Source organism: Lissotriton helveticus, chromosome 4_1 (genome assembly GCF_964261635.1).
Source record: "Lissotriton helveticus chromosome 4_1, aLisHel1.1, whole genome shotgun sequence".
Lineage (NCBI taxonomy): Eukaryota > Metazoa > Chordata > Amphibia > Caudata > Salamandridae > Lissotriton > Lissotriton helveticus.
This window is the reverse complement of record NC_136063.1, coordinates 506894095-507038273: the sequence shown is the minus strand read 5'-3', so window position 1 is coordinate 507038273 and position 144179 is coordinate 506894095. Positions and strand designations below refer to the sequence as shown.

Sequence of the window (144179 nt, the reverse complement as noted above, 5' to 3'; positions counted from 1 at the left end):
CATCAATACGGATGAAGTCCTGAGTCTTATATGCCTTGTTTGTTTCCATCATGAACGACGCTATTGGTAAGCCCTACTTTATCTGGGACATGTAAGAGCTTTAGTAAGTTGCCATTACATGTCTATTGACAGCCTTCCTTGATTCCTTTGTAGATGCTGTTCAATTGATCTGGTCCTTCATTTGACCTCTATAATCGCACTTAAAAAAGAGAAATACTCACTGTGCTCTTTTTGTAAGTATAGACAATGTACAACTGCGCTACTGTGAGTCTCTGACTCCTTACCTGAGGATAGGCTCCCATGTAAACAGCCAATGTATGTGTCCTTATCTGGTGTTTATTTTCTAGCCGGGAACAGGCTCTGAGAGTGAATAGGTATTCTTGGCCCTATAGGTCTCTTCTTCGCTGGGCTATGAAGCCAGTTATATCATGTTTTCTGAACTAGCATAGTATAGGAGCCTACTTGTGTCACGTTGATGAGCCCACTTAGTTTAATTGCAATAGTGAATGTCTTATGCCTTTTTAAAACTTAATTTGTGGATGTTAGAGTGACAGATTTATTCTCCTTTTTAGGTTTTTGTCCTGTCTGATCCCCGGGTTCTGCACTAAAAGATGAACAAGGTCCTGATGAAGGTGGTTTGAACCACCGAAACGCGCGTAGACCTGCTACAAGGGCCGTTATTCCTTTTCTGTAGCCCTTGAACAATTTTAGCTGTGTGATCTGGCTAATTGTTTACCAGTTCCTTTTTTCATCAATGTATGAGGTTTGACTGTAGTATGCTTGGTAGCACGAGAGTTAGTTGGTTGTATGTCTGACACCATGGGGTATAAATATTTATTTACTGTTTATTTTTATGATTCTATTGTGTCTCTCATGGATTTGTATAATGAATTGATGTGTTTTCTATAGAATTGTCTGATTTATTACGATTTTTATATGAATTTATATTTACAAAAAAGAGAAATAATAAATAAAATTTTTTGAATGATTTTTGTTTAAAATCATCTTCCTTCTGTCACTCGTTCTTGATATGTATTGATGCATGCACACAATTGAAGTATATGGCCATTGAAGGGATTTTTTTCTATTTCTAGAGTGTCAGTTGATGGCAGGCAGGCTGAGCGGCAGGGAGGCTGCTCCTGGTGGGGTTAATTTCCATCTACCTATCTTCTTATAATAAACTTAACCTAGAACTAAGCTTTAATAAATCCAACCTAATTTATAGACCTGGCCCCAAGGACTTTCAATTACCACAAGGATGTGATGCTGAAGTAAGAGAAAAAAGTAGATAAAGGTGGTGACTGCATGGCACATTTAAAAAAAAGTAGAAATGAGATGACCTGGTTAAAAACGCATGCCATGCAAACTACGGATAATTATGTGAAACAAGACCCGGGCAACAGTGCTCTTAGAAAGTGCAGCAGAAGTAACAATAGTGCACCAGACTGTCCCGGATTTTCTGGTGGTGAATCCGACTGATGAATATATACAAGTAGAGACTCCAGATGGAAGTGTAAATGCTGCAAACACGGTTTAGAATAAAATGACAGCAATATTCTGGCACATTTATCTGAGGCTTACAAAATTATCCTTGCAGAGGACTACAAACCTCCAGTCTTTATTAGGGATGCAACGCAATCTGAGGAGATAATAAATATTGCACTTTCCTTCCTGAAGTTATCAGGGGGCTATATTACATATAAGTGGTCTTTGAAACATGCTCCTGTCTTGCTTAGAAACTAAGAGGGATGGGATAAAACAGCTACTCCAGATGCCATTCCTTTACTGAGTGAACCCCAAATACATTCTCAATATCCTCAGAAGTCAGAAGCAAAGTGCAACATAAAAACTATTTTAGATCAGTTACAATATCAGTGCATTATGGTGCGTTATAGTTCTTCAACCAATAACCCTTTCCCCTCATTTTAAAACCCAACAGATCATATTGAATATTATTATAGTATAAAAATGTATACTCACATACACATACTTATGAAGTTCATAATACTCGCATCCCAGGTCTTATAACAAACCTAGTGCAGACAAAATACAAAATAACCCTGGACATTTCCAATGGGTTTATTGGTCAGAACATAGCCCCTAAAAGTGAGCATCTAACTGCTTTTTCCTTCAATGGACTTAAATTAAACAATTGCCTATCTGCCATAAGACTAGACCTGGCTTATTTGCAACATGCATTATGGAGATCTTATAATCAGATCCCGAAATGGTATATTACATTGAATGAATGAATGAAAGATTTTTTAAGCGCAGACAATTACCCAGATGTATCTAAGCACTACGTAAGACAAAAAGCAGATGACCCATAACTTCCTAGTTCTGTACAAATAACGACGTTTTCAGGGACTTTCTGAACAAAGCAAGTGACTGAGCTGATTTCAGTTCCAAATGAAGACAATTCCAGTGTAAAGAAGTGGACCTAAAGAAACTTCTACCACCCCTAGTAATATCCTTCAAAGGGGGTACAACCAAATTCTTAGAATAGCCCGAACACAGACATTTTGAAGGATTTGCAGTTCCTTGAGTAAACCCACTCGAAGATTTGAATAGAGGCTATTACAGTAATCCATTCTTGTCAATATCAGTGAGATGACTGCTGTTTTTAGTAGATTGAGATGAATTAATTTTCTGATCTTTTTAATAAGTCTCAGAGCGTGAAAAAAGATTGAAAGACCTTATTAATCTGATCTTTATATTTCAGATCAGTGTCCATGATTATCCCAAGGTTTTTAACTTTAGGTACTGGGATTGGTAGAAATCCTAGATCTGATGGCCACCATGATTGAGACTAAAAGGATGAATTGTTCCCAAACAGAATGACCTCTGTTTTGGAGGAATTTAGTTGCAGACAGTTATGGTCCATCCATTTCCCTTGTGCACACATGGAGTTCCAAAAACATCTCCAGAATTCAGTTCATTCTTGGTCAGCGAGACAAGGATTTCCGTGTCATCAGCATGCTATGCTAATGACAGGCCAAAAGATTTTATAAGTGTAGCTAAGGGAGTCACATACAAGTTAAACCTCATCTTACAGTACTCCACAGGGAAGAGGATAAGATTTTGATGTGACCTTTCCTATTGTTAGGAGACATTGACAATATTTACATCACAGATGAAGAATGAAATACACATCTGGCTAGGGAGCCCTGGATAGTGAAAATATTGACTTCAGACGGTTACAAACTAAACTTTAAAAAACTCTAAAATCCCTTAATTGAATGTGAATTTCCTCAGATATAAACTATGTGGTGAGTGCAAGAGTCTGGCACCAGACTTCCTGCAAAGTGTGCTAACTTGCAACATTCAAATATGTTAAGAAAGTTAGAAGTCCTGTTGGGTTTCTTACCTTATGAAGGATTTACTGCCCCGTTCTGCTGAGAGAAGCAAGCCTTTGCATGTGTTTATTTCTGACATGTTTTCTGAAAAAAGGACTGAACCCCCCCCCCCCCTCCCCAGCTAACTTGCATTCACCCAATGCAGCCTTGCTAGAGCCAAAGTATTTGCAGATTAGGCATAAGAAGATAAACCTAGTTGTTAGAATAGTCCCAAGCACTTCAGGTTACACTTGGCTCATGATGGGGAGACAGTTCCTGTTGAACTTGGCCTTTTCTGCGGGGTCATCCACTAACAATTTGCCTTCACCCTCCTTGGTTCTGAACCTGTTTTTGTTGGCTTTGAGGCAGGAGCGGCTGGCATGGCTCGAGGTTGGCAGAGGGGTGGAGGGGTTGTGGGGGATCACTCTGGAGGGATCGTGGGGGGGTTGTGCGGGGGTCATGCACGGAATCTTTACATAAAACAACTAACCTTACCACCAGCCAGATCCTGTGTCTCTGCTCCTTCTCTCCTTGAGCACACCAAGGAACATGAAGCAGGCCCCTATAACCAATCACAACGCTGCAGTGCAGCATTATGATTGGTGAGCACCTAGGCTTCCCTGACCAATCACAACGCTGCAGCAGCATTGTGATTGGTTTTGAGAGGCCTGGTTTGACACTCAAACAGGGAATGAGGGCCTGGGCTTGTTCTCCATGCATGCTGCAATTCAGCCTACACGAAGAATGGGAAAGGGCACATGACTGCTTTGGGCAGCCTGAGAGGGACGACCAAACAGTCATTGCACACTTGAGTCTCTGCCCTGATCAAAGAGCAGAGCAGCCCCGCCCACTCACCTGCACGCAAAGCTGCAGCAATCAACCTAAAATATCAATAATGCAAAGTTATTATCATTTCAGGTTTCTGCTTCCCATTGCTGCTTAAAAGCAGTGGGGTGACGCTCCTCCACCATAGCGGAGGAGCAGCCACTGTTTTTAGGACTCTGCAGGCTTTACCACTGCTAATCTGTACTAAAGTGCTTGTGCTGTCTCTTTTGAACATGGAAGAATTGGTGTACCCCCAATTGACATGTTTCATTTACTTGTAAGTCCCTAGTAAAATTGTACCATGTGTATCCACGGCCTGTTAATTAAATTATACTAGTGGGCCTCCATCACTTATTGTGCCACCTCTTATGTAACCCTCCAAATATGCCTCAGGCCTGATATTATAGCCTGTCTGTATGTGATTTCAACCTGGCAAAAGAAACCATTTTTTTATATGTCACCGCTTGGGTGGACTTTAGACAGCCCAGAAGGTATGGTGCAACATATTAAAAGAGTTGGACATGTACTTTTAAGTTTTACATGTCCTGGTATTGAAAAACTCCTAAATTTGTTTTCACTAGTGCAAGGTCTACCTCTCCCGTGGGATAACATTGGAGTTAACATATTACTTTTAAATAACTGTAACTCCCAAATTGGAGCAGGTGATCAGTTGATGTTGGGTATCTTTGGAATTGTAAAGACAAATTCTCTCTTATGGTAAAGTCAGATTTTAAATGACAACTTAGAAAATGCTACGTTCAGAAAGTTGGCATTTTCCTGCCTTAGCCATTTAGTGCCTGTGTCCTGCTTCCACACAAAGGGCTGCATATCCCCTGTAAATAGTCTGGAGACAGGACATGTGAGGCAGGAAACCTGTTCACTTCAAAGGGAAACCTTTAGAAGCTTTTCCCACTTCAAAGGAGGCACCTGATATACAATTTGGACTTCAGAAAACAACTCTTCAGTGCCCTTCTGGATCTGTGGTGCCTCTGTCAGGAAGAAGGACTGCTGTGCTGCTGAATGGACTCCTCCTGCCTCAGTCAGATGGATATGGACCTGCACCTGAACCCAAGACTCCCATAGTGACTCCAAGTGCCAATATGCGTGCCTCCTGTTCTGAACCACAGAGAAATACGGGGTCTCAGCCACCTGAACTAGCACTCAGATTGAGCTGGAGCTAGCCCCTGACCCACAAGTGGTGTCCCTCAGGTCTCGAAATTTTGTGTGTCCTTAGAGAGGCTGAATTAAAGTTTTGGGGCTCTTTGTGTTGGTGAACAGTCCAGTTGGTGCCAAAACCTTGTCACTCGCACAGACCGCCAATGTGAAGTTCCATCAACCTGACTCTTCGCACTACAGCACCAACCACTTATGGGAAGCTCCACCGGAAACTTCCGGCCCACCTGCTTGAGACGACAACAGGATATTGGAGCTACAGGGATGGCCATCTGTGACGCTGTGACACCAGGCTTACTCTTCATGCTACATCAATGACCATCTACAATGCTTCTCTACTCCTCACGGCCTCCTCCAGCAGCGAATGGGACTCTTTTTTTACTGGACTGGGAAGGTAACTTTTTAGCCGGACTAACCCGGTCCCTGCATCTGACCCACCTCCATCACCGTCGGCACAAACTTGCTGTTCTTGCTTCTGGGTGCTGACATGCCTGGTTCTCATTTCCTTTCCTCTTTATTTCAGATCTGGCTTTATGTCATTGATCTGTCCCTTTGTTTCATTATTTCCTTTACTCTTCTCTTATTCCCTCTTCCTTTCTATTCTCCTGTCCTTTCCGTTCTGTTCCTTTCCTTTCCTTTCATTTCTTCCTTTTTTTCTCTTCCTTTTCTTGTTTCCATAATTGCTTGAGTCTCTACTTATTTTTCTTATTCATTTTTCTGGTAGTTCCTTCATGTCAATACATTTTGGCAAATGGTGTCTTTTTGTTTCCATTGTTGTTTTTGCTGTTCGTCATCATTGATCCTGTACCCCTGTTTATGTTCATCAAGGTATTTAATGTTTTTTCATGGAACGTCCATGGTCTGGGTCATCCTGTTAAATGTCAAAAGGCACTTTCAAATTTTTCAGAAACTTAATTGTCAGATTGTTCCTTTACAGGAAACTCATTGTAATGATGCTGAATCTCTTAAGCTTAAACATCACTGGGTGGGTCAAGTTGTTTTTTTCTCCTGCTGTTAAGTGAAAGGATGGTGTTGCCATTTTATGTCACAAAACCTTAAAAATTCAAATTCTGTCAACTGAATGTGATACGAGGGGACAATGGGTATTACCTAATGCTACTATCCAGAATAAACAGGTCAATTTTATTAATATTTATGGGGCGGCTCAGTCCGGGTTTTTGGCATAATATTAAACAAAAATTATCTTCCATTACCAATCCTAATATTGTTCCTGGTGATTTTAATGATTGTCTAGATCCTTTTACTGACATGAAATCTGAATGTAAATTCAAACCAGATAAATCGCATAAAGCATTTCAATCTGCCAATACCTCTCGTTCACTCTATGATGTATGGAAAACTAGTGATTCTGATACATGTGAGTTTACATTTTATTCAAATGTTCATCACACCATGTCTCGAATTGATTATACTTTGGTCTCAAAATATTTACTCCCTTCCATTCATTCCTCCCAGATTGGCTCCATTTTTATTTCTGATCATGCCACTGTTCCATCCTCTTTCGATTGTATCCCTTGCCACTCCCAAGCATGCTCAATGGAGATTCAACAACTCTTTACTATCTGATCAAAAACTCACTTTAGAAGCTATTTCCTAAAATAATTTTTTCAATTTAATAATCCTGGGAAGCTTTCAAAGCCTATTTTAGTTTCTTTACGATTGCTTATACTGCCAGAAGAAAGAAGTTGTTGAGTTCCCAATATCTTTCCACCCTCAAACACATTAACACTCTCAAACATGCTTATTTTACTTCTAAATCTCCCTCACACCTTAGGGAAATTATTTGAGCTAAATCCACTCTGAACAAGCTGGCTACCATTGATGCTTTTAATATCCTACTTAAAATAAAATCCAAATTTCATGGGGGTCAGAATAAAGCTGGTAAAATGTTGGCTAATTATTTAAAAGTTAAATCAGAAAAGAAAGCTATTGGACCTATTCGTAATGGCCTTTAACTCACTAAACTCTGATTCAGACATTGTGAATGCTTTTCAATCCTAATATATTTTATTAAACAGAGGGGCGTGGCTCCGGTGCCTGTGAGGGTTGCTGCCCTGCCGTGAGGCTCAGTGATGGCGTGAGGGGGCAAGTTCTCCCCTGGCGGTGTTTCCTGCTTCCTGGACCCTGCAACCACCTACTTCTTCCTACAATGCGCTGCAGCACATTTTGGGCTGTTGTTTGGCATAAATCGTGAGCCCTAACTCTCTTTTTTTCTTGCTGGGTGACGCTGCATCTCTGTATCGCTACTCGCGGCCGCCATTTTGTTTTAATTTTACAGACCGGACTTTCTCCTCATGTTGTCTTTATGACCAGACTTTCTCCTCATGTCATTTTTATGGCCAGTTATACTTCTTTGTCACTTGTGCTCTTTTAGAGCTCATTTGCCTGCAATTTCTGGCCCATATGCCTCTGCCTTTGCTAAATACCAAATATGAACTTATCTTCTCCTGTTTCTCTCATGCATGAATTATAATACTTACCGTTTCCTGAGGAATACTCTGTCACAGTGACTTATTTTGTTTTTTCACGACTCCTGACAGCTTTGGTCAATATAACTTACCTCAATTACCCTCTTTTTGATGCGGGTGCGCCTACTTGGCTTGTCTTATGGCAAAAGCACGCTCTTCTCGTGGTAGTGTAAACTCCTCTAATTCTTCTTTGTTGGAGGATTACAACTCCTTTAGTATTTTGCAAGACAACATGGAAGAGCTGGATTCTAGTCCTACTGCCATTGGGGGGTACGACGCCCACTGTGCCTCGTAATGCATCCAAACAAGCCTCTAAAATACCTGCTGGCTCATCATCCATAACATAAAAACGTGTAAGAAAAGACCCACCATCTCCTTTTAATTCCTCATCAGCACTATCTATGGAGTTACTTTTAGAGGAAGTTCATGCTCTCAAACCTTATATGGAGGACACAAATACTCGTCTACAAAGTCTTAAGAGCAAATGGTCTGACACTGATCAAAAAGTTACTCACCTGGAGCAACGAGTGGACTCTATTCAAGGTGTTACTAATCAAGTCCCTTCCTTGCATTTGGCGATTTTGCATCTTAAACAGCAAGGGGAAAATTTGGAAATCCGTAATAAGTATAATAACTTGCACATTTATGGCCTTGCGGAAGGTCTTTAAGGTGCGGACCCTCTCTCCTTTTATCAATCTTTTCTTCCAACTCTTCTGGGTCTTCCTGAGACTCCAAAATTGAATATTCAAAGAGCTCATGGCTTGGGGCAAACCCGAAGATTATCAACTTCCTCAGCCAAGCCGAGAGGCATTATTTTGTATTTTATGGAGTACACTGACTCACTTAAAGTTCTACAAGCTGTTAGACTTAAAGGGAAAATCTCATGGCAGGGTTCCAATCTGTTTTTCACTCTGGACTTTGCTAAAGCAACAGCAGATCGACGGAAGACATTTTTGAACATGAGACCTGCTGTTCGAAACGCTAGATATGGTCTGTCTCATCCTTGTCTTATGAAAGTAACTTATAATAACAAAACCGCTACCTATGAAGATCCGGCCTGCCTACAGCTTTTCTTGGATACCGGCAAAGAAGAGAACATGCAGATTCCTCGTTCATTAATGTTTTGATTGTTTTGCTTTGTTGTCTGTTACATGTCTGCATTTTACACATATCTATTCATATCGATGTTTTGTTCTTATTGTCGCTTGCTGTATCTCTTATAATCAATTCCTCAGCTTTTAATGTCAGGTGCAGTTTACCATGGTCCCCTGCTATTTGATCCTATTTGATCCCATTTGCCCATCTGGAGGATGTCTCCCTTCCTCGTCTTTGCCCTGGAGTTTTCCGACTTATCGTACCGTCCTCCTTATGTGGTTCCACCACCCCCATATTCATTTCATGTTCGTGGTATGTCATTTTGTTCTTGTTTACTTATTATTCTATTTTTGTACTACCATTTTTTCATCGTATTTCCATTGTCCTTTTTTCCTTACTTGCTTTGCTTTCTCCTCCTCTTTGTTTTCATCTCTTTTCATGCTGTTTCTATGCTTTTCTTCCCATCCATTTCTTCCTCTATATGTCTCTCACTGCTCTTTTTCTTTTCTTTCCATTATTATTAATTTTTTGTTCTACTATGATATTGTTTCCTACTTTATATCTCTCCTTTACACAATGCTTTTATTCTTCGTTCTTCTCACTGGAAGTTTTCTTTATGATACATTCTTATATTTTAATATTTGCTGTTCATGTTAAGTTTTCCTAAACACTTTGCTTGTATAGCTGTCGTTAAAGGTTATAACCTGGAATGTCAAAGATGTGGGTCCCCCATAAAATGTCAACAGGTTTTATCACACATCACTTGATTAAAAGGTGATATAGCTTTATTACAAGAAAGTCACGTAACAAGTCAAACTCAAGCCCCAATGGGTGGGTCATGTCTATGCATCTCTGGGTTCAGGCAAAAGTAATGGTGAAGCTATCCTTTGTCATAAACGTTTAGATATTCAACATATTCATCAGGATGCAGATTCTCAAGGTAGATGAGTTTCAGTTTTGTTACTAGTTAATAAAATCCCCCTAACTATATTTAATTCATATGCACCTACTACTTCAGATGAGCTCTTTTGGCCTCAGATTTTGTCTAAATTGATGTTATATACTGATGATTATTTAATATTGGGTGGCGATTGTAATATGGTTATGGACCCCTTCATAGATAGATGTTCTAAGTCTAAATGTATCCCCTATTCCATACACACTCAATATACAGCTACTATACCTCAAGGATCCCTTGTCGATACTTGGAGACTATGTCACCCCACTCTCCAAGAATACATGTTCTTTTCAACAGTTCACTCCTCATAATCCTGTTTAGATTACTTATTTATTTTGAAACCACTTACTTAACATATTTTCCATTCTGACATAGGATCTATACTAATCTCTGATCACGCCCCTGTAGACTTAGATTTAGATTTACTTTCCCCCAATTGAAGTAACTAGGCAATGGAGATTTAATAATGCCCTTCTATTAGATCCTAAATTTACACCTGCTTTTTAGAAATTTGCAGACACTTTCCTTTTAGAAAATGAATCCCCCCATGCATCTCCTCCTCTTATTTGGGACACTTTCAAAGCTACTTCTAGGGACTTCATTATTTCATTTGTAGCTCAAAAGCGGAGAGCATCCTTGCAAATCATATGCTCACTTGATTCACATATTAAACAGTTGGAACATTCCTATTACTCCACAAACACCCCTTCTCATTTGAATGAACTTATTCAAGCCAAATTTACTTTTAATAAACTCTGCACTGAACCTGCTAATTTATACTTACTTAAATCTAGTGCTAAATATTAAATTGCACAAAATAAAGCTGGTAATCTCCTTGCCAACTATCTCAAGATCAAAAAAGAACGCAACAAAATTGAATCTATTTTAACATCAACTAATGCTGCAGTCCATAAAAATGAAGATTTTTTTTTAATTTTCAAAGTTCTATCCACAACTTTATACTCCTGAATCTCCTTCTCAGCAGTCTGATATTACTCAATATCTAACCGCTATTCCTCCACCTTCGTCTCTTAATGTAGATTTTTCTTCTTTGGAAGAAGGCATCCAAAGTACTGACATTCTTACTGCTATTCAGGCTATCAAAAAAGGGAAAGCCCCTGGCCCTGATGGTTTTACCATAGAATTCTATTCACACTTTTCCCCTCTCTTTCCACCCAAATTACATCACTTATTTGCTTTTTTTATTTCTACTCGAAAATCGGAAGGATCTATTCAGGAAGCGTTGATTTGTCTACTCACAAAAGAAAACAAAGATCACACAATCTTTAAAAATTACAGACCCATTTCTTTGATTAATTTAGATTATAAAATATTTGCAAAAATCCTTGCCCTTCGTTTGGATTTTTGCCTCAATTGATTGGAAAGGTACAATGTGGTTTCATTACGGGATGCCACTTATCAGATGAAACTAGATTATTTTTTATTGTCCTAAGTAAATCTAAATCATATAAAAAATCGTTAGCAGCAATCTCATTAGACACTGAAAAGCTTTTGAAAGAGTTAATTGGTCTTTTATTTTCTCAACCCTTGCTTGGTTTGGGCCTAAATTCATTAATTATGTCTCTTCAATATATTCCTCTCCTAGGTCCTTTATTCTAGCTAATGGTCTTGTATCCCCTTCTTTTCCTCTTCATCGAGGGGGTTCAACAAGGATGCCCATTATCTCCACTTTTATTTATCCTTGCCTTAGAGCCTTTTTTAATAAAAATTCGGTCAAACACGAACATCACTGGCTTCTCATATGGAATTAATCAGTTAAAGCTCTCAGTATAGGCGGATGACATTTTATTATTTATCTCAAACCCACATTCCTCCCTACCAGCATTTATATCAGAAGTGACTGACTTTGCTCTTCTTTCAGGTTATAAACTCAATGCAGACAAATGTGAGATCCTTCCGCTGAACAAACTCTGTTTTCATGCTGATTTCATATCTTTACTTTGGAACCCAGTCAAAATTAAATACCTTTGAATTTGATTTACTTCCTCTATTAAAGATTCTGTTGCTTCGAACCTAAAAGAGCTGCAATCATTTTTAACCATTTTTACCTCAAGTTGGCATCCCATATTCCTATCCTGGTGGGGCAGACTGGATTCTATAAAACGTATGCTTGTTCCAGTGATATTGTTCTATCTATCCAATATTCCTATTTAAATTCCTAAGTCTTTCTATAAAACTATATATAATATTCTTTCAAATTTTTTATGGCAGAATAAACCACCCAGGATGTCTCTTTGTAAACTTAAAAGGCCTAAACACTTGGGTGGCTTTCATTTTCCGGATTTTTATTCTTACCATACCTCATTTTTTCTTAAACACACCTCCTTTTTAATGACTGAAAGTGGAATTGATTGTAACATTTACCCATTGTGGGTTGAACATTCAAAAATCCTTTTTTCATCCTTTTTCTTTCAAAGAGTATATTTCTCTTTCCCATGTTCCCTTATCATTATCTCTTCCTATCCTTAAAAATGCTCAAAAAAAATGTCAGCCACTTTTCTCATCTGTTCTAACTGAGCGTACAAAATTTTTAAATTCATCACTTAGGTATAATAAACCTATTAAACTTAACAATAAATATATTTTCTGAAAAGAGTGGTTATCTTATGGTCTCAAATGGACTCACCAACTTTTTCAAGATGGTATTTGTATACCCTTCTCAACATTGCAATCCCATTTTTCCGTTCCTTCTTCATATAATTCTAAGTATATATCTTTTACAGCGGCTCAAGCTTCTTACAATTCTTTACTTTCCTCTCATGCTCCTACTTCCTCAACTTCTATTACTGCATCCTTTTTAAATAGCTCTCCTTCTGCTTCTCTAATATACAAAAAATAATGGATACTCCTATTTCTTGTGACAAATCTGACGAGGCAGCAAATTAATACTATTTGTCATGCCTATATCCCTCTCACTTTTTTACATATTTTTGTAGGTAGTGTCTCCAAAGTGTGTTCCTCTGATTCTACCAATTTTCATATTATTGTTCTACTCATAGCTGTTGCATTTCAACAGATCACTAAGTCATGGAAAGACACTTCTAAGGTATCCTTTCAAGCTTGTTGGTATGGCGTTTGCTATAATCATAGATTAGCTAGAGTTTATGTACACCCAGTCACACTTGCTATTAAACGAGAGTTACTTTGGATGCCTGTTACTGAGTTTTTAAATGTTTCAGCTAAAAAGCTAACTGCACATAAACCCTGTATTGAAGAAGTACCTAACCCCTTCATTTTACAATTACTACTGTTATAATTACTCTTTACCTTATAGTTAAACAATATCTCATTATAAGTAGTATCCTTTTTGCATAATTGTTGACTATTCTCATATAATGCTTGATATGGATATTCTAACCCCTCCCCCTCCTTTCTTTCTTTCTATCCCCCTATATTTTCTTTCTTTTCCTCCCTCCTCCCTTTTTCAGCTAGTTAATCAGTATTATTCTTTGATTACTGTATTATGTCTTATTTGTTTGCAAATAAACTTCTTTTAAACTAAATTCTTTATACACAGAGGATACACATCCCTCTGAGCACCGTATCCAATCATTCTTCAAAGATCTCCCTTCTCCTCCTTCCATGCTAGAGGCTATGGCTCTCCTTGATAAAGATATAACCCTTCGGGAGATTTTTGATGCCATCAAATCTTTGAAGAGAGCTAAGGCCCCTGGTCTTGATGGTTTCTCCATTGAACTCATTTCTTCTTTTTCATCTATTTTTGCACCACATTTACTTGAGCTTTTAACCTCTTTCCTATTGAAATCCAAACCTGAGGGCTCCTTTTATGATGCGCTCATTGTAATTATTCCCAAACCTGGTAAAGATCACACTTTGTGTCAAAAGTATCGCCCAATCTCTTTAATCAACTATGATTGCAAAATGTATGCGGGAGGCGCAGCGCGTGCACAGTGAAGTGCACGGACACTCCTGGAGGCAGCAGGAGGACTCGGGAGGCGGCGGCCACACCCCCTTGCTACCGGGGACTTCAAAAACAGACCTCGCGTCTCCCGCTTCGCGGGAGGCGCAGCGCGTGCACAGTGAAGTGCACGGACACTCCTGGAGGCAGCGGGAGGACTCGGGAGGCGGCGGCCACACCCCCTTGCTACCGGGGACTTCAAAAACAGACCTCGCGTCTCCCGCTTCGCGGGAGGCGCAGCGCGTGCACAGTGAAGTGCACGGACACTCCTGGAGGCAGCGGGAGGACTCGGGAGGCGGCGGCCACACCCCCTTGCTACCGGGGACTTCAAAAACAGACCTCGCGTCTCCCGCTTCACGGGAGGCGCAGCGCGTGCACAGTGAAGTGCACGGACACTCCTGGAGGCAGCGGGAGGACTCGGGAGGCGGCGGCCACACCCCCTTGCTACCGGGGACTTCAAAAACAGACCTCGCGTCTCCCGCTTCGCGGGAGGCGCAGCACGTGCACAGTGAAGTGCACGGACACTCCTGGAGGCAGCGGGAGGACTCGGGAGGCGGCGGCCACACCCCCTTGCTACCGGGGACTTCAAAAACAGACCTCGCGTCTCCCGCTTCGCGGGAGGCGCAGCGCGTGCACAGTGAAGTGCACGGACACTCCTGGAGGCAGCGGGAGGACTCGGGAGGCGGCGGCCACACCCCCTTCCTACCGGGGACTTCAAAAAAAGACCTCGCGTCTCCCGTTCGCGGGAGGCGCAGCGCGTGCACAGTGAAGTGCACGGACACTCCTGGAGGCAGCGGGAGGACTCGGGAGGCGGCGGCCACACCCACTTGCTACCGGAGCCATTTCAGTCAGCCCTCACTTCCGGCCCCGCGGGACGCGTGCGCGGGCGGGCGCCGGGCTAAGCCCGGGCAAAGGGCGGGCCCTCTACGGCCCTCAACGGACATAGGAGGACAGGGACGGGCCACTACTTTTGGCTGTTTGCTGAGGTAATCTATCGACTTGTATTTCACAAACACATGCCCACGCCCAAAGCTGGGGAAATGCCTAATACTATCCCAGATGATATATTCGCACATTCTCCATCTAACTTCCTATGGCTGGATGACCTAAATAGTCTGTGCAAGGCTAAATATGTTCCAGCAGCTCTCTCCCCCACGCGAAAACGCAGCAGCTTACTATCTCGTACAAGGGAGCTGAAATCTCCTCCGGATACAAAATCTATACCTTTCAGGGCTACGCCGGCCAAAAGGAAGATCGAGGGGGGCAAAGATAATGGGAGTCTTACTAAATCTCAAACATCTGATAAACTTTCTGTAAGTCCAATTCCACCTTTAATTAATTCTCCTCCTACTGTGCCACCTGTTGTTCATCTGGACGATTTGTCACCATCTCCCCATCAGGCCCTTCTGACCATGATCGAGCAATTGCTGAAATCTTTAATACACCCCTTGATGGATAAAATCAGTACGCTGGAGAATAAGCTCACGGGGCTGGAGAACTCCATTGAATCTTTCCTGAAACCAACAGCCCACGTCGTAACCACTGATTGCTCGCCGACAACCGCCCCTACAAATCTACCTAACCCGATTACTCCTTATGATGCGGCGCCTATTCAATTCTCAACCACCTCTTCCTTGCTGCCCACCAATCCCACAGGCCCCCAGAAAGTGACAACATCACGCCACATCCCACCTAATCATGTGCGAACTACCCATATACATTTACCGCCAGAAGCAGCACCTTTTGTAATAGTTCTATCGGGAGTCCCTGAACTAACAAAAGGCAAAACTGAGAGACACAATGATCTTATGAATAAGGTCAAGTTCTGGTTATTAAAAAACAGACCTCTTCCTTACCATCTTGATGGCCGTATAATAAGTGTCCGGAGGGTGGGATGGCTTGGACCCCGTAAAAAAGACATCTTGGGGGATTTGATCCTGATACGGTTTAGGAGCAGACACATTGTGCCATACTTGCAAACATGGCTACCTCAAAATGCTGATGGTGTCATCTCTACTTGGGATCTATATGATTTTTACCCTTATACGCCCTATAAGTTTTCACCTAATACCCGGGCCTTTGTTAACATCCCAGTGGGCAGAGGAACCCATTTAAGTAATGGCAGTAGTTTTTCATGGGCTCCTAACTGTCCCAAACCGGCATCTTACAGTTCTTTGTGTCGTAATTACTAAATCCTTTAGAATACTGTGACCTATAACGTTGCCTAATGGTTGTGTAAAGTATGCTTAATGCGTTAACTGTGCAAATCTAAAGCTACTATGAGATTTATTTTAAAATGTTTTTAGAATGTATTGTGGTATTTGTCTGTATGCTTTTATGATTTTAATTTTTAAAATCGAATAAAGCTTTGTGATATGATATGATATATATGCAAAAATCCTTGCCTCTAGATTGGACAATATTATACCTCTTCTCATTAAACCTGACCAATCTGGTTTCATTAAGGGGAGAATTACCTTGGATAATGCCAAGATGTTTTTAAATATTCTTACATTAGGGAGAGGGTATCCTGATCCTCTCGCTGCAGTATCGCTTGATGCTGAAAAAGCATTTGACCATATAAATTGGCAATTTATGTTCAAAACTCTTCATTGGCTCAGTTTTGGCCCTAAATTCATTTCATTTATCAAGCTATTATATTTAGAACCACTTGCCTGTGTCTCTGTCAATGGATTTTTATCCCCTTATTTTAACTTACACAGAGGATCAAGACAAGGTTGTCCCCTTTCGCCTCTTTTATTTCTTCTCTGTCCCAAACCTTTTCTTTAACCCATTCGTCATAATCCCTTGGTAGCAGATTTTCAACATAATTCCAATATAACAAAATTATCTGCCAATGCAGATGATATTCTGGTCTACCTTTTGAATCCTTTAACTTCCCTATCTCCCTTTTTGTAGGAGATTGATTTATATTCTGTAATATCTGGCTATAAACTGAATTTCTTGAAAACTGAGATTTTACCTTTGAACTCCTTATGTTACAAATGTATGTTCTCTGATACTAATTTTATGTGGTGTCTGTCTAAGATTAAATACCTAGGTGTGTGGTTTTCACCTACCATCCCTCAAACTCTTGCTCACAATTTTAATGCACTAAAACTTAAGATTCAAAACTCGCTTTCTTCCTGGTCTCCTCTCCACTTATCCTGGTGGGGTGGATTGAATTGATGATTGTACCTACAAAGGGTTCAAAATGCAGCAACTCTAGCTCTCCTTGGTCTGCCGAGGAGGTGTCCTACCTCTAATGCCATCCGCCACCTTGACTGGCTTCCCGTGGCCAAGCGTTCAGAGTTCAAGGTCTTCTGCATTACCTTTAAAAGCCTTAATTTTTCATCTCCCTGTATCCTGGCTAATTTTCATACCTTCCATATCCCCTCTCGCCAACTTCATTTCATGGGACAGAATCTTGTGGCCATTCCCTGGGTCAGGAGGCCTCATGCTGGTGGGCACTCATTTCGTGTGTTGGCCTCGAAGCTCTGGAATGCGCTCCCCATCTCCATTTGCAGTATAAAGACCTACCTGCCTTTTTGAAAAGCTGTGAAAACAAACCCTTTCCCTCCCTTATAAGCTGTCTTGTTCTGGTACCTGCTTTGCAGTTTTCTGCTCTCAGTGCCGGGACACCCCGTTGCTGGGGCAGCCGTGCGCTCTATAAAAATCTGTAACATAACATAACCTTTTATTGTTTTTTTGCTTTCTATGTTATCGTTTAAAATTCCTAATTACTATTTTAGCCAAATTAACTCTCTCTGTGCCAAATTTCTTTGGAATAACAAACCTGCTCCTATTGCCTCATCCAAACCAATTAAACCAAAAAATGTGGGGGCGCATGATTTCCTAATATTAAGTTATATCATGCAGCCTTTCTTATTAAACAAACTTATGCTTTAGAATAACAATATCAAGAATCGCCTATACCCAGCTGGATTAATTTTTAGGTCTCACTACTAAATTAATTTTCTTTCGCTGATATTTGTTATGTATCCAACTGTACTTTTATAACCAAACATCCTATCTTAGAAAATCCCCACATCTATTACACTCACTGTTTGCTTTTGGCTCTAACTTTTATCAAGCTTTTCTTGCCTCCTCTATCTGGTAAAATAAATTCATTAGGTTTCGCCATAAATCATTCTACTTTAAGCATTGGAAAGAAAATTACATCCTATATGTTCATCAACTAGTATGTCAACATTCTGTTATACCCTTCACTACATGGTGGCAAGAACTATATAATCTACCATCTTCTTGCTTTCCCCAATACTCCCAACTATCACTGTGCTTCAAGAGTTTTTATCAGCCAAAAACGTTTCAGTTGACTTCACTCCATTCACTCCCTTGACCCCCTTGTACAACTTCACGGCTAATCCTAAAGCTTCTTTCATATATAAACTCTTGTCTGCTCCTATCTCCATTATATTAAAATCCTCAAGCAAAACAGCATGGAAACAAGACCTCTCGATGTCCCTCCCGACTCAGCAATAGGATATATTATGGCACAACATTTCTACCACCTCCAAAGCTGCCAATCTCACTCAGTCCCTATTTTATCTTATACAATAGAGTGGTTTGTACACCTGTTTTTATTAATAAAATGAATACTTCCACTTCACCTCTTGGTTGGTAATGTCTTTTCTTTAATGGCACATTACTCCACTTAATATATCATTGCCCTAATGTTTTTAACTTTTGGAAATCTGTTTGGTCTAAATGTTCTAAGATATTTAATTTTTGTGCCCCATTAGCAATTTAAAATGTTTTTCTTGGATCTATGTCTGTTGATTTCTATGATACTTCCTCAAAGTTGAGGTTATTTGATCTATGTATTGCTCTGTCATTTAAGGGTATTCTTACTTGTTTCTAAAGATAACTCCAAAATATATACGCTAACATGGTGGAATTGTATCTGCGATGAGCATAGAATATCTACTGTTTCATCTTCAATGTTATCTTAGAAAATCAAGTCCGATTTATTCTGGTTACCTTTCACTACTTCTTTATCTTCACACTCATCTTTTCCCTAATTCCTACTCACCATTTCTTTCTCTCTCTCTTCTCCATTCCTATTCCTTTCTTTTCTCCTCTTTCTTTTCTCTTCTCCGTTTTAAAATATAAAAATGCCAATTATTAGATTGGTACTCTATTTTCTTTGCTTATCTTATAGGATAAGATTGAATTTTACAGTTTTACACCATAGAAGTATCTTATTTTGTTATTGTTTTATCTTTAGGATGTGTTATTACTATGTTGTATTTCCTTCTGATGCTGCCTATAAACTTTGTACTTTCTTTTTAATGGCAATAAAAATTATTATAATTTTTTTTATGTGCTGCAGAACCCCCTGTAGTGAATCTGGAGCCAGGGTAGAAAAGGCAGGGACCTTGTGATCTTCAAAGACCTCTTTGAAGTCTCTTCCACTTCAAAGGCATAATTTGGTATAAGTACTGGACCCCTGACACCACCAAATCAGAAATTTGCTGGAACCAAGGACATTCTGCTTGGAAGAAAAGCTGCTGTGATGTAGGAGAGACTGCCACTTTACTAACAGCTTTGTTGTGTAGACGTACTGTCTACTGATTGCTGTGCTGCAGGAGGGACAGCCATTTTGCTACCTGCTTTGCTATGTTGGCCTGCTGCCTGCTGCTTCTTGCCTGGGAGTGAAAAGGACTGGACCTCTCTCTGCATCCATGAACCCAAGTTTCTCCAAGGACTTGCTGGTTTTTGCCCTGTTCTTAAGGTCTCTGGGCTGTCAAGTAAGCATGGGCGGAAAATCCGTTCCGCTCGCGGATTTTGCGGATTTTCGGCAAATTCGCAATCCGCGAGATTCGCGAATTCCCCGCAAAATCCGCGAGCGGAACGGATTGGGTCAAAAGTTGAAGCTGACTTTTGTAACTATTTTAGAATGGCGCCGGCAAGCTGCCAGCAAGCTGCCAGAGCCATTCTAAAATAGCTACAAAGTCAGCTTCAACAGATTTTTGATTGTGTAACTTAATTTGACCTTCAACTTGAGCACCTGCTTTACTTTATCTATTAGTGCTTCCTGTTGAAGCTGACTTTGTAGCTATTTTAGAATGGCGCTGGCAGCTTGCCGGCGCCATTGTAAGTGGGGCTGAGGGCAGAAGGGCACAAAGTGGGACAGAGGGCAGAAGGGGACAAAAAACGAGTGGGGCAGAGGGCAGAAGGGCACAGAAACGAGTGGGGCAGAGGGCAGAAGACCACAAAAATGAGTTGGGCAGAGGGCAGAAGAGCACAAAAAAACGAGTGGGACAGAGGGCAGAAACGAGTGGGGCAGAGGGCAGAAGACCACAAAAACGAGTTGGGCAGAGGGCAGAAGAGCACAAAAACGAGTGGGACAGAGGGCACAAACAAGAGTGGGGCAGAGGGCAGAAGACCACAAAAACGAGTTCGGCAGAGGGCAGAAGAGCACAAAAACGAGTGGGACAGAGGGCAGAAACGAGTGGGGCAGAGGGCAGAAGACCACAAAAACGAGTTGGGCAGAGGGCAGAAGAGCACAAAAACGAGTGGGGCAGAGGGCAGAAACGAGTGGGGCAGAGGGCAGAAGACCATAAAAACGAGTTGGGCAGAGGGCAGAAGAGCACAAAAACGAGTGGGACAGAGGGCAGAAACGAGTGGGGAAGAGGGCAGAAGATCAAAAAAACAAGTTGGGCAGAGGGCAGAAGAGCATAAAAACGAGTGGGACAGAGGGCAGAAACAAGGGGGCAGAGGGCAGAAGAGCACAAAAACGAGTGGGACAGAGGGCACAAACAAGAGTGGGGCAGAGGGCAGAAGACCACAAAAACGAGTTGGGCAGAGGGCAGAAGAGCACAAAAACGAGTGGGACAGAGGGCAGAAACGAGTGGGGCAGAGGGCAGAAGACCACAAAAATGAGTTGGGCAGAGGGCAGAAGAGCACAAAAACGAGTGGGACAGAGGGCAGAAACGAGTGGGGCAGAGGGCAGAAGACCACAAAAACGAGTTGGGCAGAGGGCAGAAGAGCACAAAAACGAGTGGGGCAGAGGGCAGAAACAAGTGGGGCAGAGGGCAGAAGAGCACAAAAACGAGTGGGACAGAGGGCACAAACAAGAGTGGGGCAGAGGGCAGAAGACCACAAAAACGAGTTGGGCAGAGGGCAGAAGAGCACAAAAACAAGTGGGACAGAGGGCAGAAACGAGTGGGGCAGAGGGCAGAAGACCACAAAAACGAGTTGGGCAGAGGGCAGAAGAGCACAAAAACGAGTGGGACAGAGGGCAGAATCGAGCGGGGCAGAGGGGAGAAGACCACAAAAACGAGTTGGGCAGAGGGCAGAAGAGCACAAAAACGAGTGGGACAGAGGGCAGAAACGAGTGGGGCAGAGGGCAGAAGACCACAAAAACGAGTTGGGCAGAGGGCAGAAGAGCACAAAAACGAGTGGGGCAGAGGGCAAAAGGGCACAAACACGAGTGGGGCAGAGGGCAGAAAGGCACAAAAACGAGTGGTACAGAGGGCAGAACGGCATAAAAAACGAGAGGGTGGCAGTGACGAACCAGAGGGCGCATCACGGTCTCGCCCAAAAAAAAACCGCGAACACGCAAAGCGCCCCGCGAACATGCCAAAATGCCCCGCGAACACGCAAAGCGCCCCGCGAACATGCAACAATATAAAAATCCGCAAATTCGCACAAATTCGTGAATATTGCGGATCGCAAATTCTCAAATTCGCGAATCGCGAATTCGCAAAATTTGCCCATGCTTACTATCAAGGACTTCCTTAAGCTTTGCTTCAGCTACTGGACTCTCCCAACTGTGAGTCCTCCCTTGCCTGAGGTACTATCCAGCCCTGGGCCTCAGAAGTGGATTTTGCCACTGTTTTTACTCTGAAATCGATGCAGGGATGACTTTGCACCGATCGGAACTAACGCATTTCCATTCAACGCTGTTGCAGTGCCGAACCGAAGGCAACCTTACATGCCACGGCGATGACGTGTGATCCTACTGTGAAGTTTGATGAGAGCGCATTGCTGATCCTTCAAAACCGCTGTGAGGCTCGACGATGGTGCAGTATCTGTATCGTAAGGGGTACGACAATGACACGGGACCCGACTGCGAGGCTGGACATCGATGCATTGACCCAACTGTGTGAATTGGAACTGACACATCGAGTCTTCAATGCCAGCGCTTGCTCCATCCAAGGTACTTTTTGAGTGAGCTCTACTTGGGTCTTGTAGCCATCCTGCCCTCCATCGCAGTCACCTGAACTTTGGATTTACCTGGTCCAGAGTGACCTCAGGTAATTTTTTTGCGGTACTGACTTCTAAGTGCTGTTTTGGGATTTAATCTTTTTAAATTAAGATCTCAACTTCTCCTTATTGGATGTTTTGTCATTTTGGTCTTGTTTTACTCATATAAATAGTCTTTAGTGTTCTAAACTGATGCAGAGTCACTGTGTTACTGTAATAAATGTGTGCACAAATACTTTGCACGTTGCCTCTTAAGTTAAGTCTGACTGCTCTGTACCAAGCTATCAAAGGGTGAGTAAGATTAATTTAGTTTGTGTATCTGACTTACCCTGACTAGGATTATGGTCCCTACATGGACAGAGTGCAAACCTCTTCCAACTAGAGACCCAATTTCTAACATATATGGGCCAAAGTGTATACAGGGCCTGTAAGATAAATGTCATCAGTGGACTGCAGCACCCAAGGCCTTTAATTTCTAGCCTGGCTGTGCAGTTTTTAAATTGCAAATTCGACCTGTCAAAATAACCCCTATTGACAGGTCGACATCTTGCTTCTAAGTACTAATAAGTAACCCCTCAGTAGATCTTATTCCCCATGAGGCAGGATGCATTGTATTTAAAAGTAGGACATTTAAAAGTTAAATGTTACACACATGTGGAAAACCCCAAAAAGTATTTTCACTGTAGCAAGGCTGGCTGTTACATAGGAAAGCATTGGGATGCAATATTGAATACAGTTATGTTATATCAAACTAGAAAATACATTTTCATAATTGTACCTTTTGTCATATTGATTAAAATCCTAATTAATTGGGGAAGTCAGGTTTGTATTAATATTTTGGGAAAAGTACTTTTAGAAAGTTAACTTTTTCCTATCCAAAACCTCAGGGGCTCATTTGGATGAGCTCCAGCTGTCACCTGGCAACACAAAAGTTGACTTAATGAGATGAGAAAACAGCTAGCAGAGCATAACAAAAGCCTTAAGTGTGGGAGGTCTGCCTGGTCGTCCCACAGGATGACCATCTGCATTATGCCTAGGAACTTGATTAGCTTCAAAGAGGCCTAGTTTATCAAAGGCAGATGTTAGCTGACATCTGGCCAGGGTCGGCCTTGTTCCCCCAATCAGGCAGACACCAATCACAGAGCGACAGCAGCTGCCCCTAGTATGGGTTTAGAATCTCCACAGAGGAGAGGTTGCTCATTTCCAGAGCCATACATCTGCGATGGGCACACACGCTCTGCACAGGGGAAGATGCATTCTGCCATCTTGCTTTGAGGTGAAGCTGGGCACTTTGGGAATTTTTCCGGTAGGAGATACAGGAAAACTGCAAATATGGGTAGGGTTACTCCTGAGAACTTTTCCCCCATTCAATAGCCAGGGGTCACCTCCACCCTCAAGCTGGTGCCAGGCATAAATGTGGCAAAACACAGTACCCTCTTCAGAACACTCTTTGGACTGTTAAAGAATAGACAAGAACATTATTCCTGCTGTGTGTGACCAGAAAAGAGCCTAGAAGTCTGCTCTTCCTCTTTTACCTTGGGCAAAGAAGTGGACGGTAGGGGTCATAAGGCTGACCTCCTATTAAAGCTACAAGAGGCTTTTTTCTGCAACTGCCCTGCTAACCCATTCCAAATTAACCTTCCCTGGACCATGCTCCTGGCATCTGCTGGATTGACTCTTCAACTCCAGGTGCTGTTCTCAAGTTACTGGAACCTTGAGGGGTGTCAACATGTGCTTCTATTATCTCCTGAAACCTGGGATTTAGAAACCTTTTATCCCATAGAATCTCAGTAGGAGCAGTTTTTAATCCATTTCAGAGACTAATGCAGAAAGTGAAATTTCTGACCTGGCCGAAACTGGTTTTTGTATGCAACCCGCATCTCGTTGTGGTCAGCCTCAACTTGTGCCAGTCAAGCATAATCAGATGACGCACAATGCTCTTTGGCACTATTTTGATCCTTAAATTTTAAATATTCTTACGTCCAGTTTCCCCTATTAGATTTTAGTAGTTTTGGGGTGTTATTTATTTATTCACAGTTACTCCATTATTCTAAATTGGTTTTGGATTCCCCATGTTTTGTGTTTTGACTTTATTACTGTTTTGGTATCGCATAAATACTTTACACATTGCCAATAAGTGAAGCATGTCTGCTCTGTGCAATAACTACCAGAGGGTTGAGCTCAGGTTTATCCAGTGATGTTAGTGGTTCACCCTGACAAGGGTTGTGGTTATTACTTGAGGTAGGTACTCACCCCCTGAACTACTACCCCGATTTCATGTATATGATATACCCTGCATTCCTTTTTAGGTTGAGCCTAGGTAGCACTCATGCACTGTCTGCATGACCTGATGTAATCAAACAAAACAACTTTAGTCCTGCCTGCTGTTTGCTTTAGGTAAACGCCACCACCACTCTTCTTTGTTGCCTTCTAACTTGTTCTGCAGCTGATACCTCACTTCCGTTTAAGGCTGAGGAGCACCGGCCACGTACAGTTTCCTTTCATTTTCAGTAGATATATCTTATTTGGGCAAACTATTTTTGTAAAGGTTTCCTGCACGTACATGTTTCTGCATGTTTTCAAAATGTTGCTTTACTTCTTCCTTCCAGGATGTTGCTTCTGGAACATGGCATTAGATAAACAGTGCTTGTTTGATTTTGTAATGGCTTCCTCGTGTAGGTGTTTTTGCATGATTTTGAAATGTCACTTTGCTTCGGGACTATGGCATTAGATGAACAGTGCTTGTTTGCTTAATTGTTGCCTATCGATTTCATGTTTACTTCAGTTTCTTTTCAATACATGGCCAACTCACATAGGACCCTCTGATTGTAGGAGTCAATCAGAGTAGCCAAACATTTTGCAAAAGCGTCAGCACTGACGTTCCTCCAATTAGAAACATAGAGGCACAGATTGTGGCAAATACCTGCAAATGTTTCCTTCATGAAGATTAAACTTGCAAATATAAAGTACTTGGCAGTGAGAGTGGAGCTTTTTCCCTGCCAGTTGCCTCCTGGCTGCCATCTTTCACTTCCTGGTTGCCACCTTTCACCTTGTCGCTGCTGCCTTTTACCATCCTTGCTGCTACCTTTCACATAAGGTTCGTCGTGATGTTGTAGGTGAATTTCCGCATTGTGGCCCAGGGGGATTCCGGTGTCAACCGGTGTCTCCCTGGGATGATTCGCGCAATTGAACAATCCACGCGCAAGGGATTGTGGGTCAGGCGGGACTCGCGGGCGGGGGCAATCAGCGACGCGCGCGCAGGCTGAGGAGAGCGGCGCTGCGAGGGCTTGTGCGCAGCTTGTTTTTCGTGTGTTTTTCGCGACTCCTGTGGGCTTTGTTGAGCAGTAGGTGTGTTTTTCGATATCTATCAGTGGTGATTTTGCCGTTTTCGGCGAGATGACGGCGGAGGGCGTGCAGGCAGTGGACCGGCGGTATTTACAAGGGCCTGAGGTGCCTGTCACAGTTCTGGAAGGTGCACAGAGGCCGAAGAGGATGGCGTCTGACGGTGTCCTGGAGGCGGTGGCAGCATGCAGAACATTCAGAGGACGCCAGGCCAGCTACTCGGTCCCACCCCATACAGGCAAGTCCAGTGGGCGCAGGGGACGGGCAGCAAGGAGAAGCCCAGCTAGTAGGCTGGTGTCCAGGAGTTGTCCAGCTTTACCAGCAGCTGCTAGGAGGCATCTGGGGGGGGGGACCAGTTCCACAAGTGAGCAGGCCTTTGAGGCAGTCAAAAGGAAAGGGGGCTACACAGGACATTGTGGGGGCCCCTGATAAACTGCTAAGTGGGGGGCGCCGGGCACCTCTTTTGCACCTCAACTGGTTAGTGCGTCCAGGCTACAATGTCAGCCGTGGCTGGGTGCTGGTGCCCTGCGGCCGCAAGTCTTGCCTAAGGGTGTTCGGCCCCCTGTGGATTTGGCCCCTCCGGTTCCTGCAGCAGTTTTGCCTGCCCCCTTGTGGATTATGCTGTCGATAGCGATGAGGAGGATGAGTTGGAGTTGTTAGACTTTGAATGCAGTAATCAGTCCGCTCTTGGGGACTTTTATGAGGAGGAATGCGAGGATGGCCAGGTTTTGGAGTTTCCTGCAGCGGCTTCTTACACTCAGAGAGGTACTCAGAGAGCTGGCAGACTGGCAAGGCGCATGCAGATGCGGCAATATGTTTTGTGTGACTTACCTGACTATGACAGGGTCCAGTTTTCGCCCAGGCCCCAGCCTTCAGGGAATGTTTCTGGGGTTGCCATGGTACCGGATTCTGAGGAACAGTTGCATGGGTCAGCAGATGTAGCGCCTGTAGTTCCTATGTCTTGCACATCTTTTTCTCATCCACAGGTCTCATTTGAATCGCCTTTGGGACCGCAGAGAGGTCAGTGGGTGTGGGTGGAGCACTCTGCCCCTATGCAGCCTGGGGCGGGTATTCGTGGGCAAGTTCCGGCTGCTTCTTCTGGTAAGTCCACGGCTTCTGTCACGAGCGGACGGAGGTTGACTCAGCGTTCGCGAGCCACGGCGACACCTGGCACCTCAAAGGTTTGAGGTCAGAACAGGTGCTTGCTCCTGCAGAGCTATCTTGTCCAGGCGGATCAGGTGCGGATTTTAGCGCAACGGCCAGGTTGACCGAGCTGTTACCTGTGACCAATTGGGAGACATATGATGGGGGAGTTGGGGATGGAGTGAGACCGGGTACCAGCAAAGACATTTTGCAGTTGAATGTGGCAAAGGATTCTCAAGACGATGCTTTAGACTATGCTGCTGATGATCTGGTGGTGGGAAATGTCTTGGAATGTGATGATGTTTCTTTGTTGCAGGTTCGGGGACGCCCAGCAAAGGGCGGGGTTTCCAATAATTGTTCTAGTTTGTTGCAGGAGTCAAGCACGGGCTCCTCTATGGTTCTTGAGCGGAATCCGAGTTTTCAGCGACGGGATGACCTTCCAGATTTCTCCAAGCGGGCGGCCCAATTAACTTCAGGTGAGCCTTGTTGGTGGGCTGCTTGGTCTGAGCCAGCGGTGGGTCCTCAGGTGGGGGGTGGGGGGGAGGAATATTGAATACAGTTATGTTATATCAAACTAGAAAATACATTTTCATAATTGTACCTTTTGTCATATTGATTAAAATCCTAATTAATTGGGGAAGTCAGGTTTGTATTAATATTTTGGGAAAAGTACTTTTAGAAAGTTAACTTTTTCCTATCCAAAACCTCAGGGGCTCATTTGGATGAGCTCCAGCTGTCACCTGGCAACACAAAAGTTGACTTAATGAGATGAGAAAACAGCTAGCAGAGCATAACAAAAGCCTTAAGTGTGGGAGGTCTGCCTGGTCGTCCCACAGGATGACCATCTGCATTATGCCTAGGAACTTGATTAGCTTCAAAGAGGCCTAGTTTATCAAAGGCAGATGTTAGCTGACATCTGGCCAGGGTCGGCCTTGTTCCCCCAATCAGGCAGACACCAATCACAGAGCGACAGCAGCTGCCCCTAGTATGGGTTTAGAATCTCCACAGAGGAGAGGTTGCTCATTTCCAGAGCCATACATCTGCGATGGGCACACACGCTCTGCACAGGGGAAGATGCATTCTGCCATCTTGCTTTGAGGTGAAGCTGGGCACTTTGGGAATTTTTCCGGTAGGAGATACAGGAAAACTGCAAATATGGGTAGGGTTACTCCTGAGAACTTTTCCCCCATTCAATAGCCAGGGGTCACCTCCACCCTCAAGCTGGTGCCAGGCATAAATGTGGCAAAACACAGTACCCTCTTCAGAACACTCTTTGGACTGTTAAAGAATAGACAAGAACATTATTCCTGCTGTGTGTGACCAGAAAAGAGCCTAGAAGTCTGCTCTTCCTCTTTTACCTTGGGCAAAGAAGTGGACGGTAGGGGTCATAAGGCTGACCTCCTATTAAAGCTACAAGAGGCTTTTTTCTGCAACTGCCCTGCTAACCCATTCCAAATTAACCTTCCCTGGACCATGCTCCTGGCATCTGCTGGATTGACTCTTCAACTCCAGGTGCTGTTCTCAAGTTACTGGAACCTTGAGGGGTGTCAACATGTGCTTCTATTATCTCCTGAAACCTGGGATTTAGAAACCTTTTATCCCATAGAATCTCAGTAGGAGCAGTTTTTAATCCATTTCAGAGACTAATGCAGAAAGTGAAATTTCTGACCTGGCCGAAACTGGTTTTTGTATGCAACCCGCATCTCGTCGTGGTCAGCCTCAACTTGTGCCAGTCAAGCATAATCAGATGACGCACAATGCTCTTTGGCACTATTTTGATCCTTAAATTTTAAATATTCTTACGTCCAGTTTCCCCTATTAGATTTTAGTAGTTTTGGGGTGTTATTTATTTATTCACAGTTACTCCATTATTCTAAATTGGTTTTGGATTCCCCATGTTTTGTGTTTTGACTTTATTACTGTTTTGGTATCGCATAAATACTTTACACATTGCCAATAAGTGAAGCATGTCTGCTCTGTGCAATAACTACCAGAGGGTTGAGCTCAGGTTTATCCAGTGATGTTAGTGGTTCACCCTGACAAGGGTTGTGGTTATTACTTGAGGTAGGTACTCACCCCCTGAACTACTACCCCGATTTCATGTATATGATATACCCTGCATTCCTTTTTAGGTTGAGCCTAGGTAGCACTCATGCACTGTCTGCATGACCTGATGTAATCAAACAAAACAACTTTAGTCCTGCCTGCTGTTTGCTTTAGGTAAACGCCACCACCACTCTTCTTTGTTGCCTTCTAACTTGTTCTGCAGCTGATACCTCACTTCCGTTTAAGGCTGAGGAGCACCGGCCACGTACAGTTTCCTTTCATTTTCAGTAGATATATCTTATTTGGGCAAACTATTTTTGTAAAGGTTTCCTGCACGTACATGTTTCTGCATGTTTTCAAAATGTTGCTTTACTTCTTCCTTCCAGGATGTTGCTTCTGGAACATGGCATTAGATAAACAGTGCTTGTTTGATTTTGTAATGGCTTCCTCGTGTAGGTGTTTTTGCATGATTTTGAAATGTCACTTTGCTTCGGGACTATGGCATTAGATGAACAGTGCTTGTTTGCTTAATTGTTGCCTATCGATTTCATGTTTACTTCAGTTTCTTTTCAATACATGGCCAACTCACATAGGACCCTCTGATTGTAGGAGTCAATCAGAGTAGCCAAACATTTTGCAAAAGCGTCAGCACTGACGTTCCTCCAATTAGAAACATAGAGGCACAGATTGTGGCAAATACCTGCAAATGTTTCCTTCATGAAGATTAAACTTGCAAATATAAAGTACTTGGCAGTGAGAGTGGAGCTTTTTCCCTGCCAGTTGCCTCCTGGCTGCCATCTTTCACTTCCTGGTTGCCACCTTTCACCTTGTCGCTGCTGCCTTTTACCATCCTTGCTGCTACCTTTCACATAAGGTTCGTCGTGATGTTGTAGGTGAATTTCCGCATTGTGGCCCAGGGGGATTCCGGTGTCAACCGGTGTCTCCCTGGGATGATTCGCGCAATTGAACAATCCACGCGCAAGGGATTGTGGGTCAGGCGGGACTCGCGGGCAGGGGCAATCAGCGACGCGCGCGCAGGCTGAGGAGAGCGGCGCTGCGAGGGCTTGTGCGCAGCTTGTTTTTCGTGTGTTTTTCGCGACTCCTGTGGGCTTTGTTGAGCAGTAGGTGTGTTTTTCGATATCTATCAGTGGTGATTTTGCCGTTTTCGGCGAGATGACGGCGGAGGGCGTGCAGGCAGTGGACCGGCGGTATTTACAAGGGCCTGAGGTGCCTGTCACAGTTCTGGAAGGTGCACAGAGGCCGAAGAGGATGGCGTCTGACGGTGTCCTGGAGGCGGTGGCAGCATGCAGAACATTCAGAGGACGCCAGGCCAGCTACTCGGTCCCACCCCATACAGGCAAGTCCAGTGGGCACAGGGGACGGGCAGCAAGGAGAAGCCCAGCTAGTAGGCTGGTGTCCAGGAGTTGTCCAGCTTTACCAGCAGCTGCTAGGAGGCATCTGGGGGGGGGCACCAGTTCCACAAGTGAGCAGGCCTTTGAGGCAGTCAAAAGGAAAGGGGGCTACACGGGACATTGTGGGGGCCCCTGATAAACTGCTAAGTGGGGGGCGCCGGGCACCTCTTTTGCACCTCAACTGGTTAGTGCGTCCAGGCTACAATGCCATCTCAGGTGGGGGGTGGGGGGGAGGAGTCGGGTGGGTATTGACAAGTTAGGCAATGCCAGACAGGAGTCTGTTTTGGATTTTCCACGGGCAATTTCGGGTGGGAGAGATTCCATCATACCGCCTTCTCGGAGCGGCACAGTTGTCTCATCTAATGTGTCTGTCTCTAGTGCTGGACAGAAGAAGTTGCCTTATATGGGTTTGGCCATGCCGCTTGGTATACACCTTTCCGACATGACTAGACAGCGTATTTGGCGACACGAATTTGTGGATGTTTTTAAACTTTTGCATAGGGACATTCAAGCTAAAGAAGGTTCCAAGGAGGAGGAGTGGGAGATTGCTCGTAGGCCACGGGTTCCTCGTTCTATTGATAACTGGACTGCTGCATTTTTAATTTATGCTAGTGTGTACTGTGAAAAATATCCAGACAGGGCGGTGTCCTTATTCAAATATATGGATACCATACGCAAAGCTTATTTGCAGTTTGGAGGATATGCATGGCTGAATTACGATGAGGAGTTTAGGGCGCGGGTGGGTTTGTTTCACGATAAGCCATGGGGGGAGGTGGATCAGGAACTTTGACTCCAGTGGATGTCGGTGTCACAGCCTAATGCTACCCTTCACACTGCAAGTGGTTTGCCTATTGCTTATCGGCCCTTTCTACAGCGTCCCGCCCACGCAGGGGCGGGTTTGGTTGGTAGGGGACAGCTGCCTCCCGTGGGTGCCTGCTGGAACTTTAGCAGAGGATCTTGCATTAGACAGTTCTGTAGGTTTAAGCATGAGTGCTCCCAATGTGGTGGAAAGCACGCTGTTACTCAATACTTTGCCCAACGCCCTTATGGAGGAACAGGGAATTTCCAAAGAGGGGGAGGTGGTGCTTTTCCAGCAATTATGCCAAAGGGCTCCTACACCCATTAGGTTGCAGGCTTTGTTGCCATGGCTGGAGCTTTATCCGGATTATGAGGCAGCATCAAAACTATTTTGTTTTTTTTTGGAAGGTTTCAGAATTGGTTACCAGGGGCCGCGCTCTTTGCGATGGTCGGACAATCTGAAATCTGCCAAGGAGCTCCCTCATGTTGTTCAGAAGAAGCTGTTGAGTGAGTTACAAGCTGGTAGGATAGCAGGGCCGTTTACACACTGTCCCTTGGCCAATTTGATCGTGTCGCCTTTGGGGGTGGTGCCCAAAAAATCGGCTGGTGAGTACAGATTAATCCATCATTTATCATGGCCCGAGGGGCACTCGGTCAATGACTATATTTCTTCTTCTGATTCCAATGTTTCGTATGCATCTGTTGATGATGCACTCCGGATGGTGAGAGTGGCTGGAGTTGGGGCTGAATTGGCTAAGTGCGATGTGCAGTCTGCTTTCCGTTTGATCCCGATACACCCCACAGATTTTGAGCTTTTGGGAATGTATTTTGATGGCGCCTTCTATGTTGATAGGGTACTTCCCATGGGTTGCTCGATTTCTTGTGCTCTTTTTGAGATATTCAGTACTTTTTTGCAATGGTGTTTTGTGCAAAGCAGTGGGCATCAGTCAGTTTGTCACTATTTGGATGATTTTTTCTTCATTGGCGAGGCACAGTCAGGTCAGTGTGGCAAGGCAATGCAGTCTTTTCAAGGTTTGGTAGAGGTTTTTGGTGTACCGCTGGCTCCTGACAAAACGGAAGGGCCTTGCACTCAAATCACATTTTTGGGGATTGAGATTGATACCTCTGCCATGGTGGCCCGGTTGCCGCGTGACAAGCTTGTTGAGATCCGTTCTTTTTTGCTGGAAATTCTGGATAAGACAAAAATTGAGCTCCGGCAAATTCAGCGTCTGCTGGGCTATCTCAATTTTGCTTGTTGGGTGGTGCGTGCAGGGAGGACTTTCTGTCGGAGGCTTGGCATGGCAATGTCTGGGGCCACCCTTCCGCATCACCGCGTTCGGCTTTCTAAAGCTGTCAAAGAAGTTCTTCAGGTGTGGTTGAGATTTTTGGAGGATTTTAATGGAGTTTCAATCTTTTTTCTGGAAGACGACACGATTTGGCAGATACAGATTTTTTCAGATGCTTCTGGTGAGAATGGTTTTGGCATTTTTTGGGAAGGACGTTGGTGTGCGGAGCCTTGGCCGAGCAGTTGGTTCCAGCAAGGTCGCAGTATTGCTTTTTTGGAACTGTTTCCTTTGGTGGTGGCTTTGTTGGTTTGGGGGAAGGAAATGCGTGACAGATGTGTGTTGTTTCACATAGACAATTTGGCTGTGGTTCACCTTATAAATAATCAAAAGGCAAAAGACCTGCGGGTGCTTCAGCTGTTACGGCATTTTATGTTTCAGAGTTTGAAGTACAATATTGTTTTCAGGGCCAGGCACATCCCAGGGATCAATAACTCAATAGCGGATGCTTTGTCTCGTTTTAATTGGCAGAAGTTCCGGGAGTTGGCGCCAGGAGCGGATCTATGCAAGACTGCCATTCCACAAGACATCTGGGTCCTGGGGCACTCCGAATAACCGACTTGGTTGAGAACTCTATTGCGCCTTCCACCAGACGTAGTTATCGTCAAGCCTGGTCTGAATATTTATCTTTTGCTGAATCTCACAGAAGTTCGAGGCTGGTTCCAGGGAGCAGATCTTTTATTTTGCAGTGTGTCTTACATTTGATTAATAAAGGTCTGTCTCATACTACTATTGAAGGGAAATTTCCTGGGGTTTCCTTTTATGGTCAGTTGTTTTTGGGACAGGATTTGGTTTCTGATGTTCTCCTGCGGCGTATGTTACAAGGTTTTAAGAAGGAGCGTTTTCACCCAGCGAGTGTAAGGGAACCAATCACTTTTGACCTGTTATGTGTGTTATTGGGGCATTTGCCCGTTTGTTGCTATGATGCCTGGGAAGTTTCTCGTTTTCGACTTTGCATGATTTGGTTGTTTTTTGGTGATTTTCGGGTTTCGGAGTTGTTGGGGCTCAAAGGGCAACTGGGGTTACATTCCGGTGCCATCCAGATTCAAGAGGGTGTTTTACAGATATGGTTATGTCGTTCCAAGACGGATCAATTGGGTAAAGGGACTCGGATTTCCTTGCACGCCAGCAGTCTGGAGGGGTGTTGTCCACTTGCGGAGTGGTCCTCTTTGCTTCGCTCGCCTGATTTTCGGGATGGGCCTATCTTTATTCACCGGGCGGAGGATAACATTACCAGTTTCCAGTTTTTGTCGGTGTTACGAAAAACGTTGTCATTAGCTGGGAAGGACCCCTTACTTTTTGGGACGCATTCTTTTCGTATTGGGGCAGCGACTGAGGCTTACAACTTGGGTTTCGGTTGGGAGGGTATCCAGAGGATTGGTAGGTGGAAATCGGGGTGCTGTGCTCGTTATGTTCGGTTGTAAGTTTTTATGCTGTTTTAAGTGCCTTTTCTAACATTCCTTTTTCTGTTTAGGTCGTGTTTACCATTCCTTGTCCAGGGGAAAAAACACCACGTGGCTGGTGGGACATTCTTTTATCAAATGGGCAGCGTTTTTTGCCGAAAAGCAGATCTATGGCAGAGAGCTCGGTCTTCCTAGCAAAAGGCATGAACTTTTATGGAATGGACAAGGTGGGATGAAATGGTCTCAATTGTTCCCTTTGTTATCAAAGTTATCTTCAGTCAGAGGCATTCCGAATCTCCTTATAATTCATTTAGGGGAAAATTACCTGGTACAACTCTCTGGTTTATCCATCTTGAAACAAATGCAACTTGATTTAGCGGTTATCACAGAAAATTGGGTAGGTACTACGGTGGTGTGGACGGAGTTTGTTTATCGGCACCATTGGTTGGGAGCACGAAATCAGGCTGCACTAGAAAAGTCTCGTAGAAAACTCAACAGGGCAATGAAGTGTTACTGCAATAACTTGGGTGTTAAAGTTTTGTGCCATGCAAACATCTCAGGTACGGATATGGATCTGTTTCGTCAGGATGGGGTTCATCTTTCTGACTTGGGTCAAGCCTATTATTTGTTGGAGGTGAGGGAGTTTTTGTCTGCTTTCTGGGGTGACAATCTTTGGTGCGCTGCTAAACGTGAGATTTAATTCTAATGTTTGCTGCTGGGTTCCGGGGAGGGGGGGGTTGGGGACCAGGAAAACTCGTTGGTTTTCCTGGGTGGCGCTTTTTTGGGGGATGGGATGGTCAGGAGCGGGCTCATCCTTCCCTAGGGGGTGGGGGGTGGAAACGAGAAATTGGAAGGAGGAAATAAACTAGGGCATGGTTCTGTTCATTTGGGGAAATTGCTGATGCAAGGCTTGTGGGGAAGTTTTAAAGGTTTGATATTTAAAGGTTTTACATAAAAGAATGTTTTAATACAATGTTGCATGGCTATACTGTTTACCTGTCTTAAATAAAGTGACCTTTTATGCTAAGAAAACTTTCAGAGTGTGGGTTGTTCTTGTTGCGCGATGTCCTATTCCAAATTACACACTCCTCTCACTATCTGTTTTTCGTCCATCGCCAAACATACACCGAGTTTTGCCACACGGTTCATGACACTCGTGAAGCTACTCATAGGTAAGTTTCTGCTGTGACCCATTCCAAATTACCCACTCCTCTCACTATCCATGTCTGACCATTGCCAAACATAAACTGAGTTTTCCTCACGACACATAACGCTCGTGAACACATTCTTACTCCTCAGAAGCTCACACTCTCAGAAAAATAGACATTCTCTCACGAAGTATAAGTAACACTCTTAAAAAAACACACATGAACACACCAACACAGACACAGCTAGCACTACTACTGCATTGTTGGACCCGGCCTCATGGCGTGGTCCTACCCCTCCCGCATGGCGGGCCCAGGACGACATCACCCCTCCACCCAGCATCGGGCAGCCCTTTTGCCCGACACTGCATGCCCCAACATTGCTGGTCCGGCCACCATCCCGGACCCCCACTACCGACCTGGCTCCAGCGTGGGCCCCTCACGACCTAAGCACGAGGCCGCGCCTGACTCCATCTTGGGCCCACCACGTCACGACCACGTGGCCTCGGCCCCGGCCCAGGCCCCAGGTGGTCGAGTGGCCACTCGACAGATCCCGGAGAAAAGGGGTGTTTCGATGGCCTTCCAGCCGTCCCCGGACGCCTGGTTTCGATCGCCCTCCAGCCTCCCTGGGCGCTGGCTCCACCTCCCTGCTGGGTGTCTGGACACCCTCATCCCGGCCCCTCTGACCCCCAGGCGCGAGGGTCCGGACATCAAAGGACTCCAGTCCTATATCTGGGCCAGCCCTGGATTAGGAAGTCAGTTGTATCCTGGACTGGAAAGCCCTGCTGACGCTGTCACGGCCGACCCCAGAAGAACTCATTTCCTGGAACCTGAAGAGAGCTTGAGAGCCTGCTGGCGCTGCCGCGGCCCACCTTTGCCGAACCATCTTGAGAGCCTGCTGGCGCTGCCGCGGCCCACCTTTGCCGAACCATCTTGAGAGCCTGCTGGTGCTGCCGCGGCCCACCTTTGCCGAACCATCTTGAGAGCCTGCTGGCGCTGCCGCGGCCCACCTTTGCCGAACCATCTTGAGAGCCTGCTGGCGCTGCCGCGGCCCACCTTTGCCGAACCATCTTGAGAGCCTGCTGGCGCTGCCGCGGCCCCCCTTTGCCGAACCATCTTGAGAGCCTGCTGGCGCTGCCGGGGCCCACCTTTGCCGAACCATCTTGAGAGCCTGCTGGCGCTGCCGCGGCCCACCTTTGCCGATCCATCTTGAGAGCCTGCTGGCGCTGCCGCGGCTCAACCTCTCGGAACCCCCGGCTCGAGGATTGAGAGCTGTGCGCAGGGTATCCCTTCAGACACCCCAACCGAGACTGTCCCGCTTCCCTGATCCCCCTTTTCCGAGACTTTACAGACCCCTCGGTCTACTTGTAAATATCGCTGGGAACCAGCGGCCTTTATTGCCTGATAAAACTTAGGAACTCGACCTCTGGTGTGGTGTCCATTTGTGGTGTGTGGTTACTCTGCTGTGCGATCCTAGGAGAGGGCCCTCACCCAGGAGGCCTCTCAGTAACGCTCTGCTACTCCTTGGCGGAGAGGGGGACCTAGGGGTGGTCAGTCAGACATCTTCTGCCTCCCCCGGGGTCGCCTTTCTAACATTGGTGGCAGGCGACGGGATCCGAGCCGACGCAGATCGTACAGGAGAGTAATTCACTCACTACCGAGAAAAACACACCGCAACCATGACTACTCAGGAAACCAGACCGACAGCGGAATTCCAGAAAGAGAAGATGGAAGATTACAGCCACAACGAATTAAAACAATTCTGCAAGGACCTAGGCATCGCTACCACGGGCCTCAACACTAAAGAGGACTTTAAATCAGCCCTGCAAGCCTGGGCGGACGCCGATAACGCGCCGCCCCAGAGTGAAGATAACCCGGGCCCGCATGGACGCCCGGAGACCGACACGAACCCAGCGGGGGAAAGACCCGCAGACCTAGACACGGGCCTCCCCCACAGAGACGCCCGAGAACGAGAGAGGAACCGGCTCCACGAGTTGGAGCTCGCCAGACTCCGACAAGAAGGAGAGATACAGCTGGCAGAAAGGAAATTAGCCCTCGAGCAACTACGGCTGGAAGGAGACCTAGAGGAAAGGCGAAGACAACGAGACCTTGAAGAAAAGAAACTCGTGCTCGAGCATGAGCGCGGCCTCAAAGAACTGGAAATCAAGGCCAAAACAACAGAAACCGGCACCGCCGGGGGTAAGACCTCACCCCCGCCGGGGGACACGAAGGTGCACATACCCAAGGAGGTCGTCAAAGAATACTATAAGAACGACGACATCCAACAGTGGTTCAAAGCCTACGAGGTCGCCATGACCGCCCATCGAGTACCCCTCAAAGACTGGGGCGCCGGCTTATGGGGGAAATTCATCAACGAGGGGAGAGACGCCCTGCTAGAGCTCCCCGACGCCGAGATGACCTCGTACGAACACATGAAGACCGCCCTCCTCACTCGCTACGGACTCACCCCCGAAATGTACCGGCAGTGATTCCGAGACTGTAAAAAAAATCCCCGGTACCACTTGGGTGGAGTACGTGAACTTTTACAGCAGAGCCTTCGAAGGGTGGATCAGAGGCTGCCAGGTCACCACCTACCAGCAGTTGGTCGACCTCATCCTATGGGAGCATCTTTCCAATAATTGCTTCGTCGAACTCCGGCAGCACCTCCTCGACAGCAAATTGACAGAGCCACGAAAACTCGCTGTCGAGGCGGATAGATGGGTGAGCAACCGAGTTCCCCGGAGTCCGATGGGAGACTACGGCCGGGGATCCCCGGGGAACCACCGACCCCGAGGCGGCGGAGGAGGCCAGAGCAGGGGCCGAGACACCCCCGCGGGGTCATCCCCTACCTCCCCGTCGCCATCCCTGGGTTGGAGGGGAGGCCCCCAGCCAGACCCGGGCCCTGCCCGAATGTTACGTGCCACAGATGCCAGCGACAGGGCCATTATGCGAACGACCCTCTCTGCCCGATGAACCAGCGACCCGGCACCACCGGTCCCCCGAGCCGCCAGATCGCGGCCGCCGTCCTGAGTGCAGAGGGAGGCGAAGAAGAGGGCGACGACACCGAGCAGGCCGAGTGGGAGCCCGCAGCCATGATCTTAGCATGCCTGGGTGATTGAGACATGATCCCCCGAGACCCGATCCCAGGTAACACCCAGAAATACCGCCAATGGGTCACCATCAATGGACGCCGGGCCGAAGCCCTCCGGGATACTGGAGCCAGCGTGACGGCGGTCCGCTGCCACTTGGTGACCCCCGAACAAATTCTCCCCAACGTCTTGTGCCCAGTGCGGTCGGCTGACAACTCTGAAAGTTTGTGCCAGATGGCCCGCATCCCCTTCGAGTGGGGAGGGGTGTCGGGCATGCTGAAAGTGACTGTCCAAGACGATGCCCCCGTGGACTGCCTCCTCGGGAACGACCTGGAAAGTTCCCTCTGGGCCGGCGTAGAGCGGAGAGAGCATCTGGGGATGCTCGGCCTTCCCGAGTGGATTTGTGCGACCACCCGCTCCATGTCCGCCCGGGCCTCCCCCCCAACGGAGGAAGCCCCGATCGAGGAGCCGGAGTGGCCCGCACCTCCACCGCCCGCCGTCCCTGAGGACACCAACCCTGAACCCGGCCCCCCGGGGCCCAGCCATGAGGAAATCACCGAGCTCGGCCACCTGCCGGAACTAGCTCAGTGGCGCCAAGAAGGTGGCCCCACCCGCGAACAATTCCAACAAGAACAGAGCACCTGTCCCTCCCTCGAGGGGATTCGACGGCAAGCCGCCACTCAAGCCGCTGGATATCCGGCGGGGTCCCACTGGGTCTATTGGGACAACGACCTTCTCTACAGTGAGCAGAAGATTGCCGAACTAGGGGCCAGCCGGGTGCTGGTCGTTCCCCTCCGATTTCGAGACTTCCTCTTGAACTTAGCACATGATGTGCCCCTCGCCGGGCACCTGGGGCAGGACAAAACTTACAGCCACCTGGTGACTCATTTCTACTGGCCGAAAATGCGCAACGATGTGCACAATCACTGCAGATCCTGCCCCACCTGTCAAGCCAGCGGGAAGAGCGGGGGGAAAGTCAAAGCCCCGCTCCAGCCGTTTCCCGTGGTCACCACCCCCTTCGAGCGAGTGGGGATAGACATCGTGGGGCCCCTGGACCCCCGCACCCCTCAAGGGCACCGCTTCATCCTCGTGCTGGTGGACCATGCCACCCGATATCCAGAAGCCATCCCCCTCCGAGCCATCACGGCCCCAGTAGTAGGCCGAGCCCTAATGGGGATCTTCTCCAGAGTCGGCTTCCCCCGAGAAGTCGTGAGTGATCGGGGCACAAACTTTATTTCCAAGTATATGCGATCCCTGTGGCAACAGTGCGGGGTCACATATAAGTTCACCACCCCGTATCACCCACAAGGAAATGGACTTGTGGAGCGGTTTAACCGAACACTGAAGGGAATGATCAAGGGCCTCGAAGAGCCACTACGACGCAAATGGGATGTTCTGCTGCCTTGCCTCCTGTTTGCATACCGCGAAGTACCCCAGAAGTCCCTGGGGTTCAGCCCCTTCGAACTATTCTATGGGCACCCGGTCCGGGGCCCCCTCAGCCTGGTCAAAGAAGGCTGGGAGACGGCTGCCGGAGGTGCTCCACCAGATGTCTACCAGTACCTCCTGACCCTCCGCAACCAGACTCGGAAGTTCCGGGAACTTGCCGAAGCCAACCTTGAAGCCAGTCAGGAGGAGATGAAACGCTGGTATGACCAGAACGCCTCGTCCATCGAATTCGAACCGGGCCAGCAGGTCTGGGTCATGTCCCCGGTTGAACCTTGTGCCCTCCAAGACAAGTGGACGGGGCCCTTCAGGGTGGTGGAGCGCAAGAGCCCCGTCACCTATCTGGTGGACATGGAGTCCCCCAGGAACCCCCTCCGGGTTCTACACGCTAACCGGCTCAAGCCGCACTTTGCCCGCACTGAACTAAGTCTGCTGTTAGCGACCGATGAAGGAGCGGAAGACGACTCCGAACCGCTGCCAGATCTCATGAGCACCACTGAAAAGGACGGCTCCATCGAAGGGGTCATGCTCTCCTCCACCCTGACCCCGGAGCAGCACCATGACTGCCGGCAGCTGCTGGGGCAGTTTGCAGATCTGTTTTCCCTCACCCTTGGAGTCACCCGGTGGTGTGTCCACGATGTAGACACCGGAGACAGCCCGCCTGTAAGACACCGAGCTTTCCGAGTGCCAGATCGAGTTCGGGCCTGCATCCAATCCGAGGTGGCCAAGATGTTAGCGCTGGGGGTAGTCGAACCCTCCGACAGTCCGTGGGCCAGCCCAGTTGTCCTGGTCCCTAAAGCCACCGCCCCCGGCACGCCCCCGGAGCTCCGGTTCTGTGTTGACTACCGGGGGCTGAATGCCGTCACCAGGACCGATGCCCATCCTATCCCCCGGGCGGATGAACTGATCGATCGCCTGGGGGCTGCGAAGTATCTCAGCACCTTCGATCTCACGGCCGGGTATTGGCAGATCGGCCTCACCCCTGCAGCGCAAGAGCGATCAGCCTTCTCGACCCCTGATGGCCACTACCATTTCAAGGTGATGCCCTTCGGCATGAAAAACGCCCCGGCCACCTTCCAGAGACTCGTGAATAGAGTGCTGGCCGGGCTAGAAGAGTTCAGCGCCGCCTACCTAGACGACATTGCAGTGTACAGCCTCCGCTGGGATGCACACCTGACCCACCTCCGGGAGGTCCTGTCGGCCCTCCGACGGGCCGGATTAACAATAAAGGCCAGCAAGTGCCAGATCGGCCAAGGGTCCGTGACGTATCTGGGACACCAGGTGGGAAGCGGCCGGGTGGCTCCCCTCCAGCCAAAGATTGACGCCATCCGGGCCTGGGAGCCCCCAATCACCCAAACAGCCGTCCGAGCCTTCCTGGGGCTCACAGGATACTATCGGCGCTTCATCAAGGACTATGGAAGCATTGTGGGGCCCCTCACAGAACTGACCTCCAAAAAGCTACCCCAGAAGGTGTGCTGGACCCCAGAGTGCCAAGCAGCCTTCGAGACTCTAAAGACGGCCATGTGCACCGCCCCTGTGCTCCAGGCCCCCGACTACAGCCGAGAGTTTGTGGTCCAAACCGATGCCTCGGAGCACGGCATTGGGGCAGTACTCTCCCAAGTGAACTCTGAGGGAATCGACCTCCCCGTTGCCTTCATCAGCCGGCAGCTGCTAGCCAGAGAACAGCGCTGGAGCACCATCGAGAGGGAAGACTTCGCCGTCGTGTGGGCCCTAAAGAAGCTCCGGCCCTACCTCTTCGGCACCCACTTCCGGGTCCAGACCGACCACCGGCCCCTGCGGTGGTTGATGCAGATGCGGGGAGAAAACCCGAAACTGTTGCGATGGTCCATCTCCCTGCAAGGGATGGACTTCACTGTGGAGCATCGCCCCGGCAATGACCACGCCAATGCTGACGGCCTCTCCAAATTCTTCCGCCTCGGCGAGGAGAATCCCCAAGAAGATGGGTGACTCTCCCCTGCCTTCAGCTGGGGGGACGCGTGTTGGACCCGGCCTCATGGCGTGGTCCTACCCCTCCCGCATGGCGGGCCCAGAACGACATCGGCCCTCCACCCAGCATCGGGCAGCCCTTTTGCCCGACACTGCACGCCCCAACATTGCTGGTCCGGCCACCATCCCGGACCCCCACTACCGACCTGGCTCCAGCGTGGGCCCCTCACGACCTAAGCACGAGGCCGTGCCCGACTCCATCTTGGGCCCACCACGTCACGACCACGTGGCCTCGGCCCCGGCCCAGGCCCCAGCGCAGCCCAGACATCGAGGCACCAAGATCCACCCAGGTGGTCGAGTGGCCACTCGACAGATCCCGGAGAAAAGGGGTGTTTCGATGGCCCTTCAGCCGTCCCCGGACGCCTTGTTTCGATCGCCCTCCGGCCTCCCTGGGCGCTGGCTCCACCCCCCTGCTGGGTGTCTGGACACCCTCATCCCGGCCCCTCTGACCCCCAGGCGCGAGGGTCCGGACATCAAAAGACTCCAGTCCTATATCTGGGCCAGCCCTGGATTAGGAAGTCAGTTGTATCCTGGACTGGAAAGCCCTGCTGACGCTGTCACGGCCGACCCCAGAAGAACTAATTTCCTGGAACCTGAAGAGAGCTTGAGAGCCTGCTGGCGCTGCCGCGGCCCACCTTTGCCGAACCATCTTGAGAGCCTGCTGGCGCTGCCGCGGCCCACCTTTGCCGAACCATCTTGAAAGCCTGCTGGCGCTGCCGCGGCCCACCTTTGCCGAACCATCTTGAGAGCCTGCTGGCGCTGCCGCGGCCCACCTTTGCCGAACCATCTTGATAGCCTGCTGGCGCTGCCGCGGCCCACCTTTGCCGAACCATCTTGAGAGCCTGCTGGCGCTGCCGCGGCCCACCTTTGCCGAACCATCTTGAGAGCCTGCTGGCGCTGCCGCGGCCCCCCTTTGCCGAACCATCTTGAGAGCCTGCTGGCGCTGCTGCGGCCCACCTTTGCCGAACCATCTTGAGAGCCTGCTGGCGCTGCCGCGGCTCGACCTCTCGGAACCCCCGGCTCGAGGATTGAGAGCTGTGCGCAGGGTATCCCTTCAGACACCCCAACCGAGACTGTCCCGCTTCCCTGATCCCCCTTTTCCGAGACTTTACAGACCCCTCGGTCTACTTGTACATATCGCTGGGAACCAGCGGCCTTTATTGCCTGATAAAACTTACGAACTCGACCTCTGGTGTGGTGTCCATTTGTGGTGTGTGGTTACTCTGCTGTGCGATCCTAGGAGAGGGCCCTCACCCAGGAGGCCTCTCAGTAACGCTCGGCTACTCCTTGGCGGAGAGGGGGACCTAGGGGTGGTCAGTCAGACATCTTCTGCCTCCCCCGGGGTCGCCTTTCTAACATGCATCCTGTAATTATTTGTGGACTCTTCTCATTTATTGCTCTTTCTCGAGCATGCATGTCTTAATTTCTAAGAATACCGTAATGATTAATGAGCCAGAAATGTTGATATATTTGTGCTCCCTTTAAGTAGGAAACCGTTTTTAAAAGTTCCTCTTTGTCGTGTCACTAGATAGTTACAAAGCATGTAAATGTATGGTCCACTCGCAATAAATCGAACCAATAGCATCATCTCTCCTATAGTCATGTTCTTAACTTTTCAGGCAAAAACACTTGCTGATTTCTCTATAAGTGTAAAGCCATTGAGGTAACCATATTGTTCCTGCTTACATTTTCACACGCTTCACTTAATCCTGAATTTCCATATAGGTGTTTGCTTTTTCCAAAATGAAATTATATTTTTGCCAGCCAGCATATTACTCTTGTCTCCCCTCCCTCATAAAACCTATTTCCCATTTTCTAGTTCTCCAGTGCCCCAAGGTAATACAAATAGCACTAGCACTATGCAAATTTCATCACCCCCAAACATACCAAAAAACAAAATTAAAAAGCAATGTCATTTTCAATGCCAAGAGCTCTAACTTTCACAAATGTGAGACCGATTACATTGCAAATGGTTGTTTAAATATTCTGTGATCCTTGGCAATCTTTATACCAAGTCTATTTATTGCCTTTTCTCACCCATGCACGCCTTTCAGACAACTGTGATGGGATTCCAGATACTTGCTGCCCGTATGCCCAACAAGCCCTCCCTAGTGCTTATAGGTGAAATGTATTTGATACTTTGTTCTGTACCCACCACACTTAAACTATTAAAAAATAAATCATATATATGTTTCAGAAAAAACAGTTACCAGACTATTTCATAGCATCTGGTGTTGTGCACGTCTCTTCTGGTTTGCCTGTCAATATTTGGTGAATAAAGGCAATGCATGCAACAATGCATTGCCTGTGACTAGCCCCACATCTGCTACTTTTCATCTGCTTAATGTTTGGAATATGTTTATTTTTCAGCCTAGCAATGGAATTGATCATTAAGTTTGAATACTCGTCATCTGGGCCCATCTAATGATGAGGCTGGGAATATTAAAACATGTTATTTGCTTGCAGTAGATATCTCTATGAAAGCACATGGTTTGTAGTGGCTGCTTCTCCTGTTTTATTTTTCTATGTTTAGGTATCTGTGCGCTATGTCAATACTAAACAGTGCCAGGTGAATGTGCAATCCTGCTGAAACTGTAGACAGGATTTACCTAATGGCTTATTTAAGGTAATGCAAAGCCATGGTAATTGGCACAAAAAATTACCAGTGGGATGGGAATTAAATGTTGTATGTGGACTGCAGCATGTTTTACGCCACCCACCTTTATGACTAAAATGATGGTTCCAGACAGCCCCATTGTGCACTGGCTTGACTGCAGCGTAAAAGCAATATTGTGACACATGAGAAGTAAAGTGCTTTGCCATGTAGGAAAACCTACTTTTATATATTAGTTACGTCATGAATGTAATGTTGCAGTGTGTGGGCGCAACCACTGTGGCCCTCAGCCAAGATAGCCCTGGGGCTCCGCCCCCCCCACGAGCGTGGGATAGTTAGTTTGGCCCGACGTTAGTACGGAGGGCACGTTGTGCTGTTAATAAAAGGCCCAGGACCCTGGGCGTGGCAGGCATTACACTGACCACAAATGCAAGCAATGTGTGGTTTCCAATTTGTATGAATAGGCCCAGAGTAGAACATTACACTGGCGACGAGGTGGTCTCGCCACCCCATCGCGTGCCACGCACCGCCGCTCGGTCCCGCCCGAGCCTGCTGCTGCAGACCCTGCGGTCTGTCCCTTACGGCGCGTCCAGCGCCCCTGGCGGAAGTCTGTACCCTCCACCCCGGCGGACGACCTTACCGGAGGCGGCCCTGCCGTGCACCACCTTGTGTCCCCGTCTTTTGGGACCCGCCGCTGCTCACTGGCGCACCAACAGGCGGTCGCTTCCTGCGACGAAGGCCTGCAGCATACCGGCCCCGCCTCTCCACCCTGACAAGCGGCCTCGCTGGCCTCAGGTGCGTGCTTTGCTGCCCCGGCGCCTCCGCCGCCTCCGCTGTGCACCCGCTCCCATCTCCGGCCACGTGCCAACACTCTGCGCCGCTGAGCCTCCCACGTGCGCCGAGCTGGCGCTGTTCCTCATGCTTCCCGCGTGCAATGCTGCGGCCACTGCCATTTCCCACGCATTTCGCGTGTGCCGGCCTGCCGTTTCTCACGCATCTCGCGTGCAACGCTGTTTTGGACACTACAAGGCCCCGGGAACCAACCCCGGTACGCTCCTGTGCTCCTGGCCCTCTGGTGAACCAGCAAGCCCAGCTGACGACTCCTGCCATTTCCACCAATGGCCGCAGCTGCTGTGCCCCCGCTCGAGCCTTTCGCTGTCACAGGCACGCCACCGTCGCAAGCGGCTCGGTGGAAGAAATGGGTGGAACGCCTGGAGAACTACTTCGTGGCGGCGGACATCGCGGTTGAACGACGGCGTGCGATGCTATTGCACCTAGGAGGCGAAGCGATCCACGACATTTCGAAGGACGTAGCGGAAGGTGGCCCGCCCCGGAACTACACCACGCTATGCGACGCCATAACGGAGTACTTCGAACCATTCACCAGCGCGGACTATGAGCGATTCCTGCTCCGCCAAGCCCGCCAACTCCCTGAAGAGTCGGTGGACGTCTTCTATGCGAGACTAAAGAAGCTGGCCAGCACGTGCACCCTCCCGGATGTCGACGACGAAATCCGCGCCCAGTTCATTCAAGGCTGCGCTTCCTCGAAACTGCGCGACATCCTGGCGTTAGGGCGATCCAAAGAACTGTCGAAGGCCAGAGCCGCGCACATGGAGCCAAAACCCGCAGTCGCAGTCAAAGTGGAACCGGTGTGTGCCATCAAAACCAGTGCCACCGAGACACGCACGAGACAACCCCGGCGAGGGAGGCCAGGCCCAACTACTTCCTCCCACGACCGCACCTGTGCATGGTGCGGAGGAGCAACACCTCACAACGGAGCATGTCCGGCACAAGGAAAGATCTGCAGCGCCTGTGGAAAAGCCAACCATTTTGCAAGCGTGTGCCTATCGACACAGAGGAAAAAGCAGGGTGGCCCACCCCGGAGAGTGAGACAGCTAGAACCACTGCCAAACACCTCCACCAACAGCGACATGGACGATGACGAAGCCGACGCAGCCTCCATCCACGTCGTGCGAATGCTCAACACCCTGGCAGCTACACCATCCGCAGAACCCATGTGCACAGTCAACGTGCAAGATCAAGCCGTGGCGGCCCTGATTGACACCGGAGCGACGATCAATCTCATGGCGGCCAGCGTATACCGGACATTAGACACTCCACCAGCGCTCCATCCCACGAGAGTACAAGTATACACCTACGGCACCAGTCGCCCCCTACGCCTGTGTGGGGTCTTCCGGACAGCATTGTCACACGACTCCACTCACCTGCACACCAAGGTCTATGTGTCACAAGAGGGATCCGGATTCCTACTTGGATGCAGAACGGCTCAAGACCTGGGACTTATACACTTCGCGCTCACCGTCCGAGCCCACAGCCTCGACCATCTTGTGCTAGAACACACCTCACTGTTTGAGGGGATTGGCTGCTTGAAAGGACCTGCCATCCATCTCCACATAGACCAATCGGTCGCCCGAGTGGCCCTCTGGCACCGACGTATCGCGTTCCACCTACGACCCAAAGTGGAAGCGGAACTGCGGGTACTCGAAAGAGCTGGAATCATCGAAAGGGTAAGCGGGCCCACCCCATTGGTGTCGCCCATCGTGGTAGCCAAGAAACCGAAGCAACCCGACGCTGTGCGGATCTGCGTTGACATGCGCATCCCCAACCTCGCTATCAAGCGAGAGCGCCATCTGACGCCAACCATAGACGACATCATTGGAGAGTTATCAGGCTCAAAGTGGTTTTCTAAGATGGACCTGAGGTCAGGATACCACCAAATCCCGTTACACCCGGACTCACGCCCGATCACAACTTTCTCCACCCACGTAGGCCTGTGGAGGTATACCCGGCTCAACTTCAGTATATCGAGCGCCGCAGAGGAGTTTCAGAACATCATTCAGAATGTCCTGCAAGGGCTGGATGGCGTGTTGAATGTAAGCGACGACATCTTGGTCCACGCCCCGACCCTGGATGAACACATCCGGCGGCTCCAAGCTGTTTTTGCCAGACTACAAGAGCGGGGTCTAACCCTCCACAGGGAAAAGTGCGAGTTCTTGCGAAAAGACATTAGCTTCTTTGGCTACAAATTCTCTGACCAGGGGGTAGGACCGGACCCTGACAAGGTCAAAGACATCCACGAAGCCCCCGCTCCAACTTCCGTGACCGTTGTCCGCAGTTTTCTTGGGATGGTCACATACTGCGGGAGGCTCATCAAAGATCTGTCAGACCTCACCGGCCCCCTCCGTGACCTCACGAAGTCTACAGCCACTTGGGAGTGGGGGCTAGAACAGCAAGAATCCTTCCAGAAAACCAAAGCAGCACTCTCTGCGGACACGACCCTGGCCTACTTCGACCCTCGCAACGAATCACAGCTCGTGGTGGACGCAAGCCCGACCGGTTTGGGAGCCGTCCTGACTCAACAACAAGCATGTGGAGAATGGGCCCCCGTAGCGTATGCGAGTAGGACCCTCACGGCAACCGAGCAACGATACTCACAGATCAAGAGGGAGGCCATCGCCATCTTGTGGGGGTGCTGGCATTTCCACATCTACTTGTACGGGCACCCGTTTGTAGTAATTACGGACCACAAACCCCTCGTCCCACTCTTCCGAGGGTCATCTTCACGGCCCCCCCTCGCATCGAGAAGTGGGTACTCCAGCTACAAGAATTCCACTTCACCGTGGAATATCAGCCCGGCACCCGAAACCCAACCGACTACCTGTCGAGGCCCGCCCGCCCGGTCACTGAAGCGGAAGCTGCTGAAGCCGATGCCACTGAAGAATACGTCAGGATGATCGTGGAAAGATCTAGACCCCTGCCGATCTCCCTTGAAGACGTGACGCAAGCCACCAAAGTCGACGACTGTTTGCAGATCGCCATCCAGGCTATCAAGTCGGGAAACTGGAAGCCACTCCAGAGTCCAGCGTCCTTCCGCACCCTGAGTGCCCAAGCGACACTGAAAGCACTCCACCAAGTCCGAGGCGAGCTGTCCATCTCTCCGGAAGGATGTCTCCTGAGAGGCCCTCGCCTGGTGCTGCCTGACAACCTCACACAGCAAGCTGCCCTTCTGGCCCATGGCGCACACCAAGGCATTGTAAAATCAAAAAAACGACTTCGGAGCAAAGTCTGGTTCCCCGGACTCGACAAGATAGTAGAAGAAGTCGTCCAGCAGTGCCCTGTGTGCCTAGCGACCAGCCTGCCCAACCCTCCAGCGCCTGTGATCACAGAGGAGGGACCGACATCCCCATGGGTGCGTGCTAGCGCAGATTTTGGCAGCCTTCCCGGTGGGAAGTACATGTTTGTGGTGGTAGATGACTTTTCAAGATACCCCGAAATCAAGATCCTGCCCTCCACCGCAGCCTCTGAGGTGATTCCCAAGCTAGAGAAGATAATCGCTACCCATGGCCTCATGGAGGAACTAAGCACAGACAATGGACCCCCTTTCAATAGCTGTGAACTAGCAGAATACCTACAATCACACCGCATCAAACATCGTAAGATAACCCCAAGATGGCATCAAGCAAACAGGGAAGTTGAGAGGCTGATGAGGACTTTGAACAAGACTATTCAAATTGCAATTACGGACGGCCAAAACCTAGAGCTGGCCCTTTACCAGTTCCTACGAGAGTACAGGCTAACACCCCACTGCACCACGGGGATTCCTCCAAGCCGTCTATGTTTCAATAGGGCCGTCACAGACTCTATCCCACACCACCCCCTGTGGGCATCGTCTCCAGCTCCTTGCAACCGATTCGCGGAACAGCGAACAAAGTCCAACAGAGAAGCATCCCGGAGAAGAAGAGCTGCGGACAGCCCCATCCAAGTAGGCGACCAAGTGCTCGTGAAAGACCGCCATCCAGGCGGGAAGTTCCGCCTCCCATTCGAGCTAGACCCCTGGACTGTCATCAACGTCAATGGCACCATGATCATGGCGGCAAGAGGTAGAGAGAAGTCACAAGAAACGTATCGTTCTTCAAGAAAATCACAAGTGGAGAAAGCGACGAATTCCTTGACCCCGCAGAACCCTTCCCAGGACCGACACAAGGCCCTAGAGAACCAGCGGAAGAAGACAGCCCTAGCGAGGAGGAACACCCAAGAACAGACTCAGCCACACCGGCCCAAAGTGGACTCGAGTCACCGGTGGCCCAAAGCTGCCCAGGAGCTACGGGGGCAAATGATTCCGAAGAACTAGTTCAAACTCCATCAGGCGAGCGCAGCCAAAGCAGGTACAATCTGCGCCCCTGCCCGAAACCGTCCCAGAGGTACCGAGATTTTGTGGCCCGATGCAGATGGTGAAGGAGTTCGAGCTGTTCTTCTGTCTACGGAAAAGTAAGACTGTTCCTTTTGCATCCCTGCAGTTTCCAGAGACTATGTTAAAAAATTTTGATAGTCATGTTATGTTGATTTTGATGTTTTCACTTTGGGGTAAAGGAGGAATGTAATGTTACAGTGTGTGGGCGCAACCACTGTGGCCCTCAGCCAAGATAGCCCTGGGGCTCCGCCCCCCCCACGAGCGTGGGATAGTTAGTTTGGCCCGACGTTAGTACGGAGGGCACGTTGTGCGGTTAATAAAAGGCCCAGGACCCTGTGCGTGGCAGGCATCACACTGACCACAAATGCAAGCAATGTGTGGTTTCAAATTTGTATGAATAGGCCCAGAGTAGAACATTACAATGCCTAGAGTGTGCTTGGTAAGTTCGCAGGCTCGGATGCTTGATATACACACGTGGGACATGCTAGATTTTAAGTAAAGAAGGTCCCTACAGTGAAGTGTTACAAAAGCAGTTTTCCACTGTGTAGGTAAAGCTACATTTTCCATTAATAGACCTCATAATATATAGAAAACATCATCATTGTATATTTTGCCTGGTAACATGATAGAACAGCCAATAATAGCAATTTTCCAATTGTAATTAAAAATCTAATTCATTGGAGAAAGTAATTTTTGATAAGTGATTTTAAAAAGTGTACTCTGTGTTGCCTAAGAGCAAATGGTTTAGAACTGGTTTGCAGGTGGCTATACTCCAGAGGCAGAATATACATCCCTGGCTGGCTATTAATGAATTTACTCCAGGGGGAGAGTGGGTTTCCTCAGGTGCAGGAAGGCTGGGGTAGTTTTACAGGAGAGTTGCCATCTGGGAGGGGGGGCGGACCACTTGGCAACACTAAGGGCAACTTTCTAGCCCTTCCTTTTGAGGTTATGATCCCAAATTGGTGCTCAGAAACTGAAACTCTTCATGCAGAGAGCCACCCTAGACTTTCTTTTTCTAAACGTTCCCAGTAGAAGCCAAAATCAGCCCCAGCACTCCTGGAGGGGAAGAAATCTAATCTCCATAGAGGAGTGGCTATAAAGAGGGACAAGGCCACTGCAGCCGGGAGAGGGATATTAGATTAGGACATATTGGATGAGAGATTCTGGAAAGTCATAGAGCAGACTTGAGAACGTGCAATAAGTGGTATTCTTCTCTTCGTAAGTTTGAAATGAAAGTTTATTCAGGATTTTAAACCCATAGATCACTGAAGTCGCCCAGTCAGGATCTCAAGGAGGTTGTCATTTTATTGAAATGTTGTCAAGGTTGGGTTTGGTAAAATCCACAAATAACTGGCTAGTGTACAGGATAATACTAACACTTCACCATCATATCTTCCATACAATACTGGTCATGGGAAGAAGAACCTGAAAACGAGTAGTCTCTATACGACTACTAAAAGAAAGAAGGCCCTGATTACTGCTGGCACCCAGGGACCCCAAGTTCTGGGGCCAAGGGATTGGACTCCTGTTGCTGCTAAAGGAACATAAAAGACAGAAGGTTGCTTCTGTCTTTTATGATCCCAGAAGATCCAAGTGACCACTGTGAACTGGACACTGCATTCAAGCTTAGTCTAAGAACCCGCATCTGTCGAAGAGGCCAGAATGAACTTTTCCAGCAGCACAAACGTTTGGAATATAGTCATTTTTACCCTCGGAACGTAGGAATATAGTTATGATCATTTCCAAGGATAAAACATCCTAAGTTTGCAAGACTCATACCGCACAGAGCTTTCTGCACCAAAGATAAAGGCTTCAATCTGTCCTTGCAGTAAAGGCATCCAGCCTCTTCGCAGCCTTGCCTGTGTAAAGCTTTTAGCTTTGCCAACCCAGCTAGCCTGACAACCCCCCATCCCCTGAGTTATGAATGCCTTGTGCCAGAATCCAAATTATTCCAATGGAATTACTGTTCCTGCCTTTGCATCTATGAGCTCTCACATATTCTTTGTTTGGGAAATACTTCTCAGAACTGTAAGGTCCCACACAAAGAAAGAAGAAAGAGCTGTGCTTTTTATCCCAATAATGTCCCAACATTGTCTTAATGCCTCACCTGTGGATCTCTTCTTTTAATATTGTTACTTTGATCCAGATCACAAAACATTTTTGGTTATCATTAATAGATCTCGTGTGGTGCAAATAGCATTTATCAATATATTATGAAATTGTATTTGTGAAAGTGGTAATCGACTATAAGAATTATAGTGAATATTTAAGGAGATGAGGTGCAGCTGAAGTACAATGACCGCTGCCCAACAATAGCACCCAAACCAACTTTAAATTATAGCAGCATAATACCACAATAACCCAAATGCAATAAAACGCTTCTACGAAACAATATAAGACATGGACAATATCAAACATATCAACACAATCAGAGCACAAAATCACACAAAAAAGCAGCAAAACACACCAATATAAAATGAATCAAAGTTAGAATTAAAAAACAAAAAGACAGCATCATACCTACACAATACACCAATACAACACAATATCACCTCAGAGCAAAACAAACACACACCATCACAACATGCAACAATGAAAGTGTTTCAGTTTTGAATTGTGTTAGCCTGCGTTGCGTTCATAGTTTGTCTTGTTGCTATTTTATTATATTGTGTCTACTGTATTTTGGAATTATGTTGTGGTACATTCTAGTGTTGTATTACTTGGGAAACTATATAAGCTGAGTGAACTCTGCATTTATCATCACTTGAGTCAGAAAAAGTCAAAGGATCTTTATTCGGATATAAAAACATCCATAAAAGTACAAATTTATCACAACAATACATCATAAAAACTATTAAGAACACATTTAAAAGGTCTTCTGATGGTCTGTTAGGGGCGGCAGTAATCTGGGAATAACATTATGCAGTGAAGTATAACAAACTATAAAATCTGATCAGGCACAATGTGCAAATATACATTATGTAGCGTGTAGGCTATATACAAAATCCACAATGTCCGTTAATCAAGCGCACGAGAGACAATAATCTAACAATAGCATTATTTAATGAATAGGACCAAATTATACTGTGCGGTCTACCACAATAAGAATAGGCAATATATAATTGTGCAAAACCGCAAATAATGTGCAGATGGTTCACTAAGGCATATTCATAGATGCTCGTGAGCTTATCGCAGATTGAAGAAAACATCTAACTCTCAGAATTATTTCGTCACAGCCTAACAGCTGTAATTCCTTAAAAGCTGAGTTAAAATCCACCACAGCATGTACTCTTAAATGGGGGGATTAGGTACTGTTTAGTGTATCTGATGTAAAAACTGCAAAAAAATAGGAAGTGCAATAATGTTTGTCTACATCCTAAGTTGCAGGGACAATGCAAGGTCTCCAAGTTCTTATTGAAGCCCAGTGGGAAACAGAGTGAGTATTTGATGCTCCCATCCCTGAAGCGAAAGAGCAAGCTCCTGTTCCATCTCCCCAGATTTTTTCTCAGGTATCCCTGTGGCATATTGTTGGGCCTGCCGCACGGTACCAAAAGGGGGATATATCTGCTAATGGCCGATTTATGGAACTCCAACTTTTCTCTTTCTCTTTGATATAAATCATACAAGGCACCTCTTACTATCTTATGTTGTATGCGTTCGGTTGCTAGCGGGGAGGTAAATATGTACTCCATTTCCACACTTGCTAAGCTTTTCCTTACTGCCCCCAGCCAGGGTATATGGTTAGCCCTGTCGCACTTTAGGCAGTCTATAATTATTTCTTGGGTCAGAGAGGCGGCGGGATTCCGCCATATTTTTAGCCAAAATAGTGTAGGCCGTGATCTAATAAAATCCTCCACATAGGGGAGATTCAGCTCTTTGTGACATATGTAAGTGAGTGCAGTGATAGACGCCCCAATACCTTTCTGCAGAATCTATTTTCTTCAATTTGTATACTTGCGCTGTTCGTGTGCCCCCATACCTCTGCGCCGTAAGTTGCCACTGGTCGGCATTGAGTTCTATAAATTTGTAGTAGCGGGATTACTACCTCGGCGTGTTTGGGCTGTTGGAGACTAATTATGGAGTTTATAGCCTTGCCCATCTTATTTTTCCCGTGTGCTACATGAGGCTGCCATGATCCAGTATGTGAAAACATCAGCCCCAAGTATGGAAAAGTGCTAGTGCATTTTAAAAGATCTTTCCCTGACACAATGTGCTGGATACTATGTTTTTTGGGCCCACACGACATTATGTATGATTTATTAAAATTGGTGCACAGTTCAAGATCTGCCATTTACGAGACAAAACCCGTTATTAAAATGCGGAGTGCTTTAGGCGTGCGGCCCATAAGGACCGCATCGTCCGCATATAAAAGTGCGGGGAGTAATTTACCATTAATACTGGGGACATCACTAGTTAATTTGGACAGTGAATTACTTAGATCATTTATGTACAAAATAAAAAGCAGGGGGGCTAAAACTCAGCCTTGTCTCACCCCTCTGCCGATTAAAATGTCCCCCGAAACCTCCCCTTCATTATTTATCCTAACACGGGCTTTCAAATCTCTGTGCAGGTGAGCCAAAAAATATACAAGTATCTTATCCAGCCCATAATTTAAAAGAACCACCCATAATCGTGAATGATTAACAAAATCAAAGGCAGAACTGAAATACATAAACCCCAAATACAACGGAACCTTTTTTGCAATAGTATATTTGCCCAGGATTAAATTTAAATGCAGGCATTTTTCCACGGTTCCCACGTTACTTCTGAAGCCCAGTTGACAAGGATGTAAAATCTTATTATCTTCAGCCCAAACCCTGATCTTATTAAAAATTACTCTTCCTAGGATCTTCAGAGTGTTATCAATTAACGATATGGGACGATAACAGCTAGGGCTGAGTCTGTCACCTTTCTTAAAGATAGGGACTATTATACTATTTAACCAGGTTTTCGGGGCAACAGTATGGGACAAATTGTTAAAGACATTGCATAATAATGGTGACCAAAATTCAGGCTCAGATATTATTTGCCTGCACTCTGATTTATGGCGTCTTCCACCTCCTTTAATGAGATGTTAGGCGCCATAGCTGGATATGTAATATCGACTGCTGTGTAAGAAACGGCATATATGCTTGAGAAGTGGTCTTCCCACATTTTAGCCGTTATATTACAATTAATTGGGGTAATGTTTGAACCTATGGACCTCAGAGATTTAACCTCCCCCCAAACCCCAGCAACATCCTTGAGTGCAGCAGAACGGGCGAGGGATTCCCACTAGTCCTTTAGTAACTCCTCTGCCCAAGTTTTTATGGCATACTTATAACGAGTTCTCAATATCCTTACAAGAGGCTGGTCCCGAGGTACTGCTGTAATAGCCTCCAGTAGTTCCCGGTTAGCTTTAGAGCAAGTGCTATCAAACCACCTAGGATTTTTATTTGGCCGTGTGACTGGTTTGGAGATCTCTTTTTTAATACCCTCACATAGCCATGAGAAAGCCTCAATACTTCTAGGGCCTGGGGCTTCGCTAGACAAGCAGGTCGACACCAATGAAGGATACATAGTGATGGTGCATGCTAAAAGCGCCTTGTTATCGATGCCCTTCCAGATTAATCTTAGTTTATCTGTTGATGACACCAGATTTTTTGCCCCTATTTCGTTTTGCTTTCCTAATTTTTTTATGGATTTAAGAGTAGTCAAAATTGGGTTATGATCGCTATATACAGTACTTAGCACATCAGCCTTAATCAAACAATCCACAAGGGAAGAAGATAAAAAAACGTAATCAATTGTGGAGGGTCAACCGCGTCCTATGTAAGTTGCCAATGGACTTTTACCCTTCGTGCAACTAGCTTTCTCCAAAACGTTAACTAAATTTCGAGTGGCTAGGTGGTTGAGTAGTTCCTCCCCTCTTTTACAGGGTGGCGCCCGACCAGATATATTTACAATCCCCTTATTAATATGGGCGTCGAAATCGCCTCCAAGGCAGATCCCATCTAATTTTCCATAAGTTTCTCCGTCCACAATTTTATCAATAAAATTAAACAGTCTTATAAAATTATTATTTGGATGTGAAGTAAAATCATTATTATAAAAATTAATTAAACATATCTTAAGCCTGTTTGAATAGATTAGGGCCTAGAAATTCCCGTCATTTGTCTCCAGAGTTTTAATTTTGCCATTTGCAATGATCTTTACCCATATCGATAAGCCCCCACTGGGTCGACCCATAGCCGGACTAGGCACAATACTATTATGGCAAGTGTAGCCCTCATGGAGCAGGCTGCTCACGCACCATGTTTCCTGAAACATTATGACATCAAAATTGCTAATCCAAGTAGACCAATCTACTGATTTCATTTTTGCTTTTAAGCCGGCAATATTCCAGCTTAGTATATGTAAACTATCAGCAGAGGTAACCGAATTATTTATATTTAAATCAAGTGGCGATACTATTTAGGCTGAGCCTGGTTGTTCGCGCGCTGCGGTAGGGGGACAGTGGCAGTGTTCCCGGACCCGCTGGCCTGCTTGGGGCTTTCAGCCTGTGCCATCTGGAATTGCGTGTTGCGAATGCATGGCATTTTAAAACTTGTAAATTGTGAAATTTGATTTTAAAAATTTAATACATCTGTGACACTAGAAACTAACAGTGCACACACTCGCACACACACGCAGTAATTCACCTGAGCGCTCGCTTCCCCGCTTCCCCGTGATTGTGTTCCGGGGAGGGAGAACACCACTTCCGGTTTCGCAGAGCGGTTAGCGCTCTAGCGGACAGGGCTGACGGGGCTATTTAGGCTGAGCCTGGTTGTTCGCGCGCTGCGGTAGGGGGACAGTGGCAGTGTTCCCGGACCCGCTGGCCTGCTTGGGGCTTTCAGCCTGTGCCATCTGGAATTGCGTGTTGCGAATGCATGGCATTTTAAAACTTGTAAATTGTGAAATTTGATTTTAAAAATTTAATACATCTGTGACACTAGAAACTAATAGTGCACACACTCGCACACACACGCAGTAATTCACCTGAGCGCTCGCTTCCCCGCTTCCCCGTGATTGTGTTCCGGGGAGGGAGAACACCACTTCCGGTTTCGCAGAGCGGTTAGCGCTCTAGCGGACAGGGCTGACGGGGCTATTTAGGCTGAGCCTGGTTGTTCGCGCGCTGCGGTAGGGGGACAGTGGCAGTGTTCCCGGACCCGCTGGCCTGCTTGGGGCTTTCAGCCTGTGCCATCTGGAATTGCGTGTTGCGAATGCATGGCATTTTAAAACTTGTAAATTGTGAAATTTGATTTTAAACATTTAATACATCTGTGACACTAGAAACTAATAGTGCACACACTCGCACACACACGCAGTAATTCACCTGAGCGCTCGCTTCCCCGCTTCCCCGTGATTGTGTTCCGGGGAGGGAGAACACCACTTCCGGTTTCGCAGAGCGGTTAGCGCTCTAGCGGACAGGGCTGACGGGGCTATTTAGGCTGAGCCTGGTTGTTCGCGCGCTGCGGTAGGGGGACAGTGGCAGTGTTCCCGGACCCGCTGGCCTGCTTGGGGCTTTCAGCCTGTGCCATCTGGAATTGCGTGTTGCGAATGCATGGCATTTTAAAACTTGTAAATTGTGAAATTTGATTTTAAAAATTTAATACATCTGTGACACTAGAAACTAATAGTGCACACACTCGCACACACACGCAGTAATTCACCTGAGCGCTCGCTTCCCCGCTTCCCCGTGATTGTGTTCCGGGGAGGGAGAACACCACTTCCGGTTTCGCAGAGTGGTTAGCGCTCTAGCGGACAGGGCTGACGGGGCTATTTAGGCTGAGCCTGGTTGTTCGCGCGCTGCGGTAGGGGGACAGTGGCAGTGTTCCCGGACCCGCTGGCCTGCTTGGGGCTTTCAGCCTGTGCCATCTGGAATTGCGTGTTGCGAATGCATGGCATTTTAAAACTTGTAAATTGTGAAATTTGATTTAAAAAATGTAATACATCTGTGACACTAGAAACTAATAGTGCACACACTCGCACACACACGCAGTAATTCACCTGAGCGCTCGCTTCCCCGCTTCCCCGTGATTGTGTTCCGGGGAGGGAGAACACCACTTCCGGTTTTGCAGAGCGGTTAGCGCTCTAGCGGACAGGGCTGACGGGGCTATTTAGCCCTCGCCCCCTCCAGAGCGCGCAGCGATCGCGCGCAGGAGAGCTGAAGACAACGCCGAAGACTAGCCAAAGAGTGGCCCGTCTGCGCCCGTCCGCGACAGGACGGGGCCAGGGGCCACCCACTCTGTCCTTGTTACTATGGACTGCCCCATGTCTACCCCTTGTATCAGGTACGCACCACATGCTCTCAGGGCGCTGCAACCCCAGGGGAAATATAGCTGTACTAATAGAACTCTTAGATGTCCCGATGGTCCCTTTTCCTGCATCAAATGCGGTTTTCAAGCTACGGACTCTCACATCATTGCCGGACGGCCTATAGATAGCACAGAGTCTCAGGGAGGCTGGAAAAGCTTTTTGTTAAATGTCAGATCACTCCCTAAACATTACATACAACTATGGGACACCATCTACAGTATTCAGCCAGAGATTTGTTTCCTAACTGAAACATGGCTGAAACCCCATACTATCCCTACTATCACCCTCGGGATACCCGTGGGATACAAAATTCTTCGTCTAGACCGCCCTGTGAAGGTAGGAGGTCAATCAATCAATCAGGAGTTTGTTAAAGCGCGACTACTCACCCGTAAGGGTCTCAAGGCGCTAGGGGTGGGGGGGGGTTGGGGGGTGCAGGTTCCATTCCATCAAGGAGGGGGTCTGTCGAAGAGCCAGGTTTTGAGGTTTCTTGCGAAGATGGGGAGCGATGTTGTCTGTCTGAGGTGGAGCGGAAGGGCGTTCCATGCTTTGGCCGCGAGGAAGGAGAAGGAGCGGCCTCCCGATCTGGTCTTTCTGGTGCGGGGGACCACAGCGTAGGAAAGCTGGGCTGATCGTAGGGTCCTTTGGGGTGCGTGGAATTTGAGTCGGCTGTTCAGGTATGCTGGTCCGGTGCCGTGGAGGGCCTTGTGTGCGTGGGTGAGCATCTTAAAGGTGATTCTCGCCTCGACGGGGAGCCAGTGGAGTGTGCGCAGGTGCTGGGAGATGTGGCAGTGTTTTGGCAGGTTGAGGACCAGTCTTGCGGCGGCGTTCTGGATGTTCTGTAGCTTGCGGATGAGGTTTTTGTTTATTCTGGCATAGAGTGCGTTGCCGTAGTCGAGTCTGCTGGTGACCAGGGCGTGAGTGACTGTCTTTCGGTGTTCGAGGGGGATCCATTTGAAGGTCTTACGAAGGAGGCGGAGGGTGTGGAAGCAGGAAGATGAGACAGAGTTGATCTGGCGGTCCATTTTGAGCTCGGAGTCCAGGATGATTCCCAGGTTGCGTGCGTGGTCTGTGGGGGTTGGCGGGTTTCCGAGGGCGGTGGGCCACCAGGTGTCACTCCAGGCGTCGGGGTTTGGGCCCATGATGAGTACTTCTGTTTTGTTGGTGTTTAGTTGTAGGCAGCTGTTTTTCATCCATTTGGCGACGGCTTCCATGCCTTCTCGAAAGTTGCGTCTGGCGGTGTTGGGCTCGTTGGATAGGGAGAGGATGAGCTGGGTGTCGTCTGCATATGACACGATGTTGAGTCCGTAGGTTCTGACGATGGGGGCAAGTGGAGCCATGTAGACGTTGAAGAGCGTCGGGCTGAGGGAGGAGCCCTGGGGGACTCCGCAGGTGATAGGTGTGGGGTCCGAGAGGAAAGGGGGGAGTCTGACCCGCTGCGTCCTGCTGGAGAGGAAGGAGCAGATCCAGTCGAGGGCCTTGTCCTGGATTCCTGCATCGTAGAGTCTGCGTATTAGGGTGCGGTGGGAGACTATGTCGAACGCCGCTGATAGGTCGAGGAGGATGAGGGCTACTGTTTCTCCTTTGTCCAGTAAGGTGCGGATGTCGTCTGTTGCGGCGAGGAGGGCGGTTTCCGTACTGTGGTTTTTTCTGAAGCCGGATTGGGAGGAGTCGAGGATGTTGTGTTCTTCAATGAATGTGGCGAGTTGGCTGTTGATGGCTTTCTCGATGACTTTCGCTGGGAACGGGAGCAGGGAGATGGGTCTGTAGGTGGGATTGCCATTATATATAGAGACATATTGAATATCAGAGTCTTAGAACAAGTGATGCTACCTACTATGGAAGTATTAATCTTTCATCTAAAAATCAGCCCCAAGGTACATTGGAAAGGAGCACTAGTCTACCGCCCGCCTGGACCTAATGCCGGGTTTTCCCTTGCTCTCACTGAACTGCTAGCCCCCCACATGAAAGCTAACGGGAATTTTATTTTACTAGGAGATTTTAATTTTCACATTGACACTGATGATCATCCGGATACTATTTTATTTCTGGCGGACCTTGCTCTCCTAGGTCTATATCCGAGAAATAGTGGACCCACCCATTCGGGTGGTCACACTTTGGACCTGATCCTTACTACCCATCCCAATGTTCACTGTCATCCCCCTAAGCACATCTATTGGTCCGACCACAAAATGGTAGATTTTTCTATACCGCACCTATCTAACCCCATGAATCGCCCGGCTACTCAGTCCACTAAACGTAGACCCTGGCATAAAATCACTTCAGTTAAGCTCACTCAAACATGGGAACAGCCGATATTCTCCAATTCCGATGACATCGATACTGCTCTCTTCAAGTTTAACTCCACACTGCGGACAGCTATTGACACTCTTGCCCCTCAGAAAAATGTGAAAAAACCTACCATGGCTAAAAGGGAAGCATGGTATACTGAGGCCCTTAAAACAGAAAAGCAGGGATGCAGGAAACTGGAGAAACTTTGGAGACGGACAGGTAATGGGGAAGATAAGAACCGATATTTGGAAGCTATGATTTCCTATTATAAAAATATTAAAAAAGCAAGGAAAATAAGCCTTACCACCCAAATTGCAGAGGCGGGCAACTCTACAAGAGAGCTATTTAAAATCATTCAGACCTTCACCAACCCTGAAGTGTGTGAGAGTCCAGACACCTTCACCCAAGTCCTATGTGATGAAATATCTCAGTTTTTTGAGGACAAAATAGAAGGGATATACAAAAAAATCACTGTAGTTTCAGATCCCTTGAAAACTGAGGCCCCTGAAATTTCCCCTATGTTGACCTCTGGAAAAACTCTTCAGGCAATTCCAGAAATAACCATCAAGGACCTGACTACACTCATCAACCAAATAAAGACTGGCTCTCCTACCGATCTGATACCCGCCAAACTAATCTCCCCTTTAAATGAGATATTAGGACCTCCTATTCAGAAATTGCTTAATCTCTCCTATGCTGAGGGTCAACTCCCACTAGCCTGGAAGGAAGCGGTAGTGAACCCCATACGTAAAAATTCCACCTTGCCCTGGTCAGAGCTCTCCAACCTCCGCCCGATTTCTCTCCTTCCTTTCATCAGCAAACTGGCAGAGAAACACGTCAATACCATCCTCTCCAGCTTTATCAAGGCGACAGGGGGCCTGGACCAATCACAATCTGGGTTCAGGCCCAACCACAGCACTGAATCGGCCCTTCTTTCTGTGACAGATCAGATCAAAATGTCACAGGATAGAGGTGGCTCCATGATTCTAGTGCTGTTGGACCTGTCAGCAGCCTTTGATACCGTGTCTCACAACATCCTTCTCAGCCGTTTGCAGGGAGTAGGAATCGGAGGCTTAGCACTATCATGGTTGGAGAGTTTCCTTTCCGGAAGATCGCAATCTATCAGCCTGGGCCCCTTTCGTTCCATCTCAAGGGGGCTCACGAAGGGGGTGCCACAGGGCTCATGCCTTAGCCCTACATTGTTCAATGTATATGTGGCCCCCCTTGCTGAGATTGTGCGGAAATATGGGTTCATACCGGTTTCCTACGCCGATGACACCCAGCCCCTCTACCCTTTCAGCTCCCTTGGCCCCAAAGTCAAGGAGAACTTCGCTAAGGGTATGAGGGCGGTGTCACATTGGATGATGGTGAATTGCCTCCAATGCAATGTGACAAAAACAGAGGTCATGCTCTTTGGCAAGGCAAGTATCCTTTGGTCTCCTGACTGGTGGCCAATAGATCTCGGCCCAGTACCCACATCCAAACCTCATGTAAAGAACCTTGGGGTGAAGTTGGACCAAAAGCTGACCCTGAAGGAACACACCAACTACATCGCAGGGTTGTGTTTCCACACCATTGGCCTACTGAGACGGGTTTTCCCATATCTTCCTGCCACCTATAGAAAGACACTTGTACAGGCCTTGGTGACCAGCCGCCTGGACTACTGTAACGGCCTGCTGACACTAGCAAATGCTGATGTAGTAGGTCGTTTGCAGGTAGTCCAGAACACGGCAGCTAGACTGGTCATGGGTGCACCAGCCAGGACCCCCTCTAAGCCCTTGCTGAAAGAACTGCATTGGCTTCCCATACGACAGCGCATTAACTTCAAAATCTGCTGCACGGTTCATAAATGCCTTTATGGAGCAAGTCCTAAATATCTATCTCAATCCTTGGAGCGGTATCAGCCCAGTAGGTCTCTTCGCTCAAGCAACCTAGCCCTTTTAAAACCCCCGGACACTAAGAAGTCTAGACAAGGAGGCCGGGCCTTCTCCTCAGTTGGACCTGCCCTGTGGAACAAACTTCCCTTTGATGTAAGAACAACCACCAATCACCTATCCTTCAGAAAGACATTAAAAACCCTTCTTTATCAAGATGCATTTCTCTCCATGTAACTTCCACGGATGCACTACCTGACAACTCTATAGCTGGCAAAGCGCGGAGATACCCTTACGGGATTGATTCCTGCGCTATAGAAGAAACTAAAATAAAATAAAATAAATACTGCCTCCATGTCAGCTATGGGGACAGTGATGTTGGATCCAGGTTTTGTCTTTCTATGAGGCCCCTTTTCGCTACTCCTATGTCCAACTACAGCGTCATGGGTGCCTGCTGATGGTCAGCCCTGGCTCTCCAGGTAAGATAGAGCACTAAACCTGTTGTATAATGGGTTTGTTGGTATGATTGGGTTAAATGGTCTCTGTGGGGGCCTGTAAAAATATCCCAATGGTAACGGAGTCACGGCAGTTGATGGGCTAAAATAAGTGTTGTTACTGTTTACTATGTAATTCACTAGGGAGGGGTGTCTGAAGTTCATGACAATGCAATCTCCATTAATGGTTTTAACGTCAAACTGTCAGAATCTCGTTGGAAATCTCGATTCCTACCCCTTTATATTTAAACAGCCAATCAATACACTTATTTTTTAGCTGGTACCAGGTCTCGCTTTGCTCCTCTTTCAAGAGGGGAACTCCTGCTAGGATTAGGACATACAGGCTAGCTTCGGGGGGCAAGTCAAGAACTGCACCGGGCTGGTTTTTAGGCCGTGTGACAGCGATTGACCTGTTGCCTAAAACAACGTTGTCAGGTTTCCTAGGTTTCATGGTTGCCGGGCAAGGTCCCCCAGTTGGAGCTCCCACCGCCATATTGGGGTACCCGACTGCCTATCCGCCGGGGGCAGCACAATCTGTGACGATTTGCCCACCGCACCAGAACCCTGTGAAGCGCAGGGCAGAGGCTGGTTATTCCCTGTGACACTATCCCCATTTGCGTTCTTGCTACCTGGTGTGCTGTTACTAGTCTTTCCCCCTACAATGCCCCTATTAGCAACCTCCAAATCTTTCAGAAACCGTTCACCCCTTATCTTTCCGATGCTAATGGTGCCTTTCCTTTTTACATCTTCCTTTTTCACCAGGCTTTCTAATCTGTCAAGTCTTTTAAAAATCAAATTAAACTGTTTATCCATTTGACTTTTGAGTTGTTTAAAAATTGAGTCAACTATAGTTTCAACAAGGTTCCCATTAGACTTATCTTGTAGGGCACTTCCCGTGTTTGGCTCAGTCTGTGTGCAAATAGAATTATGCTCTTCTTCTCTTATAGCAATTGCGACAGCGTTGCTGTCGTCTAAATGTACAGTCTCGCTGTCAGGTCCCCCACTGGGTACAGTGTTTCCACGGGACCACATGCTCTGTGGAGTTGGTTGCCCTTTATTACAGGGTGTTTGTTTCCTCTTATTGATTGATGGTTTAGAGGGTCCTCTTTTCCTTTTCTCACCAATAATCTCATTAGTAGAGGCCAAGGGTGAGCTAACAATAGGGGCCATTGGGTCATGTGAGAGTCAATAATAGTAATTGTATTGCAGTCCACTGGGAAGACGACGGATGGATTAACCGGCTGAACAGTTTGTATAACTGTGACCACTGGGGAAAGTGGCACAATGCCGTTTACACAAGTATTCTTTGGTTGGGGTTCTACATATGGGTTCAAAGGACCCATTGACATTCTTCTTTCTGTATTGCCTATTTCTGTGGTAACTAGTTTGAAAGCGTTCTCCAGCATGCTTTCAAATGTAGGGGGAATAACAGAAGGGGACTTTGCAGCCTGGGTGGTGGTGTTAGTATTGCGTTTCCCCAATTCTGTCGATTTGCTCACCTTGATAGCACCTTAGGGGGGTGGCCCGCCCGACCACGGTCGACCCCGGACGGCCACAGATGGCCCGCCCTTTGCCCGGGCTTAGCCCGGCATAGTCCCGCGCGGGGTCCCGCGACGCGGGGGCTGGTCTCCTTTTTGTGCGCCTCCTGGTGCAGGAATTACGGGTGGCGGCGGCTTCCACCGTAGAGGCGTCTGGGACTGGTGGTCATGGTGTCCCTGTGCCTCCCTCCACACTGCGGCTGCTGCAAGATGAGGCGCTGCGGCGGCGGGAGGAAGACAGGTTGTGCTGCTCAGAGCTGCGGTCAAAGAGGTGAGCCTGGGTGCCCCCGAGGTGTTTGCACAGTCCCCCGCTCCACCGGGGCTGGTCTCCTTTTTGTGCGCCTCCTGGCGCAGGAATTACGGGTGGCGGCGGCTTCTGCCATAGAGGCGTCTGGGACTGGTGGTCCTGGTGTCCCTGTGACTCCCTCCACACTGCGGCCGCTGCAAGATGAGGCGCTGCAGCGGCGGGAGGAAGACAGGTCGTGCTGCTCAGAGCTGCAGTCAAAGAGGTGCGCCTGGGTGTCCCCGAGGTGTTTGCACAGTACCCCGCTCCACCGGGGCTGGTCTCCTTTTTGTGCGCCTCCTGGCGCAGGAATTACGGGTGGCAGCAGCTTCCGCCGTAGAGGCGTCTGGGACTGGTGGTCCTGGTGTCCCTGTGCCTCCCTCCACACTGCGGCCACTGCAAGATGAGGCGCTGCGGCGGCGGGAGGAAGACAGGTCATGCTGCTCAGAGCTGCGGTCAAAGAGGTGAGCCTGGGTGCCCCCGAGGTGTTTGCACAGTCCCACTTGAGTATCAGCAACAACAAGACAAAAGTGGTAGGTCAAAAGATCCTTAAGAAATGAAACGGCGAACACCCATTACAACGCCGGCATTACTACGCATCCCGTTACGTCACATGTGTTACAAAGCATGCAACATTACGACGCGTACACAGTATGACGCATCCCATTACATCGCATGTGCTTTTAAAATGCATGTGATGTAATGGACGGACATGCGCCGGGACAGAAACGAGGAAGAGACAACGCTGGAACCACGAGGAGAGAGCGGTAAGGGACAGGTGGTCATACTGTTTTAGGCTTTAGGGTTTAGGGCTTAGGGTTGGGGGTAGTGTCAGGGGGTCGTAGAGTAGGGTAGTGTTTTAGGGTTTAGGGCTTAGGATTTAGGGTAGTTTTAGAGGGTCGTAGGGTAGGGTAGTGTTTTAGGGTTTAGGGCTTAGGGTTGAAGGTAAAGTAAAGTAAAGTCCACATTTGTAAAGCGCACAATCACCCGTAAGGGTCTCTAGGCGCTGGGGGCCGTCGGGAAGATTAAGCGAGCTATTGCCCAGAGTCACATGGTGCTGGGCTAATCTGCCGCCGGAGCCGGGGATCGAACCGTGATCCCCAGATTCCAGCGTCAGTCGCCCTGGCTGCGGCGCCACACCTCTCCCACAGGGGGTCGTAGGGTAGGATACCGTTTTAGGGTTTGGGGCTTAGGGTAGTGTCAGGAGGTCATAGGGTAGGTTACTGTTTTATGGTATACAGCTTCGAGTCGTATCAGGGGGTCGTAGTGTGGGGTAGAGTGTGTATAATGTAGGGTACTGTATTAGAGTTGGGGGTTACTTCAGGAAACAAATTGCAATGTAAAAGCATGCAGGGGATGTGGGTGCGTTGTAAAGGGATTTTGTATGCATTTCAAAGGAAATGCAAAGTAATGGTTTTCGATCTAAAAACTGGCGTTGTGACCGAACATGCAAACTAAAAACTGCGATGTAAAGGCACGCATTGTTTCAGTTTGCGATGTATCATCATACACCCCTGTGGTGGCTGCAAAAGGCCACTGGCTACCATGAACACAACAAACATCGCGTCCATCCATCAATGCAAATAAGCAATAGTAAAATAATTCCTCCATGAATTTTCGGCCAGATAATCTTCACAGAAAAAGTACTAAGTGTCAAGACAAGGCTCTTTGTCACAGATATAGAAGGCTTTTTAGACTACCAGACAGCACAAAACGAACCATAGTGCACCTGGAATGTAACCTTTTCAAGCAAGTGTATGTGCTGAGGGCCTTTTATACAGCCTAGTGTGCAAAACTTTGAGCAGCCATAGAAGGGTCTCTAAAACAACTTTTTGCGCAATCAGTTAAGGTCCCCAAGAACCTATGGATCATAAATGTGAAAGACTCCTATTCTTGCACTTTAAACCATCTGGAACTTGACCTAACCACCATAGCAAACAAACAACTTGTGGTAAATCAAGCACATTTAATCTCCCTAGCTTATGATCGTTTAACATATGAAAAAAGTATAGTTGGTTGGTGGTAAGTGCCACTCTGTAATCCTAATCAGGATCATTCATTGCTCCACATTAATTGTATCTGCAATGAGCTAGTTTTAAATTAACATTCAAACCTTCAAGCCCCAGCACAACCTTTTCTCCCTAGTTTCTCCAAAGTAGAATGTTTAACCCCTTCACTGTGGGTTAATTCCCCAACGGCGGGGGGGGGGAGGGGGCTGCGGCGCTGCCGTGCTCGTGACGAGCCCAGCTCGTCTTGAGTCACAGTAGAGCTGTGCTCATGACGAGCTGGGCTTGTCACAACCCCGCTCACTGATTAATTCTCCAGCACAGGCGAGGAATCAATGCGCCTGGGCGTGCCGCGGCAGTTATGACGAGCCCAGCTCGTCATGAGCACAGCTCCACTGTGCTTCATGAAGCTCGTCATGAGCATGGAAGGGGTTAAGGTAGCCTTTTTTGTGACTAAACCTGAGGAAATGAACTGAAGCAGTGAAAGCATGCTTGTATGGATCCGATTTGCAACCAACTGGTTGACCTTAAAAACATTTGAACATAGTTTTAAGTTTGATTAATCCATCTGAGCTTTATAAAATTGTTGATTTCTGCTTTAAAAAGGATAAGGGATTTTTGATGTCTAGCTCAGTCATGTAGTAATATTATTGCTATCTTCTTGTTATGATTTCAGATAATTGTACAGTAAATGTTTATTATTTACATTCACTCATCCATTGTGTTGTATTGTGATCTTCAATCATGTTGTATTGTAAAGCTGTGTTTTGTTGTTGATATTCTTTTGCATTTGCTGTTTGTGGTGGTGATGTGGTGTGCTGGTTGTGCACTGTTCTGTTATTTTTGCTGGATTGTTCTAAAGTGTTACTGTAGTGAGCAGTATGTTATTTTGTCATTTTATGCTGTTTTGTGTTTTTCTTGCGTTGTGTCTTGGTATGCTTTTGTTGCAATTTTGTATTGTGTTATTGTATTCTTTTGGACCATGTACTTCCTTTGCTGAATTTAGCAACTATTTTTACAGAAACCCACACATTAGATTAAGTTCAAGTAAAAAAAAGAAGAAATTGAATCAAATCAGTTACAGCTCTTGTACTTTATAACACACCAATCAGTCTAAAAGTATCGTGACCATGCCATGCCTGATACTAGCGCTTTGGATCTTCGCATGCTCATTTTATGTGATTGTTATTTGAATATTATATAGGTAAATGTTTAAATACATTCATTTTGGCAAGGTCTGACTCTAGTTCTCAGGCGTACTGAGCATTTGCTTTCTCACTACCCCTTACTGTGATGCTCATTTTGCCTCACACTACACACTGAGGCATATGTACAAGCCCCTAATGCCACGGGAACGTCACTTTTTGTGACATTACTGTGGCGATAAGGGCCTTGCTTTATGTACAAGGCAGCGTTAAGCCACTTAACGTGACTTAACACTGCCTTGTACATAAGGCACCCTTTCGCGCTATGTTTAGTGTGAAAGAGGCGTGCAGTGGGTGTTGTGGCGGGTGTTCCACCGCAACACCCATTGTATTTGACGCTGCCCCCTATGTACAAGGGTGGCGTACATAGGAGGCAGCGCCAACATTTAGACCAGGAAAATTCTGGTCCTAAGTTGGTGAAACGAGGAGAAATGCATTATTTCTCTTCGTTTTTGCTTTTTCCATGTGTGCTGCCTTGTGCAGCGCACTCGGAAATAGCAAAATGCCAAGGTTTGTTTATGTACAGGAAGGTGCCCTTTCCGGCACATAAACAAACCTTTTTAAAAAATGCCATTTTGTAACTTTCATGTGTGCTGCATGAAGCAGCACACATGAAAGATACAAAATGGCATTTTAGGATTGTTTATGTGTAGGAAGGGACACCTTCCTACACATAACCAATCCTCCCCTGCACACAGACACCCTTGCACTCTGGTCCAAGGGTGCCTGCGTTGGCGCTAACTTGTTAAACTTAGCGCCATCGCAGGCTGGACCACATTTGTGTAAATATGGTGCAGCCTTGCATTTCCGAAGTGGCGGAGGGTGTCGTTAAGCCCAGGAGGCTAACGACACGCTCCGCCACTTCATTGTACATATCCCCCGCTATGTTTTGTTCTAGCCGTTGTCCGGGTGGCTGTCGCATTAGTAATGAGAACGGGGAACTCATTACCTGCCCAGGGGCAGGAATCCGCTGAAATCCATTAATCATCCCATGACTATTTATTGTGCTAAATTATAACAGGTGTCCGAAATTACTAAATGTCAAGATCATTAGAATCATATCATCTACCAGCTAGCTAAGGCATTTAATCAATCTGTTTTACAATGTACATATCACGTCATGCTGTCGTATTCGATTAATTACAAATGTGTGCTAGACGTCTTTTATAAACATATTTGAATGTACATTTTAGCATTTCCAAGTAGCACAATCATTACTTAAAGATGTTTCCTGCTTTCCACTTTTAGCTCAAGGTGAACACATTTACATTTTACACACATACTCCTTTACACAAAATCAGATTCTCTTAACTACCCACACCTCAAAGCCATTTGCACGTAAACGTTCCACTAACTCTTTGCACATTGCTTAATTTATGACTACACGTTCACATTTACTATCATTATGTAATAGTGTGTGGTGTTAAATCTATTCCGGGGCAGGCAGCGAACGTCCTACCTCTGGATGGCCTGGGAGGGTTGGGCACTCGCAAAATAGTGAATATGCCGGGAACAAGAAGTTTCTCTGCATATTCACACCCTGGAAACAATAAAAAAAAAATTCTGAATGGGAAATTGGAGATAGACTGTACGAGAAGCAGTTTTCTCCGTTGGTAACAAATATTTTCTGTTCAGTTAAAAAAGGAGCACGCGCATTTGCACTTGCTCAGAAATTTTCGCAGAGCAAATGTGTCTGTATTTTTGCAGGCAAAAAGTGAATAATTACAATATTTCTGAGCAACCCACGGAAACTGTGCAAGTAACACATTCTCCAGAGTCCTCATAGAAACCTTTCTAAATTTCAAAATAGTTGCAAATTCACTTCGAATGCAGAGGGATAAATATATGCGGATATTTCCAACAGTTTTGTTCAGAATTTGGCCCTGTCGATTTTGGAGCAATCTGTCACACATATGGTCATTAAACTCCTTCGGAATGCCATCCTGCCAATCAGCAACAAGTCATGATGAGCGTTATCACCGGCATCCCACTCCACATAATTATTTTGTAGTAAGGCTTCATGAACATGTTGCTGCTTTGAAATGTGTCATTTAAATGTCTTTGTCTATTAGTGAGAATATATCACTATGTTGGACCTGTTAGCCTTAGTGTGATCTTCCCCCAAATATTTTGCCTTCAGGCTCTGGGTTTGCTGAAATTGTTTTTGTTTGTATTAAGACTCTGTGGACTTCATCACTGCTAACCAGCGCTAAAGTGCTTGTGCTCACTGCTTAAAACATGGTGAAATTGGCGTACAGCTGATTGGCATGTTTAGTTTACTTAAAAGGCCCTAGTAAAGTGGTGTATCATATATTAAATGCTACTAGTGGGCCTGCAGAACTCATTGTGCAACCTACTTAAGCAGTCCCTTAAAATATGTACCAGGCTTGCCATTGCAGCTTGAATGTAGTTTTAAACAGCCAGTTAGACATTGCAGAATAACCTACTTGCCAAACCTTAAACTCCCTTTTTATTACATATAGGTTACCATTAAGGGAGGCCACAGATAGCCCATAGGGCAAGGTGCATTGTAATGAAAAGGTTCGACATGTACATTTAAGTTTTACCTAAATTTGTTTTTCACTACTATGTGGCCTTCCTCTCCCATCGGATAACATTGGGTTTTCTTATTGCATTTAATAAATACTAACTTTTAATTGGGAACAGATAACATTTTATGTTTGGTGTCTGAGAAATTGTATTTAAAAATCCTCTTTTGGCCGGACTTCCGGGGGGAAGCAAGATGGTGGCTGAGTGAGACCTCTGCTGACTCACCTCCACATCACCGCTCTGATCCCTGCGTGCTGCCCGAGAAATGCACCCTGGACCTGGGATCTAGAACCAGTGGAATCGCTGGTGTTACTGGTGGGACCCGATCGGGGTACACGGCAATTCCATCGCTCCACGGGGTCATCGGCATCGAGCTCCAGGATACAGCCGGCCCTGGGAAGCGCTAGCCCGGCTTATTTTGACAGTCATCCCCGGCCAGGGTGAAACTGACGTGAGCGGCCCGTGGTTGCCTAGCAACCGAAGCCTGCTGCAGAACGCCAGGATTGCGGAAACGTCCTCGAGGAGCGAGATGGCAGCCCGAGGTGGAGCACAGGTCAAGTCGCGCTCCACAGTACCTGTTTCAGCCCTGATTTTACTGTCAGAGACCAAGGAGCTGAAGGAGACTAAGGACGGGAAAATAAGCGTGGACCAGCGCAAAGCCCCTTCGAACACCGGTAAGAAGAGAATGTGGAATAAAAGCGCTAAGATTACTTTAGCAAATCCAGGCAGTGCCCCCGCTACCACAAAAGACAAACAACAGACTGCCATTACAAGCCTCTTTTCCAGTAAAACAAACAAGGATTTAAATAATGATTCTGTAGGTGTGTGGGACCAGGCATTAGACCAGAGCGGGGCTATTGAGTGCAGGCCTAAAGCTGTAGAGATAATTAATGAGGAAAAAAAGGAGGAAAGCAGCAGAGTCACGGACAATGCAGACAAAAGTGAAATGCGGAACTCATGGGGGTCAAGCTCTGAGATTACGGTGGTGAGCATTGATAATAAGACTGGTGACACATCACAGAAAGCGGGAACCAAACTAAACAATTCAAAGGTTGTCAATCAGCAAATAAATGATATTCATGATTACATCGTAGAAAATGTAGACACTGTAGAACCACACAGAGAACTTTTTTTCTTTGAATGAAGAGTCGGGGGACTCTGAAGGTATGCACCTGCTCAGTGGAAGTAGCGCTGAGGGATGCGCAGATTCTTCAACAAGTAATGGTAGCCAGCAAGGTAATCAAAGGAAGCCAAGGAAATCAGAAAGGGCTTTAGGGGGACGAAGGTCTAAACAGCAAGAGGATATGGAGGAAGAGCACAAACTCAGATGGGATTACTCAGATACGCAACCACTTGCCCTGACAGGTGAGCAGGATGCAATAGCTGAGGGTAAGAGATCCCAGGGCAAAAGCGAGGATCATAAAACGGCAACAGAGCCCACACTAGCAATGATCTTACAATCTCTAAACTCATTTCAGAGGGAAGTCAAGTCAGAGAATCAGATTGCTCGAGCTGCAGCGAAAAAACTCCAAGGGTCAGTGCGCAAAATCGGGAAAACAAGCACGGACATCGCAGAAAGAATGAGCATGGTTGAGGCCCGGACTGAAATACTGGAGAATACAGTGGAAACCTTAAAAACACAGGTGACCTCACAAGGCAGCGCTGTGACTGATATAATGTGGAAGCTGGAAGAGGCAGAGAATCGCCAACGGCAGAATAATCTGAGGATCCTTGGTATTCCAGAGAACAGCGAGGGGACGGATATCAGGGCATTTACTATCAATCTGTTCAAGAACGCATTTCCCGAACTGACACATTGGGATTGGGACAAAGAAATTCAGCGAGTGTACAGATTCCCCTTTACACCCCCTAAACATCCTAGAGGAGGCCAATCCTTTCCTAGAGTCATCCTGATCTATTTTGGTAACTTTTTATTAAGGCAGGCAGTTTATGACCTTGCAAGACCAAATAAAAAACGGAACTGGGGGAACTTTTCCTTTTCCGCCAAGCCGGACTTCGCACATGCGATGGTGGAAAGACGCTGGCGATTGCGGCAGCTGATTACGCCATTTCCAGAAAGCTGGGGCCACCGCTTTTCTACAAAACCCCGCTAAACTAAAAGTGGTATCACAAGGCAAAGCAATGTTCTTCACCTCAGAAATACAGGCGGAGCAGGCCCTGAAGGATATCATTTTTGAGAAAGCCGGGGCTGCAGGGGGAAGCTGATAATACTGTCGTACCGGTCGCTACTGTTAAATCGGACTAAACTGGTCTAAAAAGCTCATTTCATAGTAACGTGCAAATGCAGTTTAGTAATGTCTAGCTTATCTCTTTTTGTTGTCCCTGTATATCTGCTTTTCTCTTTCTTTTGTCACATATTTTCAGGGCCAAATCACATTTCACGAGATATAATGCAATAATGTATAATTGTATAATCTTCTACGGTCAGACAGGGAGTACACACGGATGCTGGGGGAAGAGGGTGTGTGGAGAGTGAGTGAGGTCGGTCAGACGTTATCACACAGGCTCAGGATTGAGACTGGCAGCTTCAAAAAAGGTGGGGGGTGGGGGGGAAGGGCTAAGGTGGGGGAGATCAGGGCCCAAGTTTTCCACTGGGGGTATGCAGAAGGTACAGAAAAGTACAAGAAAAAAGACACGGGGTAGCATTATGGCTTAGAAAACAACACAAAATTCAATTGTTAGCTAACAGATATCAGGATGGCTAAACTAAAAATACTCTCAATGAATATTTGTGGCCTGAACGATATAAAAAAAAGCAGAAAGTAGCAGTGGGAGTACAGCTGACTGGGGCAAACATCATATGTCTTCAGGAGACGCACGTAGAGGGGTCACAACAATACCTTCTCAAAACACTTGGGTATCGACTCATTACAGCCTCAACACAAGGGACTCGCACTAGGGGGGTCGCCATCTTGGCAAAAGGAGGGGGTACAATTCACACGATCAGTTGCGGACAAATTCGGACGATATGCAATTGCCGAATGCTGCTATAACAGTGGGGAAAGCAAGATGACGCTGTGCAGTATCTATGGCAATGTTAGTGATGACCCAGATGTACTGATCAGTGTTTCTAGTGAATTGGTACATTGGCCTCTCCCCCTGATTGTATGCAGGGACTTGAACATACATCTACCAGGAGAATGGTCCATAGGCTCAGAGCTCAAATTTCAGGGCAGGCAACAGAAAGTCTTCCAGGCATTAAACGATTTGTGTGGGCTACATGGTTTAATTGATGGATGGACACTCAAACACCCAAGGGACCCCGGCTTTGCTTATTATTCGCACCCACACTAACGGCATGTAAGGCTAGATTATATGCTTATTTCTAACTCTCTAAAAACCACCTGCCAAATAGAAAAATTACCTAGAGTCCTTTCGGACCACAATCCACTAGTATTAAGCCTAAAATGTGGCCCAGATAAATCCACTATAAAAACATGGACATTTGAAAGAGCTTTATTGAAGAATGAGAGATATTGCCAGTATATGAGAACTTGGATTCTGGCCTTTCTGGAGGATAATCTGGCCTCTACCACAATCAACATGGTGTGGGATACCCTGAAGGCCTGTGTCAGAGGCGAAACAATGCAATTCTCCTTTCTGTATAATAATGAAGGGAAAAAGAAAATGACACTATTAGAACAAAACCTGCGTAGAGCTGAGGAAGCTTTGATTAAGGCGGTACAGGAGGGAAGGGTAACAGACAGTGAAGTGAGTAGTGTGGCAATCGCCAAAAATTATATTTCAGAGATATTAATTGAAAAAGCGATTACCAAAGCTAATATACGTAGAGAGAAAACTTATGAATTAAGTAAAAAAGTAGGACACCAGCTGGCGGTACGAACTCGGGAAGAAACATCAATTAATCTAGTTAAAGAAATCAAGGACCCAGAACTCGGTTTGAGATCTGAACCCTCTGATATAAGAGCTGCTTTTCAGGGATTTTATCAGAAACTATATCACAAGGCTAATAATGAGCAGAGAGATCCTGAAACGTATCTTGACCCCCTTACTACAGATCGACTGGGAGCAGAAGATCAGGAAATACTAGATGGGAGGAAATCCTACTCTCTATGAACTCCCTAACTAATGGGAAAGCAGCGGGGATGGATGGGATCCCAACGTAGTTCTATGTCAAGTTTGCACCTCAACTCAGGGCTATTATGTTAGAACTGTTTTCATATATCTTTCATGGAGGGAATCCACCGATGTCATGGTCATTAGCCAAAATAATCATTTTTCCTAAGAAAAATAAAGATCCCCAGGAAATGGGCTCATATCGACCTATTACCCTGATTAATGGGGATTCGAAAATATATTAAAAACTATTAGCCGCACGGCTCGCGCCAATGATACATAAAATAGTCTCCGTCCGTCAACATGGTTTTGTACCGGGAAGATCTACAATTGACCACGTACAAAGAGTTATTTATCTCTTTGACTACACAGGAATAACAGGGGACCCTATGGCGCTCCTTCTGCTTGACGCAGAGAAGACGTTCGATAGGGTCTCCTGGAAATTCCTGTGGGCCGCCATGTTAAACTGTGGCATCGGAGAGAAATTTATAACAGCGGTCCTAGTGCCAGTGTATTGATTACTCTGTCTGAAAATTTTATCATTACTAGGGGGACAAGACAGGGTTGCCCCTGTTCGCCCCTCTTGTTTTCAATCTATATTGATACATTTGTACGCAGGCTAGAAAATAATGTTTTAATCCCCCCTATTCGAGTGCGTAATCAGGCCATGAAAATGTTGGCATATCCCGATGACATAGCTATCGTCACCTGTGACCCCAATAATGCTATAAGTCTGATTGAAAAAGAAGCCCAAATGTTTGGTACAGACTCAGGATATAAATTAAATTCCAGAAAAACACAGATCGTGCTTAATAACAAAATCAAGATGAGGGACTCTAGAATAACGGATAGGGCCACATATCTGGGGTCAGTATTAGAGCTAATATCGAGAATATTGTTAATGACAACGTAGAACCACTCATACAGCGCACCAAGAAAGAACTGTTTCGATTAAACAACTTACACTTAACTATTGGGGGCAGATGCAACGCAGTTAAGATGCTTTTTTTCCAACATTTTTATATTTTTTCCGGGCAATAGGCTTAGAATTTTCTCCCCAATTATTAAAAAATATAGACACCATGTTTTCACGGTTTATATGGGGGTATAAGAGACCACACAGGGCATATAGATCGATTACACTACCAAAAGAATGAGGAGGGTGGGCATTGCCCAACTTTAAGTTATACTATTGGGCCTACGTGTTAAGATATAGCGTGACACTCATATCTGTCAACCCGATCGGCAGTAGCATACCCACTCCACAAGAACTTATCCTAGGGGAGGGGTGTGCAGGATGCCTATGGCACCATGTAAATGATGGCTATTTAAAAAAAACAAAGTTGAAGACTATCTCCAGTGTCGCCAAAGTATGGGGGAATGTTAGAAAATTACTGGGTCTGGGTCGCTTCTCTTATTATACCCCCGTGAGCCAAAATACGGATCTTCCAGGGATTTTCCACGACACCTGTATGAGGAGATGGATTGAGGCAGGGGTTAGACAGCTCGGGTGCTTTTTCTCGGCAAATGGACTTAAGACGTTTGATGAGCTGAGGTCAGAATTTAATATCACTAACAGGGACTTCTTTAAATTCCTTCAGCTGAGAGACTTTTTTATTAAAGAAAGGAGGAGGCCGCATTAAATTTCAAACTTGCCAAACTATAGAAAATCTGTGTAAAGAATCGCCTCCAAAAATTGGGGAAATATATGAAGTACTGAACATATCATTTCCAGATGACATGGGTAAACATATGGTAGCATGGCAGACTAAACTAGGGGTATCTTCCCGAATCCCTCTCTATGCATACGAAATATCACTTACCTGTTTGATGTCTATAAAATTACAAGCGCAATTCTACAAAACCTTCTTCTCACTTTACTATACCCCATATAAAATAGCCAAATGAGGGACGGGGAAAGGTACAACATGCCCGTGCTGTGCATTGCCCGAGGCAGATATTACCCACATGTTTGACTCTTGTAACGTACTAACTAATATGCTAGCGGAAATCTCTGGCTTTCTCTCTGACATATCTCAAGTTAGGGTGAATATTACAACCGAAGAGGTTATGCTGGGCACAACTAGCAGTGCCCGACCGAAACAGATACATGGGTTTATCTTCGTGGCAATGGCTGTTTTTCAGCTGTGCATAGCATCATCATGGCTGGATCCGATGCCACTGTCTTTTTTGCAATGGAGGGCTAGACTACTTGCGACATGCAGCCTCGAGGTTGCTATTTATAAAAGCAAAGGGCGTAATGCTTGAAGAAGGGGTATAAAAACTTGGGAACCTATGTTAGATTGGATCCAAGAGCATTGATCGGATTAATATTAACAACAGGTGTCAGATCTTAATGACAGATTTGGGTTTCTTTAATTTTTTGTTTTTTCTACTCTGTTGGAGAACGGATGAGCTGTCTTTTAATCTTTTGAGAAATGCCCGTTTTCTTTTTCTTTTTCTTTTCTTTTTTCTTGTCTTTTGATAAATTGAGTGTCAACTACTTTCTACCTATGTTTGTAATTGAGTTGGGTATCTGATCTCAAGGGGGGAGGGAGGGTGGGGATCGTGTAAAAATAAGAAAAATGTCTGAATAAAGATTTAAGAAAAAAATAATCCTCTTTAATGGTCAAGTCAGATTCGAAGTTACAATTTTGAAAATGTCACTTTTAGAAAGCTGGCATTTTCCTGCACAGCTATTTGGTGTCTTCAGCCTTTTCCTGGGTCCCATGACCGGGTGTAGTTGGCAGTTGGACTTTGTTTATTCCTCCCAAACAGCCACACAATAGAGGCATTAGGTGTGTCTGGATGGGCCATCAATGGGAAAATGCAGGGCCAACCTGGGCACAGCCCCACTTTCAACTGACTAGGCAGTGCCCTGACTTCATCACTGCATTGTCCATGCAACCAGATGAGAGCCAGGGCAGGGTAAGCAGCAAACATCAAGGACTTCAAAGGGAATTCTCTGGAAACGTCTCCTACTTCAAAGAAGGCACCAGGAATAAAAATAGGACCCTCAGTTCCATTCTTCAGTTTAATTTATGGACCTGCGAGAGGACTCTTAGAGGACTGCCTGCAGCTGTGGCCTGCTGTGTACTACAGAAGACTGTTTTACTGCACCTTGAAGGACTGCTTTGCTGCCTGAAGCCTGCCTTGTAACCTCATTGTCCTGCCCTGCTGCTTGATCCCTGTTCCACATCTTGCATCCAGGACAACCAGAGTGATTCAAAGGGCTAGTCGGCTGGCCTCCTGATTACAGCCTCAGGGGCAGAAAAGGCTCAATCATCTTGAACCTGTAGCTTGACCCAACCTAAGTGAGTTCTAATCCCCAAAGTAGTGCATTTCTGTCCTGTAATATGTGTTTTTTCCATGCTTTTATGATTTTTGTACGAAATCAAATAAAAGTAATACTTACTTAGTTTCCTGTACCCTTGGTGGTGTTGGGAAAGGTGTCCAAATAGCCAAAATCCAAAACTTGGAACTTAAATATGTTCTGGCTAAAGGGGGGGGGCTAGCTAGACTGCCAAGATGGTGGACAGACCTTAGTGAGGCTCTGCAGTTTACCTCTATTATCCAGCAAAATCCCTGGTAGCACGAGCAATTCAAACACCACAAGGACCAAGGTTGATCCCAAACACTGGTGCCTTGTAGTGCGGCCTTTCATGGAACTGTAAGCAGGGCACCTGCATTGAAACCACAGAGAGCAGCTGTGACCTGCGTGAAGGAGCCGGGACACTGCAGAAGGCAGAGGGTGGTCACACTGCTCTCAGTGCTGTGTCCACGATTGAGAGGCAGCAGAAGTGGCCAGAACAATGAAGTGGTGAGTGGAAAGGGAATCTGCCACCGGTGCAAAGTCATTGTGAGAAGGGGCAGCTAAAGTCACCGTGTGCCCGGACCTGAACCCAGAGTGCTGGCTGCGGGACAAATGCGTAAGCCGACTTGACGCTCCGACCATGGCACTGTGGATGCTCCCAGGGAACCCAGAGGTCGGGGCGGACTTAGGTTTGTTGGGATACTTAGTGGGGGAGCAGAGCAGAGGTCGAGGAGGCTGATCACAGTGGTTGATGCTAACACTTATTGAAGGAGGCTGGCCGCGGTTAGACACCATAAGATGCCTGACTAGGGAACTCTGAGTGGCACTGGACAAGGCAACAGACTGGCACCTAGCCAAGAGAAAAGTAAACAACAACTCCGATTGCACTAGCCCAAATATGGTGGGCAATGAGGGCGACATCTACACTGGGTCAGGATGGCGTGGGGAGTGAGGACTCTATTGCTCTTCCCTTCAGCTGGGGGCACAATCCACAGAGAAAGTAGGGGGTGGTGCAGAGACTACCCCTGCGTGCTGGCCTGCCCTATGAAATGGATGGTAAGCTCCTCCAACTGGACAAACTAGAAAGCAGGTGCAAGGAGCAACTAAGTACCCCCGGGAAAGTGGACCGAGACCCAAAACTGAAACGGAGCAGAAGAACAACAGCTGACCTGATCTGAAGACACGACCGGAGGTGTCACTGGTAGAAGTTGGAGCCAGTTGAAAAAATGTTGTGGACCCAGCCGGACAACCCTCGTCTTGTGTGGGGAATCCCTCGGAGAGCCACTACAAACATACTGCTCAACATCTGGTCATGGGTCACCTGTGATCAAACACTCCGCAGGAAGCCACACCGCCCAGAATAGACGAGGTGCCACATGCCAAAGAAAGCACTGGACAAGAAACACCACACCTAGCCCAGCACACCCCGAAAACGGTCACAGGATTCTTGTTTCTGTTCCAGGGCCAACCTGGTTTGGCAGTTCGGTCTGGACTGTTCCCATGAGGCACAGGGTCAAGACTGATTTGCATATGATTGGGTCTGAACTGGGGTGGCGAAGTGAGCTAAAAACCATGATGGATTCATCCTAGATCTATAACTGGGGATGAGTGCCTGAAAAGTGTCAGCACTCTGTCTATCATCTCCTTGTGTTTGCTTTGTTCGCCCTAAGTTGGCAGGGTATGCCCAGACGTGGGTCCCTTGCTCACTTTGCCACTGGATTCAAGCTAGCCTAGCTGATGAGGGATGTTACCCCGAAACCAGCTCCTGGATGCTTGTTTATGGTCCAGTGAAGACCTGGCTTGGCAGTTCGGTCTAAACTCTTCCCATGACGCACAGAGTCAAGACTGATTTACATATGGTTGGGTCTGAACTGGGGTGGTGAACTGAGCTAAACAATGTTGATGGATTCCACCCAGATCTGCAACTGGGGATGAGTGTCTGAAAAGTTTCAGCGCTCTGTACATCATCTCCTTGTGTATGCCTTTAAGGTAACCATCTGGGGGTGGAGTCTAGGGCTCACGTGGAACATTCGTGAGCAATTGGGTGATGCCATCAGCAAGATTGAACGCAAACATTTGCAGCTCAAGATGCGAGCAGCGAAACATTCGGGAGGCACACAGCAGCTGGATGAAGCACGCAGCAAGCACATAACACTGTAGTAGAGACTGAGATACCTGAACTATGTGGCACACTCCGCGTGTACACACACAACATTGGATAGAGCCGATCGCTTGCTGGCATGGTTATTGTGCCAGGAACAGCCTCAACATCCCATCCAGGCCCTGCGTAACATTGTGGGCCATTTGATATACACCCAAGACAAAATCCATGCAGAGATGACATGTCACTAGACAACACTAACTGTTGAATCCACCATCCAGCATGACCATAGCATGCTTGAACGCCTTCCTAGACTCGTGCAATAGCATTTAGTGTGCTTATTGCTCTCGATGAGATCGATGAGGCCATTGTGATGCTGGAGACAGGCAAAAACCCCATACCCGATGGGCTTCCTGCTGAATAATACAAGGCCCATGCGGTGACTCTAGCTCCACGACTGCACACCCTGTATACTACGGCCTTAGAAGAGTCTGTTTTCCCCAATCACTCTGCTAAGTGTGCCTGGTTTCACTAACTAAATCTGACAACGACCCAACTGACCTGAGTTCATTTCACTCCGTGGACCTATTGAATACCGACTACAAGATATTGGTGAAAGTGCTGGCCGACCGGCTAGCACCCCTGATTCCGTCCCTGGTCCATGCTGACCAAAATGGGTTTGTGCCTGTCTGTAACACCTACTTAAACTTGCAACTCTTTTTCAGAGTAGCCAAATACTAGGCGTGTCAACTACCCCACTCGGGATATTTAATACAAGATCTTCAGAAAGCCTTTGATTCCCTGGAATGGGAAATTGTATGTGCTGCACTGCTGTGATATGGGCTCAGAGGGGCTTGCATCCGCATGATTAACCTGCTATATAAGGAGCCGATGGTGCGAGTGCAGGCGGGCCTTAATATCTCTGACCCGGTTGAGGTGGGACAGGGAATATGGCAGGGATGCTCACTGTCTCTGTTGCTTTTCTCTTTGGCTATAGAGCCCCTAGCAGAGGCCATTTGAATGAGGGGTTTTACTATATGCAGGCAAACTCCTTATTTATGTCAAAGATGTCAGATTGATTACCTCCTCGTTGAGAGTTTGCCACCTGTCAGGTCTGAGAGAGAAAGCAGCAAAATAATGCCTGTACCCCTTTGATTGAACGTGCCCTGACCCAATGTGTACACTCAACAGAGCCCCCATAACATGACAAGTAGATGCTTTTCGCTATCTAGGAATAGAGATTTATCACCAACATGCGAACCTCCTGAAGGGCAACCTGGGTAGGGCACTGGCATCCATTCGCTCTCAGATGTCTTTCTAGGGTACCCTCCCGCTGTCCACCATGGGCCGCTTTACCATAACTAAAATGTTGGCCCTGCTGACGCTCCTATACTGCTTCACCAACTTACTCCTCTATATCCCATCTCTCTTCTTTTGCATCCCTTTAAGGGCCCATCGGAGATTTCCTGTGGGGTAATTCTCGTTGTCAAGTAGCAATTAAAAAACTCTACCTGCCAATAAGCCAAGGAGGCTTGGCAGTGTCTAATATGGCACAATACTCTCTTGCTGCAGAGATTCAATGGGTGGCTACATGGCTGGCTGACTACCAACTACTTGACTCAACAGCCATCTCCTTGCCCTGGTCCCTCACTGCCCTGATTTACCTGTTCCAGTCCTGTTTAAAGGAGAAACCACCAACACCTCTACTGCTAAATACGGCATACCAATGCTATCACAGGTGCTTATATGTAACGCCAAACATCAAGTCGTATGCACCTGCTCTACCTCTACAGGACAAGCCCAGGGGTTGCGTGGTCACTACATCAACAGAACTGTGCCAACGGTGGATGGAGAGGATACACGACATGGGAGACCTGTATTGGGAGGGCACCTTAACACCATAAGCCACACTGATAGAAGAGGAACGGCTGAACCCAGGCCAATTTCAACTGCATCACTTGCTATTAGCAACCCTGGAAAACCAATAGGTGACATGGCACATGAACCTCCGACACACCTAACAATTCAATATCTAGATGTCATGGGACAGGGCAGGTGCCTTACAAAATGGTTTGCTGCCTCCCTCGGGCAACACACATCAATAACATTATTACCCCTGAGGCAGCACTGGAAGAGGACTTACACGGTCCTTTCAAAGATAGAAAGTGGACCACCATGCTTGAAAGTCTTCTATATACCCAGGAACATGCGTTTCCACTTTAAACAATACTACAACATGCAGAGAACGTATGTTACCCCAGCCAAAATCAACAAATATTTTAACTGCACTGACACCAATTGTCCATGCTGCCACTTTGCAGATGTGGACCTGCTACATGTGCTATGCAGCTGCCCGCTCCTCCAAGTGTATTGGAAGTCAGTGATGGATGCCCTGTCTCGTTGCACAAAATGCTCAGTTCCCCTTAGGCGAGAGACATATATTTTGCATCATTATTGCAGGAGCAAAAGCCAGAGTGTGACCTCCTGCTTTCACTAAACGGTGGAAATCCTCTGAGCCCACCCAGGCATTGGCCTAGAAAGACTCCCTGCAAGTATGGGCAGAGGCAGAGAGCATTGCGCTACACCAGGAAGATACACTAGGCCTCTGCAAGATTCCAATTGCAGCAAACAGATATGGCTGAGAGACAACTGTTAGTGAAAATGACTGTGTACCACTCACTACAGTCTTAGCAACATACGCTCACACAATCAAGGTAGCAAGAAGCATGAAAACCTGCCAAATTCAGGATCAGGGACAACTCCAGTTAGATATAGCACCACCTGTTTATTTTACTTTGTCTCATCCATTACTGCCCGCTTCCCACATTAGGAGACTAGTTCACAGCTAACACACAGCAGATGTCTAGTTAGAGATCACAGCCACTGCAACTAGTGGCGGATACTTGACAGGGATGTAAGCAGAACACTGATATGTTGAAACAAGGATTGGTAGTGGTGTTTCCCAAATGGGAATAACCACACCTACACTTATTATTTGTACAAAGAAATTCAAATGGGCTTATAATGTGATGTGACACATCTAGTTGAGACGGAGTGCTACACAGACCACTGTCACTCACTCAGTATGTACATGTAGGTCCGCATGCAGAGTGGCGGGCTATGCACTAAGTGACTAACATGTCTAATGATCTAGGTCCGCAGTAGTGAGTGGCGAAGGCACAGGATATTTAAGAGCTCAGTGTGTATATCTAGGTCCGCATGCATTTGACATTTTACTGCCCATTAAGATTTGCTTAATAGATTTGTGTGTGGACCACTACCACTTCAAATCAACAGCCTATTATCTCTAATTGGCTGGGTTGGAATTGCACTCCAATATGAGAGCTATAGCATCTACCTCTAGGAAGTTTTAACTTGAAGATTAATTTACAGTACTCATACACATATATGATATAGGTCAAAGACAAGACTTCTCGAACTCTGGTTCATGAGCAAGGCCACGATCCATTACACTCTTAATCATTCATCTAGCCTTGAAAAAGTCATGGTACGGATTGGATGTACCGACGAAATACGTGTTGGCTGCTCTTGTTGATGCTTTGATTATCTTCTGTGAAGCCTTTGAATAAATGGAGAAATAAGCATACATGGACTTCATTTGATTGTGTATCTTGTCCAAAAGTGAAGACTCATTGATATTTTGAACTGGACTTTGCTATTTTTTGTATATAACCTTTGTGATTAATTTGTAATTTGCTTTACATGTACTTAGGATTGTGCTCCCTCTGACCCTTTTGTTTGCAAGAACACTGCTATGCACTAAGTGACTAACATGTTTAATCATACAGATCTGCTTTCTTAATGAAAATAAAACAGATTGAAAATGGTATAAAAATGTTTTGGCTAAAAACTGTTGTAAGAACAAAGACTAGACTGGGACCATCCTGCTTTTCTGTCCCCCACAGCCCCAAGGTGCATCACAGGTCGGCTTGAATTTACAGCAGCTCCCACTACGTTTCTCTTTTCCACAGCAGTATATCCTATTCAGTGGTCCTTCCCTAAAGAGGTATCCGGCCTCCTGCAACTCTAGTCGGCTACAGCTCCCAGCGTCATCGTACTGGAGGTTTTCGACTTCCAAAAAAGAGACGAAGTTCGAATGTGGAACTCTTCACTGTGACTTGGCCCAGCAGCTCTCTGACAACATCTTCTCCCCAGACACTGCCTGCAGACTTGCCAGCAGAATTTCTCCCTTCTCAGAACATTTTCTTCAAATTTCTTCTTAGTCTGAAGGTTAGCGGTGACCAGGCTCAATTCACTCTTCGCATTTGACTCACGCTCCATTGTAGGCCATGTTTTTAGATTTTGACCCAGTCTTTCACGTGGGTCCACTGCCTGTTTTGGCCCCTAGGTATAAATACGCGTATGTCAACTGAGTGCTACTGTCTCACAGTCACTACAATAAATGCTTTACACATTTCACTTTCATTTATCTGCATTCATTTCACTACCTTGCTGATGTCTGCCCTGTTACACATGGTCTGACATTTGCTGACTACATTTCCCATAATGCATTGCTCCTGGATAGTGATAGCAGTACTGGACTGGGGTTTGCTTGTCCACAAAGGGTAAAGGGAGGCAGGTTGGTATGGGGTGTAATGCAGCGCATGCGTCTTACCTTTTTTTTTGCAGCTCTGGCTGAGCTGTCCACATCTCCAAGTCCGCAGACGCTGTCTGCCTCGATGGTTGAGGCCACCAACTCCTCCAGGTCAGTCAGGGGGGGCGCTGTGTTCCTGTCTCCACCGGTTAGGCCTGCCTGCTTGTGGATGTCAGCCATCTTTTTTTTGGTGAGGCTCCTGAGGTCATAGAATCTTTTTTTGAGATCCTCAGTATTCCTGGTAGTGACTCCCACAGCATTCACTTTTTCTAATATTGCCTGCCAGAATTTTCTTTTGGCAGACTCGGGAACAGTGAGGGAGTGCCTGCCAAAATGTTTGTTGTGCACTCTCACTACCTCCTCCACAAGTACCTGCAGCTCCATGCTGCTGAACTTTATTTTCCTCTTTCTTTCTGCCTTCTGGCTTTCACTGCTGCTTGCCATTTTTCAGTTGGTAAAGTTTCAAAAAGAACTCTCCCTGCTGCTCTGTGACTCTGCTCAGCTCTAACGGAGTCTCCAGAAACCTTCTAATTAGTTGCAGCTGCCTGGGTAGCCACTGACACAGAAGGGACTGCACCAGCGAGTGAGGAGAGTGAGGAAGCAGGTCCAAGCCAAGTGCAAGCCTCGCAGGAGGAAGATGACACAACTGGCATCTCCCATGAAGATGACACCGTACAGACCCCAGAGTTGCTGCACTCCCCACAGCTTTCCCAATCCCCTCCCTTGGTATTCTCACCAGAAACGTCACCATCACTGCTCCAGTCCACTCCTGCAACCCCACCAGCCAGGAGGCGTGTCGTGGCATCACTACCATTAATGGAGGCAGCAGAGGGTGAGGGGGAGGCTCAAGTCACCGTAGATGTGCGTTCAGCAGCACTGCAGTCCACAGGTGAGACAGTCACTGCTCGCAGAAGCCAACGCAGACCCAGCAGTGCAGGTGGACGTGGTGAGGGCTCTGTGTTCTGTGGGCTGGTGGGGCGCATGGTGCACATTCAAAGGATGCAGGGCAAATCCATACAAGCCTGCCAACGCCAACTCTGCACCCTGAATGTGCAAGTAGGAGACATGGGAAGGGAATGAGAGACATTGTGGAGGCAAATGAGGTTGCAAAAACAAATACGGACATGGCAGCAGGGATGCAGCAGATGAGCAACTCAATAACGCAGCTATGCTCCAAACTTGATAGTCTGTCACACCCAAGGCGCAGGTATGCCCGTGCCCACAATGCGGCCATCAATCGTTTGGCCACCGCCACATCCCTGCTATGCAGGAGGGGAGTAAATATGCAGGAGGCTTTGACCCAGAATACAGCTGAGGTCACCAGGGGCATGGCCAGAATAACAACTGCACTAGAGGCAATGCTGATTTCGCAGACAGCACAGAATCCTGCCCTGGACGTGGCAGAGGCTGATGACACCAGTAGCCGGAGCAGCATAGCAAGCGCTATCGTGGAGACACGGAGGAGTACCAGGCGCCAAGCTGAGGCTGCAGGGCACGCTGAACAAAGCGAACAACATCCTAGTGGCTCAGCGAAGCGCGGGTGCAAGTGACATTACCGGTCATGGGTGAAGTAACCCGGGACAGACAGTCCCCACGTGTATAATGTTTATTCTGTTGCACTTAAGTGCTTGAACATTGTGGCATCATTAAAATATGTTGGTCCCATACACAACCTGTCTGTGTCTCATTACTTACTCAGAAATAGTTGCGTGTAATCTCCTCACGTCTGTATTTGCCATCACTTGGTGTTGCCACTCCAGCAGGTTGTTTTTCAGGCACAGCAATCTCGTCATCATGATCCTCAAAGTCTGACAACTCCACCTCAGTGCCCTTCTTCACAGCAAGGTTGTGCAACATAGCACAGGCAGCAATGATTTTACAGCAGGTGATGGGGGTATACTGCCGTGCACCTCCACTCTTGTGCAGGCACCTGAACCTGCTCTTCCAAATACCAAAGGTACGCTCCACAATATTTCTTGTGCTCTTGTCGGCCCTGTTATATCTCCTTTGGCTGGGTGTTGAGGGGTTGAGGTAGGGGGTGAGTATGAAGGAGCGGAGGGCATATGCACTGTCTCCTAAAAGGAAATGGGAATACATTACTCACATGCATACCTGTACTTCTTACTGCAATAGGTGTTAATGGGGTCGCACACTGTGTCTTACCTAGGAGGTATCCTTCACCTAATTCACCTGCTGTCAGCCGTGCATAGATACCGCTGTTATGAAATATGAAGGAGTTGTGGCTACTCCCAGGAAATTTTGCCACAAGGTCAGTGATGGCGCACTTGGCATTGCAGATCAACTGCACATTGATGGTGTGGGTCGACTTTCTATTCCTATATATGTATTCAGTGCCAGCAGGGGGACAAATGGGAATGTGGGTGCCATCAATGCAGCCAATGACATTGGGGAAATGCGCCATCAGATAAAAGTCCATTTTTGTTTGGAGCAGTTCTGCATGGGTTGTAGGAAAAGTTATATAATGGTCCATCCTCTGTAACATGGCGTCAAGGAATTTGTAGAGAAAGCGTGACAGGCTGCTCTGGGTCACACCACCTACCGCAGCAAACACACTCTTGTAGCTCCCAGACGCAAGCAGGTGTAGGCTGCACAGCACCTGCACGTGGGGTGGAATAGCGTGTGCCCTTGGGATAGTGTGCTCCAACAGTAGTTGGAGGTCCCTGAAGAGGTCCAAGATGGTGTCTGGGTCCAACCTGTACCTCTGGAGTATCTCTGCCTCTGTGAGCATGAACAAGGTGATCCTCTGTCTGTAGACCTGCTCCTGTCTCTGCCATCCTCTCTCCTTCCTCCGTAGCCGTCTCGCAATGACATAGAATGCCGCCATTGTGAAAAAGAAATTGCATTTTGGGTCCTTTTTTATAGGCTGCACCTGGTTACCACCTGAGTTCAATCCATGGTAAATACCGACTCTTAAATACCGATTTTCAAGCAAATTCGGTATTTAAGGGCTTACCTACATCTCAATATACAATTTTACCACTTCTTATTTTCCGATTCGGTATTTTACCGATTCGGTAACTTTACCGATTCGGTAAATTTACCGAATCGGACGATTTTCTGTCCCCTACATCCCAAATGACCAATACCGGTCGGTAACGGCCGAAATTACCGATTTTCGGCTGTTACCGATCGGTATTGGGCCACCTACATCTGGCCCCAGATTCCGAAAAAATCGGAATTGATTTTACCCACTCCTACTACTCTCCAACCTTGTTTGTGGTGATAGCTTATTTACTCTTTTTTTATTAATCCAGAGTTCAAAGGAGTTTCACAGTCTGGTTTACATACTTTGCCAGTCGTACTGGGAGAAGATGTACGAGGTTCCGGGTGAAAACTACAGCAGTTTAACTGTAGTTTCATATCAGCTCGACAAAGGCTTATTTTTTGCTAGTAATGAAAGTCCTTTTGTATGAGAAACTGCCTTGAGTTTCCAATCCAAGGCTTACAGGTAAACTCCACCTTCACTGACATTTACACGTCATCACGTCATATGAATTCTAATCATAAAGGGCTATGCGTGCTCTTCTTATGTATCTTTGGGTGAAAGTGAGAACAATAGGCAGATCATCCAGAATCAGGGGAGTCAGTTACCCGCACCTGGTAAATCAAAACAGGCTTGGTGTAAATATGGTACTTAGATCCGGGAAAAGGCTCCCCATGTTTATCATTCTATTCGTTTTGGATAACTCAGATGGAGAAGTTGGAAAAACGTTGCTAGTACAGTCCACAACACAACTGTAAAACTCACTCCCCTGTTATTTCAAGAACTCTAGTTGTTTCCTGACCCTCATAAGTCCTTAGGCACTTTAAGTCAAAATGTTGTGGCAAAGATATCAATTCTGTGAATATATTTATATATGACATAAAAAAGAGTTCACTGTTTCTTCGGTTGATGGGTGCAATGGAACAGGAGCGGACCTGGACAGGCGTCATGAAGGGACAGGACTCTGGGTGAAGGTTATCTGAGTCTGAACCCTTGAGGTCCTATGAGTAGCAGCCTGTCCCCTGCCAAAGTGGTGAGGGAGGAGGGAAAAGGAAGGAGGGGGAAGGTGGTGGGGGTTCGGGAGACAAAAAATAAACAAAACAAAAACCTTACCTGGACAACCCCGCTGCCACCTGCCACATCGCGCTCTTCCGCTCTTACCCTGGGCACATGCTCCCAGACTGCACTGCGGCCAATCCTGACACTGCATAAAAGCAGCTTGGAATTTGCCTGAGCGTTGGCAACTTGCGCTCCAGGCAGGCTGGGAGCCTGTGCTTGCTCTCTCCAGCCCCAGCAACGTAGCTGGGGCTGGAGAGAGCTTCACTGGGCATGAGGGTTTTTCTGGCCTAACATGGCTGGCCAAACCCTCTTGCACAGTGAAAGGAGTGCCCACCACTCACCTCAACTCATGAGAGTCCTAGGGGCAGGTCAGGGATTCAAATAAAACAATAATAAAATAGATTTAAAACCCGTTTTATTTATCGTTTTATATGCTGGTGGTTGTGGTGGGTGGGGTGGCACTCCTCCACTCTAATGGAGCGGCTGCTGGTGGGTCGATCACTCTTTATTTTACCCATGCACAGGGCCGGACTGGGAACCAAAACCGGCCCTGGCAAAGTGCTCGGCCCCACCACCCTCCCCCAGGGGGGTAGGGGGTGCTGCCGAGCTCTTTGCCAGGGCCTGTTTTCGGACGATTTTAATGCAAAAACGGCCCTGTAAAACAAAACGGCCCCGGGGCCCAAAACCAGCCCCCACTCATGCGGCGCACCGGGGGATTGCCCGGTGTCCGCTACAGGAAGTGGCCCTGCCCACGCACATAGCCAGGTGACATGGTGTATGCTGGTGTGTGACATCTTTAGAGAGGGTGCTGGGAGGCACACAACAGCGCACTAGAACAACTAGAATAAGAAGACATGCTCTTGAAAAGAAACAGAAGTGTTTAGTAACTAATCATCGCTAATACACAGCAACTGTTTACTGATCTTTCTTCCGTCATTTAGGAAACATGCAACACCCCAGGTCAGCAGCGTGGTCAGTATGTCATGGGCCCATGTGCAAGGAAGGAAATGGGCCACAGGCTGCTGTTTGAATAATAAAATGCAGCAATAATCAGGGTTCAGTATGTCCCTCAGGCCTGTAGCCCCTGGTGCCACTGCACCGAGTAGCACCAAGGGAAACCACTGCTCTGTCTCAGGTCTCTTTTTGGAGATTTATTTTCCAGGTGGCATTGTTTTCAGTTAACAGTAATAGCAGAGACATCCAAGCTTACCGCTTTTTTTCGTTTTCTTTTTAATATTTTGCAAACTTGGCTCGAGGGCATTAATGCAATTTGCAAGAGAACCGGTTTCGTTATACATTTTGTAGGCCCTGGGAGATTAAGTGATTTGCCCAGAATCACAGGATGGGCATTTGATCCTTGTTTCCCAGTTTTAAACTACATCTTGGGCTGTACGAAATGTTAGTGAATTATTTTCATTACTATCTTTTACAGTAAGAAAGTTGGCATACGGAGTTGTCAAATGCTTTAACTTGAGTCGTGCTGGCAAATAACCATTTAGGGTAACACACAATAGGCTAGCCACTAGACAACAAATGCAGAGTCTGAAAAAGAAAGGAACATGGAGCCATACGTACTATTAACTGGTCACAATTTGTGACAGGAATTTATACAATCAGAAAAGAATTGTTTGAACTAACCTATGAACTAATATGTCAGTTTATAAAATTCTGATTTGAGGTGTGCAAGAAATTGGGTTACTGGTTAAGGGGGTTGAAACCCTTCTCAAGCAGCAACCACACTCTTGGTACTGTCACTCAAGCATTCAGGCTTAACTCGGAGGCAATGTGTAAAGTATTTGTGCAACACTTCAAACAGAAACACAGTGGTAACACACACCAATAGGGACCTACAACAGGTTTAGGAAAATAGAGTCTTTTTTTATAAATAAAGAAGACAAAAATGACAAAATCCAATTAGCAGGACCGGAGATATTCAATTTTAGTAAAAAAATTGCGCCAAAAGACGTAAAATGCCAATTATGTATGTCTGGACTGGGACAAAGTCACAAGTTCAGGCAAACAGTGATAGAGCACAGGCTGGCTACAAGGAACCACTTAGGCCAGCTGAACAGCGTACCTTAAATCCTGGTTTGTAAAGCGTTCTGAGGATATGTGTCAAAGATGCGTCGCACAGCCGAATCAAAGCATCGGTTCTGAGATGCGGTAAGGCTGCGATGCAATGTCCTGCGGTGCTGTTGTTGAAGATCCTGTCAACAAAGGCTTGCAATGCGAAGTCTGGAGTCGAGGATGTGTCCGCAGTCGGGCCAATGCATTGGTTCCGAGGAGCTGCGAGGCAGCGATGCAGAGTCTGTTGTCATCATCGAGACGACTGTCAAAGAGGGATGTGAGGGCCTGCACCAAGGATGCGTTGTGCAGAGTTGGTTCCAATGCGGCGATGGGCTGAGATGCAATGTGGGTTTTTACACCAGTACCAATCCACAAAGCAGTGGTGATGCGTCATTTTGCTTGGGTGGCATTGCACGGCAGAGGAGATGTGTCTGTTCCACTGGGTCCCTAGAAACTGGCTGAGCAAATTAGGCCCACTTCCAAAGGTCCAGGATTGGAGGGGCACCATTTGACAGGGTAGACTCACAGATGGCAGAGTTCAGGTGCTGAGTCAAGGTTTTTGGAGCCCTCTGTCCCTGAGGCTCAAGTAAGGGGGCCAGCTAACTAGCCCTTGGATCACTCTGGATTTATGTTTTCAAGAGAGCTAGGTCCAGTCCTTCTCACCTAGGCAAAAGGACAGCAGTCCAGCACAGCAAGGCAGCGGTCCAGCAGGGTAGCAATCTGGCAGAGAGACTGTACTTTACAGCTCAGAAGTAAGTCCTTCTTCTTGGCAGTTTCCATAGGTCCAGTGGTGAACCGTAGTGTTGTGTCTGTGGGCCAGTATTTATACCCAGTTGAGCCTTGGAATTGGTGAGAAGCTTCTAGAGGCATGGCTTTAAAGTGCACAGGTACACTGCCTTCCTGGCTGTGACTCCAGATGAACTACAGGAGGTATGGAACCCTATATATATGGAGAAAGGACACAACCTATTCAAGTGTAAGTGGGGCTGGGCCCAGCTCCTCTCTCTCATTCTGCCAGTGATGGCCCATATAGGCACAAATAAGGTCCCCATTGTTTTTGACTGTCTAGGGGGAATACACATAGACCGCCTGCCAACAACACTCAGTCATGTGACCCAGAGACGACATGGTGCAGACATTAAATGGCTAAGGCAAGAAAAGGCCAACTTTCTGAAAGGGGCATTTTCAAAACTGTACCTTAAAGTCCGACTTCACCATAAGTTATAATTTTTCATTACAATTCCAAAGACACCAAACATGAACTGGTTACTTTCTCCCATTTGGAAATTACGGCTTAATAAATGTAATAACGTAATTCCATTGTCAGTCTACGGAAGAGGTAGGCCTTGCAGGAAGGAAAACAAATTTAAGAGTTTTTCACTACCATGATATATAAAACTTAAAAGTACATGTTGTACCTTTTAAATGGACTGCACCCTGCCTTCTGGACTGCCCAGAACCTACCCTAGGAATGACTTACATGTAGGTTTGGGCCTGTGTATCTAAAGGCTTATTTAGCCTGGTTCATATGTAAGTTACACTGCATACTCAGAGCACAATGGCAGGCCAGAGCCATGTTTAAAAGGCTACTTAAGTGGGTGGCACAATCAGTGCGGCAGACTCCCTAGTAGCATTTGATTTACAGGCCCTGGGCACATGAAGCACCACTTTACTAAGGACTTATAAGTAAATTAAATATGCCAATTGCATATAAGCCAATTCCACTGTTTTAAGTAGAAAACACAAGCACTTTAGCACTAGTTAGAAGTGATAAGGTGCACAGAGTCCTTAGGCCAACAAAAATGAATTCATCAAAAGTGGAGGATAAAGACAAAAAGTCTGGGGGTTAACCTCTGAGAGGGTCAGGTAAAAAAAAGTGGCTCGTAATAAGACCTACGTCTTGAATATTAATGTAATAGGTAGTAAAGTTCGACTCACACTGATTGAGGGCCATTTGAGGGATTGTGGAGTGCTAGGATCTGCAGACTGCCATGTCTATGATTGTTTTTAAATAAAGGGAACTTTTAAAAAATATTGATGCAGCTGGGTTTTTTTTTTGGGAGGAAATGGTGATGTGTTAAAAAAAAGTTTATTTTCTTTATGAAGTTTGTTTGAGACTTTTTCACTGGTCCAAAAAAACCTTTTGTAAAATATTCAGAAAGAGGCATGAGTGCCACTGGAACTTCTTCCCTTTAGCAAATAGGCTGCCACTCGATCTCATAATCTGTAAATTATGAATGTTTTGCAACTGGATTTTGGTGGCATAATGTTGATATATATTTTAAGCCACACAGATGTGATGCACTTTGCGCACATCTCCTTATGGCTGCTGATGCAACGTGTCTGTGTTCCTCTGAATTTGAAATTGCCAGCATTGTATAAAATTTGGCAACGGGAATACCACCAGTGTGCCACACACAGTGTGCCACGCGCACAGATGAGCAGCAGGAGAGCAACATGCGGTCAGCGGGACCACCAGAATCCGAAAATATTTCGGGGTGAAATATGCCTCATCAGCGTGTTGTAAAATTTGAAGTCACAATCAGTAAAACTGAGCAACCAGAATACCAACAGCATACTAGAGCTGCCGCCTTTGGAACCTAGGGACCAAGGTTCGAATCATGGCCCATGTACTGAGGCAGCATGGTGCTGTTCTGGGGAAATCACTTTCTCTCTTGTGTCTAAAAATGTTACATTTAATATGTGCAAGATGTATTTTTGTGATTCCCAGTTGAGGTACATGATCTCTTAGGTTGTTTGCCACAGTGGACAGTGCTCTGTTTGTAATTTTGTGCTGTCTAAATACCGATATATACAGGGCTTTCAGTGGGCCGGGTTTCATCGACGCTGAGCGCCGGAAGTTTTTTAAATGGGGCCTTGACACGTCTCTATCGGGCTCTGTTTTGTGCACTGGCACAGGCGGTCCGTTTTTTTCCAGACTACATCGATGTGCGCTGCTCAAACTGCTCCCTTCTCACTAGTGAAGAAGTTGCGGCATGACAGGTGAGCGTTGTAGGGGAAGGGAAATCCTTTAAAGAGAGTCATTCTCTCTCTGGATTCCCCTTCTCTGATTGAAACTCAGGAGCAGCAACATTGTCGTGGTGTCACCAGGTATGTAAGTGGAAGCTTTTTCAATATCATATACAAGGAACAGTTGCTGTTTATTTATCTTATGCAACTAACAGCCCTTGACAAAGCCGTAGGTATGATGGTACTTGCTGTATCTTATATCTAAATGCAATGACAGAAACAGCAAAATACAAGTCGGGCGGCACACTATGCTAAGCACAGATTTTTAGCTTATATGTTTTTAAGCCACGCCCTTAATTACATTGGCTACGCCCCTTTGAGAGACCCCTCAGTTTTTTTCATCCCACTTAAAGCCCTGGATTCATACATACACATGTAAATAAGAATGTTAAAAAAAGTAAATAAGAATGTAAATATGTTATGACAGTATGATAGGCCGATGTGATGGTATGCACTGTGTTCCTTCTGTTGAGTACTTCACTCCTTCTTGTAGCCCGTCTCAGGGAGGAAAAAAACCCTCCAAGATAAGAACTGGAAATTTCCCCAAGGAGTTATTAATGCTACGTTTATGACAGAAATAGAAAGCACTGCAGAGGAGATAAAGTTTTCCAAATCTGTGGATAGCCAGAGCTTGCCTCTACATATCCATGGCTAGAACCTTTCTCTACAAGACGACACAAATTCAGACTATAATAGGAAGGAAAAATGAAATCACTTGAATTTAAAATTATGCATCAATACTGAGGCAACATATGCGGGACTAAATACCATAATTTATGGAGAGCATTCTGTGGAAACATTATACTCCATTTGTTGTTTTCTCTTAAATAATAAGCAAATTTTTCAATGAAGTCAAAACATCATTCCACACAAGCTGCCTCACGTAGTGTAAACAAGAAAATACTCTATATGTAAACGCACCCACACCATAAGCTGTTGATTTTCTGCAGCTGCAAGACTGCCGCGTGTCTGGTTAGGCCTTGTTAAGTGGGGCTGCTAAAGATTGTTTTCAGTTTCTATTTGGTTCTTCTTTAAATACATAACTGGTGGGCTAACAAAATATATTTTGTGCTCTCGATCAGATTTGTTGATTTCTAAAGGTACTCTTGGGGAAACAGAACATACATTTCCTTTTATTTATTTTTAGCACTTTTATAAACCTGTTGTTGCTCATTATTTCGCCTTGTAAAGCTTTGAAGGGAGGGGCAACAAGGATATACAATTGTGCAAAACTAGGATTTCTGCAAGATCGAGTGCAGAAAGGTCCTTAATTGAACCCAGTCACCAACCTCCTTGACCCAGTCATGAGGGCATGGGAATACTGAGTCAGAAATAACTGTTTCCATACATGCAGTAGGAGTTTTCAAGCCATAAATAGGGGATAACATATGGGCCCTGCAACTACCAGGCCGTTTCATGCATACAATTCCTGCATTTTTGGCCAGTTTCCCACATAAATTCCAAAAATTTTCAGCCAGTGGAATTTAAGAGCTGAAAAACTATTTTAGTTACAAAGTGCAAGTTCTTACTCGGCAAATCTTGCAGGGGCATTTCCTGCATTGACACTGTCCGTATGACCTGTAATCTGGTGGCAGAGATTTTTAGAAGCTTTAGTAAGCAAGTATTGGCGAAGTCATTAGGTCTCACCGTTGGGCCGTTGGGAACTACAAGCTTTGTCATAGCCTTTTAGTTTTGCTGAACAGCATTGGTACCAGTAGTGGCTCGTGGTGGAAGTGCTGCGGGGGGTGGGGCAGGGGAGGAGCAGGGTGGGGGTAGTAAACTACAGCATAGTGCCGAACAGAGGTAAGTAAACAAATAAATAAATTAAACTAATTTCATTGCGCGCGCGGCATTGCCAAATGCGATACGGCACGCGCAACAAAAATTAGTTTTATTTATTTGTTTACTTACCTCCGTTGGGCCGTATTCCATAGTTTACTACCCCCACACTGCCCCACAGCACTTCCACCATGATCCGCAACTGATTGGTACACACACAAGGCTTTTTGGCGATGCCTAGACGTGGGTACCGTGTTCTCCTTGCCACTGGAGTCAAGCTAGAGTGGCTGATAAGGAGTAATGCCCCGAAACCGGTCCCAGGATGCTGGTTTTCATCCTGGAAGGACTTGGCCTGGTAGTTCAGGCTGAACTGTTCCCATTAAGTATAGGGTCAAGACTGATTTGCATATGGCTGGGTTCAAACTACGGTGGCTTGGTGAGCAAAAGAACAATGGATTAAACCCAGATCTTTGTGACTGTTGGTGAATGTTCACATTGTTCAGCATTCTGTCCATCATTTGTTTCTCTTGCATTTGTCGCCTGAAGTGGGACGGGTATGCCTAGACGTGGGTCCCGTGATCTTCACGCCACTGGAGTCAAGCTAGCATGGCTGATGAGAAGCAATGCCCCGAAACAGGTCCCAGGATGCTTGTTTCTGGTCCTGGGAGGACATGGGCTGGTAGTAAGGGCTGGACTGTTCCCTTGGAGTACAGGGTCAAGACTGATTTGCATAGGGCTGGGTCTAAATTGGGAAGACATGGGGAGCAAAAAAATTATGGATTTAGGCCCAGATCTCTGTACTGGGGTGAATGTTTGAAATTGATCAGCATTCTGTCCATAAATTGTTCTTTGTGCAGTTGTCACCCAGAGTGGGACGGGTATGCCCAGACGTGGGTCCCGTGCTCTCCATGCCACTGGAGTCAAGCTAGCCTGGCTGATGAGGGGTAATGCCCCGAAAACAGTCCCTGGATGCTTGTTTTGGGTCCAGGGAGGACCTGACCTGCCAGTTCCGGCTGGGCTGTTCCCATGGAGTACAGGATCAAGACCGATTTGCATAAACTGGAATGGCATGGAGAGCAAAATGGATTTAGGCCCATATCGCTGTACTGGGGTGAATGTTTGACATTGATCAGCATTCTGTCCATCAATTGTTCTTTTTGCAAAATCCCATAAATGAGCCCTTACATCTCCTCCTCTGTTAAATAAAAAAAATGTTTACAAAATATTTAGGTAGATAGACATATACAATCTCTTCAATCAATCTTTTTGGCACTTTAATTGTTCGCCCTGATCTGGTTCTCTGAAACTGGGAACTGTCATCACCAATGTCCAGGATCTGCGTCTCCAGTGTAGAGGCAACAACAGTCACTGATGTTTCAGACACAATCTCTCCTTTAACAGATAGATCTGATGAATGATTAGTTTAGAGCCAAAAGTGAGAAGAGTCTCTGGTAATAGACTTTGCAGGGCGCTGGGCAGGCACCATGTGTCCCTTGGTAGACACCACTTGAAAACTTTCTGCATCAAATGGAGCATCAGATTTTCTTCTTCGCATCTGTTGTGCGAGCACTCAAACTTCTTTCTTAAAAATAATTTTTTTCGCATGTCATCTTTGGTCAGCATATATTTCCATCTTTTGTTAGTTCCGCAAGTCTTTCTCATGCGATGCTTTCTCATCTTTCTTTCTCTGATTGGTCCATTGAAGTAACTTGGTGTTCATTGATCGCCTGAATATCAATGCTGCAGAACTTTCACTTGTGGTCAAGTGGGGTGTTGATCAATATGCTCTCAAGGTAGAACACATCACAGTTTTTAACTTGGGTTTCTCAAGAGTAGCACACTGCACTTTTTTCTCTAGTGTACTCATAAAATGTGTAAAAGGGTATACTTCTGATGCTTTATATTCAAATGCTCCAAGAAATCTTTCGACTCTTGTCAGTTGAAGGCAGGCCATTGTCAGACTTCACTATGGCTGGAACACCCCATGTCTCAAAGATGCCATCTAGTCTTTCAATTACTTGTTCTTGTGTAGTAGATGAAAGATCTTCAATTAATGGAAATCGTGAATACTTATCCATAATCACTGGCAGGTGTTGTCGATTGTTGAGTGGATCAAAAAAGTCAATGACTATTCTCTCTCAAGCATGCTTTGGGATTTCTGGCATGTTCAAAGTGTGGTGAGTAGTTTTGTTGAAAGGCAGTTGGATAGATGACAGGCCCGTAATTCCTTTTCAACCCTGTCATCAAGATAAGAAAACCAGACTCTGTCTCTGAGAGCTTGTTTTGTGGCAACAATTCCATGTTGTTCTTCATGTGCCACTTCAATTATTTTCTGTGACAGATTCTCCAGGATCAGAATTCACTAATAGGATAACTCCTTCCTGAGTTATGAACAGTTCATCCTTAACATTTTTGTATTTTTGATATTCACAATCACTGATGAGTGGTTGAGTGTGTTGGTTCCACAACTGATGTGTAAGTATGTCTTTCACCTTTAACATGTCATTTTCATGTCTCATGGCAGCGATAATCTGTGCTACCAAAATAACAGCTGGAGTGTTTGATTTTACAATGAAATTGAAGTTGACCTCAGCCGTCTTGGATGAATTGTGTGACCTTATATAGGTAGTCTGGAAAAGTAGTCAACAGGGTTCTGATCCCTCCCTGGACGATGTAAAATGATATAATTATATTCTTGTAACCGTAGTCCCCATCATTCAATGTGAGAGGCATCTTGACCTTTGGATTGCCAGGATTGTCAGTAAAGCTTGCTGTTCAGTAACTAGCATAAAAGGCTTTCCATACAGGAATACATGGAAATGTTCACAAGCCCATACCACAGCTAAGCTTTCTTTTTCAGGTTGTGAGTAAGCATGTTCTGTTCGGGGCAAGCTTCTACTTGCAAATGCCACAATGTGCCTTCAAGCATTCAAGTGTCTGCTGTGCTGTGCAAGGATTGAGCCTAACCTCACTGGGCTAGTGTCAACAACAACCTATGTATAAAGCTTCGAATTGAAGTATGTATTTCCATAGCATTCTATTCTTTTAAAGCCTTTCTCACATTTACGTGACCAATGAAATTAAACATTCTTTTTTGTCGAGTCTCTCAGCAGAACACTTACAGTGGCAACGCCTTGTATGTATCTGTAACAGTAACTGGCCATGCCAAGAAATTAACTCACAATAGAAACATCTTGTGAGGGATCAGCATTTGACAGAGCTTGTACTTTAGCAGGATCTGGTGTCATACCCCTATCAGAAAAGATATTGCCAAATAATTTTAGCTTTGTCTTATGGAACTCACACTTGTCTGCTTTCAAAGTTAAACATGCTTTAGCAAGCAAATTACATACTTTTGGAAGAGCTTTATCATGTTCTTTTTGTGAAGCTCTAAAAACAGTATGTTATTGCTGAAATTGAACGCATTCATGACACACTGTATGATAACATGAATGACATCTTGAAATAGTTCGACAGTAGATGACACACCATAACGTAGTCTTTTATATCGAAATGGTCCAAGATGTGTAGAAAAGGTTGTAATGTACCTGTAATTATCTTAAAGTTCTAAATGATGAAAACCTTTATTTAAATCAAGGGGAGAGAGAACCTTTGCACCATTTAATTGCGCTATCATGTCAGCAATATGTGGACTTGGATTTTGTTCTTGTTCAACTGCCTTGTTTGCCTGATGCATGTCAAAGCATTAGCGTACAGATCCCTCACTGTCCTTATGAGGCACTACACCTATGGGAGAAACCCACGACGTTTGATCAGTTGAACGCTCAATAATGTCATGTTTAAGTAACGCTTCAAGTTGTTTTTCAATGGGCCCCTCATTCAGCCATGCAACCACTCATACAGCCATTCAATTACTCATCCAGCCACTGACACAGATACTCACTCACTCACATAAAAACTATTCAACTACTCACTCAGCAACACAGTCTCTCACATACCCACTCACTCATCCATACACTACTTACACAACCACTTACTCACCCATACAGATGCTCATAGAGCTATTTATTTAAACACACACACACACCCACACACACACACAGGCCACTGTGAGACTGCTCACAATTTATTGTTTTCCTTTGCACACAAAAACCCTAGTTTTTATGGTTTGAATTGACAGTTTAGCTGTTGCCAGACACTAATGTGAGAATCACCAGGAGAGGGACTTTGGCTCCGCCCAGATTTTTGGAGACAAGAGTACCTTTTGATTGGGTAGATTTTTTGTGCTTCCATAAAAAAAAAGTGCTCGCCCTTCACACAGCCCTTATCATTTTTGTTTATTTTTCCAGCTGCCTTGACCTTTCAGGGGCACACATGCAACACTAAAATTATTAGAGTTTCTTAGTTAACTAAATAATTTACATGGTTTTCCCCTGGCATCAGCACAGATAGCAGGAGGTCATTCATTCACCTACATAGATTTTTAAGTCTGGCTAGACAGTTCAGCAACCACCTGGACTTATGTGATGACCAAAAAAGAGCTTTCAATATATGTGATCAACAGGAAAGAGCTTTCAGAGTCCTCCTGAGAGAGAGGCTTAGGTTCCACTCAGAAGTTGGCCCCCGTGCGTACAGGATTTGATTGAGCCTTATTTATGTGCTTTCACTAAAAAGACTGCATGTACGGACAAAGTTCATACTTCATTCAGCAGGGCCGATTTGGTTATGATGGCAAGCCCATGATCATGGTTATAAGCCTGATCTGTTTTTTTTAAAAAAATGTTATGATAAAGACCTGACATACATATTATGAAAAACATGTTTTGAAGTACATAGACATTTAGGAGTGAATTGTTATTACTCTAGTCTATATTAAAACCTAGACATAAGTATTTTGCTGCATGGAATCTCATATATTACAATAGTAGGCAAGTTTTTTGACAATGGCCACCCACTCTGAAATTCCCGGGGTTTTTGTTGTGATTATTCTTGTTAGGCCCTGTTTAAAGGGTTGTACATTTTTTTGTTTGCTGTATTTTTATTTGAGGTGGGTGACGAACTCCGTTCTGCCGTCAGAGTTCGCAGAGTGTTTGACTCCCCACGTTACACTTTGAGCGCAGAGTTCTGCAAAAACTCTGCCAACCACCAGCAGAGTGGAGATTACAAGCACACGTTATTCCATTTCCTACACAGCGCTTAAAAATGCTTCCTGCTGTAAGACATGTGACAAATATGAAGGCCTGAGGGAACGATAAAAACATAAGTTGTAGATATCCATTCCTGACAGGGCCCCAGAGAAGTAATTATAGCTCCTATTAAAGTTAAATCTTTACACTTAGAGGTTGACAACTATGAAACAGGACCGAATATGTACATGAATTGGCGTGCTTTTGATTTGCTCCAATCCAGAAGAGTTGAGCCACGGTTTAAGAATGCACACACAGTTGCTTGGTGAACTCGCCAGATGTGACCTGTGCCATGTGAGTGACAAGAGTAATGTGAAAGGCGCATATGTGCAGCCCGCATGCCTGGCTCACTGGAGTGCGGTGTTGAGACAGGTGCAGCCGTGAAGTTCACTGATTTCTGAAGTAGGCAAGGGTTTTGGTGCTAGTTATTTACACAAACTAACTGTGGGGCAGTAGCGTTCGGCAGTAGGAGTTTCGGCAGGGCGGTGATGTGGGCAGGGGCAGGGTGGGGGGGTAGTAATCTATGGATTACGGAGCTTTACAGGTAAGTAAACATTTAAATAAATAAAACGAATTTTGTTGCGCGCACTGCATCACCAAATGTGATGCAGTGCGCGCAACGAAATTCGTTTTATTTATTTAAATGTTTACTTACCTGTAAAAGAGCCAGAGACTTAACAATTTAATTAGCACTAACTGTGTTTACTAATTATTTGTACCTCTTCCAATATTTTTGGGATATCAATTATTCATCGTGGGACATAGTAACAAAGAATCAAGTACACAAATTGGTTCAGGAAGGGTATTACTCCATCATGCCCAAGGACATTAAGCTGGCCCTTCATATCCGAGGTGATAGGGCCTAAAGAGACAGACCGCTGTGATTCTTCCTCACTCGTTTCTGAGAGAGAACACTCCCACCATGGCCCATACCAAGCAGACAGCCAACAAGTCGACCAGCGGCAAACCGCCTCGCAAGCTGCTGGCTACCAAGGCTGCCCGTAAGAGCACGCCTGCCACCGGAGGGGTCAAGAAGCCTCACTGCTACCTGCGAGATCCACCGCTACCAAATGTCCAGGAGTTCCTCATCCGCAAGCTGCCCTTCCAGCGCTTGGTGAGGGAGATCGCTCAGGACTTCAAGACGGGCCTGTGCTTCCAGAGCTCCGCAGTCATGGCCCTGCAGGAGGCCAGCAAGGCCTACATGGTCGGGTTCTTCGAGGACACCAACCTGTGCGCTATCCATGCCAAGAGGGTGACCATCATGCCCAAGGACATTCAGCTGGACCGTCGTATCCGAGACAAGAGGGCCTAAGGAGAATATAGTGAGAAATGGAAACTCTGCTCTACTCATCCCCGTGTTGTTGGACCAGATGAGGGAAGCCAATATTTAAACTCTGCTTGACCTCAGAGTGGCTTATCATCTGTATCAGCTATGCGAAGGGGATGAGTGGAAAACAGCCTTTAAAACATGCTATTGGCTATTTGAGTACCTTGTGATGCCCTTTGGGCTATGCAATGCCCCAATGGCATTTCACTACTTCCTAACTGATGTGCTCAAAGAGTATGTACCAGATTCGTGGTAGGTTATATAGACAACATCCTGATCTATTCTCCCAATCAGGAAATACATGTGAAACACGTTGCCCTGATATTACAAAGGTTAAGAGAGCATAGTTTGTTCTGCAAGTTGAACAAATGTGTGTTTCATGTGGAAGAGGTCAAATTCCTGGGAGTTGTGTTAAATCCCTCGGGATTAAGTATGGCGGAGAGAAAGGTGAAGGCCGTTTAAGAGTCGCCTGTTCCTAATAGTGTGAGAGACAGTCAATGTTTCTTAGGTTTCTCCAACTATTACTGGAGATTCATCTCTCATTTCTCTAATCTGGTCTCAACTACAACAAGGCTGTTGAGAAAGGGAGTGCCCTTTCTTTGGAGCACCGAGGCCATGGAAGCTTTCACATATCTAAAAAAGGCATTCACCACAGCACCAAATTCTAAAACATCCACAAACAGGAATCTCATTTATCGTTGAGGCTGACACCTCAGATACAGCGGTGGGGGCTGTTTTGTCGCAACGTGATAAACATACGGGACAGCTACATCCCATTGCTTTTTTGTCCAGGAAACTTAATGCAGTGGAAATTAACTACACTGTTGTGGAAAAAGAGCTATTGGCCATAAGGAAGGTGTTCCAAGAGTGGAGACACTACCTGTGGGGGGACTTCATCCTGTCACGGTATATACCGACCATAGAAATCTTCAGTACATTAAAACAGTTTGACAACTCAAAGACAGATGAGTTGAATGCTTATCTTTGCAGAATCCGACTTCATGGTTGCGTTTCATCCTGGGTCAGAAAACAAAAAAGCAGACTCGTTGTCTTGTCAAGAAGAAATTAATAGATCACGGCAGGGATTCACATAAGCAATTGTTAACCCCAATAAGGTGTTATGCACCTTAACACTGGAGCACTTTCTGGAAGAAGTTACAAAACATCAAACCCTTGCTCGGGGGCAGAGATGGGTAGAGCAGGATGTGCACTGAACACTCAAATATGGACTACCGTTGTTTAGAAACAAACTGTACCTACCATCACAGGAACTCAGACTCAATGCTTTTATTTTGAGTCATGGCTCAGTTCTTGCTGGCCATCCAGGATGTACAAAGACCTTACATCTTGTACAATGTCACTTTTGGTGGGAACGATGGACCAAAGATGTAACACAATGGGTATCTCAATGCGAGATGTGTGCCCGTGCAAAAGGGGAACAGTCAAACGCTAAAGGAAAATTGATACCAATGCCCCCATCATCACAACCATGGCAAACCACCAGCATGGACTTCGTGCTGGGCCTACCTCTGGGTCAGGGATACAATGCCATTTTGGTCGTCATCAACAGCCTAACTAAGATGGGCCATTTCATTCCTTGTAAAAATCTACCCACAGCAGGACAAACCGCCCAACTGCTACTTTCCCATGTAGTTAGGTTACACGGACTCCCAAGAGTCATAGTATCCGACAGAAGACCACAATTCATTGCAAGATTCTGGTGGATGTAGTGCTAAGCTATTCAAGTGGAGGTAGCCTTGTCCACCAGTTACGCCCTCAGACTGAAGAACAAACTGAATGGTTAAATCAGACTCCCAAAAAATACCTTTGGTGCTATTCCAAGGAAGCAACCGAATCTTGGGTATCGTTGTTGTGGCTTGCCTAGCTGTCCTATATCAACGCTTGGCACAGTTCCATAAAAAAAACGCCGTTCAGGGTGAATACCGGTTTTCATGCTAAAATACTGCAGCTGTTAATTCCCAGTGATAATCAACCAACCTACCATTATGTCGCAAATAAGGAACCGGCAAGCCACCCATAGAAAGGTACAGAACAACCTAAAAATGAGCCAGTTCTACAAAAAGTGGGAAGATTAACACCACAAAGAGGGACCCAGTTATCAACCAGGGGGTCGTGTATGGCTCTCTACTAAGAATATCTGATTTAGAATCTGTAGTATTTGTCACCCTAGGTTCATTGGCTCGTTTTCCGTTCCACGCAAAATTAACCCTGTGGTGTATAAATTGAAACTGCCCGCTTCCTTACGAATATATTCTGTATTCCATTGTAGTCTGCTGAAAACAGCGTTGAGTGCCAGGTGATGGGCCGTTCCTCCGATGATCAGGGATGGTCAGCTGGAATACAAAGTGCAACAAGTGTTGGATTCCAAGTTTTAGAGTGGTCGGTTGTGGTACCACATTTCATGGAAAGGATTTCCTGCAGAAGACGATTCTTGAGAACCATGTCCCAATGATCATGCTCCCGAGCTGTATGGCTCTTTCATTTACGCCATCCTGGCAAACCTGGAGCTAGGAGGCACGTGGGAGGAGGACGTACTGCCATTTTACTGTGATTTTATGGGCCTGCATGATGGGCCAAAACAGGGGTTCTTGTGTTCACACTACATCTCCCATACTGCTTTCATCTGGGTAAGGCTTAGTGTATTTAAGCACGTTGACGCACACTAGCGGTGTGCGTAATTCGAGGATCTGATTGGGAGTAGGGGAACGGAGCAGCTGAAGTGTTCCGCCAGTTCGTCTTCTTTCATTTTCCTGTGTTTGCTTTGGACTTCCTTGTTCTGAACGCTGGGTTGGATCGGAGGCTTCCTGGCAGTGTGGGGGATTCTTTACTCCAGTTTACGGCATCATACTGGTCTGAACGGTGGTCTGCAGGCTCTATCTGAGAGAGATCCGTTTATGTTAATGTTCGAGAGGCAGCTGATGTCGGCTGTCAGCTGACTGGCAGTGCACACAATGTTAGCATGTGTTGTTTTCTGGGTGCAGTCCTGGATTCAGTGATACGAAGGGTTTCCAGAGGTGTCCTGAATACCGGTTGTGGCTCGGTCTCAAGTTACAAGTCTTGAGTCTGGAATCCTGCTTCCATTTCAGGAGGTACAATTCTGAGTTGTTCTATTAAGGTTTTAGAGCTGGAGACTTAACAATTTAATTAGCACTAACTGTCTTTACTATATTATTTGTACCTCTTCAATATTTATGGGATATCATTTATTCATCGTGGGACATAGTAACAAAGAATCAAGTACACATATTGGTTCGGGGAGGTTGCAACTCATGCCTTCTTTTTGACTTTAGATATTTACATTCAGGAACTTGTATTCATCATTGGATCAAAGGTGCTAACTTATGATTATTGACTTTCGGTTCATCTACTTAGTACATATGATCCAAGAGTGGTTTATGGTCACCGGTGTGCAAGAGGTGAGAACAGATAATGCAACAATGGCCTATGTTTTGTTGTTGTAGGTATTTGGTTTTCCAAGATAAGAGCAGTATCTTTATTGGAAGACAGAGAGGAACACCCTGTCTACTTGGTTCTTGTTATCAGGTATTGGTCAGATTAGTGAGACTAACTGAGAGTAGACAGTATTATAGAACTGTAGTAATTTAGTGTTTTCTGTTCACAGGTGTCCCTTTCCCTGCAGTTCCTACCCTAATTCCCATCCCTCGTTTGATCGCCTCAATACTCTGTGTTACTAGATTAGAGTTGGAGATGTCAAGAGGTGGACACCTTTGTGCATCGCCCAGATTCTAAGGAGTTCCTGTATCCGTTACACGGGCTTGGCTGTCAGAGAGGGAAACTTACCAAACCCAGACATTTCTGAAAACTAGTCACCCTGGGGGAGTCCAGGGTGGTGTACTTTGAATGGATCCCATGTTTCTTACCCACAATGCCCTGAAACCCTCAAACCCCATCCCCAAGATGTCTACTTTCAGGAATCTCTCGGTTCGATAGCATTCCATGCGTGGCCGTCAAGTTTGAGCCCAAATACGTCAGCTACCCCCATTGCCGAATTGTGTCTTTTTTTCTAAGAAAAGCGTTGATGTCTTCGGATTGTACTTTGGCCTGTTCCTATTGACTGCAATATACCCACACAAACAAGGGAGGTACCATTTAAATTGGGGTACATGGATAAAAGCTAGGTGGTAGGACATTTCTGGATTCCCAATCAATCAATCATCACGTAAAGCGCACTACTCACCTGCGAGGGTCTCAAGGTGCTGGGGGGTGCTGCCACTGCTCGAACAGCCAGGTCTTGAGTAGTCTTCTGAAGGTTCGCAGGTCCTGGGTCTGTCTGAGGAAGATGGGGAGGGTGTTCAAGGTCTTGGCGGTGAGGTGGGAGAACGATCTGCCACCAGAGGTCCCTCTTCGGATATGGGGGACGGTGGTGAGGGCGAGGTCAGCGGAGCAGAGCTGGCGGTTGGGGGTGTAGAAGGTGAGGCTACTGTTGAGGTATGCTGGTCCGGTGTTGTGGAGTGCTTTGTGTGCATGGGTGAGGAGCTTGAAGGTGATCCTCTTGTTGACGGGCAGCCAGTGCAAGTCCCTCAGGTGGGGTGTGATGTGGTTGCGGCCAGGGATGTTGAGCATCAGGCATGTGGAGGCTTTCTGAATGCACTGTAGTAGTTTCAGGAGTTTGGCTGTGGCTCCTGCGTAAATGGTGTTTCCGTAGTCCAACCTGCTGCTAACGAGGGCCTGGGTGACTGTTCTTCTAGTTTCAGTGAGGATCCACCTGTAGATCTTGTGGAGCATGCGGAGGGTGTTGAAGCAGGTGGATGAGACGGCATTGACTTGCTTTGTCATGGAGAGAGTGGAGTAGAGGATGAACCCCAGGTTGCGTGCATGGTCGGTGGGTGTAGGTGCTGTTCCCAGTGCGGTCAGCCACCAGAGTCATTCCAGGCCAAGGGGGTGGAGCAGAGGATGAGGACTTCTGTCTTGTCCGAGTTTAGTTTCACCCGGCTGTTCTTCATCCACTCGGCAACGTCTTTCATTCCTTAGTGGAGGTTGGTTTTGGCGGTGAGGGGGTCCTTGGTGGGGGATAGGATCAGCTGAGTGTCGTCGGCAAAGGAGATGATGTTGAGGTCGTGCAGTCAGGCGACGTGGGCGAGCGGTGCCATGTAGATGTTGAACAATGTTGGACTGAGGGATGATCCTTGGGGTACGCTACAGGTGATCTCAATGGCTTCGAAGCGGAAAGGGGGGAGGCGGATGCTCTGGGTTCTGCCAGAGAGGAAGGAGGTGGTCCTGTCCAGAGCCTTGTCCCGGATCCCAGCATCGTGGAGGCGTGTGCCTAGGGTGCGGTGCAGATGGTTGTGAAAACGGCTAACAGGTCCAGGAGGAAGAGGGCCGCGGTCTCGCCTGTGTCCAGTATGGTCCTGATGTCGTCGGTGGTGGCAATGAGGGCAGTTTTGGTGCTGTGGTTGCTGTGGAAACCGGACTGGGACGGGTCTAAGATGCTGTTCTCTTCGAGGTAGCAGGTTACCTGTCTGTTGACAGTTTTCTCGATGACCTTCGCCGGGAAAGGGGGAAGGAAATGGTTCGGAAGTACTTGAGGTCCTTTGGGTCGGCCTTGGTTTTTTTGAGTAAGGCGTTGATCTCGCCGTGCTTCCAGATCTTTAGGAAGGTAGCTGTCTCGAAGGAGATGTTGATGGCTTTCCGGAGATGGGGTGCAATGGTGGTGCTGGCTTTGTTGAAGATATGGTGTGAGCAAGGGTCTGATGGAGAGCCGGAGCGAATGGTGTTCATGATTTTGATGGTATCGTCGTCGTTTATGTTGGTCCAGGAGAGCAGGGGATTGGTGCTGATGGTGGTCGTGGAGGTCTCAGTGGCTGTCGGGTTGATCGAGACGATGAAGCTGTCATGGATGTCTGCGATCATGCGATGGAAGAAGGTGGCGAGGGAGTCGGACAGGTCTTGCGATGGTGGGACGTCGTTGGTGTTGAAGCTGGGACTGGAGAGTTCCTTCACAATGTTGCTGTTGTGTGCATTGTTGTCTAGGCGGTCTTTGAAGGAGGTCCTTTTGGCAGATCTGATGAGCTAATGGTGTCTGCGGGTGGCGTTCTTATGGGCCGTGTAGCTGTCCGGCGTCTGCTCACGGTGCCATTTATTCTCAAGTTTTCGGAAGGCTTGCTTGGAGGCCTGAAGGTCCTCGTTACCCAGCTGGAATTCTTGCTGGTGTGTCTGTTGGAGGGTTTCTTGATCGGGCGAGAGTGTTGGCGCAGTCTTCGATCCACTGTCTGAGGGTGCGGGCGACGGAGTCGGGGTCACTGGGATTGGCGGGTGGGCTCTGGGCGAGGGTGGTGGTAAGTTGGTTTTTGGTGACTTTGCTCCAGCTGCGGTGAGGGATCTGTTGGGTACGGTGGTGCGTGGTGGATTTCTGTAAAGTAAAGTGGATGCAGCGATGGTCGGTCCAGTGGAGTTGGGTGGTGTGGCTGAAGGCGACGTGGGAGCTAGCGGAGAAGATGGGGTCAAACGTGTGGCTGGCAGAGTGGGTGGATGTTGTGACGAGCTGTCTGAGTCTGAGGTTGGCGAGGTTGTCGATCAGGGTGGTGGAATGGTGTTGTTGTTGTTCTCGAGATGGAAGTTCAGCTTTCCGAGGAGGATGTAGTCTGTGGAGGCGAGGGCCTGAGTGCTGACGAAATCGGCGATGGAGTAGCTGAACTGTGGCCGGGGTCCGGGAGGTCTGTAGAGAGGCTTCCTCTGACGGAGGTGTTGGGATCGGTGTGGATCTGGAAGTGCAGGTGTTCAGCGGTGCTGAGGGTGTCGTCAGTGCTGGTTGAGATTCTAAGGGTAATCCTGTGGACAATGGTGATTCCTCCTCCAGTTCCGTTGGTGCGGTCCCTGCGGGTGATCTTGTAGCCGTCGAGGATGGCTATGGTGATGTCGGTTGCCGAGGAGGGATTCATCCAGGTCTCTGTCAGGAAGGCGACGTCAGGCGAGGCGGAGTCCAGTAGGTCCCAGAGTTCAACAACTTGTTTGCGGGTAGAGCGGGTGTTGAGAAGAATGCAGCTGAGGTGGTTGAGTTCTTCCATGGTGGGTTGAATGGTGGAGTGGATGCTGGTGAAGCTGCAGGTGAAGGGTCCCTGGGTGCGCTTCGGGGTGGCCCGGAGGCAGGTGTGCGATCGTCCGGTGTGAGGGTGTTGGTGCCATAGCAGAGACGGGCACTGTGGCGTTCACAGGAGCCAGGGGTTCTGGCGCTGGGCGTGGTCCAGGCACAGACGGGCTTGCCTTAGGCACGCCTTTGGCACACCAGCGGCTGCCATATAAGAGGAGGTGGGAGGGAGGAGAAGCTGGGAGGCGGGAGTAGGGTGGCGAATGGGCGCGCAGGGGGGCGGGCTGCAGGGGAGGCAGAGGCAGGAAACGAGCAGGATTAGCGGGCGAACAGAGGTGAACCAGCTGAGAGCAGCTGAAAACAGTAAACCAACAGAATCAAGAGGCACAAATACAGAAATCAAGGGGCACAATCCCAGACTTAAGAGGACCAAATTCAGAAATCAAGGGGCACAATTACAGGATTAAGAAGCACTAATACAGAAATCAGGGGGCACAAGTTAGAAAAGGATGAGGGGGCAGAAAACTCACAGCAGTGGCAAACTCGCAGCAGCAACGGCAGGAGGCACGGATACACAGGTGGTGCTGTGCGGCGTGGGGAGCGGCCTAACCCACAGATTCTGGAACTTTCTCTCAGACAAAAATGGGGGAAATACATGTTTAGGCAGAGTTTGAGGTTTTCCAGGCATGGGTAAGAAATCTTTGCGGGATCCATGTGGGCCACACCATATTGGACTCCCCCAAGTGACTAGCTTTCAGAAATGTATGGGATTGGTAGGTTTTCCTAAGTGCTGCCTGAACTAGGGTAAACAATTCACAGATACTCAAATTGCAAAAACAGTTTCAGTTTTGAGTGGAAACATGTGATCTGTCCATATCGCTGTCTGGTCCCTTTCCTGTCATAGACATCAGGCACACACACACAAGTGAAGTACCTTTTTTAATTGGGAAACCATGGAACAACCTGGTGGTAGATCATTTATGGCTTCTAAGAGATTCCAGCAGTTTCCCTGACAGAAATGTGAAGAAAATGTGAGTTTTTATCTGAGGTTTAAGGTTTGAAAGGGCTGCTGTGTAAAAAAATTCTAGTGAGAGCCACACAAGTCACCGCAACGTGGACTCCCCAGGTGTCTAGTTTTCAGAATTATGTCCATTTGGTAGGTTTTCAGAGGTACCACTGAGCTAGGGCCTAAAATCCACAACTGCCCAATTTGTGAAGAAAGTATTGTTTTTGAGTGCAAAAAACATATGTCCATGTTGAGTTTTGGGCCTCTTCCTCCAGTGGGAGCTAGACCCATCTACACAAGTGAGGTACCATTTTTATTTGGAGACAAGGTGGAAGGCTGGGTGGTAGGACATGTGTTGCTCCCCATTAATTCCATAACTTTCCCTCACAGAAATGTAAGAAGAATGCATGTGTTTTAGACAAAATTGAGATTTGCATGGGCTTCTGATTAAGAAAATCTTGTGAGAGCCACTGAAGCCACTGCATCCTGGAGTCACCCACTATTTCACAAATGTGGATGTTTGGTTTGTTTACCTAGGTGCTGGCTGAGCTAGGGCCCAAAGTCCAGGTCTACCCAAATTGTATAAAAGTTGGATTCTGTTGGGTAAAATATGATGTATCCAGATCTGGTCTAGAAGCAAATTGTGTCACAGGCCCTTGCCTCACCCACACAAGTGTGGTACCATTTTTATCAGGTGACCCGAGGGAAGGCAAAATAGTAGAGCATTACTAATTGGATTTCTCTGCATTTGTGACTGGCAAATGTTAGCCAGTGTGCAGGAAATAGGAAATTTTGGAAATGCCCTATGAATCACATGGCAGTATGGGTAACTCAAAATTCAGAGGTATGCAAATGACCCATTGTTCCCAAACTCAGTATCTTGTGTACTTTTCAGAAATATGTACCAATGTTTCACTCTTTATATTTTACCATTTGATTTGCTGTATAGTTGGTACGCAATACAAAATTCATTATAAGGTGCAGCTCAGTTATTGGCTCTGCATAGTGCATAATTTGGAAAACAGTGAGTGCCCATAGGTTTGCTCAACAGCCTGTAGCCTGCACTATGAATATCAGGGCTGCTGAATATCAAGCTGCATACCCGTGATTCAACCTCATGGCCCTTTCATCCATGACCAAACATTCCTGACTGTTAGAACTGGGTGTCTTTAGTTGGCAATGGCTTGCACATTTGTCCAAATAGGGACCCTTGCTTCTAGTCAGAGTAAGGGGTTTACACTCTTAAATGACCCCTGCTCAACCCTGTGGTAGCTTGGCACGAGCAGGGCGGCTTATCTCAGAGGGAGTGTGTAAAGCATTTGTGAACACATACAGAAATACAGTAAAAACACTACAGATGGACACAGAGGATCACTCACAGAATATTGACGTCAAAAATATCGATGTCAAAAATATCAGAGGTTGAATATAGATGTCAAGAATATCAAAGTCCTATCTACATTATAGTAAGTAGAAAAATATAGGAGAAAATAAATAGTTGTCAAAAATATCCTTGTTAAAATATTGTTTTTTTTAATGTTTAAAATAATGTAAAATAAAATAAATAATAGATATATTTAAAATAAACATAGTTAAAAATATGTTTAAAATTATAAGTAATACATATAATGTAAAACTAAAATTAAACATATACATATAATATTTAAAATTAATTAATATAATAACTTATAAATTGTTAAAAACATTTTATAAATACATACATACAAATACAACAATAATATAAAGAAAAATAAAAAACTATATATAACAAATAACATTAAAGAAAAAAAATATATATACAGTGCATTAACTAAAACAGTAAAAACTGGATAGCGTAGGGGTAAAAATTACTATTCCCATTCCAGAGAGTGCAGAAGTAAGGAAAGTATTGGATAGAGTAGGGGTAAAAATTACTATTCCAACTCCAGGGAGTGCAACAGTAGGGAAAGTGTTGGATAGCGTAGGGGTAAAAATTACTATTCCAACTCCAGAGAGTGCAACAGCAGGGAAAGTGTTGGATAGCGTAGGGGTAAAAATTACTATTCCAACTCCAGAGAGTGCAACAGCAGGGAAAGTAGTGGAAAGCGTAGGGGTTAAAATGTACTTTTCCAACTCCAGAGAGTGCAACAGCAGGGAAAGTGTTGGATAGCGTAGGGGTAAAATTTACTTTCCCAACTCCAGAGGGTGCAACAGTAGGAAAAGTGTTGGATAGCGTAGGGGTAAAATGTACTATTCCAACTCCAAAGGGTGCAACAGTAGGGAAAGTGTTGGATAGTGTAGGGGTAAAAATTACTATTCCAACTCTAGAGGGTTCAACAGTAGGGAGAGTGTTGGATAGCGTAGGGGTAAAAATTACTATTCCAACTCCAGAGGGTGCAAAAGTAGGGAAAGTGTTGGATAGCATAGGGGTTAAAATTACTATTCCAACTCCAGTACTATTCCGACTCCAGAGGGTGCAACAGTAGGGAAAGTGTTGGATAGCGTAGGGGTAAAAATTACTATTACAGCTCCAGAGGGTGCAACAGTAGGGAAAGTGTTGGATAGCGTAGGGGTTAAAATTACTATTCCAACTCCATAGGGTGCAACAGCAGAGAAAGTGTTGGATAGTGTAGGGGTTAAAATTACTATTCCAACTCCAGAGAGTGCAACAGTAGGGAAAGTGTTAGATAGCATAGGGGTTCAAATAAATTACTAATAATTAAAATATTTGTTTTAAATAAATAATAATTTGATTATTAAATAACAATAAATTAATTAACAATACCAATAAATAATTACTTAAAAATATTTACCAATTAATAATTAATTAACAATTAAATTGACGATAAATACAATTAAATAAGAATTATTAAAAATGAATTACCAAATAATAATTAACTAATAAATAATTAATTTTCAATACCCAAATCCAATAATTATAAAAAATATATAGCAATAATATTTAATTAACAATACATTATTGATAAATGGCAATAAAATATAATTAATCCAATTTAATTACCAATTATTAAGTAATGAACAATAAATTGATTTCCCCACAAATATATTAATTATTACAAAGTTACCAATTAATAATGAATTAACAAAAAATGAATTATCAATACTCAACAGTAATTAAATTACTTCCCACCCTATTGCCGTATAACCTCACAACACACTTCAATAATGAATTAATACAGGTTTCTGCAGACAAAATTCCCAGCAAGGAAAATCAGGGGGGAGCTAGTGGTGAAGTTTTGTATCCATGAGACTTCAGCAAGAGGCTAGCGCAGTTCATGCACTTGGAGATTCTTCTTCAAGATGATGAAAGTTGCAAATAAAAGTCTTTCTCCTTTCCTTGGCAATAAAGAAACCACTGCAGGCCAGCCCCAGAAAGCAACACACTGTCACAGGGGAAGTCAAAAACTCCTGCAGAGTCTCTGGTTCTTCTCCTTGGCAAAAGATCTGTCTTGATGTCCAGAAGTGATCTAAAGTTCTGGGTTCTGGGTCCCCCTTTTTATACACACAAATCCTTTGTGTCTGAAGGCAGAGAGTGGCTATACCTAGTCCAAACCAGTTTTGGGTGTATTCTGCCAGTGCACAACTTCTTCCTTTGTCAGTGTGGGCCAGGGTCATCAGACGCACCACAGGAGGTGGAGCCAGCATTGTGGAAGGCAGGCACAGTCCTATTCAGGTGCTACTCCTCCCACCACTCCCAATGCAGATAGATCTATTCAGCCTAGTGCTGACTCACCCTGCCTCCTAGAGCCCCCTCAGCCCCTGTCACTAACAAACCAGACATGCAATACACAACCTAGCAGAGCCAAGCTGGATGGTTTAGTATTGGGATGGTTTAGGAAAGAAAATACCTACTTTCTAAAAGTTGTGTTTTCAAACACAGAGGGGTCGATTCCGATCCGGTAAAATAATCCGGCGTACGAATCGTATCCGGAGCCGTTTCCGTACGACTCGTACAGACGCCGTACGACCGGACGATTCCGATCCCGATCGGCCGACCCGTACGCGATTCGTACGGTTCACGTCGATTCGTACAGAAAATCGCGCGCTCACCTACACACCGTACGGCGCGTACCCCCCATGATCGCAGGGGTACGCGGCGTACCCCTCTGGTCATGCGGGGTACGTGCCGTACACCCAGCGTACATGGGGTACGTGCCGTACGCCCACTGTACATGGGGTACGGTGCGTACCCCATGTACGCTGGGTGTACGGCGCGTACCCCGCATGACCACAGGGGTACGGCGCGTACCCCTGCGATCATGGGTGGTACGTGCCGTACCCGGGGGGGGGCCTTCCGTACCTGTTTCGGCGCGAACTCTGCGTTTACGACTGTTTTCGGCTCCCGTAGGAAAAGGGTCGTACGGCGCGTACCCGACACGGATCGTACTTGCTGGGTCGTAAAAACATGCCGCGATGTCGCGTACTGCGGGTTCCGAGTGACATTCGTACGGAGATTTGAGTCGTACGGAGTCCTGTACGACTCGTACGGAGTTCGGCACCTAGTACGGATCGTACTTCATCGTACGTACGGGACGTCTACGGATACGATTCGTACGGGGAAAAAACTCTCCGTACGACCATTCGGAGCGCATTTTACCGGATCGGAATCGACACCAGAATGTTAAAACCAACTTTACTAAAAGATGTATTTTATCATTCTGTGTTCAGGCATACTAAATTAGTTTTTCTAAGATGTTCCCTGGGTCAGTTAGGATTATAAGACGTTATAATTAAACTGCCCATTCTGACCTATGGGGACAGATAGCCTTGCTATAGTGAAAAACGAAATTGGCTGTAATTCACTATTAGGACATGCTACACACATCAGGTCATGTCCTACCTTTCACATACAATGCACCCTACCCTAGGGCCTACCTTAGGGGTGGCTAACATGTAGAAAATGGAAAGTTTAGGAGCTGGTAAGTGGGTGCACTTACCAAGTCGACATGGCAGTACTAGACTGCACACAGACTCTGCAATGGCAGGCCTGAGACACACTTTACAAGCTTCTTCTGTGGGTAGCACAATCAGTACTGCAAGCCCACTAGCAACATTTGATTTGCAGGGCCTGGGCACACATGGTGCACTGTACTAGGGTCTGACAAGTAAATCAAATAAGCCAATCATGGAGTTACTAATCCATTACATTAATTTACAATAGGGAGCATTTGCACTATGGCACTGAATAGCCGTGACACAGTGCCGAAAGCATCTAACCAGCAAAAACATATCAAAAACTGAGGATGCAACAGCAAAAAATAGAAGGGAGACTCACGCCAATGGTACCAGGTCTAACACTAACCCTTTTTATACCACTCTTGCTGTATATACCCGCTAACTTTGCACTGAGGATACATTTTAAACTGTTTTTTTTATTTTGTATTGGTGTACTGATAACACAAGGGAATTTTGCTTGATTGCACTTGGCATTTCCTTTAGGGGCGGCCCTTTTGGGATCTCTCAGGGTAGCGGTCCAGTTGTTACACGCTGCCTATTTAGGAGGCATGCTGACGCGGACACGCTGTGCTGCCTAACCGGTGTCGGAGCTGAGTTTAATGCCTGTCTGGTTTTCAGACATACTGACTGACTGACTGCCTGACTGAGGGTATTTATATAGCGCACTTATGCAGAGGCATGTTGGCGCTGAGTGACATAATCGGGGAGTCTGCGCTAACATTAGCCTTGTAAGAAAAGCCTGGTTTTAATAGCTTTCCTTAAGATGGTACGAGAAGGCTGGAGTCGGAGTGTTGAGGGAAGAGAATTCCATATTTTGCCAGCCAGGAATGAAAAGTGTTTACCTCCCCAGCTGACCCTTTTTATTTGGGAGGAAGAACGCATTTTATTATTACCGGTTAACTTTGCACTGAGGATACATTTTAAACTGTTGTTTTTATTTTGTATTGGTGTACTGTTGACACGGGGAAATTTTGCTAGTTTGCACTTGGCATTTCCTTTAGGGGCGGCCTTATTGGGATCTCTCAAGGTAGCGGTCCAGTCGTTACACGCTGCCTATTTAGGAGGCATGCTGACGTGAACACGCTGTGCTGCCTAACCGGGGTCGGAGCTGCGTTCAATGCCCAACCAGTTTTCAGACTTAGAAGACGCTTTTAATCTTACCCGCTAACTTTGCACTGAGGATACATTTTAAACTGTTGTTTTTATTTTGTATTGGTGTACTGTTGACACGGGGGAATTTTGCTCATTTGCACTTGGCATTTCCTTTAGGGGCGGCCATATTGGGATCTCTCAGGGTAGCGGTCCAGTCGTTACACGCTGCCTATTTAAGAGGCATGCTGATGCGGATGTGCAGCGGACGCGCGCAGCCGGTGCGCCTAAGGCAAGCCCGTCTACACCAGTCCGCGCTCGAACCGGGCTCAGGGCCATTCTCCCGTCCATGAGACTCCTCAAACCAAGAGATATACAAAACAGGAGCTTTTAGAGCTCATGCCAGGAGGGGGCATGTTTAGCTGCCCTAGGCTCGCCTGTGAGGCGGGAGTCAAAGGTTCACCTGGGGTATGCGGTAAATGTGGCTTGCAACTGCCTATCTTCCTTGACCAACCAGCACATGGTTCTCATGATAAACTCCTCTTTGGCCCAGGTAAAGATGCCATACCTACAACTAAGTGTGTGCTTTTTAACGCAAGGTCCTTAGTTAAACACAGTTCAGAATGTGCACTCCTTTTAGAACATAACATCAAAATAGCTTTTATTATGGAATCTTGGACAGATCAAGCCTCCAGACTAGACCTAGCAAAAGCCACTCCCCCAGGTTTTTCCTGTTTCTCTTTGGACAGACCTTTGAGGAAAGAGGGGGTGTTTAGTAGCTGTTTATCATCATTCATTAAAACCAGTATTCCGATCCGCATCAAACTCTTTCTGTGAAGCTCTTTCCATTAACCTTAACTCTGAGCATCAAAGAATCTTCAAATGGATACTCCTCTGTCGTTCTCCAGGTCCTCGAATTGGGTTTCTGGAAACGATAGGTACTCTACTTGAGAATGGTTTGTGCTTAGATTCTCTCACGGTACTTGGTGATTTTAATTTTTATGTTGAGGACCCTAATGATCTTGATACCACCTTCCTGAACAAAATAATGGAAGCTGGGGAACTTAAACAGCTGGTAGTTGGTCCCACGCACCTTAAAGGACACACTTTAGATGGGATATACTCCAACAACTCTGACGTATCCTGTGTAGAGGTTTTTCCCCTGGCTTGGTCCGACCATAGTGCCATCATATTTGGGCTGAAGGAACCATTAGACCCGAAACCAAAGATGGCTCCACTTAAGTTGGTGGAAAAAAGAGCATGGAAAGACTTAGATAGGCTACAACTTGAGGAGGAACTTAAGAAAACTCTACTTCCTCCTCCTCGCGATATCGATAAAGCTACTAACGCTTATACAGACTGGCTAGAGAAAGCGTGCAAAAAATTGGTTCCAATAAAAAAAGTAGATTCCTAAGAGAGCCAATCCCTCGGCACCTTGGTATTCAGCCAAGCTTAAACTTCAGAAATTGGCCTGCAAAAAACTTGACTGGGCCTGGTGGAGAGGGTACGGTAGCAACGATAAAGTGAACTATAAACACAGCCTTAAACTGTATAAAGACCGACTGTTGAAAACCAAAAAGAATTTCTTTTCAAATGAAATCCTCCAAGCAAAGTCCAATCCTAAAGAACTTTTCAAAAATGTGAAAAAGTTAACCTCTCCACACATCATTAAATATTTAAGTAGTCCTGAATTGAGTGAAAATTTGGCCACCTTTTTCCAACAAAAGGTGGAGGCTATATTTTCCACATTTATTCCCGACTTGAAAGGGTCTGATTTTCTCCTTGTGAGCTCTATCCAGGCTGATCCCAATTCTGGATCAGTCTTTGATCATTTTACCCTCTTAGGGTTGAAAGAAACTGCAAAACCTCTGACTTCCGCACTCTCAGGCTCACCTACTGACCCCGGCCCGATACTCAAATCCATTCTGGAAGTCATCTACTCTGTGTTGAACCCTTTGATCAATAACATTCTCATCTCCGGGATTTTCCTGAAAGATTGGAAGAAGGCTTCAATTATTCCCCTCTTAAAAAACCTACCTTAGATCCTACAGACCCTGGTAACTATCGGCCAATTTCGCGACTTCCTTTGCCAGCAAAAATCATTGAAAAGGCCATGAATGCTCAGTGGTTTTCTCTATTGCAATAATGTACTGGTTCCTACCCAATATGGTTTTAGAGCTGATCATAGTACGGAATCAGCATTAATCAAATCTTTTGATGAGGTAAGGGAGGCTCTGGACTGTGGTGGGAAGGCTACACCAATAATGTTAGATTTGTCAGCAGCCTTTGACACAGTCCATCACAAAGTTTTGATGCACCGGTTGTCGGGGGTGGGGGTTCGAGGGGTTGCTTGGAAACTACTTCACTCCTTCCTATCGGAGAGAACACAAACTGTCGACTTGGATAACAACAAATGTCAGCCTTTCCGCCTTCCTTGTGGGGTGCCTCAATGGTCGTCACTGAGCCCTACACTCTTTAATATCTATGTGATATCCCCGGCAGCCCTGATTAGATTGTTTGGTTTTCAGTTTACTTTCTACGCTGGCGACACTCAAATTGTGCTATCCTTCAATGATATTCAGGTAAAAGAAACAGGAGTTCGCTTTCATGATTGCATGAATCTATTGCAAGTTGGATGTCAGTGAATTGCTTAAAATTGAACTCTAACAAAACCAAGGTGATTGTATTCGGAAACAATCCTCAAGTATGGACCCCAAACTGGTGGCCAAAAGATATGGGAAACCATCCTACCCCCACTCTTAAAGTGAAAAATGTAGGAGTAATAGTGGACAATAGATTGACTTTCTGTGACCACATTAGCTCAGTTGTATCCGCCTGTTTCCTGATTTTGCTAATTTGACAGAAAATAAAACCTTATCTCTCGGATGTTAACTTCAGAACGGTAGTCACAGTCCTTGTAATGGCACGTCTGGACTACTGCATTAGCATCTATCTGAATGCCCAAAAACAACTTCTTAATAGGCTTCAGATAGTCCAAAACGCAGCTGTCCCCAAATTCATTTCGGTCTGAAGAGAATTAACTCGGTTACACTGGCTCCCGGTGAAACAAAGGGTTTGCTTTAAGGCCCTTTGTATAGCCTTTAAGGCCCTTAATGGTATTAGCCCCGACCATCTGAGGCAAAGGTTCAAATGGTACACTCCCATTACGACCCTGTGATCCATGGGAGCAAAATATGTCCAAATACCCACCTTAAAATAAACAGCTGGGGAGGAAAGAGCTATATTACCTGCACATCCAAGGCTTGGAACGAGTTGCCATTCCACCTGAGAAATGCTGCGAATCTCTTCTCCTTCAGAAGGGATCTAAAGACCTGACTGTTTTGTCATTAATCGCTTCTATCAACGTTTAGGCAGAGCTCAGTGCAAGGACACGCAAGGGTAATAGCGCTCTTCTTATAAATTCACTTAACATAACATAACTCTTGCAGGCTGTTTTCCATCTGACGTTTTTCCCTTTGACACTATTTTTCCATCATTCTATTCTTCTTTCTTCCCCTTTTTTCTTTCTTACTCTGGATGAAATTCTGATGCGGAAAAAGTGTCCATCTCCAAAAATGAGCGCTTGTGGGCCCCACCTGCAACCACTGGCTCAAATTAAGCACTGGCCTGGGTCCTTATGTGTGATCTGTTGATAATGAAACGTGCTGACAAAGCAAGTAGGCATTACTCACTTTTGCATTGTGAAAAGCATATTTTAAGGACAATAGGATTTTAGAGGTGGATTTGTATTACACCGTGCTAAAGCACGTAGCCAGGTATTTTGCTACAATGAATCTCGCAGATTACTGTATTAGAGTAAGGTTTTGGTGTTGGTGGTCCACCTGAACAAACGAAGGGGCTAGATCATTTGCACGGGAAACAACCATTACAACGCAACTTTTACAACGCACTACCATTACAACGAAACTTTTACAACGCAAAAACCATTACAACGCATGTATTTACAACGCATGTTTTTACAACGCAGGTACCTTTACAACGCATACCATTACAACGTAAGTATTGGTAAGTATATAATTATATTTTAAATTTTATATGTTTGGGTTTTTTTAAGGGGTATTTTTAGGGTTCAGGGTCAGTTTTCAGTTTTTGGGTAAAGGGGCATTTTTAGGGTTCAGGGTCAGTTTTCAGTTTTTGGGTAAAGGGGCATTTTTAGGGTTCAGGGTCAGTTTTCAGTTTTTGGGTAAAGGGGTATTTTTAGGGTTCAGGGTCAGTTTTCAGTTTTTGGGTAAAGGGGTATTTTTAGGGTTCAGGGTCAGTTTTCAGTTTTTGGGTAAAGGGGTATTTTTAAAGTTCAGGGTCAGTTTTCAGTTTTTGGGTAAAGGGGCATTTTTAGGGTTCAGGGTCAGTTTTTAGTTTTTGGGTAAAGGGGTATTTTTAGGGTTCAGGGTCAGTTTTCAGTTTTTTGGTAAAGGGGTATTTTTAGGGTTCTGGGTCAGTTTTCAGTTTTTGGGTAAAGGGGTATTTTTAGGGTTCAGGGTCAGTTTTCAGTTTTTGGGTAAAGGGGTATTTTTAGGGTTCAGGGTCAGTTTTCAGTTTTTGGGTAAAGGGGTATTTTTAGGGTTCAGGGTCAGTTTGGGGTTTTTTGGGTAAAGGGGTATTTTTAGGGTTCAGGGTCAGTTTTGGGTTTTTGGGGTACAGGGGTATTTTTAGGGTTCAGGGTCAATTTTGGGTTTTGGGGTAAAGGGGTATTTTTAGGGTTCAGGGTCAGTTTTGGGTTTTTGGGGTACAGGGGTATTTTTAGGGTTCAGGGTCAGTTTTGGGTTTTTGGGGTACAGGGGTATTTTTAGGGTTCAGGGTCAGTTTTGGGTTTTTGGGTAAAGGGGCATTTTTAGGGTTCAGGGTCAGTTTTCAGTTTTTGGGTAAAGGGGTATTTTTAGGGTTCAGGGTCAGTTTTCAGTTTTTGGGTAAAGGGGTATTTTTAAAGTTCAGGGTCAGTTTTCAGTTTTTGGGTAAAGGGGCATTTTTAGGGTTCAGGGTCAGTTTTCAGTTTTTGGGTAAAGGGGTATTTTTAGGGTTCATGGTCAGTTTTCAGTTTTTGGGTAAAGGGGTATTTTTAGGGTTCAGGGTCAGTTTTCAGTTTTTGGGTAAAGGGGTATTTTTAGGGTTCAGGATCAGTTTTCAGTTTTTGGGTAAAGGGGTATTTTTAGGGTTCAGGGTCAGTTTGGGGTTTTTGGGTAAAGGGGTATTTTTAGGGTTCAGGGTCAGTTTGGGGTTTTTGGGGTACAGGGGTATTTTTAGGGTTCAGGGTCAGTTTTGGGTTTTTGGGTAAAGGGGTATTTTTAGGGTTCAGGGTCAGTTTTGGGTTTTTGGGGTACAGGGGTATTTTTAGGGTTCAGGGTCAGTTTTGGGTTTTTGGGGTACAGGGGTATAAGGTAAAAATAAAATAAAATTAAATTTAAATTAAATCAATAAAATAAAATAAAATAAAATTAAATTAAATTAAATTAAATTAAATTAAATTAAATTAAATTAAATTAAATTATTTTCAATTATTTGAAATTTAAAAAAAAATATATATACTTACCAATACTTACGTTGTAATGGTATGCGTTGTAAAGGTACCTGCGTTGTAAAAACATGCGTTGTAAATACATGCGTTGTAAAAGTTTTCGCGTTGTAAAAAATTCGTTGTAATGGCATGCGTTGTAAAAGTATGAGTTGTAACGTCATACATCCCATTTGCACTCTTGTAATCCTTATAAGGCATTTAGTAGGGAGTTAATATTGTTTTGGCATTTGCATTTTGTACATATTGTTAATTTTCTTATGATATATCAGATGGTTACCTTCTGGGAAGGCTTATGAACTAACACTGAGGGGCATATTCTCAAGGACTTATCGCTGAGTTATCGGCACTTTATCACAGCCGAAGTGGCAATAAAGTTATTGCCCTATTCACAAGCTGGTGCTAACAGCCAATGTCACCAGTCTCCTTGCAATAGCAGCAGCAAAAATCATCACCACATATGACACCGGCAACTAACGCTAATGAGATTCAGAGTAGGCGTGAGTGCAAAAAGCCGCAACAAGACCACTTCGCAACATTCTCAAAGACCAGCCAGATTGGCGATAATATCACAAAATATGCAATAAGGCGCGTTAGCAGCAGGGATTTAACACCTGCTCTTACCTGGTGTAAAGTTGGACGACAATATGGAAATAACAAGGACCCCCTGTAAAGGTGAATACAGTTCCTAGGACAGGGAAAACAGTTACGTGTATAACCCTAGGCATTCAATAACAACATAAAGGGAAACTGAGATCACAACTGAGGGAGAACAAACAAGGCACAAAATTCATTAAAAATTCACTTATTTTTAATTTATACAAGCATATAAAAAAACAGTTTATATTATACAAATGTAATCATACTCAATAATACATGATTGGTCATATAAAAATTAAAACATAATTTTAAACATAACAGTAGATATAAAAACAATTGGTGGCATTAATGGGACTCTACGCGCGTTTTGGCGTCAACAAAACGCCTTCTTCAGGAGCCACGAATAATTCTGTAAAAAAACATATAGAAATTCCAACTGTTAATTTACCATTCGTACAACATTGTACATAATTAATTATGAAGTTGTACATCTGCCTTATTAATTAAATGCTTGTTCTCCTCCTATAACAAAATTGTGACTTTCTTTTATAGATCTCACAATTATCCTCTTTAATAAACACAGTATATACTTCGAACAAATTCATAATCAATTTCATAATCAATTTAATGAGCATTTGCATTTAAGACTTTTTCCCTTGTTTCTATACTTTGGTGATAGTTTATAAGCCAAGTAGAATGGTACGAACCATATTACTAAGGAAAACTTACTTAAGATAACTAATAGATGTTGCTTTCCCTGACCAAACAAAGATATGTTGACAGGTAGACTCTATACGATGTGACTACGTTGTCTTGATACAAGCATCGCAACAAGGACCTAGTGAAATGAAAAGGTGGGGTCAGACAAATAAGACTCCTAACTTTGTTTTAACCCTTCTTATAAGGCTTGGGCAGAGTAGTTTGTTATATAGTACTCACCGATTAAAAGCTCTGACACCTGTTTATATACAAGTTAATGTTCAAAATAACGGGTACTTCTTTATATTGATATATAAACAAGAGTCGAATGAGCGGATCTGATTTTCCGCTTGTTTTTTAATCTCTTTGATTACATTTGTATAATATAAATTGTTTTTTTATATGCTTGTATAAATTAAAAATAAGTGAATTTTTAATGAATTTTGTGCCTTGTTTGTTCTCCCTCAGTTGTGATCTCAGTTTCCCTTTATGTTGTTATTGAATCCCTAGGGTTATACACGTAAAGTTGGACGACAACCTGCACCATGAAAGGGAGCCCAACCCAGAACCACACCTGAAGAATAACAGATGCTATGGAGTTACTGATCATGCAGCTCGTAGCCCCAAGATGTGAGGTTGTACTCGTATATTGTCATCTCACGTTTTTTTTCTCTGCTTTTCTGGTGCATTTCCCCGCGTGACCCATGGGAATTGCAGGCCTGTTGCTGGCTATCGCGGATTTTTGTATCGCAGTTTGGGACATTGCCGCTTTTTTCACGTTCGTGTTTCGGATGTTTTAGACGGTAAACAGTCATAATATCGATTCCAAAATATAGAATGGACATAATATCGAAGTAAAAATATAGAATGGACAAAATATCGAATGGACACAATATAGTGGTTAAAAATATCGAATTTAAGGTAAATAATATCGATTTTCAAAAATATAGAAGTCAAAATATCGAAGTATACAATATAGGCATTAAATATATCGATTTTTTAATAATATCAATTTTTTAAAAGTGTTTTGTATGTTAGTATATGTGTGAAAAGTGTATAATAATTTTTGTAATGTATGTTTAATGTATTTTAAGTAATTAATGTTATGTTATTTAATTTTTGCGTAATTTAATTCTGTTGTGGGTTTATAGGGGAATAGGGTGGGAAGTAATTTAATTATATTAAATTCAATATTAATTTTTAGCAATTATTATTAATTTTTAATTAAATGTTGCTTTCTAGTTCTGTAGCGGGTTGTGGGTTTATAGGGGAATAGGGTGGGAAGTAATTTAATTGTCATTAATTAAATATTTTTATTTATTTATTTGCATTCATTTTGAATTTATTGTTATTTTTTAATTGGTAAATAATTTTTATTAATTGCCAATTAATTTGCATTAATTGGTTAATTGTTAATTATGTTAATTTTCTAAATTTATTTTCTGTAGCGGGTTGTGGGTTTATAGGGGAATAGGGTGGGAAGTAATTTAATTGTAATTAAGTTAATAATTTTTTTCATTTATTGGTATTGATTTTAAATCTATTGTTAATTAATTTTTAATTGGTAATTAAATTCTATTAATTGGCAATTAATTTTTATTAATTGGTAATTATTTTGTATTAATTAAATATTTGATAATTATGATAACTGTATTACTGTATTTTCTGTAGTGGGATGTGGGTTTATAGGGGAATAGGGTGGGAAGTAATGTAATTGTAATTAATTACATATTGAAAATACTTTTTGTGTATTGATAATTAATTTACTGTTAATTTTTAATTGAATTCATTTTTATTATTAATTAGTTTTTGTTATTGAAAATTAATTAGTTGTTAAATAATTATGAATAGGTAATTAATTTTTAATAACTACTATGTAGTTGTATTTCTAATTAATTATTACATAATATTAAATTGGTTATTAATTTCAATTAATGTTTTATTGGTATTGATATTTAATCTATTTTTAAAAATATATTAAATCATTACTTTCCCTACTGTTAAACTCACTGGAGTGGGAATAGTAATTTTCACCCTCCCGCTATCCAACGCTTTCCCTACTGTTGCACTGTCTGGGGTGGGAATAGTATTTTTTACCCCTACGCTATCCAACGCTTTCCCTACTGTTGCACTCTCTGGAGTGGGAATAGTAATTTTTACCCCTACGCTATCCAAAGCTTTCCCTACTGTTGCACTATCTGGAGTGGGAATAGTAATTTTCACACTCCCGCTATCCAACGCTTTCCCTACTGTTGCACTCTCTGGAGTGGGAATAGTATTTTTTACCCCTACGCTATCCAACGCTTTCCCTACTGTTGCACTCTCTGGAGTGGGAATAGTAATTTTTACCCTTATGCTATCCAACGCTTTCCCTACTGTTGCACTCACTGGAGTGGGAATAGTATTTTTTACCCCTACGCTATCCAACACTTTCCCTACTGTTGCACTCTCTGGAGTGGGAATAGTAATTTCTACCCCTACGCTATCCAACGCTTTCCCTACTGTTGCACTCTCTGCAGTGGGAATAGTATTTTTTACCCCTACGCTATCCAACGCTTTCCCTAGTGTTGCACTCACTGGAGTGGGAATAGTATTTTTTACCCTCCCGCTATCCAACGCTTTCCCTACTGTTGCACTCTCTGGAGTGGGAATAGTATTTTTTACCCCTACGCTATCCAACGCTTTCCCTACTGTTGCACTCTCTGGAGTGGGAATAGTAATTTTTACCCCTTTGCTATCCAAAGCTTTCCCTACTGTTGCACTCTCTGGAGTGGGAATAGTATTTTTTACCCCTACGCTATCCAACGCTTTCCCTACTGTTGCACTCACTGGAGTGGGAATAGTATTTTTTACTCCTACGCTATCCAACGCTTTCCCTACTGTTGCACTCACTGGAGTGGTAATATTAAATGTTACCCTCCTGCTATCCTACGGTAAAATATTGTAATTTTTTTATTAATAACTTAAATTAATTATATCTTAATTTTAAGGTTATTTGAGTATTTTTAAGTATGTTTTAGTTAATTATATTTATTATTTCATTAATTTTAAATTACTTTTAAAACATTTTTAAAAAAATTCGATATTTTGACTGACTATATTTTTACAGACTATATTTTGGATTCGATATTTTTGTACTTACCTGTTTGTAGATAGGAATTCGATATTTTGGCATTCTATATTTTGGTGACTATATTTTGGTAAGTCTATATTTTGTCATTCTATATTATGTCAGTGATCCGTTTTAGACGTCTCATTAAATTTAACGCGGTCATTTGATGCGTTATTGTGAGACTATCGCATGGTACCGGCGTGTTGGGAATACCACATTAACACTGTAATTTTCCCGCGATAGACTGCGATGTGGAAAGTTGCGTTAAGCTAATTTTGCGACAATTATTACACGTTCTTGAAATTATGCCCCTGAGTTGCTTACTGTGGTAAGCCAATGATAAACGGTATAGGCTTCACTGTTTATAATAAAAAGTTGTGGTAAAGGCAGCAGGCCATACACAAGGATTGTGAAAAAAATATGTTAAAGCCAATAGGCATTTAAGTGTAGATTGTTTTTACTCTTTCTTAAAGTCTACAAATAGGTAGTTTCTTCCATGCAATCTCATAGTAGACAATCATTTTGGTGCTGGTTACCCCCTCTGACAAAACATGGGTATAGATACCCTGTATTGCCAACTGCAATTGTATACTGTGTAAGTGTATGACTGCATACCTGCTGGTTGCCTTGTGGGAAAGTGTATGCTCAGTACAGGAGTCCTCAGTTGGATATGGGGATAAGCCATTGATAGCATCTACAGGCCTTCTTGGTTCACTAGGAAAAATATTTCTGTTTTCATAGGTCTAATATGTTTATTCTAAAAAGTTAACATGAACACATTAGTTTTGAAATATTGATTGTGAAAATCATATGTTAAAGTCAACAAATATATAAGGTTGGATTGGTTTTTCTCATTATTAAAGCCTGCAGATAGATATTTTGGTACACAAAACATTATATTACCTTTGTAAGGAATAATTCTTGTGTTGTTTACTGTCTCTGAAAAACCCTAGTGGTAAGAACATTTGCCTTGAAATACTAGTTGTTATGATCTATTCTTAGATATCTAACAGCATCTTCTAACAAAAAAAACCAATACACGCATTCATGCACATAACATCCATGTAAATACATAGAGCGACATTGGTGCCACTCTGTTGTGCCATTGGGCTGCCAGTCATTTACACTCTGCTTCCATCCTTGACAGTAAACTGCATGGGGTAACGGTTCAGTCTACATCAGTCATTGGCTCTTTTGCTCTGTGAAGGATGGCATTTTCTAATTGTGTGTGTACAGCCACATTAAAATTAGTATGCTTAAGTATCACGGCGGCCTGTCCATTCCTTGAGATTTGAATGTTCTCATTTGATAATACACCTTTAATTTCTTTGCTTCTCCTCTTTTTATTTTAATGCTTCTTTAAGAGGATACTACACCTCCAGGCAGTGCTAATGGGTTGCTTGCTTGATGCTCCCTTCATCTGCAGTGCGCTGCATTCCATGTGGCCACTTCTACTAAAACAGGAGATGATTATAGAATGCTGTTGTCTATAGAATATCATTGCTTTACCATTCCAAGATGGCCAATATGTTGGTTCTAAATGTGACGGTCATGCTTGAACTTTAAAGCAATGATAGACTATTTACAATACCGTAACAAGACAGACACACACTGCGATGGTTAGATTTGTTGTTGTAAATATATGCCCAACATGTTTGAAAGGCAGCATGTTTTCTTTTTTTTAACATGCATTTAATTTATCTTGCATATGTTGTTTAGCTTGCATGTGTTTTATTGTGGTTGAATCAGAGGGTGAATGAAATAATGAGTCAGTGAAATGAAGAATGGTGCACGAGTGTAAAGATGAGAGACGGAGTGCGTGTATGACTTATCGAGTGTCTACACCCATCAGTAACATATAAGGCACTTTCCTTCATAAGCCATGGGCATTGTCAAGGCTTGTTAATTGTGGCTGGTATTGGCACAGTGGTAAGCTGCTTCTAACTATCAAAGCTTTTTTATCATCAACCGTTTGGAGCTAATGAAGAGAGAGATGCACCAGTTAAGAAAACCCACAGCTTGCATAATTGGTTTCTGAGAGAAGGGAACTGATTAACAAGGAAATACCAGATTTAAGGATGGAAATATTTATGGAACTATGTTCTGTAGAGGCAATAATTGTAATCTTTGCTCTAGTGTAGCAAATTTATTTTTTACCATAAGTCCAGGTGAGCCTCTTTATTGCTAAGTTCATATTGTTGTAGCAAAAAACTGTTTGCCAACCTGCACTGAAGTACACTTAAATTCACCCTTCAGCTTCGAGATAAAAGCATTACGTATATAAAAGCTGGAATTGTCAAGAAGCTCACCTATCTGTTCTGATCTGGACTTGTGAGGAACACTTGTTGCTGAACTATACATAAAGTATGAAGCCAGAATGCTGCCTGATTTCTGGTGGCTGGGGGAAAAATCAAAGGTCTGCATGGAGTTATTCTTATCTGCTCTCCTGATGCTACTGCCATTGTCAAGAGAGGAAGTACTCATCCATCCATGGAGTTTTGTTGTGCTACACAATGCCTGAAAATGTCCTTAATCTACTGTCTCACTCACTTTGAGATGGAAGTGAGCTACTAAGGATTTGACCTTATCGGACACTCCTGGTTGAAAAAACATGCTGAGCTTCTAGAACCCCAAACCAGTGTCATGTACGGACTGACCTTGACTGGATATTTATAATTTGTTTTTTCTTGGACTCACAGAGTTGTACTGTACCTATAATTGGCCCCCACACCCTCAGTTCATTTAAGATTTGAACTGCTCACCTCTGTCTATACAGAGAGTAGAGTAAACCTAAGTGGCCCACATTTTCTGTTACAGACTACTGTGAACTTTGAGAGCCAGCTGCTGGTAGCAGTAAGCTTCCTCTCATTTAGAGGGACATAGAGATATGTACTGATGTTACCTTACTGTATGTTAAGGAAGACTTGACATAAATGTAACCTCTAATGTTCTCAAATGTGTCCCTAGATAAATAAAAAGAAAAATTTGATGAAAGTGGCTTGTCAACCAATGGTCTTGTTGGTTGCAAAGTTGTTTGCCAAATTTTGGACATTGGAATACTGGATGAGGGGAGTGAAAACTTATTCAAGTAGCAACCGCAATGTCTGTCAGGTGTGACATGGCCGGGTTTGAACCAGGAAGCAACACTGCAATTGTATCTGCACACATTTCTTAAGTTGCCTTCTTTTATACACAATGGCGTTTGACACACATTTGCATGTGTGACAGTGCAGGATTAGTTTTTCTGAAACTATATTGCTTACTTTTCCAAGGCCTAAACGTACATTGTGCAAATGTTGTTGTTTGTTATTTGTTCGAGAGGCGGCATAGCTATCACAAGAGGATAAACAATGTCAGACCGGCTGAATCCTCAACATGGAAGAGTGGCTACTGGTATTATATATACATGCACATTTCTGTATTAAAATCAGAGAAGCATACTGCTGTCACTGCAATGTCACTGTTGTCAGAGTATCACCCCAGTTGATTCCTGTTTTCAACTTGTAACCAAGATGGGGACCTGAACACATTCACCCACAGGTAATGGGGAGTTAGATCATCCAGTAAGGGATTCTTGGAGATCACTCACCCCAGGCAACTAGATTAGGGAGCGCATAGTAGGAGTACACTATACACAGATCTTACATGCCTGCATATATGCATTGCTTTAACCCAACTGTAACATTGTTTATCCTTTTCACTGTTCTCATATTGCTAATCACTTTTACCTGCTTCTGTCTATTAATCATTGCAGCATGTATATTTTATACAGGGAGAGGGGGTGGGTGTGGCGTAACAACCTGAGCTACCGACTTCAGAGCTGGGGGAACCATGTTCGAGTATCAGAATCGGCATCAGTTCAACATCTTGTGATTCTGAGAAAATCACTTATTCCCACTGTACCTATAATTCAGCATATTGAGACTCTCGCTGGTGATTTGCTGCCCTTTACAAAATCCTGGATGTATTTACTTACCAGAATAACAATGGTTCAATAAATATTGAAACACCCCTTTGTGTATTTCTTGTGTATCCGTCTAGTTATGAAAGAGTGACTGAGCGAAAAGGTTCTAGATCTGTTACGATGATTTCTTGGGTAGTCATGGTTGTCATGTTCTGAGGTTGCCCATTTCATTTGTTACCCTCTTAGGTTTAGGGGTACGTATGGTGGCACTGTGAGCTAGCAGGACTATGTGCCAACATACCCCGGGGGTGTTCATGGAATCAGTGTGGCACAATCTCAACGTTCATGTTGTCTAGCAAATGCACAGATACTAATGAAGAAGTAGAAGCCAAACAATATGGCGCCACCAACATTAGTAGATTGGGTTCTTATTTAATAGATCACCTGAGTAGTTCGCTCAGTGACATAAACAAACGTCTAGCTTGTTTACAGGAACTGAACATCTTCTGTGGTAAACAAAGCAATGTCTAAGTAAAACATACTGCCACTGGTGAAGCAAAGTAAGTGCCAGCAACGCCAGGTTGGATCCTAAATGTTAGCAATCTGGTCTGGGGGAAAATAGTGGAGAAAAAAGAGTTCAGGCCATCCTAAAAAGTAGCTGCACCTGTCCAAGCTGTTGCAGGTACCAGAACTGTGCCTTATCCACCTCTTGCTGGCTACCGAAATGAGAGATTAATCTCCATTGATTTTATCAAACAGCACTATGTGGCAGATTATCAATAGTAAGCCGCATGGTCTCAAGGGCATTTACCTGCACCCTCTCGCTACCCTACAGGAAGTACCAATGGAAACTTTAAAAACAGTGAAATATCTCTTCTAACTAGTGGAAGAAGTCGGCCTTCCCCCTGGAAAATTTCTCCTACCCACATCCTTTGTAGGAGCATGGGGCGCATTTGGGGTGACATAACCAGTGAGCCGCCACAAATCTCATGGTCCAGTACCTTCACATCCTTGGTCGATTAATTCAGTTGCACATCCTACATAGGGCCTATCTCACACCTGTAAACATCAACAGGTATTTTAATCGCACTGATGCTGTCTGCCCCCATTGCGTGCTGATTGAATCCAACATAATACATATTCTCTGGGCATGTTCCCTTCTACAGTGCTATTGGAGGGGAGTGATGAGCTGCCTTGTACATTGCACTGATGGAGCTCCTTTAAACACATGGGAGGTATGTGTGCTAGGCCTATATAAAAGAAGCAAGAAGCACAAGGTCACGTCCCGGTTTATTGATCTGGGCCTGCTATTGGCCAAAAGACTGATCATCTGGTGATGGAAACCTCTTGATTCCCCACACCTCAAATCCTAGACCCTTCCACTCACTGCTTGGGCACAGGCAGAGAACATTGTCCTGCACATGGAGGACACTTTGGAACTACGTAACCACCCAATAGCTAGTAGCTGGGAGGCCATAATGGCCGATTTACACACCGACAGACCCAAAGCCCCCACTTCATCAGACGCCCAAAAGACCTGTGGTGAAGAAGTAGGGGATGGACAATGAGAGACGCTCCCACGGCCTCCTCTGACTTGCCTGTTTCATGAATGGTATATTTCCATGTAATGCCCCATTTTTTATGGTCAGACTAGCAGAGACGGATACACCACACTCACTCTAATAGATGACAGCACAGTGTTGCTTATCGGGGTAAGGGGTGGAGGGTAAGGGCTAATGCACCAGTTAATCTTGCTAATTCCTTTTCCCTTGTTTTAATTGTATCTAATTGAGTTTGTAACTGTTTGCCTCTGGCATTGCACAATGTCAGTTCCTGCGTAGGAAGCATATCCTAACTTGTTGGGCACTTTCATTTATGCTAATGAATCCACCCCTACCTGACTGGCAGGCTGTCCCCTGCTCGTTTCCCATCGATTGATGTTGTCTAATATGCTGAGAGATACATTAGACTTGTTCAACTGGCAATTGCTGTCACAGCCAGTTCTGATACTTTAGCTCTTGTTATACTATTCAGTCGTGAAGTAGGTTGGCATTGTTATAGTATAATGTAAAATGTCATTGACTATGCTTGTAAGTGTGTAAAAGAAACTGAACCAAAAATCAATGAACAGATTCAAACAAAAAAATAAAGTATCTCTTCTACCTGCTTCATCAACAACTACCATGCAATCGACTTGTTCTGAACAGATTTCAATTTGGAATTCTGACACAAATGTTGTTCACGTCAATGTACCACGGATCAAGTCATCTCCCAGTTGTACACAACTTACGGAGCTGCCGAACATTGATCAAACTGCCTCTGGCTTCTTCATTGGATTTAATGATTTTTCTTTGGATTCATCTGATCCACCAGCACCTTCACCTCTACCTTTTTCAGATGAGACTGAGTGTTTTCTATCTTTGCCTGAAAAAGACATACTTCATTCCTCCATGGCTACACCTTTGGACTACAATTTCTTTACTATTCTTGGCCCTTTGGATTGGTTTTATTACAGTCTTTTTCTTGCTTCTGAATGAACACTGTTTTCCAGAATGCTCTGCTGTACAGCTGGTAAACTTGGTTTTAACACCACATTTTTCATCCCACAAAGCGTGAAGAAACCTTTCTCTGGTGAACATTTCAGCTGTTCCAATTCCTGATAGGATGGTTTGGAATAGGGTATCGTATGTTGTGTATGGTCCTAGAGAACTTTTACAAATTCCATATTTGTTTAAATTATCATTGCATGACATTATCACCCCTAGTACTGTCTTTCATAATTATGATATTGATACATTGCATGAACTGCTACAAAACCTTGAGCATTCTGCTGTTTTTTCGTCTGATGCACTGTACGAAGAAAATTCTAACTATAGTCAAATGTTTTGTTTTCAACATTATGATCATAATTTCTTGCAAGAAGGAAGTACTCCACTTGTCGTCTTTAATTATACAAAATGGGAATATTGCCCTACACCACCATAGGTTCGTTCAAAAACATTTGCACAAAAATGTGCTTATTTTTCTGGTTATGATGCATTAAACTTTGTGTCTTATTATTATATGCTTGCACCATCACCTGAAAGAAGAATATGCTGGCAACCACCAGGCTAATTTACTGTGCTTCCTTTCTTTTCCAGCTGTCCACACAAGGGTTGACCTTTTGAAAGGACACTATACCATCACTGTTAAATCAATTTGGGGGACTAAGGATTGGCAGGTTCAAGGGAACAAGGCTTTCTTTAGAGCGTGCCTTATACCACAACAGATGATTTTCCTGAAACAAATTGTGCAACAAATATCATGTCTTAAAATCAAGGATTTGAACACACGAAATATTTCTACATTTGCACGATTTTAAAACTGTAAGAAGTTTACGGAATACACAGAGGAAACACTAGAAACTATGCTACTCAATGGCACATAGAATTCACCAGATACCAATTGGAAGGGATTGTTAGTGTGGCAGTTAAATACTAAGGCATGCCAAGCACGGTTCCTGGGTAATACCAAGGGTTTCAAGAACAGCAGACCTGACCTGCGTTACGTGTAGACAGAACACTTGGGGGTGGTGATGACTTACAGGGATGTATGACATTACAACGCATGCTTTTACCACGCATGCTTTTACATCGCAGTTTTTACAACGCATACCATTACAACGCATAGCGCTTTGGGGTGCTGGATAGTGAATAGTTTAATTTACTATTCCAACTCCAGTCCCCGTGGATAGTAGGGAAGGTGTTGGATAGTAAATTAAATCTATTCCCTATCCTAGATCTCCCCCCCAGCGCAATGCGTTGTAATGGTTTGCGTTGTAAAAGTTGCGATGTAAAAGCCCTGCGTGGTAAAAGTTGCGTTGTAAAGGATGTTTCCCGACTTACAGTGTTGGGATTTGTGCCTTGATTGGCTAAGTGCCTCAACATTGTCCGAGGTGAAACAACACTTGTCCCTTCTTTCTGATGACATCGGACTACAGGATTTCTTGTTAGGTCCTTGAAAACCACGTCAAAAATGCTTCTTGCATGCAATATACAATGAAATGTGGAAAGTTGCTCAGCACAAAGCTGCTGACAGACTGCATGAGATTGACAGGGCTAATTTAGAATAGGCTCTAGCAGTGGTTGACAACAGCATGACAACCTTGTCCTCTAGAATGTACTCCCGGGGTAATATAGTGTTGTCAGCAATAGACATTATATAACATGATATGTCCGCAGTACAACATGGACAGTCACAACTTAGATCAATCATGCTATTGAGTTGGACAAGTCAAACACTTCGTTCTGGTCACCTACCACGGTGCCATATTAATACCACAAGCCTATTTTCTCTATACCATCTTACAAAACAGCAAATACTCATGGCATAGAAAGATGCGACATACACTATGTTTCACATAGAGAAGTTAGAAAAATTACCTTTCACTGTTGCTGAAACGCCTTCCATGGATTGGATAATCAACAGGTTCATTACTTCCAATACTTGCTACAACACCATCAAGTGGCGGTGACACTTTGCCTTTGATAATGCTTTTGAACGTGCACTTGGATGCCTTGGGCAGACTGACAGCCTTAGTGTTTTAGAAAGATGTGGCCTTAACATCTGAAAAGGAGGCATTTGATCTTCAAGTTGTAAGGTCCTCTTCGGAGATACCGTTGGTACTCTGCACTAATTTCCCACAGCATTTTGGAGAACTGGTGCACTGCATTTTTAACATGGCTAGTACTGCGGGGATAGCACACTTTTTTAGAGCCATAGACTCTGGTTTGGTTAGCACCTTCCAGACAGACTTCAAAGTCAATTCATCATTTGTACACTCTGCGCTTGGAAGTGTCTTTGGAGGTTTTCCGCTGGTCCTGCTCCTGATTGCCAGGACTGGGTTTTTATTTTTTCTGCTCTGCAATGGATGTCACACATCGAAATCGACTGGAAATGGCACTACCATGTGCTTCTGTTTCATGAACACATGGTACAATGCATCTGTGCACCCTTGTTTCAGGAACTGAATGAGCACTGTTTCTCGTCCTTTTGGCCTGTATTTCGCTGTCTGCTGTGCACTTTCGAGTGTGCCTTGGACTTGTGCCTAAGACCGCAACTTGTTCAGCCTCTGGACATGGAAGTACTCATGGACCCCCTGAAAGCCCATTTGTATCGGTGTCTCCTGCATTTGCCTTTGTTTCTGAATGCATTCTACAAGACTTCTCAGGATGCTTCTGCTCTTGATGAATTGGATTCTTGCTCTTGTTCTGCGAATTTCCTACTGGCTATGGTTACTCCTTCAGCCGCTGCTGTGGAGGAATGATGGGAACACATTTACTCCATAAACCTTCTCCAAGGAGTGTCTCTGGGATCATCGTCATCGGTGACTGGGAACAGAAATGTTTCTCTACCTCTCGGAACACATAAACTATTGGCAGTTTTGAGTGTTGGGAACTTTTTAATTCAGCTTTTCTTACCATTCCAAATTCCTTTTAAATCACATTCCTTTTTAAATTGATGTGGCTTTACTTTAAAAAATTTAAATTGGGCTTTCTAAATGCTTTGACTTCAAACAGTATGATTGCTTTTTTATATTTATTGCGTTTTTTATGTGGACATTTATAGCCTATAGCGTTGCTCTGGATTGATTTTATTTGTATTAGATAGCCTTTGCCGACTTACGTCCGAGGAGTAGTTGTCACATGGCTGGGCTAGGCTCGGGAAGCAAGAATAACATTTTACATGCACACATTTCTTAAGTTGCCTTCTTTTCTACACAATGACTTTTGACACACGTTTGCTTGTGTGACAGCTCAGGATTAATTTTCTGAAACCATACTAATTACATTTCCACTTTGTAAGCACACTGTCATGGCACCTTGAACATTTAGTACAAGGCCTAAACGTCCATTGTGCAAATGTTGTTGTTCGTTATTCATCCCTAAGGCAACATAGCTATCACAAGAGAATAAATAATGTCAGCTTGGCTGAAGCCTCAACATGGAAGAGTGGCTGCTGTTATTATATATACAAAAACATTTCTGTGTTCAATTCAGAGGAGCACTCTGCTCTCACTGCGATGTTGCTGTTGGAGTTTCTGCCAAGCTGATTCCCGTTTTCCCTCTGCAGGATTTTGGCAGATCACCCACCCTTGGCAACTAGGCTAGTGAGTGCATATTAGGAGCACACCATGTATAGTATTTATATGCCAGCATATATATACTGCTTTAGCACAATGGTGAAATTGTTTATTCTTTTATCTGTTCTCATATTGCTAATCACTTTCATCTACTTTTGTCTATTAATCATTGCAGTGCAAATATTTTCTACAAGAATAACAATGGTTCAATACAAATTGAAATGCCCCTTTGTGTATTTTTTGTGTGTCTTTCTGGGTATTAATGAGTGACTAAAAGGAAAGGTTGTATAGCCAGGTCAGGTCGTTTTACACCCAATGGTCTGTTTATCTAAGTTTCAAGATGAGATTCTGAGAAGTGAATTTGCAACAGGTATAATCATTAGGGTGGAGGGTGGTCCATAGGTGATCTGAAGGTGTGGGGGATTATTTCTTTGAAGACAGACTGAAATGCCATGCCACTTCCGTGTTTGTTATAGAACAGCTGTTGGGTCTGCACACTTCACATGCAGGAGAAGTCACACCAAGTTGTGCTAGCAGTGGTAGTAAAGGAGACTGAGAGAAGGATTCTAATCCAAAATGGTAGCATAGAGTGCTACTGGGAGAGGATATCATTTGGATTGGGTCTGAGGCCAGCCTGAGGAAGAATAGAAGGCAAAGGAGAAATAATCAGTGTCTTTGCATCTTCTCTGGTAGTGAGTGTAGCTAAAGTACTGCAATTGTATTGCTTGCTCCCCATCTCATGTCTCAGTGCCCTAGTCTTCTTACAATAATATTTTGCCTCATACTCCAGTGATACTTGAGGTGCTGTCAATAGTATGTGTCAGGTTTGACGACGTTATGCTCAACCATTTGTGGAACTTGTGTTTAATTTATCTTAGTCTCTTTTTATTGAACTTCTGGAAGGAACAGAAAATGCAATTTTTTGCATTTTAAAGGTCATTGCCAGCTACTCTTTTGTTGGCATTTTCACATATGCTGGGTTAATCATAGAGAGCTATCGTCACTCTTTCAGCTTCTTAACAGTGCAGATATTGATACTATATAACATCTGAACAATATTTTATTGCTCATCGTGGGTAAAAAAAAGCCAGAACACACTGGAAACATTCACATAGTATAATTAAAACAAATATTACAAATTTGCAATAAAAATCAATATGTACGTGTGTAAAGTGCATATTTATAAAATATAATTACAAGATCAAGCAATTTTATTTGGTGGTCAGTTTACAACTCTGTACATGATTGTGGGCCTGGTTCACAAAGGTAATCTTCCACTTTTGTGTACGTTTGCGATTATTTGTAATTCACAAAAGTATTTCACTTGTAGTATCTTTACAATTGCAGAGTCCCTGCACAAAAAAAGATAGGACTGTCCAATTTTGTAAGTTTACCTTTGTAAATCAGGAACTTGTATATTTAATGTATTGAGTAATCTATGTAAGTATTTAATATATTTATATTTTATGCAAAAAATAAAAATCTATAAACAACCGTCATTGTTGAGTCTGTGCTAGTTTAGAAGCTATCAAATCATGAAAACTGGTAAAATGTATTTTTTCCTAATACTGTGATAGAGGGAACAGAACAGGAGAAATTGTATAAGAATGCAAAAACAACTTTTTTTTCATTCTGAACCCGACATAAGACTGGAACAAAATAGAAAATGGCTTTTATGTTAGGTGCAGGGAGCCATTTGACCGTGACCGATCTTAGAGGCAAGTGTTTTTTTTGGCTTGGGGAAGTTTGAGCTCGTCAATATATCGCTCAACAATATAACTATTTTTATCTTCAAGGAAGGCAGTGGTGAGGAAACACATTCTAGCAGTGCCCAATGCTGGGTTATCAATGTAATACAAATATAAATGATTAAGCATTTTTTTCGATGTCCCTGTGGCTTCCTTTGGAGTAAGCCACAAGTTCCCACACCCCATCACACTCAGCTGATGTTGGACATATCCAAGCCAGGGAATTCGAGAAGCCCTGGGCAGCCACAACACATCTCACAGGCTCTGTTGATATGGCTTCAATGCTGGAGTAGACTAGATTCTGTACCATTACAATAATGGTCTGAAGCTCATTTTATTAAAGAGCGGTCTAAGACCCAAATCAAGCTGCAAGTGAATTCAGGGGTCACTAGCAGGAAGACTGGTGAGGAGTCGTAACAACCTGTTTTTGATCTTATCCAGGGATCTGTGTTACCCCACGGTTCTGCACTATAGAGTGTATCCCAATGTGTTTGAACATTGTAAATCTAAGCAGGTGGGATGTTGAACGAAAGGGGAACCTTGATGGAACATAATGATGCCCCCTAGGTTTTGAGTCCACACTTGTGAATGTGGAGTGTCCAATCAAACTTTTCAGTGATCGTGATCCCTACATATTCCCATATACAAACTCTCTACAAAGGGACACCATCCAGGGATGGAGGGAGCAAGCAGATGAGCAGGGATTGAAGACCATGTGCTTGGTCTTTCCAAGATTGACCTGCAGGCCTCTCTGTTTGCAGAATGTTCCAAATCCATCCAGCTAACTCTGGATCCCCTTGGAAGAGTATAAGAAATAAGCAGGGTATCATCCGCAAACAAGAGGGAAAGAAGCTTCCTCCCTGCAAGATGTGGGGCATTGTTGTTGCAGAACCCAAGCTGGGATACTAAATTGCTTTTGTATAACAGAAAAAGGGTGGGAGCAAGCACACGCCCTTGCCTCACACCACTCATAACCAGTAAAGGGGCTGTAAGTTCGCTCTGGGGGCCGCATCTTACCTGGGCAAAGTTATTCAAGTGTATCCAGATGGTATCTTGGAATACCCATATCTACCAAGACCCGCCAAAGGGAAGCCCAGGTACCAAGTCAAAAGCAGACCAGTGGTCTACAAAAACCACATAAAGTCACGCGCTCCCCAATATATATCACATTGGAAAAGAGTGGCTGTACTGAGTTTAGCTGGTTCTCAAACCTTAGTATATGCATGGATAATGCTAAACTTCCAGTCAGACTACCACTTCTTTTTATCAATAGCCTTTCAAGGTCAACTATAGTCCAATATATTCTTCAACACTTTAGCTTTAAAAGTGTAATAAGTTTGGGTTCATACCAATAAGTGCCAGCCCTAACTTTTTCAATATGTTTCGAACATACACCAGCAGCCACCGTTATTTCTTGACTCCTGCTCCTCAATATAACTAAGGACTGCTCTATAATGCAACAATGGATCATTTGACTGGTTGTATGACACTACAACGCGGGCTATTACCACGCATGCCATTACAACGCTGTTTTTACAACGACTTGAGCTGTAAGCGCTGGCTAGTGGAATAGTTTAATTTTCTATTCCAACTCCAGCCCACGTTACAGTAGGGAAGGTGTTGGAATAGAAAATTAAACTATTCCCTATCCAACAGCGCCCTCCAGCGCAAGTCGTCGTAACGACCTTCGTTGTAAAAGCAGCTTAGTAATGGCAGCGCGTGGTAATGCCCGCGTTGTAAAGGCTGCTCACCCACTTGACCATATCTTACACCAAAATGTCAAAGGCCTAAGCTTAGCTATGTGATCAAAACTTTGCATAGCGTTAGTGCAAATGGAGCTTTCCTCGGCAATTTGGGGAGAGATTTGAAGAAGCAAATTTTAGTCCCTGCCATCTTCTACAGACTCACAATGTCTCATAACTCAGAACAATAAAGGTGCCACCTTATTGACGTGTAATGAAATATTTACTGCAAGATGGTTGCTTGAGATACCAGTTTGTGCAAAACATTCCACAGAGTAGGTCTAGGGCAAGTGTTGAAAGTCACAAATGTTTCCTGAAAGTACAAATAAGTAATGGGTCTGTAGTATTTCGATAAGGCCAATCTGAGCTCAGTAGTTCGCAAATACCACATAGTTCTCTCAGGTGAAACAGATTGGGCCCTTAACTGTATCACTAAGGAACTAAAATCTGACGCACATGCCGGACAGCAGAATAACCTGTTTTCCATGTTCAAAATCACTACATTGCAGAGTGAGGATAATCAGTATTTAACTAATCGAAGATTAGGTTTATGAAGATTTACAAATATCATGCCAGGCTTAAGTGGATGTTAGGGCTACAATTTCCAGTATGCACTCTAGAATGAGCAGGATCTTAGAGTTGGGATACAGTTCTTCATCCCATGTCATCCTATACACTATTTAGGACACCGGAACACTTATCAAAACTTCTTTACTCTGTGTAAAGTGCTTTTTTTTTAGCTGTCCCCAATTACATCAGTCTGATGATTAAAATGTACACTTGCCATCAGCTATCGCTGGAAAACTGGCGATTTCGGCAGTTTGCACCAGCTTGAGAATGGGGCGATAATTCTGTCACCACTTTTGCTGCTCTAAAGTGCTGATAACTCTGCAATAAATCCTTGTGAATATGCCCCACAATTTCTCTGGCCTATTCCTTTTCTAGAATCCCTCCCTCTGCAGGTGTAGAATGTTTTTCTACTAGAGCACAGGTACTCATAGTATGGACCGCGGGCCCCCAGCAGCCCGGCAAGCCTACCTGGGCGGCCTGCAGACCTTGCAGACATTGTACCCGTGTGTAAATTTTTTTTTTGAAGAGTGCCTGTAGAAGCGCGACTCTGAGACTCTGCTGCTCTGTGGGGGCCGGGCGATTCTAGTGATAACCCGAGTGGAGCTGCAGCGGCCTCAGAAAAGGTAAAATAAATCAAAGCCTCATTAACATGCAAATGGTCTTTCAAAGACCTGTGAAGTGCTCGGGTGAGACTGTATGTGTGCCTGGGAACTGTCTCATCCCAGGTCAACACACACGCAGGGTGAGATGACAGAGGGAGGTAGAGGGAGGGAGGGAGAGGGAGGGAAACGGACAAAGGGAGGGAGACAGAGGGAGACCGAGGGAGTGGGAGGGAGGGAGAGAAAGGGAGGGAGACAGAGGGAGAGGAAGGGAGGGATGGAAAGGGGGGAGACATAGGGAGGGAAAGGGAGGGAGACTGTGGGAAAGGGAGGGAGACAGAGGGAGAGAGAGGGAAAGGGAGGGAGACAGAGGGAGAGGGAGGGAGAGAAAGGAAGGGAGACAGAGGGAAAGGGAGGGAGACAGAGGGAGAGGGAGGGAAAGGGAGGGAGACAGAGGGAGAAGGTGGGAGGGAAAGGGAGGGAGACAGGGAGAGGGGGGAGGAGAGGGAGGCAGGGAAAGAGAGGGAGAGGCAGACAGAGAGAGGGAGACAGAGAGAGGAAGACAGAGAGAGGAAGACAGAGAAAGAGAGACAGAAAGAGAGATTGAGGGAGACAGAGGGAGGGAGACAGAGGGAGGGTGACAGAGGGATGGAGACAGAGGGACGAAGACAGAGGGAGGGAGACAGAGGGAGGGAGACAGAGGGATGGAGACAGAGGGAGGGACATGGAAGAAGAGAGACAGAGAGACGAAGACGGAGGGATGGAGAGAGAGGGAAGGATGGGGACAGAGGGAGGGAGGGAGACCAACAGAGGGAGGGAGACCGACAGATGGAGGGAGACAGACAGAGGGAGGGAGACAGAGGGAGGGAGACAGAGGGAGGGTGACAGATTGACGGAGACAGAGGGAGGGAGACCGACAGGCAGTGGGTGACAGACAGACGGAGACCGACAGAGGGAGGAGGGAGACAGAGTGAGGAGGGAGACAGACAGATGGAGAGGGAGAGGGAGGGAGAGGGAGGGAGACAGAGGGAGGAGCCAGATAGAGAAGAGACAGACAGAGGGAGGAGACAGACTGAGGGAGGAGATAGACAGAGGGAGGAGGCAGACAGAGGGAGGGAGGGAGAGGGAGACATACAGATGGAGAGGGAGACAGAGGGAGGGAGACAGACAGAGGGATGGAGAGGGAGACAGACTGAGGGAGGGAGACAGACAGAGGGAGGAGGGAGACAGAGGGAAACAGAGCAAGGAGGAAGACATATAGAGACAGAGGGAGAGGGAGAGAGACAGACCTCCGCTCTTCCACTCACAATCTCCTCGCCCCCGCCCGTTTAGGCGGAAAAAACATGGAGGTTTGCGGCTCTCCACACAGGCCCCCCTTTTTTGGAACTCCCTTCCCCCTGCACTTCGTCTTCTTCCTTCCCACGCTCACTTCAGAAAATCCCTGAAAACCTGGCTCTTTTCGTTAGCATACAACTAAGTTCTTCAGATCAGTTCCAGACAGCTCTCCCACCCCAGCGGCAAGATGCCGTAGGTGAACATGCGCTTGACAAATTTGATTTATAATATCATATCATATCAGAGGGAGAGGCAGGGAGGGAGACAGAGGGAGGGAGGGAGGGAGGGAGAGGGAGACAGACAGATGGAGACAGAGGGAGAGGGAGACAGAGGGAGGGAGACAGACAGAGGGAGGGAGAGGTAGACAGGGAGGGAGACAGACATAGGGAGGGAGACAGTCAGAGGGAGGGAGGCAGAAAGAGGGAGGGAGACAGACAGAGGGAGGGATACAGAGGGAGTAGGGAGACAGAGGGAGGGAGACAAAGGGAGTAGGGAGACAGAGGAAGGGAGACAGAGGGAGGGAGACAGAGAGAGAGAGAGGGGGAGACAGAGAGAGAGAGAGTGAGACAGTCAGAGTAAGTGAGACAGAGGGAGAGAGGGAGAGAGACAAAGAGAGAGAGGGAGGGAGACAGAGGGAGACAGACAGAGGGAGGGAGACAGACTGAGGGAGGGAGACAGACAGACAGAGGGAGGGAGACAGACAGAGGGAGGGGGACAGACAGAGGGAGGGAGGGAGACAGACAGAGGGAGGGAGACAGACAGAGGGAGGGAGACAGGCAGACAGAGGGGGGAAGACAGACAGAGGGAGGGAGACAGACAGAGGGAGGGAGACAGACAGAGGGAGGAGGGATACAGAGGGAGGGGAGAGACAGAGGTAGGGGAGAGGGAGACAGACGGAGGGAGAGGGAGACAGGCGGAGGGAGAGGGAGACAGACAGAGGGAGGGAGGAGACGGACAGAGGGAGGGAGGGAGACAGGCAGAGGGAGGGAGAGGGAGACAGACAGCAGAAGGGAGAGAAAGCGAGGGGGAAAGAGGAAGGGAGGGAGAGAGACAGAGGGAGGGAGACAGAGAGAGGGGGAGACAGAGAGAGAGAGGGAGACAGGGAGAGAGAGGGAGTGAGACAGTCAGAGTGAGTGAGATAGAGGGAGAGAGAGAGGGAGTTAGACAGTCAGAGTGAGTGAGACAGAGGGAGACAGAAAAAGGGAGGGAGACAGACAAAAAGGAGGGAGACAGACAGAATGAGGGAGACCGACAGAAGGAGAGAGAGGGAGGAGGAAGACAGAGGGAGGGAGAGGGAGACAGAGGGAGGGAGGGAGATATACAGAGGGAGGGAGACAGACAGAGGGAGTGAAGGAGACAGAGGCAGGGAGACAGACAGAGGGAGGGAGAGGGAGACAGACAGCGGAAGGGAGACAGAGGGAGGGAGGGAGACAGAAGGAGGGAGGGAGAGAGACAGAGGAAGAGAGGGAGAGAGACAGAGGCAGAGAGACAGAGGGAGACAGAGGGAAGGAGAGAGGGAGACAGAGGGAAGGAGAGAGGGAGACAGAGAGAGATAGAGAGGGAGACAGAGAGAGAGGGAGTGAGACAGTCAGAGTGAGTGAGACAGAGGGAGACAGGGAGTGAGAGAGGGAGAGAGAGGGAGTGAGAGGGAGTGAGACAGTCAGAGTGAGTGAGACAGAGGAAGACAGGGAGATAGCAAGGGTGAGAGAGTGAGATAGAGAAATAGAGAAAGGGAGGGAGACAGAGAGAGCGAGAGAGATGTGTGTATGCCGGGTCTGGTGGCTCAGTGGATGAAGGTGTCCGCTGCAGGGACCTGTGATCAACCTCATGGTCACAGTTTTTTTTGTTGCTCTAGCCCCGCCCCCTCCCCCACTGACCCCGCCCCCACCGGTGTGGCACTCGGACACAAACCAAACTGTAAATTTGGCCCCTGAGAGAAAGTTTGGGAGTACCCATGTACTAGAGTGATGTCAGCCTAAGGGCTGACATCACTAAGTTAAATGTAGTGTCAAACTCTGAAATGTATAGGGCAGCTGCTTGGGCACACCCTGTAAACACAAACATTATTGACTGCAGAATGTGTTAAATGATAACACACATTTTGATGTTGGTTTGTTAGAGACTGTTTTGCTTAAGGGATTATATCAAAGAGTAAATGACTATGTAATGCAGCTTGAAAAGTGGTTTATGACTTGTTTTATTGGATAGGAAGAACATGTCATGCTGCTCTGGTGTTCCTCAGAAGTAATGAAGGGAACTAGCACAAATAAAAATGGGATAATGGTCTGATTACTTACAAGTAATCTGCGTTACTCTAAGTCCTGTTTATCCTTGTCCTGTTCATTACGTCCGTCAATCTCTCCTGGATTATTAGCCTTTATATCATGGATGCCAGGCTTGATTGTTCAGAAGGAATGCTGGATAAGGATAGTCCTTATAGGCTACAGCCTCGGATCGTTCCTGCTCTTTCTTCTATCTTTAGAGGTGGACTCAACCTCAAAAGAAATTAATGGGATGAGGACCATCAAGACTAGTCGTAATGAAGATTACTGGTGAGTAATTGGACCATCCACCCCCATATTAAAAAGGTAAACATAATATGTGGTGGCTTTTGCTTTGTGTTTCAAGAAATAGACCTCTTACCCTTCCAAATACTGAAGTTCCAAAATGTATAGGTGAGGTATTTTTAAAACTAAAGGAGAGAGGTATGCTTAAAGATAACTGTTGTAACCTATTTCAAATACCTGCTCAACTTGCAAAGTTAATTAAAGTATCCCTTATACATCATGTAGAGGATAAGGGAACTGGAACACTGCAGCTTTAATGTCATCCCATAATTCTATCTTCAAAATTGTGACTATAACATTCACACTACATCCACTTTTCAAAACGTATTTGTGAGAATTAAATATATATCTCAATAGACCTTAACACACTTGCTG

At 45.4% G+C, this 144179-nt stretch overlaps 1 protein-coding gene across 1 annotated transcript; it reads left to right on the top strand.

Annotated features, from left to right (window-relative positions):
- Positions 1 to 100755: 100755 nt before the first annotated feature.
- On the top strand, positions 100756 to 101145 carry LOC144828019 (histone H3-like). Its single transcript, XM_078686160.1, has one exon. The coding sequence runs from the start codon at positions 100756 to 100758 to the stop codon at positions 101143 to 101145; it is 390 nt and encodes a 129-aa protein (XP_078542286.1).
- The last annotated feature ends 43034 nt before the right edge of the window (positions 101146 to 144179 follow it).

What these genes read in the sequence shown, in the direction of transcription:
- LOC144828019 (XM_078686160.1), top strand. Translation starts at nt 100,756, where the DNA reads ATGGCCCATACCAAGCAGACAGCCAACAAGTCGACCAGCGGCAAACCG.